Genomic DNA, 101,636 nt, shown 5'->3' on the forward strand with positions numbered 1-101,636 from the left:
GCTATTTCTTAGTTAAATATTTAGCTGTTTAGTTTTGTGTGCACTCCTTTTTTCAGTCTCTGTATGGGTCTCACCATGTGTCGCCTCGTGTTATATGTTACATATTTCCATCTAATCTTCGATGCAACCGACTCTGTTGTTTACAGTGTAATCTGACTTTAACTAGGTACGCAATACGTGCAAACGGCTACAACCCCGTGTAAATCGATTGTCTTACGATACTTGTCAGCTGGGTCCAACGCAGTGGGCATTTCTGAGAACTCTGTCTAGTCGAGTACAACAACATAATGTTTATACCCACCTCTCCTACATCTAGTTGACCGTCGAAGTTTGCGTCCAGCAGCTGAAACGTTTCCGCGAGATCTTGCGGCATAAGCCGCTCAGCGGTTCTGTTAGCACTACCCTCGTCGCCGGTGGCTCTTAGTTCTCCGAGCGTCATTGATTGCTCAAGGCCTTGCATCTGTGCCATAGAAATAATATCATCGCATTCCTCTTCGGTAAGGAAATCTTCGATTTCTGAAAATAAAAACAATATAAAAAATTCATGAAGTTTAATTTTCGGCAGAGTTGCACAGCAAGTCACCTTGTCCCAACTGTTGTTAAAAGGATGGATAACGCTATATCCACCAGATAAATCACTATCCAGTGAATAGCGTTGTTTCTTTAAACATTTATACAATAGACATACTAGTTCTGCAACGCTTTCGAGTAGTATAAAAAAGGTGAGTGTATATACCAATAGAATACAAGTGACAAGTGGGATTTTCCATATTATTAAAAACTAGCAATGGTATATTGCAATTCCTGAGTTTTGATTGGTTGACAGACAATGGTATATGAGCTCATATACCAAGAACTACAAATATGGTCGGTGTATGCGTCAGCGAGGACAGCTGGGGAGCTCAAACATTGCAATTCTTTTAGTGTTTTTAAATAAAACAATTATGATTCCACTCGCGCTCGTTGGATATGAGTTCGTTATAGCCAACTCATATCCAACGCGGGCTCATCGAATAATTGTTAATTGTCCGGTGGATAGCGTTATCCACCCTTTGAAAAAAAGCTTGCAGAAAACCGTTAAAAGCCACCTTTAGAGAGAGCAAGAACTTTCTTTTCCTACCAAACAGGGCTGGTCTTAAACTTAATGTCCTCATCTTGTGCACCTTTCCTGGGACTAACTTGAGCTCGCGCACATAACCAACCTGTAATAAATAATAAGAAATAATAAGAAACAGCACCCTTTTAAAAAGGGTTAAAAATATAATATAAACAATTTAAAATATATGTTCTAAAATAGGATATAAACGTAGGTGACTTGTATGAGGTACACGTCACAGTTACCGATAATATCAGAAACATATAATTTCTGTCACAGAAAACTCGAAAATAAAAGAGATAAAAAGATTCAAGTTCTTATAGAATGCAATCGGCCAAGTTTGATATATCAATATTCCAGCATGGCTTCAAGAGGCTTGCAGCAAAAATTGCAAATTAATTGTTGTAGGGCTTCCTTTGTGTCTACTGCGAGAGACTTAAAATATGAAGAAAAGAAAACCACATTTAAAAGTTTTTTGATCGAGCTCGAACTCAGATTGCAATTTTGAGCTGGATATCGATAGCGCGCCTATAATGACGGGTGTTTCTAGTAAAAATGAAAGCGTTAAGTCAATGTGAGTTAACGCAAATTCAAACTTTAGCTTTCGCTTTTATCGCTAACGCTTATGCGCTCTCATGGAATTAGCCCTTGTGAAAGTCCACGAGAGTCTACACAAGTTTTCGCTCGATCGACAGAAAGATGTTGCCAATTTGCGCGTTGTAGAGCGGTTTCCACTCGAGTGTCAAAAGAAATGTGCGTTTTCTTTGGTTTTGCATTACTACGGTCGCGCCACTTTCTCAGCCAATCAAAACCTAAAACCAAAACCAATCGTCTCTCGCTTGCGCACGTTTTCCCGGGCTTCGTGCCGGCTACATGTATTTGCTACGAGATTCGATTGGTTCACTGGATGGTCTATGTCCTTTGTGATTGGCCAGAGTAATTAATAATAATTAGAGTAATTAGTAATTACTTTGCTTTTGGTTTTACGACACTCAATTCAAAACTGCTCTATAAGCTTGTTTTACCGCACGCTGGCTGGCGTTCATTTACTGAATTTTCATGGCCTGTGAGCCTTGTATGCTTTGATGTTTTAGGGAGAAATTGGCTGATAGTCAACTCAGCTGCGCCTCGGTGACTATTCGCTCATAGAAAACTCGGGCTCATGGTCTAATAGGCCATTTCCGAGTTACCCTTTGCCTCTGTTTTAAAACGAGTCTACGTGCGAAACCATTCAAATGAAAATGAGTTTGATTTGTATTGGTAATCAAATGGTGACGAGTGAAATTAAAGGCGAGGGAAATTATTAGCATTTTGACAAAATGCAAGTGAAATTATTTCCTAATTTCACGAGTATACCATTTGATTACATTTTAATATCATAGGTGACGAATTACACTTTCAATCGTAGGTTTTTTACTGGTATATTGCATCGCAAACTCCGAGCTTTGAAAAGTTAAAAGCATACATTTTGCTCAAGCTCGCAAGTGTTTTTAAGTCTTTGAAGAAAACCTTTTAGAGATTCCTTTTTGCTGTTGACAAAAAGTTTAAAATATGAATCAACTGTCAATTTATTTCTCACATTATGGCCGTATTTCGTCTTGAATGAACTGAAACCGGTGCCCGTGTAAAACACTCAAAAATCGGCTCGATGCCATTTAGGTAATTGGCTTAAGTCTTGAAGTCGTTTTGACGTTTTGAAATACAAAATATCATCAAACGTTTGATTGCATGGCCAAGGCTAGCTAGCTAAGATGAAATTCAAGCGAAAATGTACAAAGTTTAAGCTTTAAAACATCTTTTATTACGGACGCCATCTTGCCGCTTACTACGTTGCCATGGCAATTTTATAATTTCACATGTGAAATTATAAATTAACGTTAAAATTTCGCGCCAAAATTAAGGAGTAATTTGTCACCTATGATGTTAGCATGAAAATAGACCTGTAGGTGAAACTCATTTTCATATGAATGGTTTCGCACGTAGACTCGCTTTGAAACAGAGGCAAACGGTAACTCGGAAATGGCCTATTGTTAAATAGAAAACTCACCATACGTGTTTTATCCGCAGAACCTCTCTGTGATAAATGCAAGCGATATTATTTACGATCGACTCAAAATGGGTAATAACTATTAATATTTACACAGCTGGGGTAAGCGAAGGCCAAAACATTTTATTTGAATTCTAAATATTATGAAGTTAGGACAGCCGTCTCGTCGTTTTTTTCAGCAAAAAAGACAAAAAAAAAATAATTATAAAAATACAAAGCAATGGAAAGAAAATCTCGATAAGATTCTTTCTTGAGTTCTACTGTTTCAGGCACTTGGGCCAAATACCAGCTTTTAATGTAAATGGTTAAGGTCACACGCAAATTAATATTGCAAATTAAATGTCGGATCATTTCTTTAATTTCGTGTAAATTACACATGTAACCAAATCCGTCCTTAAAGACCTGGAGTAGTTATGATCCTAGTGCATTAAAAACTTTTTGAAATATTACTGAATTAGCTGGACTACGTTTAACAAAAAAATTTAAGTTGTGTCAAAAAAAATCAGGCCTTTTAGAAATTTTTTTAAAAAAAATCCAAATGAAAAGTGGGGAAATTCCTTGATTTCTAAATGGGTTGCTCATTTTTTAGCGAAATTAAGTCTGCCATTCACTCTTTTGTTTACAACTCTTAATCTTTGCAATCGGGATTTCAAATTGGACGAATAATGATTCACAAAAATTAAATTATTGTAGACAGATAAGCACCTATGCCTCGGCTTTATGTACATTGTTCAATGGCAATGAGACTAAGTAAAATAATACAGTAAATTCTAAGCTTTACCTCTACGGGATCTATTCTTGGTAGCCTGTATGGACTGTTCTCGTTTTCTTCAGTTCCTCTGTTCCTGATAAACCAAGAACCCAAAGCAACTGACAAGATCATAAGAGCAAACGAAACTCGAACCCAAATTGGCGACGCTTGCTTAAGACAGACTTTAAACATTATTGTGAAATTGTACGCTACGCGGAGCTTATCCGGCAGGTTGATATCACACTTATCGACCTACGATGACTTATCTGTTATTTTGTTGTTATGCGTTTTCATTCATGCGAGGGAACAATTATGTTACCGATTTTCTATTCATGTGAAATTTATACAAAGTTATCACTAGAATGGATGATCGCTTATTGAAAAATTAATGGAAATTAATTACAAATCGGCGTGAGCTTAATATTCTAATAACAGGTGCCCACTGATGTCATCTCATCATGGATTTGCTGAATTGTTGTCTTAATTAATATCAAATAAAATAAACCGAGAACTTATTTTCAGATTTGAGCTACAACTTTAAATTGGCTGAAACCATTTAGAAGCTGTATCGAAAACTAACTAAAAAGTCTATAGCTGTCGATTACTCCGAGCCCGGCGCGAAGATTTCCGACTTATTCCGAAGATTCTGAAGAATTTCCGGACGGTTATCGAGAAGATGTCTAACACCGCATGTAATAAGAGAGTAAACTAGTGGTAACCACAGGTTAGAAAGTGCGGGCCTCGATGCAGTTAAGAGAAGGTACTGGGAGGGAAGTGTTTTTTATTAGTTTGGAAATAAATCACTGGACAAAAGAAAATTATTCCGAGTAAGATCGAGTAACGCGTCACGCTTAAGTCACGAATGTCTTTTATCGTTTCCTATTGCCGCAAACCAATCAGAGTTGTTTTTTTTGATTGACAGTTTTGCGAAGTGTAGTCGAGCACGCGGTGTGAATTGAGATGTGGTTTTCCTCCGTCGGCAAACTCGCTTTGTTGTCAGTGTTATAAGGAATTTCTCGAGAATAACCGTTGTTGGAATCATTCGCTTTGCCGTAGTTTATCTGTGATACAATCACAGCAGATCTTCTCAAAAGCAACACCTATAAAACAACGTCTGCAAAACGTAATGTCTTCCGACAGAAGCCTCAATCTAATGTGATAAACTGTTGATTTTTCGCATTCTTATCGCTCTTGGAGACAAGATTTTTCTCTTCCGGTGTTACGACAAACTGTCGTGATTGACACATTTTTCGCATTCCGATCGTTCTTAGTGGAAGAACAAAATTTTCAACTTCCGGTTTGCAGATAGTCTTTATAAACGTGGCGCGCACGCGTAATACGCAATCCGCTGGTCACTGTCAAGATTAGGGTTGCGGGCCTCTCTTGGGCCCGCAATAAAAACACTTTTATGATAGCTTAAATGGGAACTTCATTCCAAAATGACCCTTTTTTCTTCACGCTAACAAAATGGTAGCACTCACCAAAATTACAGCTTAAAAAGAGTATTCAAACTCTTTGAAATCCTTGTCTGAAGTAGTCCAAAAATTAAGAAACGGCCGCCGCCATCTTGGAGTAACTTAGCAGCCTGGCAATGTATGCGTTACGTCAAAGATCTCAACTTTTACTCTCTTTGACTGAGGTCAGTTTGTGCAAAATGATGCAGCACAAACAGGAATTTCGAAAAAAAAGCTAATACAAAATAAGCAAGGAGTGTCAAGTACTTAAACTGGCAAACTTTAGGTTGAGCTCTTTGACGTCACACATACATCGCCTGGCTGCTACGTTATTTCAAAATGGCGTCGGCCGAAGGTAGATTTTCGGACTACTTCAGACAAGGATTTTATAGGATTTGAATACTTTTTGGAAGCTGAAATTTCGGTGACTAACATATGAAGTGCGTGAAGAATAAAAGTGTCATTTTGGAATGAACTTCTCCTTTAACATTATTAGAAGATCTCCAATTCAAGGCAAGATTTGAATATCTCTGTAAATTGATCGATCTTTGTTTCCTTGTTACGTGTTAATTTTTAATTATTTTAACGGTTTTGACTGAGATGCCGCCGGAGCGTACTGAAAAGGGTATGAAGATGTTATCGAAGTAGTATTTATCCCTCATATATATTTTGGATGTATTTCTTCTTTTTTTTCCTGTTTTTCTTGTTACCTGGCTGCTTGAAAAAGCATTAAAATCTCAAAAATCTCAGTGCAGGTTCTATTTCAGTAGAATAACCTGAAGTGAATGTATCGCATGACTGCACTTTGAAGTTTTAGTCCAAAAATTTAGATCTAGGAAATTGTATTTGTTATTTTGTTTTCTAACGTTACTATTAAGCTATTATCTTACACAAATCTTTGTTCTTTACAAAATATACCAGGTAAGGATCAAACCTAGCTTACTAGTCGTAAAGAGGCACAACTTTATAGAACACTCTTTCACGTCGATGCAAGGCACTTTTTAATTCCAACACGAGCTAAATGGTAGCGTAAACAGACACTTTTTAAATCCTTTAATTTTAGAAAACTCGAATAGAGAGCGTCTAAGCTTTATAGTTTGATATTAAGTTATCTAGTCTCGCCTTTAGAATTGTACATATTTTTTATTTGTTCATATTTTTTTAACTTGTATTTGTATTTACACGACCCCACAAGCTCTATGTCCTAAAGTACCATCGTGTAAAAATAAAGGTATTAGCTACAAAAGAAAGTAAAACTATTATCAAAAGAAAGTAAAACCATTTTCAAGTTTTAAGCGTGATGTAAGGAATTTCGTAATGAAAATCAACTGCATTGGTCGATTTATAGAAAATTCAGACACGTTTTAAGATTTTTGATATATTCATAATGCACGATATGTTAGATTTTAGAACTATTTTGTTACTATTGATTGTGTTATTTTGAATTCTATTTATTTAAGATTAGTCAGGTGGTCTGCCTGAGGATTAGAGTCGTCGACTCTTTTACGGACCATCCTTGTGGCATTTTCTCTTGTTTTTTTTTTTTACAACAATATTTAGGCCCATTCAAGACGCGCTTTTAATCGTGGCTTGTTTGGAAATCACGAATAGTTAATTTACATTAGGTTGTTCGTTGTCATTCTTATTCTCACTGTCTCCATCGCCGTCCTTCTCGCGGGTTTGTTCTTCCCACGGATGTCTTCTCATTCTCTCCAGGAAATCTTCTTCCATTAATCTACTCTCCTCCCAAAGTTTCAAATCTTTTTCACGATTGACACCAGCATTGATCCAATTGTTCGCTGCCCATTTGACTCCTTTGATTACGTCACAGCCGCCATGATAGCTCAGGACGTCCAGAGCCCCCAGCCAGCCGGTTTTTTCGCTGACGTGATGATTGTACCAAAACAATGCAGCGCCACGCTTTGGCTTGTAATACAGGTTTGCATCGTAGCAATGATCCGAAAGGTCACACTTGTTTATATCACCGTCAAACAGGGTCTAAAAGCAATGGGCAAAAATTAAATGGTTTTGAATCATAGTACCTTATGTCTGAACTATAACTGTAAGCGAAACCTGGTGATATGAATTAACAGTTTCAATTGCTAAGTGCAACAATAATCTACTCGTGAATACCAGGTCTTTCAACGCTTAGAGATTCTCAGCGCACAGTTATTGGAAGCAAAGTTGGTTGCAGAGTTTTCTAAGTTTGTTGTTGATAATCTTACTGAATCTTCCCCAGTCTAAACTATTCTTGTTTGTTTTTGGTTTATTTGCTCTTGAAGGGTTTTTCACCGATAAAAATATGCCGGGGAACAAGAATGAACTAAGAGCGAACGAACGAAAGAAAGAACAGAGGGACGGACGGAAGGATGGAGGAAAAGGAACGGACGGAGGACTAATGGATGAAATGACTGACTGACTGACTGACTGACTGAATGATGATGATGATGATGAGAAGATGATGATGATGATGACTGATGATGATGAGGAGGACGGACGGACGGACGGACGGACGGACGGACGGACGGAGGACGGACGGACAGACGGACGGACGGAGGACGACTGAATGACTGACTGACTAACAGACTGAATGGATGGATGAATGACTGACTGAATGAACGAGGGAATAGATCAACGTGTCATGAATTAATGCCGCAAATAAACATGTTAAAATTTATTTACTAAATATTCAGAACTGTTTTGATGTTACAAGTAGCTCAGTTGAGCCACTAAGAACTTACAGTTGATAACGAGACTGTTGGTTTCTGTGAAATAAGGAAAGCTATCACATCAGATTCTTTTGATTTTTTGAATCATCAAACTCAAAAACATGAAAAGTTACTTGCGCTATAATGTATTAAGTAAAGCGAAAATGCAGAAGAATTTGAAAAAGTAGAAAAAGTACCTAAGTTAAGAAAATTATAACTTATATTACGGAAGAAAACCAAATTCGGTAACTATTTTATACTGAGTTTTGGTATAAACGTATAAACGAGTTTTAAACGTATACTCGTCCTTATACAAACACGGCTTAACCACCGCTTACTTTACCCACCACCCCCCCCCCCCCCAAAAAAAAAAACAAAAAAACAAAAAACAGTTAGGTTATCTGGTAGCACATATATGTCGTTATCATATTTGAAAATATAAATAGCTTCGTAATATTACCCCCCGTACCAAAAAATTCGGTTTTCTTAAGATCAATAATAATCGCGTGTTAACCTTAATGATTTTTCACCTAAGAAATATATACATACATCATTATTTGACGGAGTAGATTCGCTGTCTGCTAGAGGAAAAGCGGTCTCTCCTCCCATTTTAGGCTCCTTGAGATAATAAAAGAACGTCAAATATCTGAAAAAAGGACAAGATAAAATTGTCAACAACTTTTGTAGCATATTCGCCGGAACTAGGTTGACCTCTGATGAGGTCCTCCGTTTAGCCAGGGGGGGGGAGGGGGGAGGGGGAAAGAGGGGGAAGGGGGGAGGGGGAGGGGGGAGTTAAGTCGCACACAAAAGAGACGGGGATGTCAAATGGGAATTTGGAATTCTACGAAAAACGGGCGCGCGCGATCATGTTCATCTCTGCCCCTCCGACTAACCAATTCCAAAATCTATTATTTATAAGTCTTCGATGACACTGGCCAGCAAAGAGACATGCCCACTTACCAACTTAATTAAGGGACGATGAAATGAATGACGTGGATGCCGCAAAATGGCAACGTCACCGACCGACCCATCGCATTTACGAATTACGAAGAAGCGAATATGTCGATGAGATTGCGAGTTGCGCGATGACATTGAACACACCATGGAAACGAAAGAACTGAGCGCGAACACCAAAGCAAATGACATGGTCAAGAATGTCGGAAGAACCGAAGATCCAGCAGACTCGAGGGGAACGCCCAGCGCAGCAGACACAGAAGAAAGAAAGAGCCAAATAAGAAAGGAAGTTGAGAACAAACTCACATTTGCGAAAATGTAGGAAGGTCGCATTCGGACGGAAGAGGACAAATTGAACATCACACTGCGATGTACGTGGAGTGCTGATGGAGAAAAAATAAGTGAAGCGCACCCACAAGGAACACGGCCATGGGGACGAGCAACGCATGAAATTTGAATAAAGAATTTGAAATTTGAATGGAAAGGGGGAGCAGAAGTGTTAGTTGCATGTGATGAAGAGGTGTCCAATTATGCACGTGATTGAAAGTTTGGACAAGTGAATACATTGTAGCTGTATGTATCAAATAACCGCTGTATGGGGAAAATGCGCCCCCTATATGTGTGAATCTAAATGACATAAGGAATTTGATAGCGTAGCGAGAATCAAACGACAACATGGCGTGAATAGAGAGTTGGAGAGTGTATTAATTCGTAAGGGCCGACGAGAGAGAAAAGTGTGAGATGTATTAATGTAGTGTAGGAATTCGCAGGTAATTGCGAAAGGGAGAAGTATGGAGAAGATTTGTGTTGGTATGGATTGAGAGTGGAGGGGAGGTCAGCGAAGTTGGGAGATATTTGATGATATTGACGAGGTCCGACGACGAAGGAAGAAAGATGAAATGAGCAATGGAGTACGAAATCCTAGCGCAGTTTGAGGATAAAAGGGTGAGCCGCGCCGATTACATCGACATATTGACGGCGGAATTTGAGAAAGCGAAGTGAAGGAAAGAGGAAATGGTGAAGTATAGAGGTGACAGACATACAGCCCGTCATTTTCGATCGAGTCACCTTAAGTGAAGATGTGATGTAGAAGATAAGGAAGATGATCAAATGTCCTACAATTATTGCCTGTTATTCGTCGCTTACTTTAAAAACACCCCCTTACGAGGCACAAAATATAGCCCCTTCCTAGATTATCCCACCTAAAAAGGATGTCGAGCAAATATAAGCCCAGGGCATTTTTTGTGAATCATAAACGGTATGGGCTCAGTCCATTCTCGGCGATTGGAATTTGTTATCAACTAAAGGCCAGTTTACAAGAGCAATTTTTTGTGTGACAATTTTTATGTGAAAAATTTTTATTTGCTCGCGTAGAGGAGGAAAATTGGCCAATTTTTATGTGATAAATATATTTGACGAGAAGCTGGCGTGTTAGCTTTTATGTGACGAAGAAAAGTTGTCACATACGAAAATTCGCTACTGTAGACGACTCGTCCCAATGTGGCAAATATTGCGTCAGTATTGGTGGTCCCCAGTCTTCCAATCTCCCACTGTGCACTATGCGCGCGTATCTCTGCTAGCTGCTGTCAATGGTCATCACTGACGCATTTAACTTTGAACCGTTGACAAATAATTGTTGCGCCATCTACACTATCAATTATATTTGTCACATAAAAAATTGCCCGTGTAAACCCGGCGTGACAGTTGTTGCCCCGGTGACTGAACCATTTCAAAGTATTCGTCTAAAACGCTTCATTTTTATTTGATCACCTGCACGGAACACATTTTATATTATCATCTTCATATTCGTCGACTTCAACGAGATTTTCAGCATGATGACAGCATGGCGTCTCCTTTGCCTCTTCGTCTTCAGAATCATAATGACAGTGGTAATGCTGCTTTTCGTTATACCTGATAACCTGAAAATGTAACACCATTAGCTAGAATTGACACACTGCACTTGCACAGTGTCAGAAGTGACGTCATAATGTTACTTATTCGTACCTTTTTGGTAGCATATCAGGAAACCGCTTTGGTGGTATTTCAGGAAAGGTTAGTCGAGTGATGGTTCGTATAACCTGAAATCGTGCCCTCCCTCCCAACTTATTCAGTGAAAAAATGCCTGATCGCAGGTTATGGTTCCTTTTTTGGTGAGGTGCAGGCGACTGAAAATATCCATTGCGAGACCAAACGAGCCTGATTATGCCGCCGTGGCATAAAAGGCACGATAAGGTATAGCCAAATTTGGCCAAAACTCCGGCCAGGATATCAGGTCAGTGATTTGTTTTCGCAGAAAGTCAGGACAGTAGACAAGGCTCCTGATTGGCTAATTATAAATTTGACGCCAATCCACGCGCGCTTAAGCTCAGCCGATGAAAAGCTATTAAAATGGTTCTTTTCTCACAAACCAAAAAAGCGAAGCTCTCTAGAAAATAGGTGCGTTATATTTTAAAACAAATAAACAATCCTAAACAGCGATTTTTTCCTAATTAAAACACACGAAAAGGCGACGAAAATACTAAAGAAGTCAATAAAATCACTCGTCCAACACTCGCCTGCAACACGTGTTTTTCCTTTACATTGCTTAGTTTGATGTGTTTTAATTTCCTTCGAGCGAATGTTTAACAACAATATCAAGAATTTTTGCTCCACGCCTTATCATGAGGAACATTACATATTTCTCAATGCACTCTGTTTTCCTCCGTAGTTAATCGACAGGCATTAATTTCTAATTGTTATGTTTAAGTAATGTTGTGTTGTAGAAGTGGTGGGTATTAGAAAGAGGGAGGAGGAGGAGTAGGAGGAGAAGGAAGAGGAAGAGGAGGGCGATTAATTTACCTGCATGTTTTCACTGCTCCAGATCATATCTCTAGGAAGTTTCGTCACCAAGTGTATTCTGCAAGGAAAGAATGTACATGTCTCGTTCATCACTAAAAATAAAATAAATATGCAGGAATAAGAAATTACCGTATTAGGAAGTAGTAAATGAATTTTCCAAAGACGGCAACGAAGACAAGTGAAATGAAATCAGGCAGGTAGAAAAATTCCATTAGGGTTCGTACCCTTTTTACGAACAATTTTCCAGCACTTTTCCAGGATTTTTCCAGGACTCCAAAATTCACACTACCCTTTCACTCCCAAGATCTCAATGTTATTTCTCCTTAATTACTGTCTGCCATACATTTCTTATAACGTTAGTTCTGAGAATTCAGTGGTTACTTGAGTTAAACAGATTTCCAGAACTTTCCAGGACTGGAAGTCTTATTTCAGGACTTTCCAGTCCTGGAAAGCGCCACAATAGCATTCCAAGATTCTTCAGTTTTTTCAGGAACCGTAAGAACCCTGTTCCATGCTGTTGAAATACTTTTTTTTACCCGAATCCGAAAAAAAATGATCATCGCCTCTGTTGTCGTTCTCACTCTCTTGGTTCCTGCCGTGAACTGTTCAAAAAAAGGCCAAACCGTTGTTGTTAGAAGTGAGCTCAACTAACCTGTCTGCTAGGCTCTCAAAAAGTGGTTTAAAATCAATGTGCTCGTATGGATCAAGGAATGCTGTACTGCTGTCTCTTGTTCGTTTATTTGGTTTCGTTTTATGAACTTTCTCCAAGTAGTGCACTATGTCCTTCATTTTCTTTTCCGTGGACAATTTTATGAATTCATTGTATGTTATTACACCTGGAAAATACAAACAAAAATATGGAATTAAAAACCTCCGCTATTTTGGATCTCATGACGTCACAAGGTTGCTCTTTTTGTTGTTAATAAAAAGCTTAAATGTTTATATCTATTGTTTTCCGTATCTTACCGTCTTGGTTACGATCCATATTTAGGTCTTTCATCCTGTAATTATTTGGAAGAAATTAAAGAGGAAAAAATTTTAAAACAATTCTTTTCTAATATTTGTTAAAACACAGGGTTCTTTAGAAAATACCTAGAAATGAACCTACTGTTGAAAATTGTTAAAAAATGAGCTACTTGTAGTTGTGGCGTTTTTAAGAGATTTTCCATTTTTGGAAAAGATCGCTCTAGTCTCAGTAAGGGTTGCATCTTTTCACTCTACACGTTACACATCGCACATCACAATTTACATCACATCACAATTCACGCACTTTTTCTGCGATGCGTGATGTGCGATATGTGATGTGTGAATTGCCACTGTGGTTGCCGTTTTCATGAAAACAAACATTGTGTTTGCAAACACTTCATTAATAAAACAAAATCTAGAAGACTATGTTGTGAAATGCGTCATTGTTAATAAAAGCTACAAAAGGAACAGAGACAGGAACCTATACACAGTGCACTGGCGAGTGGGTTCCCTGTGTCACAACTTACATTTTCTTAGCATCCGCTTCGTCAAGGAGGACCCTTCCCAGCTCCATTAGACCTCTGGCGACCTTGAACGGATAGAAATAAATTTTTGTCGGTTGAGCGTCAATTGTGTTTTTCTTAAAACAAACATACAGTTAAATCCCGATAAATCGAAAAATGTTCGAGTTACCGGGGGTTTGAGTTAAACTTAGTAAGAAAATGACCTGGAGGGGAATCGAAAATGGTTCAAGTTAGCGGGGCTTCGAGTTATCAGGATTCAATTGAAGCACCACTTATAGCGGAGCTCCAGAGCTCCAGCGTGCGAAGCGCGCCCGCGGAGCACCATTGGTAAGGAAATTTGGTAAACCCATGAAGCCGAAAAAAATTGGTTATCGAGTGAGCGTACGCGCGCCCGCGCCTACAGACTCTCGGGGAGGGGGTGGGGGGACAGAAGGCAACCCGAGTGAGGGGAGAAGATTGTCATCTCGGCTTGAATCTTTGATATTTGACATCCATGATATGGTCACTTGACAGCTGTCAAAACAAGGTATCCGCTGACCAGTATCACATGACCACATCGCGGGCTTAGATGTACAGCTTATCGAGGTCATGTTTTTTAAGTTGCCCGCTGACCAGGTTGTTTTCCATAATATCGCGGACTCAAATCTTTGTTTTCTTGGGTAATGACATAATTTTGTAAGCGCAATTTCTTCGATTGGCTTATTTCGGCTATGGAACCTTCTTGAGTAGTAACTTCAATAACGGTATTTATTTTCAATGAGAGCATTTTCACAAAATTTTAAGAACCAGAAAATAAGCGTGGAGCTCCGCTAATAGGCTTGCCTAAATCTAAATATTACACTTATTCGTAGCTATTTCTTACTTAACTTGGTACCTATTTAGTTCAGTGTGCATTGTTGGTTTTTCTGTGTCTGTGTCACCATGTGCCGCTTCGTTTTACATGCTCCTTTCAATCTTCGATGAAACGGATTCTACTTTGACCAGCCTCCTGGAGCTTACAGATAGGCACGCAATACGTGCAAACGGCTACGACCCAGTACGCGAATTGATTGCCTTTTGATACTTGACAATTGGCGTTTCCTTTAAAGAGAATTTATAGAGACCTCCCGACTAGACGAATACATCGCCATATCAACATACTGGTTTATACCCACCTCTCCTACATCTAGTTCACCGTCGAAGTTTGTGTCTAGTTGCTGAAAAGTTTCCGCGGGGTCTTGTGGTACAAGCCGCTCGGCTGTTTTGTTAGCGCTACCCTCTTCGCCGACGGGTATTTGTTCTCCGAGCGTCATCGACCGCTCAAGGCCTTGCGTTTGCGCCATGAAAATAATATCATCACATTCTTGTTCGGTAAGAAAATCTTCTATTTCTGAAAATGAAGACAACAACAGAAAAAAACATCCAAATGCTTAATTTTCAGTTTCACAACAGCCTTAGACTTGCACCAAGTCGCGAAGCGATGACCGCGAGTGACGAAGTCGACTTTGGGGAAAGTCTACAACAGCCTTTGAAGTAATATATCAAACACGAGTCAGTGTTTCATCGGGATATCCAAAAACCGAGAAGAATGTTAAAAATACGACGCGCAGCGGAGTGTTTTCGACGAAATTTGAGGTGTTTGGATTGCTGATGAAACACTGTCTCGAGTGTTTGATATAACTTCTCAATCGAAACAAAAACTACGGAGTAAACGGATAAATAAAATCGTAAATATGTATGCTTATGAAGACCGGTGTAACTTGATGAATTATTAATGAGTTTAAAACCACTCTTTGAACAACCCTGTCCCAACGGAAAGCGTAGTTTGTTTCCTCAACATTTATCTACTGGATAGTGATTCATCCGGTGGATAACTTTTACTTATCCACCCTTTGAACAACCATTGCTGTAACTCAAAGAGACAACAATTATTTTCTTGTCCTACCAAACAGGGTTGGTCTTAAACTCAGTGTCCTCATCTTATGCACCTTTCCCGCGACTATCTTGATCTCGCGCACATAACCAACCTATTAGAAATAAGAAATAAATAATAAACAGTGCGCTCCTAAAGGGGGTTAAAAATATAAACAAAATTAAAATACAGCTATGTTCCTAAATAAGTTATAAGCGTAGGCGACTTGTATGAGGTACAAGTTACAGTTAAAGATCATATAAGAAACAGTTATTATATTTCTGAAACAAAAAAAACTTGCAAATCAAAAATATACGTATTCTTGTAAAATGTTATCGACCGTGTTTGATATATCAATGTTCTAACTTGGCTTCAAGAGGCTGGTGGCACAAAATTGACAATTAATTCTTGTAGAGTTTCCTTTGTGTCTACGGCGAGAGATTTAAGGTGACCCGCGGGTATTTATTGCTCTGACAAGTCCCTTTTTAAAACGCATCACGTGGTTAAATCCAATGCAGTCCAGCATGGAATTACAATTCGAGAACTGCCCGCGCGAAATTAAATATAATGCGCTTCCTTGGGTCGGAAGCTTGGTGTTTTTATTTTTGGTTGCTATATAACGAGTCTTTTATGAGAAATCACTTGTCGATGTCTTTTAAAAAAAAATGCGTTTTCAGAATTTTCGTTTTCAGTTACGAAATGTTTTTTTTTTTAAAAAAAAGAGAGACTGTGGGATTCTGTCTAAATTCCGTCGGGGAAAGAACGCAAAAATACTGAGAGAACGAGAGGAAAAAAAAAAAACGTGTGGCGAAGCCTGTGCCTCTTGCTGCACGCGTCATCGTTGCGGCGCGTGTCCCCACAGGGAGCCCTTACATCCGTTAAGAATATGAATAAAAGATTAACCTACCTTTATCGCGCGAGTGTTTTGTGGCGGCCATTTTGAATTTTTAATACGCGCGCGGTCTGCTAGTGCGAGGTCTGGAACCGATATTACGGAGATCGCGCGGACGCTGCTCGGAGCTCTAAAAAAATGACAACTTGTCACTTATTTATTCTCGGTGAGCGATCGGATCCTCCGAGAATTTACGAATTCTGCCGCCCGTCCCAGACTTCCGTAATATCGGTTCCAGACCTCGCACTAGCAGACCGCGCGCAAATTAAAAATTCAAAATGGCCGCCACAAAAACACGCGCGCGATAAAGGTAGGTTAGGTAATCTTTTATTCATATTCTTAACGGATGTGAGGGCTCCCTGTGGAGAGATTGCTCGCGCGTGGGTCCTAAATAGCGTTTGAATCAACCTTTTGAAACAATATTTTACCGCTTGTCGCAATTGTACTGTCTTAGTAGTCAATGCATTTTGCTTCTGTTTTGGTTTAGAAATTACACTTCCATTGTGATTGGTCTACACCAGAAGCTTATCACAGCTTCTGTCTACACTTATAAACTGTTGTATAAGCTGGTTATCCCCATGCAAATTTTCTAATAATTAGTTATTCCATAAAAGCTTCAAGACACAAAGTGTTTCCATATGGTCAGTGGGTGTTATAAACTTTACGGGAAGTTAAAAGAAGACCCGAAAAGATTTTGCCTTCGGATGCTAGTTCGTGAACTCTTCTCGTTTATTCTTTTTTTCTCCGACATTTCGCATAGTTTCATGAGCTGATAAATCTTAAAACGTTTTTTCTCGGTCCAATGCTCTTTAGTAGACGCTCGGCCGTGTTCTATTGGAAATCCGCCTTTCTGATTGGTTATCCCATTGTGTTCAATTCGCTGATAGAACACAATCGCACGCGCGTTGCTCTTTCAGGAAAAACTTAATTGTTATTGATTTTTGGTCTAAAAATACATCAAATTGTAGGTTTTGGACTGCAATACTACAGAATATCCAATAAAACAATTAGAATACTCGCCCTCGTTTTCTATGAGCGACAGTCAACTCGGCAGCACCTAGTTGAATATTCGATTATAGAAAATTCACCTTGAAAATTCAGACTCATTGTCTTATTGTTAATAAACAATTTTTACGCATACGTGTTTCATGCGGAGCTTGTCTGTTAAAAATGCAAGCGATATCATTAATGATCGGTGAAAAAGGTAGAACTATTAATATTTACACAGCTGGAGAATGCGAAGGCCAAAAAATCCTATTTGAATTCAAAATAGTATGTTAAGTTAGGACAGCCGTCTTAACGTTGCTATTTACAATATATAGACAAAAAATAATTACTAAAATACAAAAGCAATGGACGGAAAATATCGAAAAAAATTTTACTGATCCTCCTTCAGGCACTCTAAGGCAAAATTCCAGGTTTTTTACGTAATTGGTTATTTAACACTCGCCTGAACTGACAAGCTAATAGATATTGCAAATTTAATGTCGGATCATTTTTATAATTCGTGCAAATTACACCTTTTGCCAAATTCGTCCTTAAAGACCTAGAATAGTTAATGATGCTAGTACATTAAAAGCTTTTTAAAATATTACTGAATTAACTGATCTACGTTTAACAATAAAAAATTGAAGTTTTGTATGTTTTGTTGTTAGTGTGAATATAACAAGTGGTTTCTTAAGAAAGTTTCAAGGCGTAAAGTAATTTTTTAAAAACATTTCAAACGAAAAGTGGGAAAATCATTTATTTCTGAATGGGTTGCTCACTTTTGAAAAACACGTTTCAGCGACATAAAGTCTGCTATTCAATTTTTTTATACAACTCTTGATCCGTGCAATCGGGACTTAAAATTGGACTATATTTATCCCTAAATAAGTCCTTTTTTAAAAATTATAATTCAGACAAAATAAAATAAAAAGGCATATTAGCACCTATGCCAACGGCAAATATGTTTCTCCGGCTTTATGTACATTGTTCAGTGAAAATGACATGAGAAACTAAAATACGTTGGGTTAATACAGAAAGACTAAGTAAAATATTATAATTATAAATTCTTATTTTTACCTCTATGGGGTCTATTCTTGGTAGCCTGTACGGACGGTTCTCGTTGTCTTCAATGACACCTTCTTTTAGCAGGGTTTCAGTTCCTCTGTTCCTGATAAACCAAGAGCCCAAAGCTATTGACAAGACCACAACAGCAAACGAAACTCGAACCCACATTGGCGACGCTTGTTTAAGAGAGACTTTAAACATTCTTGTGAAATATGTAAGCTACGCGGAGCTTATCCGGCAGGGTGATAACAAACTTATCGACCTACGATGACTTATCTGTTATTTTGTTGTTATGCGGTTTTATTCACGCGAGGGGATATGTTACCGATTTTCGATTCATGTGAAATTATACGTAGTTGTCACGAGAATAGATGATCGCTTATTGAAAATGTAAATTACCCATCGGCTTGTGTTTATTTCTGATAACAGGTGTCCACAGATGTCATCTCATCTTGGAGTTGCCGAATCGTCGCTTTGATATCAAATAAAATAAACTGGGAACTACTTTTCAGCCTAAGCTACAACTTTAAATCGGCTGAAATTATTTAGAAGCGTCAAAAACTAACTTAAGAGCCGTCGATTACTCCGAGTCCGGCCGAAGATCCGACACGAGAGGAAGAACCGGAGTCGAGAGCTAAGCCACCTTTTTCGACTGAAATCGTTAAGAGGCATCAAAAACTAACGAAAGGTCTATAGCTGTCGATTACTCCGAGCCCGGCTCGAAGATTTCCGACTTATTCCGAAGATTCAGAAGAATTTCCGGAGTTTTTGAGTCTTACACTGCAATAAGGCGAAGTAGATAGAATACTTTAAAGATAGCTAAACACTCTAAGAAGATCTCCAATTCAGGACAAAATTTTAATATTTCTATAAACAGATTGATTATGGCGAGTATTTTATGCATTGCATGTTAATTGTTGTTATTTTAACGGTATCGACTGACGTTATCGCCTGATACGCCGATAAATATAAAGTTTCTGCAAGATGTTATCGGGGTAATATTTATCCTTTAAATATATCAAGTTGATACTGTATTTCATTTTTCTCGTCACCTTTCTGCTTGAGAAAGTATTAAAATTATAAAAAGAAATTGGATGTTGATCATACTTAGTAAAGCAGAGTAAGGTGAACGTATCGTAAGAGTTGATACGTCTTACCTTTGCCTTGTAGTTTCCTCAGGCTTTTGTGGGCCAGCATAATCGCGAGCCAGCGGCAGTGCTATTTTCCGTAGAATTATATCCATCTTCATTAAATGGAAAATCAATATTTGACTTCAGAGTCTGAGAAAAAGCAGAACTTTGCTTTATCAATGTGTTCTACGTACTACTAACTACTACTACTATACTCTCTGTACATTCTTTTCGTACGAAGAGGCTGAAAAACATAATCGATAAGCAATGCATTTCAGCAAAGTAGGTCTATTGAAATTTTTATTCACTACAGCACAATATTGAAGTTCACGTGAGTTCAAATTTATCATCAAGATTTGATTTTTTTTAATTTGATCTGGAGAGTCATCAAGCTTAAAATAGGGTAACAAACTCGAAATTCCCACATGCAGTTGATATAGAAATCAAAATCAACCGCAGGGAGTGTCCCTGAAATATAACTAGTTGTAACCACAGGTTAGAAAGTGCGGGCCTGATGCACTTAATAGAAGGACGGACGAGATGCGATTTTAGATGGCAGAATGCATTCATGTTGAAGTTTAACTAGAAGTTTGCTATAAGTTGTCATTACTGTGGTATTGGATAAAAATATAATAAAGCTACCACGATGCGTTGAACGGAAATTCTTAGCTAGCGTTTTGGAATTTTTTTCCTTCACAGTTCTTAGATACCTTTCATCATGCCAAAAGAACAAAGCCAAAAGAAGCAAAACGAAACAGAAAGAAAGAAAAGGAAAAAAAAAACAACAATAAAAACGACTACTGCAAACACTAAGACGTTGATTATTCAGAGTTCCCGGATGGGCTTTATCTGACTAGCGCCAAGTCGCCCAGAATTAGTCAAAAGTTTGCGAAGGGAGATCAGCTGAGAAATAACGCGTTTATTAACTGATAGATGAAATTTGAGATTTACAAAATTCGCTGATAGCTGAGAAATGGGCTGAAATTTTAAATGACAGCTAACTAAGAAATCGATGGAAGTTTAACTGCTAAGACAGGTTAAGAAATATATCTTATTTTACGGTCAAAAGTGTCAAGTAAACATTTTTAATCAATTTTAGAAAATAAGAACCTGTTTTGAAATTGTAGGCTAAATAGGATTTTGTAAAAACTGGGCCCTAATTTGCAAATCTTAGCCTAACAGGCTCTTAACTGCTAGGTTCTTCCTCGCGGGTTTTTATGTTGCTGTACAATTTTACTTGTCATTCGTATTTTGTCTTGCGCTGTGGGCTAGTAAAATACATCGTTAGACTTGTTAAAAAAATATAGCAATTTATCACACGTAAAACCGTGAAATAAGTTAGACTGCACTGTAAATGTCATACATTCATTGCGCGAAAAAGCATTATTGCGTCGTTATATTTTGTTTTTCATGTTCAGAACTTATCATTCATTTTCAATCGTTATTTAGTCTGTTTGGAAGTGAGAAATAATATAGTTACAAAACTAGTCAATTGTTTTTAAATGTAAGGCCGTCTCCCTTTTTCCCTCCGTTAACCGTCGTCCGACCGACCCAAGTTTTGGGGTTTTCCAAAAAAAAAAAAAAAAAGACTTGCCTTTTAGCGGTTGTTGGGAAGTCGTGGATGCTCGCAGATCGCAAAAGAGTGTTGGTGGCTTATCTGTTTTCGCTTTAATCCTGGCTGAGTTTAACCACTACATCGATCTTTTCTTACTCCGTTGCCGCCATGTTGATTTTGTGACGACGTTCGTTGCTTCCAGGCTCTTAGTTCCAGCGTGCTCCTGTTTTTTTTTTTTTTTAAAGTTTTCATTTTTTTTATCCGACCGACCGACCGACCCAAAATTAGGAAACACATTCAACAGTAAACGGAGAAAGAAAAGGGGAGACGGCCTACATCTGGTATCGCAACGATTTATCAGCGGTTTTAATCCTACCTTTGAATTTGTTAATGTTCCGTTCCTTTTTGAAACCTGCGAAAGCGAGCAGGATTTATCAGTATAAAGCCCAGAAGACGGGTTTTTAACGGCTGATGATACGTATTGCACATTAACAACCAACAGCAGTATAATTGTACAGAGAATCTGCGCCATACTGCTTTCACGAAATAGAAAGCGCTGTTTCGGTTTTTAATTATTGAAAAAGAGACACCGGCTAAATCTGAAGAGTTCTGTGCGGAAGTAAAAGATTTAAATGAGTTATCGGATACCATAGATCTGATCTTGTTACGCGATAACATTAAAGTTTTGTCTGTTCTGTTATTGCTATTTGTCCCTCTGACATTTCGATGGCACATTTTATTAATTTATGCCATAAATGTCAAGGCAAGGACTCAAACTTGTTCGTATATCGTGATAAGAAAGCGTTTTTATTGATAGCTATTTGTAATACATCATCGAAAGGCAGCTTTGTGAATGTTCAACGTCAAAGTTAAATTTAAAGAGTCCGCGACAAAGTAGAAATTAAAAGGCGATGATATTAAATAAGATAATAAACTAAATGTGGACTAAATCATTTTATTAGTATCAGGAACTGAGCTTCGCTTTCAAACCGTCTTTCTTTTCCGGCTCAGTAAAATGAGTCCTCGATTATCTGATTTAATACTAAAAATGTTCTTCGCAACATCATTAATAATATAAATGAACGTTTTACTTATAGGACATTTGAAGAAAAAACTGTTCGGTTTAAGAAAAATGTTCATAGAATAACTAATTTTAAAGAATTAAAGTTATAGCACTTTTTTCAAAGACGTGGTTTAAATGTTATGTAAAGGAGTGCAAATAGATCTACAAGTGCTCAATTTTAAACTGAAAAATGATCATTAAACGATTACTTTAATTTGCCGTCTTACATTCTATCCTTTTCGGACATCAAAAAGACTAGAATTGATCTTTGCCAATATTTCGGTTATATTACAAAAACCTTCCTCAGGGCAACTCAAACGAACCGAAATATTGGCAAAACCAATTCCAGTGTTTTTGAATTTCGTTTAATGTCTTTCTTGAGAAAATTGGTCCGTGGATGTTTTTTGAATATGAATTTTCGGACATCAGTGTGTCATTGCCAAAGATTTTAAAAAGTTAACATCATTAAACATAATCAGTGTAATTATTCATAATTCGACTGACAGAATACTAAAAGATCTTTTCCAGAGTAAACATGTCTTTTTGCAATGACATTTTATTGCTTTCATCGGTGAAGACAAAAAAAACACGAAAGAACAAAGAATAAAAGCTATTATTCAAAGAAAGCAAATATATTTACATAATATTATGGACGCCCGATTTCTGAAGACAAAAGTTTGTATCTTCTCAGTTTTTTAAGCTAACAAATTGGTCAGTAGGGTTTTTTTATTCTTTAAAAACAGGAGAAGATTTTCACACTTTAAAAATAGAGAGGTTATGCATGACGTTAACGGCAGACGGCAAACGGCAAAGATAACTTCTGATTTTGAGTTCTTTTCTTCTAATCCGTAAATAAAGCACATAAAAATCGAATAACGTCTCCTACTATTCAGTGCAAATACAAATAATTTCACTCTACTGTACACACAACTGAAGAGAGACGGCAAAAGTTTCAGTTTTGCCGTTTGCCGTAAACGTCATGCTTAACCTCTCTAATATAACTTGAACAGCGAAAACAAAAAGAAGATGGTAATACTATCTTCAGACAATCTAGCTCGTTTAAGCTGTACAAACAGTCTACAAATAGTCATTAAGTAGAAAGAGGACAGGATATTTTTCCTTCGCTTGGAGCGTTTTTAAATTTGAGAAATTGCGAAAACGGATCTCCACGAATATATATCAAAACTGAAATTTTAAAGTGTCAGATTATAATAAGAGCCTCCTCCCCCACCCCGAAAAAATTCTACAAACCACTATTTCAACCCAGTTTTGTCATTTACTGGACCTTTTTTGTGAGCCTCACATTCATGCTAACAAATATCTCGATCCAGGGCCATAGGAAAACAAGCCTTAGCCTGGAAAAGACGATTTATGTGGTTGTTATGGCAACGGCTTCCTTCGCAGGAAACGCGGTAAAATAACCACGTGACTTAACCCGATAAGTTTAATTTGGTTTGCTTCGTAGACTTCGCTTGTCTGACTTGGTTATAAAGTAGACAAAATATATCAGCTTTTTTATGAAATACATTCCCCAAGGGCGAAGATCAAAAGTCCACTGTTTCCGCAGTCGGAAGACTGGGAATCAAAACGAGCGAGAAGACAGCTGGGTTTCAGTTTTGCAGGTGATGGAGAATGCAAATTTTTTATCTGAAAACTGAACACGAAAATTCAAAGATACTAAAACTTTCTTTTTAACTTTTCGCTACCCTTGTTATTTTTAAAATATAAAATGTGTTTATTTTTAGCGTGGCTAACAGAGTGATAATTCAGTAGTTGGCAAAACAGAACTTCGGCAATTTCTTCCTCAATCCACTTTACACGTTTATTCGCATTCAAAAGCAAATGTGACAATTAGCTTATGCTAAGAAAAATTCTGCACAGAACACGTAGCGACACTTAAGTTCTTTAAAACTCAACTACATTTCAAGCTAAGCAAACTTTAGCTTAATGAACTCTCATTCGAAACCTTTTATCCGTGCCAAAACTTGACATATGTATTGCATTTGAAGTGAAACACAATAACCTAGCACTTGAAAATCTTTCTTAATAGAATCTTTCGATGAAAAAATCTTTTATTTGAAATTTTCCTGCCTCGAAACAGCAGTTTTTTGAATAAAATAAAAGCTCTCCTTCTTAATGTCTCAATTCCAGATTATTTCTAAAACTAAGTGCCAGACAAGCCCATCAAAAACAGTTTTGAACAATTGGAATAATCCTTTATATTTTGCTATGTCGAACTGCTGTTTCTGCTAACAAAACAACACCAGTATCAATAAACAGGAAAAAATTGCCGAAATACAATAACGAAGCTTATATTTGTTCAGGAGGTCCAGATATCGGACTTAGGTGACAACTATGAATATTCTATGCCATAATGAACTGCACTTCGCTCGAATACAGCTAATCTTCCTCAACATGAAACAGTTAAACACCACGTTTGAAATTCTAGTTTTTATCGTTTTGAGTTTTTCATTTTTTCTCTTAATAACACCGCTCTCAGCAGAGGAACAAGTAGTTTATCCTAATCCATGCTCGCCGCAGAATCCGGAATGTTATTTTGAACGGTTCGGAAACTTGAAGCTTCCTCGAATAGACCCAATACAGGCGAGTATGACCGTTCTTATTTACGATCTTTGAGTCAAACGGTTAACCTTTAATAACAAACCTTTAATCGCTTCCAAGCAATTGTAAACAAAACATTTGTTTTTATGCCCGCTCACCGTGGGACTGAGTCGATATGTAGAACTTTTAAAACAACTAGCCGCGATTTACATTTTAAATGCGAATTTACATTTAATGATCTGGTTGAATGACGCGTTTCTAACCCACTGTGAACCAAATATTCTAAATCAAAATAATACACAAAATTTTCACCACATGATGGCAAACGCAACCATACATTATATTCACTGTTCCTAGGACTTACTTTTCTTTTTGCAAGCATTGTTATATTTCGCACAAAAACGGAAAATGAATTTGACCGGAAAAGATAATATTCGCGGGCAGGCATAAAAAATGACGAAATTTTCTATTTAATGAACCGTCATTTTTTGGGACTGTTCTATACTAACTGGATTTTTAATTTAATACGGCTTGCGGGCTGAAAGTTGGTGCAACCACGGCCATATTAACCCGAGCACGGACCAGCTGGAGGGGTGTTTCGAGAAACGGAAATATTTTTAGCACGTGCTCATATTATACGGGCTGTGTTCAGTATAGTGTAAAAGGGCCTTTATGAACCTTCTTACAGCTAGAATTGGACCGAAATGAAGGGATTGGGAACGAACGTATTGGACAAAATCTTTTACAAAAATAAAAATATAATTTCCGTTGGATACGACCCTGAGGCTATAATGACTAATGTAAAATCGCGAAATGTTCTTTCGAAATGAAAAGGTAAGAGACTATTTTATTTTTATTAAAGGAGTAGAAATCCAGCACAGAAAAAGTGGAGGGAAAATAATGCACAGCAAACCAATGAGAAAAATTTATTTCGAAAATTTACGTGTAAGAGAAGGAAATGATTAAAAAATGCGCAATCCCCGCCTCAAAAAGAATTCAGGACAAGAGAGAAGAATCAAGCTTTCTTACTGAATATTTTGTTCCGAAGAAACAGGTAGATACTACATATTGATGGAAATGGAATGTTTCAAACTTACCGCTTTGGAAAACACTCCAATTGATATTTATCTCACAGAACGAACGATCAGTCACTCCATCTCCCATCAACGCCTGTGAGGTCACGAAACATATCTAAAAAATATAAGAATTAAATAACTAAATTAACTCCCCCTTAGCCAAATAATTATGCAGTAGACCTTGCCACGGTTTTGGCGGACATTTTTTTTTTTGGCTACGTGCGCATACGAAGCGTAGCCACTATGCAGGAGAAACTGTAAAGCTCTGGTTTCAAAATTAGGGTGTGTCATGTAGCCACCTTCTTGAATTATTAGAAGGGCGAAAAGGATCCAAGAAAGAGCTTACAAAAGTCATTTTTATTTTATTTTGATAGGTCGGACATATAAGAATGCTAAATTTAATTGAAGGTGTTGAACATAAGATGGTAACAGCAGCTATTCATCCTCCTATATTTGGTAGGTAGAGTTTCTTAAATTTACAGTTATGATTGTTTATACAGTCAACTCTCTCTTAAGGTCGCGCGGGACCCTTGCTCATTAATAAATTCATTAGCCAAATTTCTTGACGGAGTGCTATCTTGTAAAGCTTTAATTCACTACATTTTGAACATCGATTCCTCTAAAATTTAACAAGGATATTCGGGGATGATGGAATTATCTCATGATTGTCCTTATACTGAGAGATGACCGTTGTCTGTGATGTTACAAACCCTTAAAAGTTTAACTGCAGATAATGCGATTTTGTGTCCAAGTTTTCAGCTAGTACAGTGCACCAAATTAAATGATTATATAGCCTAGTGATAAATCATAACCCTTTTTGTGCTATGGCTAGAACGAAATTTTCGATTTCAAAAACTGCTACAAGTTAATGGCTTTTAAGAGAGCAAATATGTGAAATCTAAACTTTGAAACGAGCTATCTTCATTTTGAGAAGGAAATTTAAAAATTCGCTCTAGTCATAGCACAATAGAGTACATCAAGTTTACGTTCCTCGCGAATCAACTATTGAAATTCTATATCGGCGGAGAAAACTTGGACACAAAATTGCAGGTTTTGAGGCTTCCGAAGACCTTCCGAATCAATGTTTACAACAACGGGTGATATATTCAAAGCTGTGAATCCAATTATGATAATTCCCTATGTTCCAGCGCACGTGGCACAAAACGGAGAACAATTGCTAGTAATTACTTGTAAAAAAGAGTTTAAAAACAAACATTCTCATGAATATTTCGTTTGTTGTCGGCTTCAGTCGTCCGGCAGTTCGTGCATACTCTTTAAATGAATACATACTAATGATTGCAAGGGTCCTGCGCGACCTTAACGGGCACCTCTATAAGACGGACAGCTCTCTAAAGGTAGATTTCCACTGACGCGTAATTTTTTACGTGCGTGAAAAAATTTAGAGACAATGTATGAACGACTTGCGTTAACGTGTACGCAAGTCGTTCATACATTGTCTCTAAATTTTTCACGCGCGTAAAAAATTACGCGTCAGTGGAAATCCAGCATAAGACGGACACCTGGTATTGGTCCCGTCCCTACCCTACAAGACGGAAACTTATCTGAGATAGACAGATGTAGCCGGTCCCGACAGTGTCCGTTTTAGAGAGAGTTGACTGTTATCCTTACCATATCCATACAACAAACGGTACCAGTTACCTTGAAAATCTGATAAAAAAACGTCTGTTCCAGAGTGAAGGAGCTGTTAGGCCAATCTGTGCTAGCATAGCCTCCGATGTCCGTAGCATGAGCTCACTAGAAGTGCTGCTAGCATCCCTACATGGGATGCTAGTCCGGCTCAGGGTTACCGCCAGCTGGCACGGTATTTTTATCACGTTACCCAATTTACTGGTACTCATTTATACAACTGGTGAAGAAAAGAACTGCAAGAGTAAAGTGACTTGCTCAAGAACACAACACAGCAACACCGGTTAGTGCTCGAAGCAAGTCCTCTTGAACCGAAATCTAACGACACTACTCATTATAGCCAAACCAGCGTGCTTCTCACTTCGAAAAAAATTTGCCAGTGGGAAAATATATTCGTAGCCTAAATTAGAAATGAAGTAAATCTGATAGCCTATTCTTTTTCTTCATAGAAATTCCCAATTTTCTGTCAGAAGAAGAGTGTGACCACATAATTGAGTTAGCAAAGAAGGAGGGGCTAGAGACATCGCAGACATTGAAGGAAGGAATAAAGCACGACATGAGAGCACTAGGGAAAAATACTAAGAAGCATTTTGATGTCTGGGACCAGAACAAAGATGGCCAAATAGACATGGACGAGGTAAATAAGGAACAATACCAGTTTGTATCTACTCATTTAATGTCAAGTATATATATCTTATTTGGAAGAATATCGACATTAGGTCCTAGCAGTACGAATCGAGCACAGCGAGCCGTACAGAGAAAACAGAGGCTGATATTCTTGCAGTAAGGTACCGAGCAAGCAGGGTTAATAAGACACTTATTACGCAACTTAATACTTATTATAATAATAATAACTTAAACTTTTAAGTTATTAAATAACTAATGTGACAGTGTCAGTGGCTAGTGGTGGATATTAGCCACTAGCCACCTCCACTTTGGTGAATAAGTGTTAATATTTAATTATAGTTTTTTACACTTTCTCTTCATACAACCATTACGGGTGAGCTTCGATTTCTTATCCAGACATGCATTTCTCTTGTTTGTTTTTCAACAGATGAGTCACAGTTTGGAAAATAACTTGGACTTTTCTCCAGATGAGGTGATTCTGCTGAAAATGTAAGTAATAAAATAACTGAAACGTGGTTTTTAAAGCTAAAATAAGCACCCAGACGTCACAAATAGAAAAACGTTTGTCTATTGCTCAAATGTTACCTTATAGTAGAAAGTGTTTACAAGGAAATCATTGCTTATAATTTTTTTTGTTCGCTGTTATGTAGGTATTCAGCTCTAGAATTGGACAAAGATCAAGACGGTGAGATTTCTGACGTACACTCTTTTTTTTTATAAGAATACAGTTTTTCCGACCCAGGCTGAATATTCTTATTTTTCTGCCGATTTTAGGCTGAAATATTCTTATAAACATTCTTAGAAAATAACGTTTGACATTTCCGTTTTAGCAAGTATTTGGTAATCAATTACAAGTTTCTGGTGTCCAGATCTGTATCGTGTTACATTATGTACATGTACCATTGCTTTTCGGTGCAGCCTGGCCGTTTTGGCTTTAAACAAAGCATTCCTCACAGAGATGAAGTGACGGAAATGAAAATACCTGATTTTGTTTCAACTAAAAACTATATTCTTTTCAAAATCTTAGCCTCGGGTTTATTCTTAAAATATTCTTAAAAATTTGCAAATTTCAGCCTCGATATTCTTATAAACTAGATTCTTATAAAAAAAAGTGTATATCCGGTTGTTGTATCAACTTTTCGCCAATTAAACAGCAAGCCATATCTGCAGTTTTCTTTCTTGCAATTTTCAACGTCACCTAGATAGAGTAGACCAATCTGGCTTTCGATATTTGCTGAGCGAATTTATACTAGAGACAAATTATCGGTCTATGGCTGATAATTCATCAAACGAGGAAATCAAAATACATAAAGTTGTGATCCATCTTTAAAAAATTCGATATTCTCTTTGGGTATTCTTGGTTTTCATGTTACGTCATAAAATTCTGAAATCAAAATTGACTAGGCCTGCTAAATTTTCGTTGTCAGTAGGCGAAAGATAAACTAAAAATATATATTTTTGCAAATTTCCAGATCGATAGTGTCATTCGTTTTTAAAACAGAGCATTTTGAATATTTGAGTTCTCCGTCGTATGTGACATCAAGCTGAGTGCCGTGACAAAGCTGTTTTGTTTGAAAAAAGGCCTTTCCTTTCCATTTTGTGCAGATTGAACATTTCAGATATAATAAGTGGTGTTTATGTGAAAGTGTACTAGCTCTTAAGCCAAGGATGGCCGCTGTTGTAAGCAGAATTGAGTTCCAGATGGTTTCTCTGACATCACGGCGGCCATTACTGTGTCCCTCGGCAGGACACAGTTATGGCGGCTCCATACTAAGCTTTATAAATTTGCGTGGAAAGGTTCGGAAAATAACTCGCGAACGGTACACCGCACAGACCCGAAACTTGGAGGAATTGTTTATCTATTTATCATCTATAATATTTGAAATTCATAGCTTCTGTAGTTGAATGGTTTCGAATTTATGTATTCCGTAACAAACATTTCGACTGCAAATCGACTAATGTCAAGGAAAAGAAACGAAGAAAGATGATAAACTTTTTAACTGGATTGAGGTGGGTGTAAATAAAAAAGGGGAAGCCTCGAGCCATGCGGCCCATACTGCCAGACGTTATCCCGGTTTCTGTCAGTAAGCGGCTAGGAATATTTTTACTCCCCCCTGAATGGGATGCTAGTGCATCGCAGGGTAATATCTCCAGCATTATGTCGATCGCCGGTCACCATTTATTCACCTGGGTGGAGAGAGGCAGTATGAGAGTAAAGTGTCTTGCCCAAGAATACAATACAGTGCCCCGGCCAGGTCTCGAACCTAGACCACTAGATCCGGAGTCCGGCGCACTAACCATCAGGCCACCGCGCCTCCCATAAATATTCCAAACATATAATTATTAAAATGGCATAAGTTGTTAGCTCACGTGTAATGTTAATAGAAAACTGTAAGCATTAGGTAATCTATCTTGACCTACTCACAGATATAGTCAGAACGTAACGTAGTTTACTAGGGTTTCCAGCTAAGACGATGAGATTGTTTTACAACTCTTTTTTTTTTTTACGAGTGCCCTTAATGGCTGAACTCGTCTCTTAGACAAACTCTTACCAAGTTTAACAAGTTTGTTTAAAAAAAACACGATCTTGGCATTATTAACCAACAAATTACCCTTGTAATTTTAGAGAAAATAAGCTTCGAAGAATTCCAACAAAGGGACACCCAAGCAATGGCGAAGTTTATAGCAAAGGTTAAGGAAGAACAGCCTCAAACAAAGAGTCGACACAGCCGTCAGGCGTGGATTCAAAATTACTCTGGCAAATCAGATAGCGTCATAGCTGCATTACAAGAAAGGTGAGCGGCTGAAAAGGAAGTAGACATATATATGTAGGTAAGATGAAAGGTCAAGGTAGAGTGTGCGTCGGGGCAAGTGGCCAGAGCTTTAATATCCCGGTTTCTAACGACTAGGAGTATTTCTACTCCTTCTTGGATGGGATGCGAGTCCATGGCAAGGTTACTGTCTAGCATTTAATTCGAAGGCACCCATTTATAGACATAACCAGAGCTAGAGATATTATAGTGTCTTGCCAAGAACACAACGAAATGACCCCAGCCGGGGCATGAACCCGGACCGCTTGAGTACTGATTGTAATATTTATACTCTGCAGAGTACAGCGGCTAACAAATCTGCCTACGGAACTCATTGCATCTAGCGAATATTTGCAAGTGAGTTACATACATACATACATACATACATACTTTATTTAACGTGGAAAAAGTACACACTTAGCTGTTAGCTAGTTTACAGGTGCTCCACGATTAAAAGTTTAGTATTTACAAAAGTATTTACATCAAAACAAAGGGTATAAAAGTATTACATCAGACTATTTTAAAATGGTTAAAAAAAAAAAAAAAAAAACAAAAACAAAAACAAACAAACAAACAACAACACCATCTAGCTAAATTAAGATTCCTAAAAAAATATATATATATAAATATTGTACTTTAGTTATGGGTTGTTATATCATATATAATTTTGCATGCCAAAAGTTTACGACAGAGCTTTTTCTGTTGCGGCGTTTACAATCGCCACTAATAAAGCTCAACAAAACCATTCATAGCATTACTGTTATATTATAATTCTTTAACATTTGACATTTAAAATATCAACTTAACTAATAACGAAAACATTTTTAGCTAATAAAAAATGTAAATGTTGTTTATAGTGGTCATGCACTTAGCTTTATATCTCTACGAGATAGCTAGTTTACAGGCATGCCACTGAAACAGAGGAAATAAATATTTTAAATGAAAATAACAAGGTTAAAAATCCCAACTGGCAGGAGGCAGACCAGTTGGCTATGTACAAAGCTAATGAAAGAAATGCTAAAAAGCTAATGAAACAAAGTTTCAGTAAAAATTGAAATTACGTAATCCAAAACAGGAGGTGGGGGTGGGGGAAGGCTAGGAGCCCTACGTTTTCGTCGTGTGGCCTGGAGCCCAATTGTTTTGCTGCTTTGAGCACGGAGCCCTAATATTATTTTGCGACAGAGCCGGGAGCCCTGAAAACGTTTACCCTAAAGCTTAGAGCCCTGAAGCCCGGTCTCTTTGGACTCCTGGGGCCCTGATTAACGAGTAGAGCAAAAAGTTACTGTTTTTCGAACACCTCAATTTTAGACAAGGTTCTCTCATTTATGATTTCAAAAAGGACCTTCTAAGCCAGTATACTTCAGCTGACAATGTTTATGCACAAAACGGGGACCAACTCAAGATGCCCGCCTTAGAGAGGTGTCTGCCTTAACGAGAGATCAGTTACAGACAAACAAGTGACTGGAAATTCAGCCAGAACCAGCCAACCAAACTTGTCCACCTAAGCGAGGTTTCCGCCTTGCAGTGATATACAATATACTGGTTACTTATTTTCGTTTTTTAACAGGTCGTATCGTACGGCCCTTTGGGTCACTATAACTGCCATTTGGATTCAGACTTTTACAGACCGAACAAGCCCTGTTGTCATTACGTGGGAAGCGAGTTAAGCCACTGTAGAGTTTGCAGGTAAGGTAATAATTTTTGTCAAATTACTGAATAAAGCCAGACAGAAAAAAATCTTAACTGCAACTGAAGGCATCATCGAGGCAGAGACGGAAAAAGGAAACACAAATATACAACGACAAAACTAATGATATGGAAGGTGTTGTAGGGGATCAATATTTACGCCTTCAGTGGGGGTTGGGAATGGGAAGGGAAGATAAGTACATTGGACATTGGGTGGGGGGGGGGGGGGGGGGAATTAAACAAAAAAGAGATTTAGCACCCGCTGACAGAGAAAGCATTTACCAGCGGACAAGACCCTCCCAGCAAGTCCAACAAGATATCTTTCACAGCCAAAAATCCACCTATTTTGCGGAAGACTTCCGTTGGGTATCCCCATTGTTATAACTAAGCATGACAACTCGACGTCGATGACTTGTTGTTGTCATGGCAGGTATGCGACGGTACTGTACTTTTTGGACAATGTAGAAGAAGGAGGGGAGACTGCCTTCCCTGTAGCAGACAACACCACGTTCGATAAGGAGGTAGGCCGTTGGTTAATTTCCAAATTGAGAAAAGAAAGTTGTGGAAGATACATCTTTTGTTCGCTACTTACCACTTAAAAAAACAGCTTATTTCGGCGGCTGGGTCAATATTTAAACCTCGCACGTTAGCTAGAAATTTTAACAGTTAGCATGAGCTTCAGTCACATCTGGATGACGGAAATATTTGTAACTAATTCGGTCGATCAAAATAGCGATCTAATCAATGTTCATATACAGTTTTAAAAGCGAACTAACGAACGAACCAATGAACGCAAACGAACGAACGAGCGAACAAACGAGCGAACAATCGATCAAACGAACAAACAAGCGAACGAACGCACCGAACAACCTTACTGTATGTAACGGTTTAGTTTGCGCGATTACCAGGTGCGATCCGAAAAATTAATTACAAATTTTTGTGTTTATATATTAAACTTTTGCTTGCCTGCTTCCATTTCAGGTGTGGATGCGCGATGTAGAAAACGTGTGCAACTTAGCCAAGAACTGTCACAAAGCGAACGTAGTGGTGAGACCAGAGAAAGGCAAAGCCGTGCTGTGGTACAACCACCTTGTGGACAATAGCACTGGATGGATGGGGCAGCTTGATCAGTATACATTTCATGGAGGATGCGACGTGAAGCAAGGAACAAAATGGATTGCGAATAACTGGATAAGCGTGGGAGAAGACAGAGAAAAAGACATCATGAATTGGATCGAGCTTGGTCAATATGAGGAGGAGCAAAATAATGTTACTTCCAGTAGTGGCTCGTCCCACGAGGAACTATAACCGTATAGCTACTTTAATTGCTGCCATTTATTAGACTCATACATGCAGATGGTTGTCATTTGATAGCAACAGTACCCAGAGACAACCTTTAACCCTTTACCCCCTAAGGCGAATGTTTTTTTTTTCGTAAATTAAAAAATATAAACCTGATATCCATATATGATACACCATTTGAAAAAAGTGTTGATCAGAAAATTTATAAGAAGAAAGTTATAGCTTTGAAAAATGGATTGAAACGTTTAAAAGAGTATATAGTAGGTATACCGCTAAACTATATCTTATTGTGTAGATCTCAGTTTACTGGTTAATTTCAGTAATGTTGCATATCACCTATGTGTCTGGCAAAAAAGTTACAAAAGTTATAGGGGTGGTCAATCATGTCACAGATAGGGGTGAGGTACAGTTTTATGCTTTCAAAATGCAGGTCTTTTGAAAACAAGTTTGATGTCAAAAATTCAAATAGATTGGACAAATATGTGCCAACTGGCACTCTTAGGGGTTAAAGGGTTAAGGCCTATTTTATGAATTGAACTGGTCTGAAAGTTTGATTATTCTTAGTCTTGTAAAAAAGATGTTATGCTGATGTACAACCTTCGTTAATGTGTATAGAAGAAAACGGTTGCTTTTTGCCTGTTAAGTTTCAGTTTACTACAGTAAAACTGTTTAGTAGCTAAACAACGCGTTGAAAGAACGGACGCACAGATTTTATCTTACTAAATGAAATAATCATCTAAAACTTTGTTTAGTTTTCTTTTTCCTATTGTCTATCTTAATTTCTACTCGCGTGTATTGGCGGGTTTACAAGGCCACCACAAAACATTGCTAATATCCCATGTGACTTCCTCACACAAGCCAGCAAGTGGTTCTGGGATAGGTTGATGTCGGGTTGATGTGGCAAAGTTCAAAGACGCGGCACGCCTCCATTGTACTCGAGAATGCACGAAAACTCGTCAAGATTTTCTACGAGGACTTGTTCATGTGTTCGTCTTCAAAGTTCTATCGTGTTCTTGCAATTAGCAGTGCCCCACCGAGCTCTAAGGATAACTCCTTTTCTTCTTACAATTCTTTTTTACGCAAATTCAGAGAAGTTTAAGTTATTCAAAATAGACAAAAGAAAAGTCGAAGAAGTTGTTGTCTTTATCCGCAGTTCCCACATCAGTCAGCACGGAATGATTAATGTGTTTCACAAATCTCACAGTTTCCTTGTCTCTGTAAACCAATGCCATAGAATTTTCTTGAGGATGGACGGTTAAAAGCTAAGAGAGACAGCAGAAGAAAATTTGGATCAATTTAGGTTTCTGGGAAACTGCTCACCTACCCCTCCCCAAACCTAACATTTTGCCCAAAGCGATAAGTAAAGGTTAATGTTAGGTTTGGGGAGGGGTAGGTGAGCAGTTTCCCAGAAACCTAAATTGATCCGAAAATTTAGGCATGTCGTACGTGTAGATGTGTTTTTTTTTCTTCTCCTAGCAACTTAAAGCGTTTTTCTAGATTGACTGTGGAAAGTAATTCTGTGTGATTCCGCTTTGTTTTCTGATCAGATCTCAGTAATTGGGTTAAAAATGCTTGTCTGATATGCCTTAATCGATCAGGAGCAAAACTAAAATGAATGGCGACTTCTCGCAAGCAACATTGAAAAAATTTATAACATACCGGAATGAAGACATGGAAATTCGAAAGTTTAATTTTGCTACAATCCTTGTGTCGCATCATTGGTCAAGATTATTCCCGTGAAACAACTTTACAGAAGAAATATCACGAGATACTCCCTAAGATCGGCCACCCAGCTGTACGATCTTGCTATTTCTGAAGGTAAATTAACGTGTATGTTGTTGTAGTACATAGGGATAAAGCCTTAGTATAGAGGACTACGTTTGTTGCATTTGCTACTCGACTGCTATGAAATTATAACAATGACTGAGATTTCGCTGTGAAAATCGAAAAAAGGAAATAAAATTCGCATGTTGTAGGTAAACGTTCACGTCAAGGTCAGTACTGTAAGCCTGCCTTTTGCGAATAAATTTTTATTTTTGGCAATGTCTGCAGGAAACACAAATTATCTTATACCCTTACAGCAAGGCGCCCAAAAGTGTGACCACTTTTAATTTATTCACATTCTTTCGTGCAGATTTAATCCAATCAAAAGCCGTGGATAGCTTGCAGTTGACTTCTGATTGGATTAAATCTGCACGAAAGAATGTGAATAAATTAAAAGTGGTCACACTTTTGGGCGCCTTGCTGTAAAACCAGCCCGAAAATTCTCAATTACTACATGTAAGCTTATGCAATGCCAGTGTACCTCTTCATCTTCTCCGCTTGTTAAATACGTGGTGTAACCGCCATAATCACTCTTCCAACCTGAAGGAAGGCAACAGAAATTGAAGTAATCTGAAGTTATAAAACAACCGAAGTAAAGTCTTTTTAGTTTTACGGGTGCTTAGGGTCCAAAGAGAGGTTCCAGTTTCTTTTTTATTAAATTACTGGCAGTATCTTGTCTCCCCTCCCCCTTTGATAGGATGCTAGACGCTAGACGGTACGTGCTAGGGTGCCCTCCGGCATAAAGTCATTTTGTACCAAAAGCATACAATTTCACGGCTTCTCTCGACATTTTAAAAAAGGTAAAAACATTGGAGGCCCAGATACAATAAATGACAACAAAGAAAATTTTGCCTATATCAGAAGTCCTGCCTCAATATGTTGTCGTAACTGCTATGTTGAATAATTTGGGGATGGTATGCAAAAAGCAGACCAGGCTGCAACAGTTTCCGCCAAAAACGTGTTCAGAGTAGCGTCATCGCTGAAGATATAATCGATCCAAACTCTCGAGAAACCAGCCCAGTCAGTATAATTGAGGCAACGAAGACAAAGCTTTACTCCACTATCATTTTTCCCATTTCTCATTTGTGTGCTCACCACTTCCGCCGACGTATAACATAACGTCCAAAGCAAACTCGGCTCCTTCAGGATCAGTATCGTGAACTAAGGTGTAGCAGCCGTGAGCCCAGCGTCTTATGCTGCCATGGCAACAGGGACCACGCTCTGATGCGTTGCCTTTCTTTTTATCGGTATCCTTCAGATGAAAAAAGAAGAAATAATTGTTACAGCCAAATCATGACCACTCAACAAAGAAGGATGATTTCCGAGCATTACCAATGACATTCGCACAAACTGAGATAATAAACGTGAAAAAAGTCGAGCCGATGTTTTTCAAGTTTATCCATATACCTTTTTCTTACTAATTTTCGCGCGTACTTAATTTCGCGAAAATTCGAGAACCGAATTTCGCGAGTATTAATTTTCGCGATTGCAAGAAAAATTAGAGAAAAAGTGTATTAAATTTCGCGATTTTGTCAGTGTTTTAAGGATCAGTCGTCAAAGACTAATGAACCATTGGAAAACACAAAGGTCTTGCTCAATGTAACTACAAGGAGCTTGCAAACGGGAACTTTAGCGACTATAGTAAAGAGGTTTTTGAACCAATTTACAAGCTCGAAACAGTAATCAGAGGAAGGCTGCTAGTCAAAAACAAGACGGAAACATATTTTAAAGGTAGATAGTTGCAGTTTCAAACATCATATGGTATTAATTTTCGCGTGTTTAAATTTCGCGCAATGTTTTTTTCGCGCGTATTAAATTTCGCGATTATTTTGAAATCGCGAAAATCAGTACTCGCGAAAATTAGTAAGAATAAGGTACAATCCATTTAAATCTCCCCCAATTCTGTTCATCCAGGCTCCTTTTGGCCTTTTTGTGTTTCTTTTGGGTTCTTCTACAGCTTTATGTTACCGTCAACTCTCTCTTAACGGACACCTCTTTAAGACGGACACTTGGTCCCGTCCCTGCTGTTTTTCAGTCATTTTACTGAACAAAACTCCCTATAAGTCTTTTTTAGAGAGAGTTGACTGTATAACATTTCATTAAATGCTATAACTAGCCACTTTGAAGGCTGCAAGCAAAAAAAAACTGTTTTGGTAAGCCCCCAAATTTTGAATATTTCTGACATAATCAGATGCTTTCAAAGCATGTATCATTACTGACCTTACTTCCCTCATCGTCATCGTCATCACTATCATCATCATCATCATCATCATCATCACTGAGTGGCACATCAGCCATGTCCAGTCCTGTCATTGTTCTAAGTAACTTGAATATTGGCTGCGACTGCAGTAATTTGGTCAGCTGTTGTACAATAGACGGCGCTGACTCCGTGGCAACTTGCTCGAAATGCCTTCAAGAAATCAGTAAAATTGCACTTTTATCCACAGACTTTTTCAGTTTCTAAATAAACTAATCTGTTTTAGTACCTTTTATTTGCTGGCCCTTGCCACGTCCATTTCAAGTTTTCGTTACGCAACGCCTCCAGAACTTCTTGATACTTATTCTCCTGTAAGGAGAAATCGTTAATATGATGATTTGACCCATTCAGATCCGATTCAAATCCTAAATTAAAGGTAGACACATGAGCGTTGTGTTAAAGAATGTAAGGTCAAAGGGCCCTAAGAACTTTGCCCTCTCCCGCCCTTACCCCCCGCTTCACATCTTCCTCTCCCTCGGCCTTTTTAAGCCAACAACGAGGCAGTTGTATATAAGGCGCTTTGTCACGGATTTTCCCAGATTTTTGAACAGCCAAAATTTATATTGTGTCGTAGGAAACCTAAAAATAATGGTTCGTTTTGATTAAAAATTGCCATTAGATCACTGACACTGTTAACAAGCGTCTTTGGCTGCGGATGGCTCGGATGGAAATGGATTGCGATTTGAAAAAATTAAGACTTAAGCTTTTCAAGTTGTTTCCGCGCGCCTTCAAAAAAATCGATATTTATACCCGCAGCTTGATTTCTATCTGCAAATTAAGCTAGGTTATATATTTCTTTAGATCTTCAAAGATAATGTTTTTCATGGGTAAGGTTAAGTTACCTACCACTAATTTCAGAACAGTTTAGACCAAACGACCTGTAAGACAATGCATTGACTCTCCCACCCCCTGTGACCGTCGTTTGTGTTTGGCATTATTTCCCCTTTAGCCCCTACAAAGTAATTAAATGTCATTGACGAGAATGTGCCGATTATATCCGAACCGAGGCCGAACGCAATTTCCGATAACACAAAAGCGCTTTTGTCTTCCAAAAATTCAACCATAACAATAGGCAAAGTTTGATACGAATCTGCGAAATCCCCGTGACGTAGCCCCTCCAAAGTGTTGGTCGTAAGGCGAAGTTCTGCTGTATTTTTTTTTTTTTTTGCGTTTAATGAATACTTTATTTACAACAAAGGCACTACATAAATACAATTAACAAATAACAAATAAGAAAAAAATATATAAATGTCAGTGCGCTACCTCTACAGAAAATTGAAATTAACTAATATAATTCCTCGAGTTACAATGCATTACTTAAATTAACTTATTTATTAATTACTTTACTTAAATGAAGCCAAAATAAAGAAATGTTACAATTACAATGGTGTGGGCAGGGAAGGGGAAGAGAATAAGGTAATAAGCGAAATAATTCATTACATTAATTTCTCTATTTTGTATTTATAGATAATTTTATTAATAAAGTCCGGAAGTAACAATGAATCATTCTGGAGTTTTCTTTTGTAAATGTAATAACGCAGAAACATGATAGTATAGCTTATTTTTTTACAAAGCGTAGTGGATGTGGTTGGAATACCAAACAGAAATTCCTCAGTGGTAAGACTGAACGTAGAATTGTGAGTTGTGGAAGTTCTGCTGTATAATAGACGATACTGTTGTCGTTATAAGCAAAATCGTGTTAACGTTAAACAGAACCAGGTATTTACCAGAAGAAACTCTTGTAACTGTATTTCAGATTCGTCTTTAAATCGCGCTCTTATATCTTTAACCACACCTGTATCGAGGTACATGGGATTAATCCAATCGACCAGCACGTCATCCTTACAAGAGAAACAAATAAAGAAAGAAGTGTGTTGACAAGGTTAACCTTACAAACAAACATTTATGCTACCAAAAAGTTTGGACTCATTACCTTATAAAAGCGGTACGGAGAGAGTTTTGTTGTGTACCTTATTATAGGAAATTAACGCTCCCTGAAATATGCCTGAATTCTCAAAATTCGCGTTACTTTAAGGTCGCGCAGGACCCTTGCTCATTAATAAATTCATTAGCCAACTTTGTGTTCCTCGAAGATCAACTCCTGAAAGTCTATATCGGCGGAGAAAACTTGGACACAAAATTGCAGGTTTTTAGGTTTCCGAAGACCTTCGGAGTCAATATTTACAATAACGTGTGCTATATTCAAAGCTTTGAATATAATTATGATAATTCGCTTTGTCCCAGCGCACGAGACACAAAGCCAAGAACAATAGCGCGTAATTACTTGTACAAAGAACCGTAAGAAAATAATATTATGAATATTTCGTTTGTTTTCGGCTTCAGTCGTCGCAGTTCGTGCATACTCTTTAAATAAATACACACATAATGACTGCAAGGGTCCTGCGCGACCTTAAGGCTCCCTTTTTTAGCGTTAATTTCCACGACATTATTTAAGTGAAGGCTTATTTCCAAGACCTTAATTTCATTGCAAATACTGGATACTGTCCGAACACATAGATAAACTAGGAAACAGCAAACCTCCTCTTTCCTGTACACTATTTTTAATTTTAGTCTTTTACAGTATAAAAGCGTCTAAGATATGTCATCTTCAATATCTCCAGTTTATTCTTGCTTTCAGAAGAACAGTACAACAGCCAAACTATCTTGAGGGACATCAAAAATCGCGTTAATTTTCTTCATTTTGAAAATTTGACTCGTCCCTCCGATTCGCGTTCATTTAAGTCGCGTTTATTTCAAAGACTTTAATTTACGGGAGCGTTAATTTAATCCTGTAATAAGGTAATCAGTGTTGAAGATGTGTCCCGTGATTTTAACTGATTAGCGAACATAACTATTTTCATTTTCTCCGTCTGCACCTCTTTCTTTGCCGTTGTGGGGAGTTACATGTGTACAATATGTACTTCGGCATTTAGCGCACAGTGCAAACGCTTCTCCGCCTCTAAAATTCAAGCATATTTTGTGAGGCTGCTCACACTGAAACTTTAATCAAAATTTAGTAACTATTTAATACTCCGTTCCGTAGTTGGTCTATTTTTTGGTCACTTTTTATCCGATCCACACCCAAAGTTGCTTGTGTAAACCGAAAAAAAAAATTTGAATTACACTCTCTTTTTCTGTAAGTGTTAATGCAAATAAATGATAGACACGTGAGCAGCGGCCCTGTGGACTCTTTTGCCCTCTCACCCCTCAATTAGGAAAACGACGTATAGATAGCGACAAAAAGTCGAGGGAAGCAGGGGGGATATATGGCTACATCTTCATTATTCAGATACATCTACACTGACGTGTCCAACTAATTGTGAAAAAAATCGTAGCTTTATTACCTCCAATGCATAAGGCTTTAGTGATTTAGGGTGTGGCTCTTGATAAGGTACGGGTCTGTCAATGTTGTCACCATGGAACCATCCACTGATTGACAGCCGTGTTTTGTTAAGTGATAACACTTCTGATACCTAAACTAGGGTAAATAAAACTGGTTAAGATGGTATTCATCCTTGGTAAACCATTTATAATGCAAATGCTTAAAGTATCTATGGGTGGTAATATTTGAGTTAAATAAGAATTACCGCAACAGAAACACTCATTGCTTTATAACAACTGAATGCCACAATTTAATAGTGTCTGTCAAAAGAATTTCATATTACATGTATTTATGATACATGTGTAAGGTTTTACATTTTATATAGTTACCATATTTTATTGATTAACGAGGTAGAGTTGAAAGTAGGCCTCTCAGGTATCTATTTGAGGTATAATAACCTGTAGGTATCTTAGCCAGATACATTTTGTCAAAAATAATGAATAAAAACCGTTTCTTTATGAAAACCAGGCTCAAGTTAACTGCAGGAGTCAAATAAATTATAAAAGCTGGGTCCACCAGGCTAAGTTTAAAATAAATGCCGGGAGCGTTTCATCGAGTACTGGTAAATACGGTACTAGCAAAATAGGTACCAACTTCACTTTACAGACCTGATGGAATGAGACAGGAGTCACTTCAAAGAAAACCAATGAATTCCGCTGAGGAACCAATGAAGTTGTAATCTGACCTGGCTGGCCATGTTCTGTTTATTGAATGTGTATAAGAACAAATAAGCAAATATTAACCCACAACAGAAAAAAAAAATAATTTAAGAAGCGAGTAAAGTACCGTAAAAACCCGCAGATAAGCCGCACCTTTTTTCCAAAAAATTTCGCTCGAAATCGGGGGTGCGGCTTATCTGCGGGAACATTCGGAAAAGGTGCCGTATATTCTTGTGAACTGACACTAGACACTGAACTCTTTTCACAGCCATTATTTGGTGTGCGTCATTGGTCATTGGTCATTTGGTGTGCGTCATTGGTCATTGGTCATTTGGTGTGCGTCATTGGCCTGCAATGTGCAGTTCCAGAAAGTATCCATACCCACCCCATGGAAAGTCATTGTAAATTCTGAGGGGGTGGGGGTGTTTTAAAAGCCAAAATTTTAAAGGAAAGTATGGTGCTTTTAAGCAAAACTGAAATTTCCAGAGGGGTGGGGAATTCAAACAAAAAAACCTTCCCTGGGAGGGGTATGAATATTTCTGGAACAACACAATGCTGTTACATGTCATGTACATGTCTATGCTGGTTAATACCTCCCTAAAACAGAGGTCTCTGCTGATTGCATGTTTTATGAATACATCAAAATTCTTGAAAGCAGCTTTCATTATTTCCCTTATAGTCAGTAAGACCTTTTTTATTTTAAAGAATTTACAGCTAGTACTCAATAGAGAACATGTGTAGCCATGCAGGACTTGTGCTTTAACTAACTAAAGGTAATAATGCGGCAAGGTGAAACAAAGACATAGATCAGGTTGTAAGCAGCAAGAATGTCACTGAGTGTAGGAAAAGAAATACATGTACAACATAACTGACTTACCATCTATACAAAAGAGATCAAGGGTTCCTAAAAGCAAATCATTAAAAATATTATTTTTGACTCATTTTATTGTAGTTATAAAAATGAATAATAAAAAATAACACAGGATCCTATACGGTCCTACGATCCTACAATCCTATACAGTTGTAAGTTCTTGACTAGGATCTTACACAGGACCCTTCATATTCCTAAATGATTTTTTACTGGCCCTACACCTACTTTAGATCCCAATCATATAAAAGATTCTAAGGGATGCTATAAGATCCTACAGGATCCTACACAATCCTGTAGTCCAAGGTAGGATTTCAACCAGGATTAAATCTCAGAATGATATAACTTTCTCTATTTAATCAATTTAGACTGTGTAAACAGCAAGAGAAAATAAATCAGATTAGTATAATAATACCACACAAGTGAATAGTTCTTTTTGCACGCGCTGATTGGTTAACTCGGAGGTGATAAGCAAAGTACTATTCACCTCCAAGTAGCTTAAAAGAAACAAACTGCTTTCGCGCATTGCTTTGTTTACCGAAAGTGCATGGCGTTTTAGTCCGCTAGTTATTCAACCTGTGTGGTATATACTAAAATAATTATTCACCTCAGTGTTGGTGAATAATTGCATGTTAATTAATGTAATTGATGCAAGTACCGTTGAACTGCACATTATGTACGTACCACCGTCCTTATCTTCCCAGTCAGGTGGGACCAGGTAAAATATGTATGCAATTCGTCTTCCTTCCAATTCATCATCATGACACAAAAGGACATCTGGGTCACAAATAGACAACTTGCATTAATTTTATTAACTAAAGAAAGAATATTGTTAGATCTCTTCAGATCTCTACAACATCGAGCAATTTATAGTTAAAGTTATACATTTTCAAATCTACATGTATCAATTAATTGCCTTTATGTTATAAGGTTGGATAAAGGAGAAGCCATGAGCCAAGCCGCCCACACTGCCGGAGCTTATCCCGGTTTCTGTAGCATTAAGCAGCAAAGAATATCTCTACTCCCCCTGAATGGGATGCTAGTCCATTGGAGGGTTCCCCCCCAGCATTATGTCACCGGTACTCCGTAAAAACTAAAATCTTAAAGTAAGACGTTTTTTCATCTTAAGATTGGTGCTTAGATAAGACGGAAACTTTTTCTTAATCTAAGAAGTATCATCTTAACTTAAGATTTAAAATCCTCTCAAAATAAGATTGTGTTGACATTCAATTAAGTTGCGTAACATCTTATATACGTGGTGCCCAGGTAAGCTGCTTTTTCGTCTTATTTTAAGATTCAAATATATCTTAATTACTCGTAAGATTTTTCTTGTCTTAATTTAAGATTTAAGGTCCAGGGGTGATTTCAAAAATAACGGTCACTTGTGTGTACTAAAAATGGCATATGGAAAATTTGCGTTCATAATTGGCTTGTTCTACATAAATAAATGAAAACACTACAAACATCAAGAGAATGACTTTATTATGCTTATAAATCCAGACAAAAATATACACAAAGAAAAAGATAAAATGAACATAGCTGTTTTAAATCGACGGTAAAACAGAAATCGGGTGTTAAAGAGTGTTGAAAGCACAGGGGACCAAAGCGTACTGTAAGAGTTTATATGGATTTAAAATTGAGCGTACTATGAGCGTTTGTATGGATTTGAAATTAAGTTGAAAATATCTCATTTTCCTTTGAAAAGATACAATAAAGCTTGAAACCTTACCTGGTGTCCTTATTTTGTCTTTCTAGTGCTTCACAAAGCCATACGCGCGATTTTCGTTTCAACGCGGTGTGGAAGACCGTTGAAACGAGTATCGCGCGTATGGCTTTCCGAAGAACTAGAAAGACAAAATAAGGACACCAGGTAAGGTTTCAAGCTTTATTGTAGCTTTTCAAAGGAAAGGATATATTTTAAACTTATTTTCAAATCCATACAAACGCTCATACCACGCTCAATTTTAAATCGATACAAACTCTTACAGTACCCGTTACCTGTGTTGAAACTGTGTTCACATCTGCTTCAGTTTACCTTCAAACATTTAGACCAAATTTTAAATCGTCTTCTAGCTCCGAGAGTTCCCTCAGCTTGGAAGATTATATCTTAGCCAAGTGGACACAGAATACTGTTTTCTCTAACAGTTTTTAGCGCCCTTGTTATTCACAGCAAATAGCGCCTGAAACTCACGAACTGAAACGAAGGACGAAACGAAGAACTTTGGTGCAAGCTGACGCCATTTCGGATCGAAATTAGCCAATCAAAACATTGCTCAATTACAACTGACGCCATTTTGGATCGAAAGTAACCAATCAGAAAATTGTACTGTTTCCCGAGAGGTCCTCCTTACGTAAAAGAGAAATGGCGGTCAGTAAAACGTTCTCCTGCATGCATGCGACGGAAAATCCCGCTTAATTATTTTGATAAGAAACACTAACTTTCCGGAAATTAGATAATTTCGAAAAATGCTGAAGTTGTCCTCCTTAAAAAGTTGAAACGGAAAGTCGCAAATGTTCATACCTTTTCTTTTGGAACTTTCGGCTTTGTCGGTATGATATCACTTGAATTCTGGTTCTTGGCCGTGATAAATTTACGGCACCAAAATTTTACATTTCGACCCTACATGCCATAAAATCCTTTGCACACATGACTGCATTGTACAGACGGTTATATCCTCCACATTGACTTCAAAATATTGCAGATGCCCACTTTCTTAATTTAAGACGTAATGTGACTTAGTTAAGATGACACCATCTTACCGATCTTGAAATCATCTTAAAATTTATTTAAGACGAACGACCTTCTAAATTTAAGATGTTCTTTCTCTTGAAATGAGAAAGTTAAGAGTCTGCAATCTTAAAGTAAGAAGTAGCAATCTTAGATGAGAGGGCACAATCTTATTATAAAACGGACCAGTCTTATTTTAAGACGCATTCAAAAACTTATATTAAGATGGATTTGAATCTTACAAATACATAAGACTTTACTTGTCTTAAGTTAAGATGTATTATCTTAAACTAAGATCACTTCAGCCTTCTTTGTAGATGGTGGTTATCTTATGTAAGATGCTAATCATCTTAGTTTAAGATTTTAGTTTTTACGGAGTACCCATTTTATACACCTGGGTGGAGAGAGGCGCTATGAGAGTAAAGTGTCTTGCCCAAAAACACAACACAAGTGACCCCGGCCGGGGCTCGAACTCAGACCGCTTGATCCGGAGTCCGGCGCTCTAACCATTAATTAGGCCACGGCGCCTCCCTAATGTTATAAGGTGCATGTATCATAAGCAAGCACTGACAGAAGTTCATTTTTTTTTTCAGCTTATGTCAAGAGTAAAGTTACATGTAAAGGTCTGCTCCAATCCTAAAGACCGAAGGGGCCAGTGATTATTATTGTAGTCTCTACGTTAAGATGAAAAAACATTTTTTTTTTGTTTCTAACTTCCTGGATGGGACAGATTATTAATAACCTCTACCTAACATTTTTCAGGTTGCCACAACAGTTTAAAAAAGTAAAAAAAAAACAGAAAGTTAAGTCTGCATCAGGTCAAAGTGTCCCATACCGCCAAATCCTTTAATCCAAGTTTCTGTAACATGGATGGTAAATGTTATGTGTCTAGTATCACCCTGGATCAGGATGGGATGCCAGGATGGAAGATGGATGGATGGGATAGTCTATCACAGGGTCAACAACCAACATTAACCTGACTGGAGAGAGACACTGTGAGAGTAAACTGTCTTGCCCAAGAAAATGACTTTGTTGGGCCCTATCAAGCCTGGACCACTTGATTAGGAGTCTATTAAGGCTTCCATACCTCCCACAGTTTAAAAAAAGGGGCAAAGACATCAAGATCAAGATCTTTATTTGACGTCATTATATTTTTACCTGTATGCCCATATTTAGCACAGGACATGTCCACTTGATCAGTGAGATCAGTAAAACCTGTCATCTCATGAAGCCATGTTCTAAAGTCATTGTACAAAACATTCCTAAAGGAATAAAATGAAACCTGTTTCAGAGAAAAAATGTAACTCCTTATAGCTTTTAAAAGTGTATTTTCTGTCTTAAATATAATTCAGTGCTTTTAATTTAATTCATTCTTACATGAGTTTACAGGCCTCTGCATTCAGAATAGGATTGTTAGTTCATTGATGGACAGTGAAGGATGACCTGAGGGGCACTCAAATGTAGGGGTGTAAGTGAAGACAGGCTCTCATTTACTCAAAAAGAAGGGCCCAGAGTGAAGGTGGACCCTTTCCTGTATCTAATAAGAGAGCAAGGGAGATGGAAGAGCTACATGTAGAGCTATTTTAATTACTAAGTAACATATCTCATGTATGAGTTTAGGAATTAGTTACAAAAGTTTAATACCTTAAAGCAGCGATATTTGTCTTGGATGATTTCTTTAGATCATCACTCTACAATTTAAAATATATTAATTTAATGAAAGAAAACCATGTTGACTTTTTCAACATTGTATCAATTTTTTTATAATAGCCAGTAAATAAGAATAATTCAATGAAGTAACATTTTCACGATAAGGGTAATTACTACATAACATAAATTTACCTGTTGGAATTTATATAAGTCATTTGACTTCTCAAAAAACTTGAGTTGAAGGAGATCCTTCTCTAATCTTTTTAAAAACTCCTCATCAGAGATAAAGTTAGGAAGAAAGCAGCATTTGAATGGTGCAGTGTGTATGAAACATTCATTCTCTAGGAAGGCAAAAAGAAAGCTTAATTAATGCCATATTATTTTAATTTGCTTATGTTATGATTAATTAGAACTTAGAATACACCAATTGACTTAATTTGGCCTATTGCAGTTAATATGTGAACCCCCCTATTTATTAGCATCCTTTAGTGGTAGGGAGTAAAAAATTTTTGGATTTCTTAACCCTAGATATGCCGTGGGTCAATTTAATTGGCCCATTGATAAACACCTAGATTTGCCACGGCCGATCTAATCGGCCCATTATTGTAATGAGCAATTTGATTGATTACTAAGTCACAGGAAACACATTGGGCCAAAAGGAATTGCTGTACTATCGATCGTTAGTTACTTCGACAACCCTTCGTAATTAAAATCCTGAAGCCGACAGTCACCCGAGTTTTGAGCGTCCGCATTTGCAAAGAAGAAGATAAAATGGTGGCCATTTTGTTATGTTTTTCTTTTCCTAAAATGTTACGCGTCCTCAGAACAAAACAAGACAAGGAAATCGTGGAGATGGGATCTTCAGGACCTCAACATTGATCAATAACTGTTGAATTTCCTTCGCCATGTTGGTACAGGACAGAATCTACTTTCGATCGTACTGTGTTGTGGAGCGACTCCGCTCGCCAGTGGATCGCAAGTGTGGCAAAAATGTTAGATTTACCACTATATATTTTGGTTCCCATCGCTTTTTTGGATCATGGAAAGAGTTTAACCTTTGCTTTTTTAAGAGTAAGTCTCTTTGGATGGCTTGGACCAAAACATGAAGGTAGAATTAAACATTTTATTTCAACACATGTTTTTAGTGTGGTATAAATGTGAGAACGTGATGTTGCCCCCTTCAAAAAGCTGGCACGTTTAGGGTTAAGGGGTGAGGTCAGAATTACAGGAATTCTCTGAAAGGGGAAGTCGGTTGAAAAGTGTGGAATTCTTAAGGAGTAGAATAACAAGGAGGAGGGGGGGGGGGGGGGTGCAGCAACATAATGATCATAATTACACATACATACCATTAAAATCCTCTTGATTCCTGCATAAAAAAGAAAATGATACTGAAGATATTGATTGCCCTAAATTACCTTGTTATGAACCAAACTGCGTAATTCTATTGATATGTTCAATATGTTATTATGTCTGCCAGTAAACATCGAACATGACCTCAGTTGACTCAGTAGCAAACAAAACCTACCTAAACGCTTTAGCAAATTTCGTTTTAAATTCATCTTCCAATAAATACCGACTTAACAGATCACTTCTGGAATCACCCTTCTGCTGCTTTAAGCTCTTAGATGATGTCTTCAACGAATCGTCTTTTCTTTTCTTCGAAGACATTCTACACGAGCTGTAAAAACTGCAGTTTGCGTCAGGCGTTCCAAGAGGTGTCCAAGCCTGGCTACCAAGTCTGACTGTGTAACCTCGCTGCGTCAGTCGAACGTAAAAAATTCAACATGGTGGTAAGTTTCGGTTTGAATTTCTGACAGTCATGCCATAATTTTAGACTGTCTCTCGTCTTACACAAGTCTGACTGCTTGTTATTCGTTTCTAGCTTCCTCTCTCGCTTTTACGGACGGCGCAAAACCATCCTATGGTAAGAAATTGTCACACTTTTATTAAGTTAGCTTACTCACATGTAGCAAGTCTGGCAAATACACCAATTATCTGCTTGACAAATCAAATTATGGAGAATGAGTTGTTGATCGGTTTTATTGTGCTGCAAATATTAAACTTATGCAGTGTGGTATTTTTCTTTATGTATCGTTAGCAGGTTAAGGAAAGAAGCTCATAGTCTATAAGTTTACATGTTAAAAACAATTAAATTACAATTATTTTTTTACAATAATTGTTCTGGAAGTTGTGAGATCAATTTATAAATCAAGTCTCTGTTTCTCTCGCACGTAGTGTCAAAACTGACCACCAAGCCATATAATAATGATTGTTGTACTTATGAGATATAACTTTATTTTAGGATGAAAATGTACATGTACAATCTTAACATTTACAACATATACTGTACATGTATACATTTTTCTACAGCTGGTAGAGCTAAAAAATGGAGAGACTTACAATGGACATCTTGTAAGCTGCGACAACTGGATGAACATAAATCTTAGAGAGGTCATCTGCACTTCCAGGGTAAGCTTTTTCAGTAGTAGCTAACTGTCTGTGTCTTCATTTACTATGTTGACCTTGGCAAATATTTGCTAGGATGAAACTACAGTCAAACCTCTTGTAAGCAGACACCTTAGGGAACTGAGAAAGTGTCCGCTTAGAGAGGTGTCCACTTTTAGGAGGTTAAAAATGTAGTGTTGGTATCAACACATAGCTGGGACTGTGACAGAGTGTCTGTTAACAGGAGATGTCCCCATTAGGTGCCTCTTAAAGGAGCCTTGTTATTTTTGTTGGTTTTTCTTTAAGGTCAGAGAAAAGTTTTTTTTTGGAGTCAGCTTCAGGGAAAACTGACAATTGTAGAAAAGTTAGGGAAAATTGGAAAATAACACTGCTGATTTCATACAGTTGATGGCTGCAAGAAACATCAATGTGTCCTCAGTGATGTTTTTTTTCTTGGAAGTACAGGCTGGAGGCCACTACTATATCTGATAATTATTTTGAATTTATTTGGTCAGGTAAATTTTATTTTTATCAGGGAAGTTAGAGAAATTTTGAACTTTGAAACTATTAGTCTTGGTATGTCTGCACATGGCAACCATGTGTAAACTTTTTTCCTTCTAGGATGGTGACAGATTTTGGAAGATACCAGAGTGTTACGTCAGAGGCAGCAACATAAAATATCTTAGGATTCCAGATGAGGTATGAGCATAAACATTTGACATAATTGTTCTTCAATATGTATAGTAAAAACACTGTAAACATTAAAATTCTACTGAACAAAGATTCGAGCGAATTTTGTGGCTATAAAATACTGTTTTTCCCAAGCATTGTCAAAAAAGTGTCTGGAGACTGGGTCGAGTTTATATTTTTAGATGTTATACTTTAAAAATATGCATTAAAAAATTTCGCTTCATATGCACTTTAAGTGTACATTTGTTTCAGTTAAAGGGACTGTCTGTCACAGTCCCTTTAATCTTCCACTGCTTTTGATTGCTGCTGATGATGGCATATTTTGTGGCTTTGGTTCACAACAATAGCCAAATACCTGCTAGTAAGTAAAGCTGTGATTTATATAATTATTATGTAATATCTTGGTATAGGTTATTGACATGGTGAAGGATGAAATGGTCAAACAAGGAAAGAGCAGAGGTACAGGGAGACCAGGTAAAACAACTTGCAGCACATAATGTGATTGCTAAAGGACAAATTGGCAGATAAAAGTAGTGTTCAACAGGATTCATTTCAATTATCAAACAATGGGGTCTTGGAATTGAAATTGAAAGTTAGAAACACCTTGTACAGTACTTGTGTAACAACCAGTACCATGCAGAAGTACTGCTTACAAGGATTTTGTTAAACAATAACAAAACTAGAGTTTCATCCACTGGCTTAAATGTTGTATCGTGTGGTTCCACAAATTATCCATACCTCCCCCACAGATGGGACTTTTCCTACCCTACCCTCCTCACTCCTCTGCAAATTCCAATTAAGCTTTATACATTTCCTTAAAGTCCAATTAAGCTTTATACATTTCCTTAAAGTTTTTGGCCCTTGAGACCCCTCTCACCCCCAGAATTTCCAATGCCTTCTGTGGGGGGAGTTCGGACATTTTCTGGAACCACACATTAACCACATTGTACCACATGAAAAGTGCTGCTCAGTAGCCTCCATTTGAATGCATGGTCACACACTAGGCTAGCTTTGTCCATATATAGTTGAAACCACCTTGTACAGCCTAATATACAGTACCACATAAAAGTACTGCTCAGCAGCTTCTAATTGAATGGTCACACATTACGGTTTTATTCACAAACAACAGAAAACTACTGGAAAGTACCCCTGTGAAATGAACAAAAACTACCAATTCCTTACAAGTACTGGCTCTTATAAAGTGTTTAACTTTGTTTCATCCTAGGGCGTGGTGGCCGTGGAGGTGGTGGAGGTCGTGGAGGCTACAGTGGAGGTGGTGGCGGAGGGGGAAGAGGGGGGTCATTTGGTGGGCGTGGTGGTGGAAGAGGGGGAGGGGGGCAAAAGAGAAACAGGGACGACAGTGCTGGAAAGTAACTTAACAGATCAACGATGTAAATAGCTTGGTTTTCTACTCCACAACCATCAAAATACAGTGAAAACAAAAGCCTTGTCATTCGTTCAATTCATGCTACATAGTAGTCTCGCAGGTTATTATGAACTTGCAAAGAACATCTGGGTAACAAACTCTACAGTTTTGTTTGTGGCTACAGTTGAACTTGCCAAACACAAAAATGTAACTGTCTATGTAAAAAAAAGAAAGAAAAAAAGATGGTATAAGGCCATTTTACATGTGTGCACCTGACTATATTTGTTTCTTCTGTGAGTGTAGTACAGTTGAATCCTGATAACTCGAACCCTCAGTAACTTGAAACTCCCGCTAACTCGAACCTTTTTTAATCCCCTTTCAGGCCATTTTCTTACTTATTTTACCTTTGATAATTTGAACTCCCGATATCTCGAACCTTTTTCGATTTCCCTTGAAGGTTCGAGTTGTTAGGGATTCGACTGTAATCCTTTTTCGCATAGAGTGTACAGTAGGTGCATATGGAGTGATCTTCATCTGTTAAGATCTGCTTAAAATGATATAAACTATTTTTTTTTTGTTCATTTGAGTCTCAGTTCATTGTTTTTGTTTGTGATTCCCAGTCTCAGTGATCAAAATTCCATTTAATTAATTCCCCATGGAAATTTGCCCAAATCCTAGTTCCCATTTTACCCCTTCGGGCCCCTCCTGTGTGAATGTAAAAAGAAAAAGAAAAACTTTCCCGTATTAGGTTCTTAGTAGTGACAAAGAATTAATCTACAATAATCATATACAAAACTTGTTGGCACACCCACTCCCATTCCCCTGTTTCAGTGTTGGATAGCGCAATGTGCCCAAACTCCTCGTGCATTTCAGTTTTGAGCAAGTAGGCGGCAACCAGTGCCGTAGGCAAGGGTAAAATAAGTGGGGGGGCACGCGAGCGCCGGAGACGCGAGCCGCTAGGGGGGTCTGGGGGATGTCCCCTCAGAAAATTTTGAAATCTAGAAGCTTGGAAATGCTATTTCCAGCGATTCTCCAAGAGCTATTTGTGATTTACGCATATCGCGAATTATTTACTTCCTACACTGTCTCAGCAAACCACTGAAGAGAGTATAACACTTGCAACGTCAATTATAAAATAGAAAACCGACTGTCTATGTATCTTGAAACCAGCAAATTTTTCACCTTTCAGAGTCATCATAGTACGTTCTGGTCTTAATTTCTGGTTTGTTTTAGTTTAACATTGTTGTGCATCACCCTACGTACGTTAAAAAAATGAAAAGAAGTACAAATGTTATTGTTTCAAACCTCTCGGGAGATAAAATTTTATTTTCAACATTTTATACAGGTCTGTTTTATATCCTTTTTGGGAAAAAAACTCTGGGGGGGGGCGGACCCCCCGAGCCCCTCCCCTTGCTACGGCACTGGCAACTGAAGGCATTATTTTTTGCGTGTTACACAACATTGTAAAGGGGGAGACTCAGAGGGGCAATTACCTAATTTTTGCCTGATTCAAGCGAGAAAACAGCAATTGTGCCAAGGTTTAGTCAACGATTTAACTGTTTTTCACTCCAAACATGGTCTTGAGACGTTATTTTCTTGTCACACTTGTTTCCTTGTCAACAAGGAACCCCTAAATTCCCAGGGGGGGGGGGGGGCTGGGGGTTTAAAAGGGGGGGGGAGGGAGGAAGGAGGAAAAACTCAAAAAAAAAAATATTTTTCTCCATTAACAAAAAAACAAAACCCCCCAAAATTTAATCTCTCCATAAACGGGGGGGAGAAAAAAAAAAAAAAAAAAAAAAAAAAAATATTTTTTTTTTTTCATCCTTTTTAATTCAAAAAAAACATCAACCAAAAAAAAACCGCAACAAAAACAAACCAAAAAAAACATCCCCCCCCCCCCCCCCCCCCCCCCCCCCCCCCCCGCCTAAATTACTTTTACAGTATTAATTTTACTCTTTTTCAGTAAAAGTCATGTAAAAAGAACGTTAAAGCCTGGAAAAATTGGCCTAGTGATCCGGGGTTAGGTAAGGGTGTGATCAGCTATAAATATACGAGCAAGTGAGTCTATTTTCATCAAAATAAGGAAGCATTTCATGTGTGCTTAACTGACCTAATCACATTTAACAGTAGCAGGTACAGAGGAGGAGGGCTGCTACGTTTTTGACAAAAAAGCGCCCCACTTTTGTACTCTCATCTCGATCAGCCTTTGTTTAACAACAAATAGTGTTTATCAACATGTAGCTCTTGTTTGAACCGGACGCTGTACTTGAGTTATTAATAGCAAATGATTTATAGAAATGTCTCGTTCTTTATTGATTCAGTCGAGAGAGCCCCCTTCGTTAGAACGTAATTTTGTGCGAGGATACAAACTCTTAAGGTATCACGGAAGGAAAATTGGCGTTTGCGTTTCAAGTGAAATCATTTTTTTTTTTGCAAACCATCAATGGTAACCCCAATAAAGTATATATTTTCTGAAAGCTTGTTGAATAAAGATTGTAATTTTGAATTTTTTTTATCATATAGACCATAATAAGCAACGTCAGCATTTTGTTTTTTGTTGCCTTTGTAATGACATCTGCAAATGGTTAGATATTCTAGTCTTCTCGGATAAGGACCATAAACCGTAGGCCCCGTCTCCTACATCTTCAGTGTTATGAGCAACAGGGGACGTAAAAGAACCCACACATTTATCGTTAAGAGTAGGGCATGTTTTCCCGGTGTTGTGGTCTGGTATTTGCCCAATGTGCTGGGTTCTGTTGAAATATTCGGAGATATTAGCTGTACAAGCTACTCTGAAATCCGAGGGTAAAAAAACATGAAGATGATGATGATGCTGATTGGTTAAAAACCCGTGTCTTTGATAGATTTTTCTTTTCTTGCTCCATTATTTTTTTTGTGAATTTTTAGACTTGATAAAGCCCAAAAACGCCATTTTTAAAAAAAGAGTAAAAAAAGGCCCTGTTAGGGTAGGTATCCATGTCTTCCGTCTTCATTTCAAAGCTTGACGTCACAATGTGGTTGCCGCGTCCTCCTCCTTGGTCGTGCACGGTTCGCTTGGCGTTGTAGGACTGACATGCACGGTTCGCTTGGCATTCTGGGCCTAACGGACGGGAAAACGCGGCTTGCTCCCTAATAACCATCAACCCGTGCGCTCCATGTTTTCCCGCCTTACCGCCTCAACGTCCGGCCAATCGGCGCCTGGGGACGAGGCAGACAATGTGGGATGGTCCGCATGTCGCTGTCGTAAATTTGTCATTTCGTCTGAAGACAGACGTGTGTAACTTTCTGTACACAGTTCTCAATGCGGAAGTTTCTCAGGTATTTTGAACGTGAGTAACGTAGGTTCACAGAGTAGGAATTCTCGGTCACTGATATTTGACAGTTAAAACGGCGTTTTAAATTTTTCGATCAATTTAAAATGACGTGAATCTGAACTAAAAACACAGAGCAGAAGTTTCTTGTGCAGTTTCAAGGAGCAGTGAAAATTAATTTCATTTTTTGACAGATTCAAAAACGGCATGGCTGACTTATGTACACAAGAGCAGGGTTTTTTCTGGCATTTCATAAAGGAAGTTTATTTAACAGTTTTGATTCTTGACCGATGCAAATTTCACAAAATTAGCTCTCAACTGATCAAAAATTCCCGATCGCTAAAAACTATTTTCCACCGATTTCTCGATCTCGACGTGCCGTTATTTTTGGACTGCTGCCAGTTGTTTCAGCATTTTAATCGTCGACTTTTCAAAGGTGGGTTTCATCTCGCTCGACTGGAAATGACATCCTGGGCTTATTTGTCCTATGTGCTTATACTTTGCTATGCTCGCTGGCTATGCTTAATTAACAGGATGTAATATTCAATATTCCTGCTCTTACTGGGATATCTGATTTAGACTAAATTTAATGCAAACCCTCATTATGTAAGCTGTTTCCTCAGGGGCACCCATCGAGAATATCACTGAGTTCAAAACCACTTAAAGATAGCACCGTTGAACGTATTTTAGTATTTAAACGGTAGATATAGGCATATTTTTATCCCCTAAATTTTTTTTATCTGTTCGGATTTCCTAGCTGAAAGTCTAGTGATCCGAAAGTTATAGGGATCAAAATTACCTTTTCGAAAACATTCCAGCCAGAGAAGGGCTCCCGAAAATTCTAGGTGACCTTTTTAGAGTACAAATCCGTTACAAATGAACAATTATACCATTTTTAGATATTCGAAAATCCTAGGAAAGGCAGGCAAGCAAAAAAAATTACAATGAATGTTCCGAAAATTATAGATCTCAAATCGTCTTCCGAACAGATATTTTAACGAAATATTCCGTTGGGTGCCCCTGTTTCCTTTTAACTTATTTTTATTATGACGTCTTCCACAGCATGAAAATTGGGATTAACATTAAATTAAAGGTGGTTAAATCTGGTGTAAAGTGAGTTATTCAACTTTACACCATCAATTAAATGTTGTTAAAGGTGGTTAGACCGACCTTTACGCTACCGTATGTAAATGTAACGTAAAGTTGGTGTAAAGAAGTCTCTTTTTCTACATTTATACTTGAGTGTAAAGCTTGGATAAAGGTCAGGTTTAAAAAAGGAAAGTCAGCGTATAGCTGAATAGATTCCAAATTTACGCCATGTGTGCTATGTCAAATTAGTTTTAGGAACCAAGGCAGTTTACATTTTGAGTTACAAGCCTGCTGTTGAGCCAAGTGGCTCATCAGGTCAGAGTTATCCCGGTTTCTGTTTTCTACTGCTCCATGGGATGCTAGTCCATCGCAGGGTTACCCCAGCAGTAAACTCATGTGGCACTTTCTTATTCGATTCTTTTGAACCTGGAGTAAACATTAGGCTGGATCATCTGGTGGCGTTTTTCCAAAACGACCTAAGTAAGCTGTATATTCTCAAAAGTCTCAAACCGGCAGGTTTTGCTGGATCTTGAGTGAAAATTATAAGGTCTTCCATAATTTTTTTATTTTTATTTTCCGACGTCGTTTTTCGCAAACGTAGCAATAACCAAGTTTTGATTACTGATGGAAACAGCATTGCTAAAACTTCTAAACTTCAATCCAACAAAGCGTTTTATTTAAGCATTTTCCATTAATCAGAACGCTGCGCGTGACAATTAATGGCTAATAAACTTCATCGAGCCTCCTTGAAGCAAAAATGATTTAGGCATTCTTGGGGCGGCAGAGCTTGTTGTGGAAATTAATTTCGACATTAAGAAGTCACGTGACAGTTTTACAGTTGACGATTTACCACCCTTGAAGAGCAATTAAAATTTCCAGACGTTTTATTAAAAGCCAGCTTTCACTAGCCATAACAAAACTGATCAAATGAAAAGAAGGTTTAGGTAGGTAAGTAGGCAGGGTTTGTTGTTAAAATTGATTTCGACATAAGAAAAACATGTGACAGTTTTACAGTTTACGAATTACCACCCATGAAGAGCTATTAAAATTTTCCTGACGTTTTATTAAAAACTAACTTCACTAGCCATAACAAAATTGATCAAATGAAAAGTAGGGTTTATAGGTTTGCGTGAATATCTTTTTAAAGAAAACAGGTCTCATTGACTATAATAAGACAGTTGTAATCGACAACAATCGTTATTAAAGCCTGCAGCAACCTTAGCTTAAAAGTAAAATTCCCTGACTCATACGAAATTTTCTGACTTTTCCCTGACCTAAAAAATTTGTTAGACCCCAATAATTCTGCCAAGGACGACTTTTAAGGCATGCAGTCTGCGTAAGATATTATTATTTTTTAATTTAGCGCTGCGACCATTTTCTTAAATTTCCTTTCATAATAGTAAAACAACTATCACTTCCGTACATGATCCACCCCCAAGTGAGAAATGGATTGATTAGGGGGCTGTCACGTGGCTCATTAAGGTACCCATGGTAACCTGGGACCGCCGACCCAGATCTCCACTGGAGATGTTTCCACGGCCACCGACCTAAGACTTGCTTGCAGAGCAGTTTTTATCTTCGATTCCATGTAAATATAATTGTGTTAATTATATATGTTTTCTTTGCTGGAAATTAAGCAAGAAGATGCGTTTAGCTATCACTGTTCTTGTTTCATAATAGAATTATTACATTTATATATGTTTGTTAGACTACAATTAAATTGCATGTGTTTTGTGTTTTCTAGGTAACAGATATAAACAAATTTATGATAACGAATTCTCTACATTGCTCATAGCTTGGCTTAGGGCAATATGCAAAACACCAAAGATCCCTGAAGACAAACAAAAGCGAAGTCGAAAAATTTACACTGAAAAAAGCTTTACTAAAAATGCAACATTTTTAAATATAAAATTGGTCACAGGAAAAATACTCTTGCTTGCTGAGCACGTCCGAATCAGATATCGTGATATGAAGTGTAGGTTTTCGAGGTTTGAATTATGATGTAGGAAAGAAGTTCATTAAAAGTAATTTCTTGTATGAAAACAATTTGTGGGCTCCTGATAATATTTACTGATCAAATTGGAATAAACCATAAACTACTATTTAAAAGCTATGAATCATAACTGAACTTTTCACTCCAGCGATTAAAATTTGCCCAGGAAATTGCGAAGCGTGTTCTAGCCACGGCCGAGTCGCATGTATGCATATTCTATTTTCAAAATTACAAAATCGTTTCGACTAATTAACGATTTTCAAATAGGTCCGACAGTTTGATAATTAATCACTTCGGCTGTCAGTTAACGACATTAAATTAGCCATTTTTTCCTGGGGTAGTAATTTTACATAATATATCAATCCACTTTTTAATAACGCCGCGGCTTATGGGCGCGGAAGTGGAATAAAAACGCAAAAACAACACAGAAAAAAATATTTATCATGTAGATTTCCGAAAGCCTTTTTAAGCCCCGAGCGATTTAGAGGAAAACAAAAAGCAAAATACGAAATAAAGAGATGCGATTTTTCTTAATTCCGAATCAAAGGAAAAGCTGTTTTTTCTTTGAGCTGAAAGTACCGAATGCAAAGCTAAGAAATAGGACAAAAGAAAATGTAATTAGCAAAATGTCCCTTAAAATTCATTATAAGTACACTGTTCAGTCCATCAGTGCAAAATTTATATTTAATAACGCAACTTTAATAGTCTGGGCACGGTAAAGAAAATTATTTACTGATTGAAATCAAAGCTTTAATTTTGATTTCAAAATCTGAATACGAAAATTGCGAACGATCCTGCGGCGTTTTCCAATTGGTTGGTCGAGCTATTCCCTGAAAACATCAGGTCGGTGTTTCTTCTTTGGTCTACGTAAGAAAATCGTAAATTACATGATTTTTTACATCGATTTAACAGAAGGATTTTGGATTAGACGTTTATTACGCACATTGATGTTTTTCGTGCAAAATCGCAGTCTTTTGCTTTGTATATTGACGCAGTTAGATGCTTAAACTTGAGTGATTTTTTTGTTCTTTCGCTTTTTGCAGCGGCTGGAAAGGAGAAAAAGCGTGGCTTAATTGTAACGCTATACAGTCACCAATGCAAGTAGATGCTATTCATCAACGATCTGACATGGTCCTCAAGCCCTACTGTACGTTCATAGCGACAGAAACTGGCTAAGTTTTCAACATACCGTACCGCCCACTAGAGACAGAACGTCACTTTCGCAGCCGTAGAACTAAACATCTTTGCCACGGTCTTCGATTAAGGAAGCCCAGTTTAAGATTTATTGGACAAGTCACTTCTTCTGCAACGCCTTATGGATCAATCCAATCAAATATACACTGAAGAAGCTGTCATTTAAACTTCGATCAGTAAAACCCGCGGCGAACTACTAACTCTTTATTTGGTGTGAATTGCCTCCGGCGCCGCAGTGGACTCTTCGTCAATTAGCAACGACAAGTTTGAAAAAAACTGCAAGCGAATAGGGAAAACCGATCTTTCTTTGTCGATATTAGAACCTATCCTACCAACTCGAGGAGGTAATTTCGCGATCTCGTGGAGTAAAAGTTACAACAAGAGCTAAATAATTTTGAACGAAGATGGCGAGTTTGCCAGCGGTTCTTCCTCCAAGAAGTACCAGCCTAATCGTCTTCGAATCCATAGCTTCCGTAGCGCTTATTGTACTGTCTGTAATAGGCAATGTTTTAATTCTAACTGCCCTGTACCGCAACCCACGTCTTCGAAACACTACCAACATTTACATCGCCGCTTTGGCAGTTACAGATCTTCTTAATGCGTGTATCCCTGGAACACTGTTTGCAAGTACTATCATCACGGGGAGACTGGTCTACAGCATACCCGGATGTCGTTTGAGCGGTTTCTTGGTGCATTTCCTGACGTACGTTTCCATGACAACCATGACGTTGACCGCGGTGAACCGGTACTTTAGAGTCGTAAAGCCTCAACTCTATAAGAAGTTGTTTGGCGGAAAGCGCTCATGTTTTATTATCGCTGTTTTGTGGCTTCTTATTGCAGCTTTCGTTCTTTATCCAACAGCCTTTGGCCTGGGAGAGTTTTCATTCAACCCCGCTTTGTCATTCTGCGCCTACACCTTTGCGAGCAAAGGAGCAGAAACAGCGTTCACTTTAACCGTTGTGTGCGTTTTAGTCGTGTTTTGCCTGTCGCTGGTCAGCGCGTGTTACTACCAAGTTTCCAAAGCGATACGCAGACACAATGCCGGCGTTTTTCTTTCCCTTCAAGGCGTCTCCGCCCACGAAATCAAACTATCTAAAGTGCTGTTCATTATGGTGTTTGCTTTCGCGCTTTGCTGGCTTCCCACGTTTGGGGTCATCTTAATAATAAGGGTCATCTTAGGCAAGGCCCCGCACGAATTGGCTGTGGTGATTCCCTTCTTGTTTCAGACCTCCAGCGTTCTGAACCCCATCATATATGGTGCCTTGAGTCCACCCTTTCGTCGGGAGTTTCGTCGACTGGTAACGTTCAAAGAAACGGTTCATTTGAGCGATGAATCGCACCGTTCTGGTATTCCGTCAGCGGTTCTTGAGAGAGGTCTGGCTCTTGAGCAAATCTCCATTCATGAATACCAGCAAGCAGACATTTCGTACCCAGGGATAAATGAGCTGGACAATCTACCACCAGGGCAAAAGATTGCCTGGTTATAGGCAGATATACCGTATTTATTCGATTAAGCGCCCAACCTCGAATAAGCGCCCACCTCGAATAAGCGCCCACCCTGAATGTAGAAAAAGTAATAAGCGCCAGCCTCGAATAAGCGCCCACCCCCACCCCACAAAAAAGTGAAGTGCAGAAAAGGAGTTAAAATTGACTAAGTACTACTAAGAGACCCCCGAAGACCGATTTTCTTAGTATACAGAAACTTTCAATGAACAGTTAAAATTCTGCTTTGGTACATCTTCACGCTTTGTATTATTTATTGTTTCGTACAAAATAAACTTACTACTTGCTAAAAATGATGAAAATTTAATAAGCGCCCAGCCTAGAATAAGCGCCCACCTCGAATAAGCGCCCACCTCGAGGTCCAAAAATTGAATAAGCGCCCAGGGCGCTTAATCGAATAAATATGGTAAGTGACAAATACAGTGGAACTCTGTAACTTTCTAAGGACCTTAAGGCCATGTTACACGAGGCAAATTTTTTTGCAACTTGAAACGCAACGATGATGACTGAAAGCATTGCAAGTTGCAAAGGGAGTGTCAAACGTTCACAATTTTTGTTCGCAGCTTGCAACGGACCCACTAGAAATTATAATCTTGAAATCTCCTGCGAGGGAAGGACGCGCTCTGATTTAATTAAATTGCGTTGCAAGTTTCGGTTGACATGTGACACACAGCAACTTTGGTCGCGCAAGGCACAGCGTTGCAAAAGCTGAGGTCGAGGATTATTCTTCTTTTCTTCATTGCAAGCTGCAAAAATGGGGTGTTACGCGTGAAAGTTTTTGGTAACTGGCAATGCAACATTTGTTGCGTTGCAAGTTGCAGGAAAAATCGCCGCGCGTAATATGGCCTTTAGACGTGACACAGAAGTTTAATAACCGAGGGAATTCTCGCGCGCTTGTTCGGAAAGGTCGATCTTACGAGCTGTGACATGCGCGCGTAATTTCGCCCTGATTTTCCATCTCATTCACCGGTAACTGAATTTTTCGTGTTATTGTTTTAAACAAATCGACCACACTTTTCTATGATCTACATTCTTACAGACAATAAATTAAAAAGACGCCATAAAATGTCCAAAATTTGGACTGAAACCACTCGCCTAACAGTTAGTGGTTCCACTGTTTGATCATTTAATGACGTCATTTCTATGGTCTTCAACAGTGTAGACTATGGAATAATGTGATTGATTGGTCAAGTGGTCGTATTAAAATAAACGGGGTGGTCGCGATGTGGGGTCAAATGGAGTCGGTTTAAACTCTTATGTAGTACTGATCCTCTGAAATGAGTTCATAACAAGTATAACTTTTTTTTTGAGGCCTTATGCGTCCCATGGGCGCAAAAAGGACGGATAATGATAACTTCAGTTTTCACTCTCAAATAACTCCTGTAGTCTGTATGGTGATTTTATTGAACTGTACACATTTCTTTAAAAATTAAAATTTTCTTTCGTCATTTGCTTCATCGTGATCAGGCGTAATAACGGGAGAGTTTACAAAGAAAATAATGCTTGGGGACTCTACCCAAAAGGTACTTGTTGGCAACATTAACGAGTCGGTTAATAAAAACTAGCTTTGTCGCATCAAAGCTAAGAATTGTTCGCGAGGTAGAGTTCGATTGTATGGCAAATGTAATATTACAGATTTAGCTAGCTAAATGCTTGCTTTGCATTGAAAATTAAAAAAATTAAAGATTGAAACTATTTTGTTTTGCTCCACTTGTTACATATATAGAAGTACAGAACAGCTTTCTCGGAAAGAAGCACTCTAGATCATCTTCCTCGTCAGTAGTCCGACGTTTCAACCGGCTAGACAAAAACGGCTTCCGATTTCAAGAATTTGAACGAAAACAACTATACTCCTAGAATAGTTCTTGATAATTTGAAAGAGTTCTTCCTTCTCCGTTAAACCCCACACATGGCCGGATTGTGTGATTGAATGAAACTAGTCGGAAACTCTTCGAGTGCGTCGTCGAGTGCCGAACGAAGATTTGTCAAAACCGGCACTTGTTCCCCCGACTGTAGCCAGCGGTTTATCTCCCTTAGACGCCCGTTCGCTTTCCGGAATGACGCCATTGTGTGATTGAATGAAACTAGTCGGAAACTCTTCGAGTGCGTCGTCGAGTGCCTGAACGAAGATTTGTCAAAACCGGCACTTGTTTCCCCGACTGTAGCCAGCGGTTTATCTCCCTTAGACGCCCGGTCGCTTTCCGGAATGACGCCATTGTGTGATTGAATGAAACTAGTCGGAAACTCTTCGAGTGCGTCGTCGAGTGCCTGAACGAAGATTTGTCAAAACCGGCACTTGTTTCCCCGACTGTAGCCAGCGGTTTATCTCCCCTAGACGCCCGGTCGCTTTCCGGAATGACGCCAAAAATTTAAGCCAATCACATTATGACTCATAACATAACTAACACGCAGTGCACATGCGTAGTAATCACGCAAGTACAGTCGAGGAGGAAAATTTATTTTTAAAACATTTTAACGATATTGTCCAACCGATGATACTTTTAATGTGAAATAACTCTAAGTGACAAATTGATGGGAACAAGAAAAATGCGACTTCAATCTATCTACAGTGAAATCTCAGGCAAAATACGCCGATAGTTCTATAAATCTGTTACCAATATAACCACTAACACACATAACAGGTTCAAAACGGAATTTACAAATACGAAGTCTAACAAGGTAGTTTTTCGGTGGCAACACGACTCACAAATTATTGTTTTCTTATGTGATCACAGTTAAAGAGTTTCTAGGAAAATTAATTTCTTCAGTATGCATTTCGAGGAAGCTCCTCGCCTCTTGGTATGGACCTAACTGGACTTTCGGCAGAATGAATTTAGCAACTGTCCTGCACAGCAAGGGTCCCCATAATTAGGCTGAAAAACAGGGGTCCCACACTTACAACACCCGTACTGTGCTGTGGTGGAGGGCTTCTTCTCTTCGGGCTCATCCATCACTGGCAAACAGCAGCTGTAACCAGCCTCAAAGTTTGGCATCTGTCCTTTAGGGGTACATTTTCCACAGTCTTCATTGATGGGACCACAACAGCCTCCCGCACGCTGAACTGACAGCAAGACCTCCTCGTTCTCGGCGCTTGGTGATTTCGCCGCGACGAGCGACTGGCCCAACACACCGAGTAGGACAATGAGGAATATGCTTTTCGGTGTCATGATGCGTTGCTTGCTCAGTACTGGTCAGAGATCTAGAGCGATCAGAATTGGACACCGTTTAAGCAATTTATGGAGAAGTTCAATTAATGACTCAGTAAAGAAAACGAACAACACAATCGACTCTTACCTGCTGGTCTAAGTTGTACGTTGGTCGAAATTTGTCAATTGTACAGCTTCTCGGTAAAGCTCACTGTAATAAATAAGAACTAGAAATCCAAGACCAATTTATACTTTCGCAAGGTCACATCAGTGAAAATCGCATGATAATGTGTCTAGACTTTGTGTAACTTATTGATGATTTCATTCGATTTCATGGAAAGCCACCCCCTAACGCTAAATCCTATTGGTTGGCTTGCTCTTCTTCCGGTAGGTTCTTCTCCAGGACTTTAGTTGCAAGTTAAGTTACATACTCTCACGAGATCACATGAAAATGGCGTGATAACGCGTCTGGACTAATGTTTTTGACGATTTCATTCGATTTCATGGAAAGCCACCCGAACGCTAAATCCTATTGGTTGACTTGCTCTTCTTCCGGTCGGTTCTTCTCCAAGACTTCAGTTCCAAGTTAAGTTACATACACTCACGAGATCACATGAAAATGGCGTGATAACGCGTCTGGACTAACCCTTTTGACGATTTCACGGAAAGACGCCCAAACCTAATTCCTATTGCATTGGTTGATCTGCTCTACCGCCGGTCGGCACGTTTCCAGGCCTTCAGTTCCGAGAAAGGTACAATCTGACAAGGAATCAACTTGCTGATAAGGGATACATCGAAAATAAAAGAAACGCTGAAAATATAATCTATTCTTCCAGCCTGGAACAAGATACTTATTCTCGATAATGTCAACTAAAACGAGCAGGAGCGAGGAAAAGGTCACAGAAATCGATTGCGTGATAATGCATCTGAGTTCGTTCCTTCGACCATTCCAATAAAAAGCTAAATCTATTTTTTCCGAGCGGAACGTGCCCAGGATTTCAAGTCAGTTCTGAGAAAGTAAGGCCCGGGCCAAACGTCGAACTTCACATGAGTCGAACCTAATGCAAATGAGCAAAACCTTTTTGGTCATTTGCGAGGCTCACTCTCTGAAGTTCGACGTTTTGCTCGGGCCTTAGAACCTGGCGAGGAATCAACTTTTCTTTGATACATTGAAAAGGATGATTTCTCCCTGCAATATATTACTATTGACAATGCCATTGCAGCAATTCAGAAATTTGGCCCAGGCTGCTACATGGGCAAAACAGATATTGAGTCTGCTTTTCGGCTCATCCTGGTTCACCCAGATGACTGGAAACTTTTGGGGATGTGTTGGAATGGGCAATATTATATTGACAAAGTTCTCCCATTTGGGCTTCGCTCTGCCCCGTACATTTTCAATCAGTTGTCAGATGCCATTGAGTAGATTTTACTTAATGAATGTTTCATCTCCTTTGTGTGCCACATTTTAGATGATTTTCTTATACTAGAGCCACCTTGTCATACCCCTCCACTCGATTCCCTCTGCCGGGCAAGCCTGTCAAGTATGCTCTTGACCTTCCAAAAAACTGAATATCCCTATCTCTGCATCCAAAACCGAGGGACCTTCACAAACTATTCAGTTCATGGGTATTATACTAGACTCGGGGAAAATGGAGGCAAGGCTACCTGAGGATAAGGTGGAGAGGATCAAATCTGCTTTCTCCACTTTTCAATCTCAACGGTCAACAACACTGCAAGAACTTCAATCACTGATAGGTACTCTCAATTTTGCCTGCAAGGTAATCCCGCCAGGGCGACCCTTCCTACAGCGAATAATTCACCTTACCAGGGGGGTTAAAAAAAACCCACCATCATATAAAGATTACCACAGGCTTTTCCAAAGATATTGAAATGTGGAAGATGTTTATCGACCAGTGGAATGGCATAGGACTATTCCTATCCCCTCTGTGGGAAACCTCTGACACCCTTTCTTTATTTACAGATGCCTCAGGCTCCCTTGGTTATGGGGGAATTTTCCAAAAAAGGTGGTTTCAGGGAAAGTGGCTCCCCTGTCAACAACTAGGCCAGGGAGGCATCAGCATTCTTTGGCAAAAACTATATGCAATTAATGTTGCATGTCATTTGTTGGGGGCCAAATGGACATCTAAGCGCATCCACTTCTATTGCGACAATCAGGGTGTAGTTGAGGTTATCAATTCCCGCCGATCCAAAGTTCCCCGGGTTATGGACTTGGTAAGGGATCTTACACTTTGCATCCTGCGGCATAACTTCTATTTTAGGGCAGTGCATGTCTCCGGGATCAATAACAATATTGCGGACTCTCGTTCTCGTTTCCAAATGGAACGCTTCCACCAGTTAGCACCCCAAGCCCACGCAACACCAGACCCCATCCCAACCTATCTGTACAAGCTCTAGCAAAGGTAGCTGAGGGTTACCTGGGGATGTCCCTTGCTCAGAGCACCAAAAGACATATGGTTTTGGTATGCGGCAATTTTCCACTTTCTGTTCACAAATGAACATCAATCCGCAACTTCCCATTGGCGAGGATATTTTAATAAATTTTTCAGTCGCAATGGCTCGTTCTGTGCAATATACCACAATCAAGAACTATTTGTCGGCAGTAAAAAATTACCATTCCAGCAATGGCTATGAGCTTCACTTATCTGATTTCCTTCGTCTACGGCTTATTCTTCGAGGCATAAAACGTTCCCAGGGGCAACAGTCAAAAGTACGTAGACCAATAACTTTACAACTGTTGAACTTGTTTTACCACCTTTTCAATGTGCAACGCACTGACAATAAGGATTCATTAATGATCTGGGCAGCAATGACTCTTGCATTTTTTGGCTTCCTGCGAATAGGTGAACTTACTTGCAATTCAACTTTTGACCCAAAGCACCATCTAATGAGCAGAGACATAACTTTTATGCCAAGGAATTCACCCCAGTATATGTTAGTGTGCTTGAAGGTGTCCAAAACAGACCCCTTTAGACAGGGACAAACCATTGTCATTGGAAAGACTAATTCACCCTTGTGCCCCATCACTGCAATGGTGGCATATCTGAATTCGAGGCCCTTGGTATCAGACTCAGGACCCCTTTTTACCTATGTATCTGGTGGGTTCTTAACCCGGATAAAACTAACACGGGAAACTAGGCTCCTAATCAGCAAGGGGGGTCTGGACTCCAGGGAATTTGCTGGGCACAGTTTCCGGATAGGTGCAGCTACGACAGCTGCTTCAGCCAACCTACCCCCGTGGCTCATTAAGGTTCTGGGTCGTTGGTCATCTGACTGTTTTGAGAGGTACATACAAACTCCACCCTCTGTTCTGGCACAGGTCCCCCAAAAGCTTGTTAGCCTTTTATGAGTAAGTCAATCAGCTATTCAAAGCACATAATGCCTTTATTTTTTGTGAGGTCTGAACCTTCACATATCACCATTATCTCTAAAAATTTTATCTTTTTGAGCCCCATTTCCTGAATTAATACATAAAACACCAATTTTCTCACTCCTTACAGGATGTAAAGGCATTATATTCGTTCAAATTAGATGTACACTATAGTACCTGCATTTTGCTACTCCTGTGGCTCGTCAATGGGGGAATGCTTTGCATTCTGTGGGGATGAAGTGCTCCTCTTGTCACACTCTTGCCCCCATAGACTCGATTTTCGGAGGGTCAACTCCCTCCAATTATACCCCCTGGAGCTAGGTTAGCGGAGGCCCACTCCCTCCAGCCAGAGAGGAGGCTCACTCCCTCCTCTCTACCCAGGAATGTTCACAGTGGCCCTGAGAGAAGGTCAACTGCCTTCTCTTCATCCACTGAGTACATCTCCATGGGCTGTAGGTTTTGTTTTCTTTACACTCCAGGGTTCCATGGGGCTAAATATTAATTAAATATTAACTGAGCACTTTGTCACCCACTTCCCCATTTTCAGCCACACAAAGTTGTTGTTGTCCTTACTTTTAGAGATGAACAAGGGAAGGTTGATTAATTCCAATAAAAAGCTAAATCTATTTTTTCCGAGCGGAACGTGCCCAGGATTTCAAGTCAGTTCTGAGAAAGTAAGGCCCGGGCCAAACGTCGAACTTCACATGAGTCGAACCTAATGCAAATGAGCAAAACCTTTTTGGTCATTTGCGTTAGGTTCGACTCATCTGAAGTTCGACGTTTTGCTCGGGCCTTAGAACCTGGCGAGGAATCAACTTTTCTTTGATACATCGTACTAATACTCCATCCACGAAACATTTTACTAATTTCAATAAACCCTAGTTCAGTTTTTTGTATACATATTTATAACTGCCATCACCTGAATGAACATATGTTGAGGGCACAGAATCTCACGCCTCCCACGTCGTCGTATCGTCCTTTGGGTTTGTCACGCGTTCCTCCCGGACGTGGTGAACAAGATTGCGTGACGAGACCAAAGAGCATCCGAGTAGGAGGCTACTCAATTTTTGTTTTAGCCTTTTCTATAGTTTTGCCTTAACGAGTATTTCTTTAAGAGATTTCCCCCACTTGTATGATGCAATAGGAGAGCCTCTGTGAATTTGTTCCAGTTGAGGTCGTTTCTCTGTTAGGTGCAAGAGGCAAGACGAGGCACTTGCCTCGTCTAGATTTTAACCCAAAATGAACCCCAATTTTTTTTTGTTGGGAAAATAATCCCAAGTTGAACAGGATTGATTTTCTCAAGAAATACCTTATTAAAAGTATCATTCTAGATTTCATAATTTTCTGAAGAGCATCATTAGAGAACCCCCTAGGAAGTTGTTGCCTCGTCTATAGCAAATGTCTGGTTATGGCCCTGATATTTTACAAATCCTTAAAGGCAAGGTACTAATTATACCTAATCGTACCTTTTTGGTACGCTTCGGCTGCATATCAGGCGAGTTTGGTCGAGCCATGGTTCGTATTTTGGCTAGACGCAGTCGAGCCAAAATACCCATGGCGAGACCAAACGAACCTGATATGCAGCCGAAGCGTACCAAAAAGGTACGATTAGGTAATTACCGTACCCAAATTCAGCCAAAAATCCGGTTATATTTATCGCTCTGTTGAGGCCATGCTTGCCACGTACGTACTGCAAATTGTGTTGACCTGCTTGTATTTATACTTTTTTGGTTTTCAACACTATTAACAAGTTCCCCTTCTGCCTTTTTCTCTAGTTTTTTGGAGTTTCGTTTTCTAAATTTTCAAAATCCAAATTTAGCGAAAAATGTGAAAATTCCGACTCCATTGTTTCGATCTGAATGTCTCAATACTCGTTGGCAAACATCGCGCACTCAAGTTTCGTTTTGGTGGGAAAGTATTCCTTTTACGACCGCTGAACATTAGCTAAATTTAAATTACGAGGTTCTGTTTTATTGGTAGAACCTCTTTTCATTTCATCATACGGTAACACTACTTTACTTCAAAGTGGCCATGATATCGTGGCATATCAGGTCAGTGACTTGATATCGTAGGATATCAGGACAGTAGATCGCGCTTCTGATTGGCTAATTGCGAATTTGTGTACGGTAATGGTTGATATTGTGTGACAATGGCAATATCTGGTTTTTCTTCTGTTGACGGAGGGCTTGTCGCCTATTTTCAAAGTGTGTTACTGAAGGGGTTCGGTTAAATAGCATTTAGATCGCGTGACCGGAAATCCCAGACAAAAGTGCTTAGAAGTAAATGAAAGGCAATGCAACAAAGAATGGAAGGATAGAAATGGGGGAGGGTCACATGTCTTTTGCTTTGCCTGGGAAAGGAGGGTCATGACTAAAATCTATGGAAAAGGGGAGGCCCACGGATGTTAAAAACAAAGGCAACCTCGTCCCCAGGGCGCTTTTCTCTTCTTGAAGGGAAAGTCGCCCTGCGGACGAGGAATAAACAAAGAAAGAAAAATCTTCCAGCCCTCCCCAAGCTAAGCAAAAACGTACCTTTCCTTAATAAAAAAGAGACACGATTGAGTTTGGCCGGTGTCTTACTGGTTTCAAGTTTGTAAGTAATCGAAACTCAGAGCGTCCCTAGTTGTATTTTGCAAACAGGAGACTTTAAAGTTGATAAGCTTGGTTTGGTGTGGAGGGACGTTTGTTCATTCCCTGAAAAGAAATTAAAGTCTATCAGCCCACTGACCGTACAGTCAGCCTTACTATTTTAAGTTGTTTACTAAAACAACGTGTGACTAGATCCACCGGGATCCGGTATTTTTGCATTGTCCGTTGGCCATTGCAGAAATTCTAAGTGCTCACATTTAAGAACAGAACTTGACTGACACTATATCGACACTGTTATTGATATTCTTTCATGATCAAGACTCCAAAAATGATCAAAACTCCAAAAAAATAACAACCTAAGAGTTATTCAGCTTTATTACACCAGGCTATATCTTTTTCTTTTAGCTGGACGTTTATGCACTGCACTGCTAATCAATTGAAAGGAACCTTATCTAAGGATTACACCAGGATTACAATGCTAAAAGCGTAAACAGCTTTCTTTTTTACGGACTAAGAATCTCAAAAACCATACCCCGTACCTATTTAGCTCATATATGGGAGACAGTCTATACCAACTCTTCCGGATTATCCGGGGGTCTCCCAGATACAGACCGAATCTCCCGGTTTCCCGTACGGGTCACGAATTCTACCAGATACGAAAGAAAGCGCTTGACTGCATGCGTAAAAATCGATACCAGTGCGCCAAGCTTATTCGCGGGAATTAACGTTGCTAAACACAGCCCTGAGCACGGCAATGAGCATTCATTTCAAAAGACAATTTTGGTTTCAATTTCAATGATTAAACTCAGATGTTATGAAAAGCCATGATTATAAACAATAAACAGTAAAACAAAAACCGCTGAAAATTAATCAAATTTAAACTATTATTATTTTTAAATTTTCTTTAACAACACAGCATCACGTATGAGGCGAAAAGCAAGAACACACATATGTTCTCATCTGAGAAACATTTAAATTTAAAAAATAAAATGATTTTTTACGATCAATTACAGGGCAGGTGTGTTTTTTCTTTACTTTCGTTTCAATGACTTTGTGCGTTTTTCACATAAATATAAGCCCATAGGCTTGTAGGCAGTAATTAAAGATCAAACCCTCCAAGGTTGTCTTTAAAAGGCTGAGACTTTTCCACTGTTAGGATAAGTGTGCCGGGAATAGCCCTCATAAACACTGTTACTATAAGGTAGATTTTGTTGAAACTAAGGCCCCGTCCACACTGACCCGGGTAAATTTGAAAACGCATCTTTTTTTCTCCGGTTAGGCCAACCGTCCACACTGAAACGGCGTTTTCGGTCACCGAAAACGGAGCTTTTCAAAAACGCTCACCGAATGAGCGTTTGGACTTGGAGCGTGAAATAGTGTATTTTTATATTTTATTGTAAATAATTTTAGAGGGCCACTGGTTTGTTAGTATTTTTTATGTTATTTCAGTGCTACCCTCGTTAAATAAAGACTTTACTTTTACTTTTACTTACTAATGAAGCGTATCGTTTTCAAATTTACCCGGGTTAATGTGGACGGAAAACATTTTACGCGGCGTTTTCAAATTTCTCCGTTTTCAAATTTACCCGGGTCAATGTGGACGGGGCCTAAATGCACTGCGCTGTTTCAATTAACAACAAACGGATTTTAACTTACGGGATGGTTGAGACCAAAGTGGGTACAACAAAAACATAGGAGAAAAACTCTCATTTTTAACGCGGGTTTTGATTTACATTTACACCAGCAACGTATACACAGGCGATTTTTAATGGGCTTTCTAATGCAACTTTTGTCGCGCTCGATCTCGCGATGAAAATTGCAAGTGCAAACTGGCCGCAATTTTGTTGCCGCGATATCTCAGAGGTTTCGAACATGTTTGAAACCTCTGCGATATTGCGGCGACAAAATCGCCACTAGTCTTCATTTTCGATTTTCATATTGCGAACTCAAGCACGACAAAAGTTGCATTGGAAAGTGCGACAAAAATCGCATCAAATATCGCCGGGGCCTAAACGGGCCTTTATTAAAAAAGAAGAGGTCTTTGTGTCAAGAAGCTAAATATAGCATGAACCATTTGTTAACTATAACCCAAATGGCGTTAGAGCTTTTTTATACTAGAGACGCGTTACCCGTCTAGACGAGCTTCGGCAAAAATTTTGTTGCTCGTCTGGTTATGAGTCTCCAGTATAAAGACGGGCATAAGACGAGTTACCCGTCTAGACGAGCTTCTTTTCGAAATGCGTCTTGAAAGACGGATAACGAAAGGAAGCTCGTCTAGTCGCGTAACGCGTCTTGTGCCCGTCTTTATACTAGAGACGCATAACTAGACGAGCAACAAAATTTTTGCCGAAGCTCGTCTAGACGGGTAACGCGTCTCTAGTATAAAAACGGCCAATGCTGCTAAACCAATTAGATGTATGGATTACAAGTATTATATGCTGACTATAGTTGATGTATCAATGTATATATTGGCAATAAAAAAATGTGAGGATATTAGCTTTCGTATAGGATATGGGTTTAAATATTTCAAACGACATTTTAGCATGTGACAAATTTCAGCAAACTTGAAATAAGTAACCAAATAGACCAAAAAATAAATGGGAAAATGGAATAGGGCATCTTTTTACTATGGAAAGTTTTGAATACGGTATGGAGAATAATATTTCTTGGTGTAATATGTGGACCATTTGGACAGTACATTAAATTTGTAACATCTAGCACTGAAGGGCACATTTCCCTTAACAGACCACTGAGTCATCGTCCTGGTACCAACGAACACTACGTTTGCAACTCAGTGTCAGTCAGGGCTTCCCTCTCCATCTCCATCCATTACTTCATCATGTTCTCTTCCTGCTCTTTTTGAATGAAATGACTTAATTTGTTTTGAAATTTCAATTTCTTCAGCAATATTCCCTTGATGAACATCTTCCCAAGAAACATAAGATGAATCTTTCTGATAACCTCACTTATCGGGCAAACATACCGTAATGATTCGATTTAGCGCCCTCCTTCCAATAAGCGCCCCATTCCGAATAAGCGCCCCCCTTCGAATGTGTTTTTGTTAATAAGCGCCCCTATTCCAATAAGCGACCCCATTCTAATAAGCGTCCCACTCTTATAAGCGCCCCTATTCTAATAAACGTCCCTATCGTGGATAACTGTCTCTACGGAAGTCATTGACGTCGAATAGAACATTCACTCCACCCAGTACAGGTATATATTTACTGCTAAAATCAACAATTCTTTTAAAAGTAACTGAACTTTCAACAATTTGTTACTGTTACAGTTTCTGTTATTGTCAGTTATTTTAATATTTGTTAAGTTTTGTTTTGAACATTTGGTTGTTTCTCAAAAAATTAAATAAGCGCCCTGTCCCGAATAAGCGACCTGTCTCTAATAAGCGCCCTCCCTTGAGGTGCCAAAAGTAAATAAGCGCCCCGGGCGCTAAATCGAATCATTACGGTAAGTGATATCACTAGTGTTATTTAACTGTCGTGTTATATTCTCTGGAAACTTTCCAACAACATGTGCTGCTGCAACAATCGCGATTTGTGTGGTGAACGGCATATCAAGCTTTACCGCTGCAACAACGAACTTTTTGGTACTGTGGGTCATTAAACAGACACCTTTACTACACACACCGTCTTCAGTACTACTGTCTGTTCCACAGCATAAAAACTGGGATTTACACCATCAATTAAATGTTGTTAAAGGTGGTTAAACCGAGCTTTACACTACTGTGTGTAAATGTGATTTAAAGTTGGTGTTAAGAAGTCTCTTTATCTGTCTTTATAACTGAGTGTAAAGCTGGGATAAAAGGTCAGCTTTAAAAAATGTAAAGTCAATGTATAGCTGAATAAATTCCAAATTAACGCCAGCTATATTTGAGCTTTTCGTGCTGTGTTCTAGAGTTATCGGATTTCGTGACTGGAACTTTCATTCAACCGCTGCTTTTAATACATCTGGTTGGTGTATTGACTGACAATTTTTCCGTCTATTGCATCTCAGGTGCCATATTATACCCAGTTGGTTTTTCCCTCATCTTTGTGTCATTTTCCGCCATCACAGTGATAAGTTTGATCGATACCCGGCGCTCGTTTTGCACCTTCGATAGCCGCCTTCATCACGGTCAGTCGGGTAATCAGGTTCAATTTACTAGCATTTGCTGTTCTCTTTCCAGTTTCAATATACTTCTGGTTTTCACAGGAAGACTGGTTCAAGAGGACAGCTTTTTGCCTGGGTATTTTTATAGCTTTAATTGGCATCATAACAATCCCCTTCTCCTATTGTAGAATTTTTGCATATTTACGGCGACACCAAAAACAGATAAGGAATCAGAATGACGTAGCGTCAAGCATGCAGGGAATTTCGCATATTGATATTTCCAAGTACCCTATTATAGAAAATTAAGGCTTCATGAAATTAACACGAATTTTGCGTTAATTTGAGTCGTGTTAATTTTTGTTAACGTTAATTTCCACACCGTTAATTAAGTGGAGCGATAACTAGTGGTAACCACAGGTTAGAAAGTGCGGGCCTTGACGCACTTAGAACTGAAAGGTACTGGTACGAGAGTGCGTAATGTTAGATGGCAGTGTCGATAAATAAATGATAAAATGAACAAAAGACAATGGTATTCCGAGTAACACGTCACTCAAGAAATGCATGTTTTTATCATTTCCTATTGCAGCGAACCAATCTATGTTGTTGATTACACAGTTTTGTGAAGTGTAATCGAGCACTCGTTGTGAACTGAGATGTGTTTTTTCTCAGTCGGTAAACTCGCTATGTTGTGCTTGCCTTTTGTTAACGTGGCGCGATTAATGAAAAATCACTGGACAAAATTAAAGACAATTACTCCGAGCAACGCGTCACGCTTTAATAATTGCCGCGAACCGGCCGCGAACCAGTCAGAGTTGTTTTTTGATTGACAGTTGATTGTAAAGTGTAGTCGAGCACGTGGTGTGAATTGAGATGTGATTTTTCCTCGCTATGTTGTCAGTGTTATAACGAATTCCTCGAGAATAACCGTTGCTGGAATCATTCGCTTTGCCGTTGTTTTATCTGTGATATAATCACAGCAAATTTTCTCAAAAGAAGCACCTATAAAACAACGTCTACAAATTGTAATGTTTGCAATCTTCCATGTGACAGAAGCGTAGATATTATGTGACAAACTGTTGAGAGATTGACTCATTTTTCGCATTCTTATCGTTCTTGGAGAAGAGATTTTTCTCTTCCGGTGTTACGACAAACTATCGTGATTGACACATTTTTCGCGTTCCGATCGTTCTTAGTGGAAGAACAAATTTTCAACTTCCGGTTTCTGTTTGTCTATTGTTAACGTGGCGCGCACGCGTAAAACGCAATCCGCTGGTCACTGTCAAGATTAGGGTTGCGGGCCTTTTTTTGGCCCCAATTTCTCGATACAGTCCAGACGTTCTAATCTCCTTGAAAAAGCATTATTTCATCAGGGTGGAAATCTACCGGTATCACTGAAACTGCGAACAACGCTCGAGGCGGTCAGATTCCTTCGCTTAATAACCCATACGATTGGCTAAAGTATCACGAACATTGTTTCCGTCTCGGATTAATACGCCTTGTGTTGAAATAAACTTGATCCTGTTTTCTCAATACGTGTTTTTCTTTGTGTACATCGCGTTAATTTCCATCACTTCGAAATGTTGCCCTTTCTTTAACTTCCTTTATTGGGAAGTAATTTTTCCTTCAATTCGCATTAATTTAAGTCGCGCTAATTTCAAATACCTTAATTAACACAAGCGTTAATTTCCTATAATAAGGTATAAAAAGTCTGTTTTAACAATCCTTCACGTTCTTGGCGCAATTCTACTAATTTATTTGCCTTGTGTAATAAGTTATATACTCGCACGGAGGTGAGCGAATTTACGTTAATCGCTGGAGGAACGATAGTGTTGTTGAATTCTTCAATCAATCCACTTGTTTACTGTTGGAGAATTAAGGAAATTCGACGGTTCGTGATTTCGAAATTGCGGCAAGTGTTTGGAGTCAGCCGTCTGCCTGAGGAAGCTGTTCGAGTCAATCAAGTTAGGCCAGTCAGCAGGCCATCATACCATGAAACTCCAATGTGACAAATACGGCATTGGAACCAGCCATTTCTTGAAACAATGACTGAAGCCTTCATTACAGTAGGACGAATCCTGCTATATGATTTGTGCCATGATGCGACCAACTATATGAAAGTATGAACAAAGAAGCACGTAATATGTAATTGAGTTCATCAAGCAACAACTCAAAAATGAGACATTAAAGAATAAAGAATAAATCGCTTTACGTTCTTAAGGGGGCAGTGCCACGAGAAGTCTAATAAGTAAATTATGAGGGTGTACTCACCGACCAACAAAAAGACCTTGGAACAACAGTAAAAGGAAAAATTCACCTTCCAAGTTGTGAGTAAACCGTAATCAGTGGTTTAAAGTGATTCCTTCCAATTAATACTATACCGATGGAATGTCAGACTGTCTTTTTCAAGTTTTAGGCCACTTCTTTCCTATCTGTCCGAAACCACATCCCTTTTAACAATATTCACGACAAGTACAGCAAAGCCAGACTAATATAAGTCTTTTTCCAGCTAATACCAACACTTTCATTGGATTGTATGCTGTTTGTACATTATCACTGAATCTTGGTGACACTGCACCTTTAAGCTAGAGTGAATGAGAGATGACAGAATTCACCTGTACTTTTAACTGCTCCTCTTTAAATGGGATTTTTACTCATTTATATGCGCACAGGCGGGAGGAAAGAGTGGAAAGTGCTTACGCCGAGGTACTTCTGTTAGTATCAAGGTATTCAAGTTATAAAAATAACACGTAAAAGGCTGCGTTAAGTACCCAGGTTGGTTTTGGGTTATTCTGGAAATCAAGTGTCAGTATTGACTTCAAAGCAAGTCCTTATGACGTCATATCTTTCGAAACGTTCGCCATCTTGGATTTCGCAATTTTCGAAAAAAAAAGGTAGAAAATCTCAAAAATTGGTTTGCAATATGGTCACTAAGAAAACTAGCTTTGATATAGCATTCTTTTAACCATTACTGTATGAGAACTGTATGAGTTTATAATTTTTAAAATTGGTTTGAATACGTTTTCTATTCAATTTCTCTTTCCCAATGGGTTCTTTTTCAGTCGGTGCTCTTTAAATTTCATTGTAAAATTCATTAATAATTCATGAGGGTGCAAACCAATCGCAGCACAGTATTCAGATCACATGTACACAACTGTAAACCCCAATACAAATCAGACAAAAGAATTAACTTTTAATACAAACTCCTGCTCAGCTAATTAGTATTTATTAACTTTTGATACAGATCTCTACTGATTCGCATAACAATACTTTACATTCAATTTATTGTTTTCATTTCACAAGTAGAATAAAATATTCGCGTCCGATCTGTATGGCCGTTTACAATGGCTCGCCTAGCGGCTCGCCATTGTAAACGCTCATACAGCTCTCCCGCTCATATTTTATCTACTACAAATTTATTAGCGAGCTGAGTTATACGAAGCTTTTTTTTTCAAAGTCAATTTAAATAATGAAAGAAAAACAAAACAAAAACTTCAAAAATTAATAATATAATAAAAAGCAACTTCTAATATTTCGATCAAGCTATTACATTCCATTTACAGCACAGCATGCATCTCACACGAAGAAAAACGCACACTACCACCAAAATATTAATTTAGGAAACAATTACGAACATAAAATAGTTTTTGCGTCCCGAACGTTTAATGTGCAGATATAAGAATTTAAAAGCAGCCGATAAGTCTGAGTTTACACGTTTTAACGTTGCTTTTTTATATCAGATAGATTTGAAGTGGATCGAAAGTGTTTTAAAAATGCTATTACTTTTAGGTAAGTTTAATTAAGTGATGTTCGATACATAACATAAAGCTCCTTCTCAAAACGTTTAAAAAGGCTAGGATTTGAATGAATTAGCAGTGGTCAACACATCTGCAACTACAAAACTGGCTTTCTTATGTATTATAATTTGGCAACATTTTTTAGAGGATAAATGCACCTTTAAGGCAGGAGTAAAAATGCAGGCCATTTCTGCTCCACTTAGGATGGCTTTACTGGCAATATCTGGATTACAATTTAAGCAATGCAAAAGGTCTCTGCTCATCTTTTAAATCTATGTTTTGGTTTTTTTAAATTTTGGGGTGATGTTTTTGAATATTTTAGAGGAAAAAGTTGTCCTCAAAGGATTGTAAAATTACATTATGCTAATAATCATTGACAATTAAATGAATTTTTAAAATTAGAATTTTAAGATAAAATTTGTCAACTGTCTGGTGATGTTCCAAATATATATATTTTTTTCTACTCTTCTTAAAACACCTCAAAATTTCATTCAAATTCACGTTTACCACCGCCAAACGTTAAGAAATTAAATCCATGCGTTGGTCGTAATCTTGGATTGGAATGGCTGGGCAGGTCAACTCATCTGTGACTGAAATCTTGCTGGCATATGTGTTATGATTTGGAAACATTTTTAAAAGGTTGAATGCACTCTTAACGTAAAGAAATTAAATCCATGCTTTGGTCTTAATCAGCTTTTGTGCTTTTTCCAAAGAAAAAGGCACATCGCCACTAAAAAATCTATTTGAGACACAAAAAATAATTTCTTTCTTTTGAGTTTTTAATTTGCACAGAAATATAAGAATTTAAACGCAGCAGATCAACCTGAATTAATCAGTTGAAACGTTGCAAATTTATAGCTTTCATATTAAAACTGAAAACACAGTCTTCAACACCAATTATTTGAGGTAGGTTGAATTATATTATAAGTAAATTACTTTGTCGTACGTTTATAGTATATATGGTATAATATCTAAACACTAAAAACTGGCTTGCGTATCTATTATAATTTGACAACATTATAGAGGTTGATGCATTCTTTTTATTTTAGTAATTTTAAAAATTAGTGCCTTCGTGCTTTATCTTGAACGACATCTACAAAATTACCACGTACCGTATTTTCTCGATTAAACGCCGGGCCCCGAATAAACGCCGGGTCTTGAAGGTAAATTGGTAAGTAAGCCTTTTAGGCATTTATTTGAGGTGTAATATGCTTTAGATATGATGGCAAGATACATTCATGTCACAAATAATGATTAAAAACCCTTGTTTAATAAAAATTTTGCTCAAAAAAACTGCGCCATTCAAATAAACGCCGGATCCACGGAGCCAAGTTTGAAATAAACGCCGGGGGCGTTTAATTGAGAAAATACGGTATATCCAAAAAATTTTCACGCACACTAATTTCAATTCAGTTGAAATTCATTGTAGGCCCATAATGAACCGTTACTCATAGATTTCAAACCAGTCCAAAGAGACACTACAAGAACGGTTTTCCCTGACTGGAATAATTTTAGTACTCATTTCTATAAAAACGAGTCATATAGTGAATTGTTAGAAACAACTTTATGCTGTGAAAACTAATATTCAATCAAACGGGAGGAAATTAATAAATGTAGCCGACTTGAGAGATAGAAAATGCAACGTTCACGTTTATAGCATTTATGGAGGATTTAGCGAACAATTTCTTCGTCGTCGAGAATTCGCTATCTCGGGTTTAGACCCCAGAACAAATTGAACATGTCGGTACGATATTTGTTTTCGTCCCGTTTAAAGCTATCGTAGTTTGGGAAACACTCGATGACTACATTTATGTGACTGCTGATCAAGGGCCTTTTTTATTTTTTACGCGTTTCGCCCTTATGTTTAATTTTTCACATATTTATGGACAGTGTTCTTTTCACATAGGGAATACCTTGCACATGGTTTAAATATTCAATAAAAGCAAGTAGTTTAATTATTACATGTCGAGTGCACGACGACACTGTCAATTAACATTCTCTAATTTATTTCGACAGCAATCTTTGAACTCAGTGTCGCGTGTATCATGAATACGTCTGACAGCCTCAGCTTTTTGGGCAACCTGACAACCCACATTCCTACCAGTAGCTGTCCAATTAAATTTCCTGGAAATTTTACACCCAAAAGTGTTGCACTTACAATCGTGATCTGTGTGGTGAACATTTTGTCAAGCTTTACGGCTGCAACAGCCAACTTTTTGGTCATGTGGGCAATTAAAAAGACGCCTTCATTGCACACACCGTCTTCGGTATTGCTCTTCAGCCTCGCATTGTCAGATTTTACTACTGGTGTTTTCGTTCAACCGTTGTTCGTCGTACGTCACATTTGTTCCTTGACAACGAATTTCCCCGTGTATTGCATTTCTGGCGCCATAGGATATCCATTGGGAGTCTCCCTTGCCTTTGTGTCAATGTCCGCCATTACAGCGATAAGTTTTGATCGATACCTCGCACTCGCTTTACATCTGCGATACCCTTCAATCGTTACAGTCAGTCGTGTGATCAAGTTAATATCACTGGTATTTGTTCTTCTCTTTCCAGTCTCAATATACTTCTGGTTTTCCAGGGAACACTGGTTCAGGATAACAGTCCTTTGCATGGGAGTTTTTTTATCTACTGTTAACATCATAACAATCCCCTTCTCATATTTGAGGATTTTCACAATATTGCGTAGACACCAAACACAGATACGGAATCTGAATAACATAGCGACAACGATGCACGGAATTTCAAACGTGGATATTTCCAAGTACAGAAAATCTGTCTTAACAATTCTTTTCGTACTTGGCTCAATCCTACTAAGTTATTTGCCTGGTGGATTATGTCTTGTAATCGCAGTGTTTTCAAAGACGAAGGTAAGCGAGTTTGTGCGACGTATTGGAGGAATGATGATACTGTTGAATTCTTCAATTAATCCAATTGTTTACTGCTGGAGAATTAAGGAAATTCGACGGTTCGTGATTTCAAAATTGCGGCAAGTATTTAGAGTTAGCGGTATGCCTGATGGAGCTGTTCGTGTTAATCAAGTTAGACCAGTCAGCATGCCAGCATACTCATGAAACTCCAATATGACAAATATGGCATTGGAAGGTCTTGGAACCGGACATTTCGTGGGACACTTACTGAACCCCTCCTCGTGCTTTGGGCGAATCCTGATATATTTTTAGTGTTATGATGCGCCCATCAGTTGAGTCAGCCTGAAGAACGAAGCACATGATATGTTATTGAGCTCATCAAACAACAACTCAAGAAAGACACTACCTTAAACGTAGCCAAAATTAAAGAATAAATTGCTTCTCTTTTTTTAAAGGATAGTGTCACGAGAAGTTTTTTTAAGTTTTTGTATAAACTATTTTAAAATTATGAGAGTGCACTTTCTGACCAACAAAATGACCATGGAACAACAGAAAAGGAAAAATTCACTCGAGTTGTGAATAAACCGTAATCAGTGGTTTATAAGTGTCTCACCAATAATATCGTCAAAGTAAGAATTGTTTGGCTGACTCTTTTACGTGATAGGCCCCTTATAGCTTCTTTCCTATCCTTCCAAAGCCACATCACCCTGTGTGTGTGTTCGGTTTCTGTAATCATTCATTTTTACGAGGTTAGGTGATAGCCAACGCCCAACCCCCAACCTGGAGGACCAGGTGCTGCCCTTCGTCAGGTCTCTATCCCTGACCAATCCGGCGCGGTTGAACCCACCAGGGACTAAGTCCCCACCGGCATAGCTCTTGGGGTCACTGAGACACGCAAGCTCTACCACCACGTCAAGGTGACAAGCCCAGGGTAGAGCAAAGCCACATCACTTTTAACAATATTCACGACAATTTTACTCATTTATATGCGCGCGCGCGGGAAGGAAAGGGCGGAAAGTGCCCACTCCCAGGTACTTCTGTAAGTATCAAAGTCATCAAGTTATAAAAATAACCCCTAAAAGGCTGCGTTAAGTTTAGTAGATTGGTTTTGTGTTATTCTGGAAATCAAGTGGCAGTAATGACTTCATAGCAAGCCAAAATGACGTCATATTTTTCGAAATGTTCACCATCTTGGATTTCGCAATTTTTCGGAAAAAGCTAGAAAATCTCCAAAATTGGTTTGAAATATAGGTCGGGTCGCTAAAAACGTTTGCTTTGATATGGGATTCTTTTAAACATTACTTTATGAGGACTAAGTATACAATGTAATAAAAATTGGTTCAAATACGTTTTGTTAAATGCAATTTCTCTTTCTCTACGGGTTCTTTTTAAGCCAGTACTCTTTAATTTTCAAAATTTAATTGCGACTTGAGATATACAAAGCTCCCTTTTCAAAAGTCAAATCAAACAATGAAATAAACAAAAAAAAAAAGCTTTCAAAGAAGTATTAAAAAAACAAGTTATAATATTTTGATCAAATATATTACATTTCACTTACAGCGTAGCATGCATCTCACACGAACAAAAAGAACAGTGCCACCAAAATATCCATTTGGGGAACGTGCAATTACGAACATAAAATCATTTCTTCGTTTCGTTCGTTTAATTTGCAAATGTAAGAATTTAAGCGCAGCCGATAAGTCTGAGTTGACAATTTTTTGCTCATCTAAAACTGAAAGATTATTTAATTTGGAGTGAATCGCCAGTCCTAAACGCCATTATTTTGAAGTAAGTTTAATTAAGTGATGTTCAATATCTCTATCGCAAAGCTCTTCTTTAAAAAAGTTTAAAAAGGTTAGCATTGGGATGGGCGAGAAAGTCAACACTTTTGCACCTGAAAAACAAGCTCGCGTTTGTTTATAATTTTAAACTTAACATTTGCAAAGGTTGAATCCCCCTTCACGTTAAGTAATTAAATCGATGCGTTGGTCTTAATTTCTCTTTGTGTTTTTTTTCGAAAGAAAAAGTAACATTGCCACTTAAGTATCCATTTGAGAAACAATTACAAATAGAAAATCATTTCTTCGTTTTGAGCATTAAACATGCCCTGACATATAAGAGTTTAAACGCAACGGATCTGACGGAAAATCCGAAATAATAAGGACTAACATTACACAATTATTGTGATCGGTAGTCTAAACTCCATTTATTTGAGGTAAGTTAAATCATATTTTGAATAATCAATTTGAAGTAAGATTAAGGTATAGCTGTTCAAAACCCAAAATACGCAAGGATGGCACTATCTCAAAAAAAAAAAAAAATAATAAAAACTGTCTCGCGTATTTATTAAAATTTGGCAACAGTTTTGAGGTTAAATTCATCCACCTTTACCGTTAAGAAATTAAATGGATGCGTTTTCCTTAAAGGGACTGTGTCACGGCTGAGTTAAGATTCTTTTATTAAGTTTTGCCAAATACTTGCTATGAGACGTTATGCTTGCAAAGAAATTACTTCTATGGACCGAAATGACAAAACCATAGCTTCATTGCATCCAAATGTATCTCCTGAACGTAACGTAGTAATTAAACAATGACAAGCAAACGTGATTAACTTTGAAAACTGTTCAGCCCAACCATATGTCAAAAACCGATATCGCAATCCGTTTCAATCTTCTATATATTTCACCGAAATTAATTATCGTCATTTCATATGCCTAAATTTGGCTAATATTCGTGACACAGTCCCGATAAATCGCTTTCGTGTTTTTCCTTTTTTTGAAAAAGAAATAAGACAACTTCGATACAATTTAGGTAGCGAACAAAATAACAGCTGATTTGTTTACGTTCACTAAATTTGGCCCAACTGAATTCGAGGCCACGAAGATATGAAGATAGATACTTTAAACAGTCCAGTGAGTAAACTACACAATACGAGTGATATACAAAACTTGTTAGGAAAAACGTTATGCTGTTAAAACTAACATCAAACAGGAGGGAATTAATTTGTATAGCCAGCTTGAGAAATAGAAACGCGGAATTAGCGAACAATTTATTCACGGTCATCGAGCATGTGTTATCTCAGATTTTGACCCTAAAACAGATTGAACAATCTGTAAAGAATATGAATCTATTTAGCATACATTTAACTTCTAAGTTTCTTTAATGTATTTATGGATAATGGTTTAAATATTCAAGTTAACGAAGGAGTTTAGTTGTCCAGTGTACGAGTGCCCCGTGTCCATTAACATTCTCTTGTTTATTTCGCCAGCAATCTTTGAACTCAGTAAAGAGTACGTGTATGATGAAAACGTCTGACAACCTAATTTCCTTGGGCAATATGACAAGTCACATTCCTTCCAGTGGCTGCCCAATTACATTTCCTGGAGATTTTCCACCGAAGAATGCTGCGCTATTAATCGTAATCTGTGTGGTGGACATTTTGTCAAGCTTTACGGCTGCAACAGCCAACTTCTTGGTTATGTGGGCCATCAAAGAGACACCTTCATTGCACACACCGTCTTCGGTACTGCTCTTTTGGCTCGCATTGTCAGATTTTGCTACTGGTGTTTTTGTTCAACCGTTGTTTGCGGTACATCAATATTGCTTCATTGACAACAAATTTTCCCGTGTGTACTGTATTTCCGGCGCCATTTTTTATCCAGTGGGTGTCTTCCTTGTCTTGATGTCATTGTCGGCCATCACAGCGATAAGTTTTGACCGATACCTCGCACTCGCTTTACATCTGAGATATGCTGCCATCATTACAGTCAATCGTTTGATCAAGTTGATATTAATAGCATTTGTTTTTCTTCTTTCCACTTTCAATATACTTCTGGTTTTCTCGGGAAAACTGGTTCAGAATGACAGTTCTGTTGATGGGTGTAATATTAGCTGTTGTTTGCATCATAACAATCCCTTTCTCATATTGTAGGATTTTTACAATATTACGACGACACCAAAAACAGATACGGAGTCAGAATAATGTAGCGTTAAGAATGCACGGAATTTCGCACGGTGGATATTTCCAAGTACAGAAAATCTGTCTTAACAACTCTTTTCGTACTTGGTGCAATCCTACTAAGTTATTTTCCAGGTGGAATAGGTTTTTTGATCGCCTTTTTCTCAAAGACGACGGCGGAAAGCGAGTTTGTGCGACATATTGGAGGAATTGGAGGAATGATGGTGTTATTGAATTCTTCAATTAATCCTCTTGTTTACTGTTGGAGAATCAAAGAAATTCGACGGTTCGTGATTTCGAAACTGCGGCAAATGACAGGAGTCAGTAGTTTACCCGAAAGAGGTGTTCGTGTCCATCAAGTTAGGCCATGTAGTATCCCGTCAAACCGTGAAAATCCAATTTGACAAACATGCTGCTGAAACCGGTTATTTTATAGCTTGAGAAAGTGACTGAACCCTTAGTCACTGTCACACATAGAACTAATTCTGATACATCCTTTGTCGTGCAATCATACGTTCAGCTATTAAGTTAACTTAAAGGGACTGTGTCACGGATTTTAGCCAAATTTAGGCAACGGAAATGACCGTCAAATTATGTGAAATATAAAAATAACCGCTTTAAACAGTTAAGTAACATTTCAGTTACACGCGAAATACAAGAGAAGGTACGGATGGCAAAAAGCGACGAAGATGGAAACGGATTGCGATATGAGTTTTTGAACTATTGTTGGGCTGAACAGTTTTCAAAGTTTGTCTCGCTTGCTTGTAGCTTTAAGTTATAACGCCCGGGAAACACATTGGGTTGCAATGAAGCGATAGGTTTTGTTATTTGGATCCATAGGAGCAATTTCTTTGCAAACATTAAGTTTCATAGCAAGTATTTGGCAAAACTTAAAAAATAAACTTATCTCAGCCGTGACACAGTTCCTTTAAACAAGAGCACGTGATATGTTAATGAGCTCATCATGCAACAACTCTAGAATGAAATTTTACCTTGAATAGCCTATTTTCCATATTTTTAAATTCAGCCTAAACAATATACATCACTACGAGGCTCTGGGGAATAAACCCCGCAAACTCTATAGTTTATTCCCCGGAGCCTCTTACCGAGGTTTATTGTTTTAGGCTGAATTTTGATATATCGAAATTGGTCTATTGTATCCTGCCGAAATTACTTAATGAAATACTCTTTGTACCACAGCTAATAAAATGAGAGTTAAATAGAGTTGAACGAATTAAATGACACATTTTTAGCTTTTCTCACGATGTTTCTCAGCTTTTCCTTTTTTAGAAATGCCTGGGGGAGGAGCTAAAAGTGCCCCTAGCCGTGTATCTCCAATAGTATTATGTTAGAACCTTATATCGTGTGTAAATTTGCGGACACACCAAGTGGCTTGTTACAACGACATGTTGATGGGACAAAATCATAACATGTGCACACACAATAAAGTGTAACAGAAACAAGTTGCAGCCAGTTTCTTCTTGTGTGTGCTGATACATGTCCACCTACATACGTACACTTTTAGTCTGCGTTCACGTTGTGATGTTGAACCTCCCACATCTTCCACGTCATAACACGCCAAAATGACGTCATAGATTTTAAAAGTTCGCTTTCATTCTTGGATTTCAAAATATTGAAAAAATGCTCCAAAACCCAAAAATTGATTTTAGAAGATCAAAAAAAGATAAAACTTTTCATATAACCAAAATCATATTTAAACAGAAAATTAATCTCAACACTCCAGATTTCTTTAATTAATTAAGACACTCTTTAACATGGTTGCCATAGAACGTCAAGTCAGGTCAGGTGACAAACCAATTGATTCACCAAAAATTCCCTGATAATTCTAAGCCTTAAACTTTTCCGGGAAAAATCACGAAGTTTTCCATAACTGGTTGAATTCTTTTCGCCAAGTATGAAATCAGCAAGGGCACCTTGTTTTTATTCTCGCCCCTCCCTGTTTACAATCGCGTTGCTGTAAACAATTACTTTGATACAAGATTCATTCAACCATCACTGTATGAAGTATAAAATTCTCACAAATATTAAGGACTTTGGGGTTAACAATTTAATTGAATTTGCTTTGAATACGTTTCCAATCTGAAATGCAATTTTCCTTTCCAAATGGGTTCTTTTTAACCTCTGCTCTCTAATTTTTAAACTTTAATTTCGATCTGAGTTAAACAACGCAAAGTTTTCAATACCGAGGCCAATTCAAATAGCAAATTAAACTAAAACAAAGCATTAAAAAAGGTTATTAATAAAAAACAATTGATATTTCGATTAAGATATTATATTTCATTCACAGCATGTATCCCTCATGATGAAAAAGCACATCACCACCAAAATATTCATTTGAGAAACAATAACCAACATAAAATCATTTCTTCGTTTCGTGCTTTCTATTTGCAAATATAAGAATTTAAGCGCCACCGATATAACGTTTCCCATTTATAGCAGATAGATTTGGAGTGAATCGACAGTCCTAAACGTCATTACTTTGAGGTAAGTTTAACTATGTGATTTTAACAACCAACGCAGAGCTCTTTCTCAAACGTCTAAAAACAGGGATAAAATTGGAATAGGTGAACAGGTCAACACTTCTGCAACTAAAAACTGACTCGCGTTTGTAGATAATTTGGAAACATTTTTAAGAGGTTAAATGTACCCTTAAGGTTGGAGTAAAAATGAATGCCATTTTTCCCCGCTTAACATTGGTTTACTGGAAGGATCTCGTTCACGTTTCAAGCAATGCAACAACTCTCTGCTTATCTCATAAATCCATGTTTTGGGGTGTTTCGTAAATTTTTGGATGATTTTTGGGAAATTTTTGGAGGAAATAGTTTTTTCAAAGGATTTGAAAAATCTAGAGAAATAGGAAATATCGAAAATTTCATTCCCCTGACGACCAAGGGTGCTCTTGCATGGAGTCAACTCTCTGTTGGTGTTCCAAAACAATTTCTTTCTTCCACCCCTTCTTTAAAGCTCTCAAATTTTATGCAAAATCACTTTTTCCCCCGCATTAACGTTAAGAGATTTAATCGATCCGTTGAGCGAAATCTAGGATTGGGATAGCTGGGCGGGGCGAAGCATCTGCAACTGAAAACTGGCTCGTTTAAGTATTATATTTAAGAAACCTTTTTAAGAGGTTAAAAGAACCCTTTACGTTTGGAAATTAAAACGATGCGTTGGTCTTAATCTGCGTTTGTTTTATTTTTTACAAACAAAAAGGCCACCAAAGTATCATTTGAGAAGCAATTATGGACATAAAATCATTTCTTCGTTTTGAGCATTTAATGTGCACTGACGTACAAGAATTCAAAAGAAGGGGATCAATCTGAATTAAAAAGTTTTAACGTTGCACATTTGTAGCTAAATTTGAGGTGGATCGACAGTCTTGAACGGCATTAGTTTGAGGTGAGTTTAATTTAAATGGTTTGAGGTAAGTTTATAGGTATAGTTATTCAATACCCAACGCAAAGTCGGAGCAAAGCTCTTTGTCAAAAAAGTATAAAAACTTTAAGTGCCTCACGTATTATAATTTTTCAACAGTTCAGAGGCTGAATACAACCTCACTGTGAAGAAATTAAAATTGATGCGTTGTTCTTGAACTGCTTCGAAAATACACGAGGATCCCCAGTAACAAACAAAATGAACACTTGATTTCAGTTTAGGTACACTAAATTTTGTCCAATTGAAAGTCGTTGATACCTCGAACTAGATACTTTCAAAATAGTCCAAGGCGACTACTGCAAAAATGGTTCTTCTGGAGACATAGTATTAGTTTTAAGAATGCATTTGGTATGATATGAAATTTGTTAGGAAATTGAAACGTTTTCCTGTTACACTAATTTATTCAAAACGGAAGGAAATTAATATGTGTAGCCAACTTGAGAAATAGAATATAGAAAAGTCTTATGGCGATGATGCCAGAATTAGCGAACAATTTATTCGTCATCGAATCAAATTGACCAATCTGTACTGGATATAAACTCTTTACGATATATATTATATTTTCGTTCCGTTTAAGCGTGTCGTAGTCTGGCTACCACTTGATCACTATACTACATGTATGTTTATGTGACTTTCATCAAGGGCCCCTTCAATTTGGAATGCATTTTTATATATATATAATTACCTTATGTAGTATTTTTCAAATATTTATGGAAAATGTTCCCTTCACATAAAGAATACCTTGCACATGGTTTAAATGTTGACATTACCTTGGGAGTTATTTATTAGACGTCGAGTGTACAAAGCCACGTGTCCTAACATTTTCTACTTTATTTCCCCAGCAATCTCCACCTAAGTGGATATTACATGTACGATGAAAACGTCTGACAGCCTCATTTTTTTGGGCAACCTAACGACCCACAATTCTGTTAGCAGCTGTCCAATTAAAATTCCTGAAGACTTTCCACCAAAAAGTGTCGCACTTGTTATCGTGATGTGTGTGGTGAACATTTTGTCAAGCTTTATGGCTGCAACAGCAAACTTCTTGGTTATGTGGGCCATTAAAAAAACGTCTTCACTGCATACACCGTCTTCGGTACTACTGTTTAGCCTTGCATTGTCAGATTTTGCTACTGGTGTTATTGTTCAACCACTGTCTGTCGTACATCTTATTGGGTCGTTGACAACAAATTTCCAGGTGTATTGCATTTCCGGCGCCATTATGTACCCACTTGGTGTCTTCCTTGTCTTATTTTCATTGTCGGCCATCACAGCGATAAGTTTTGATCGGTACCTCGCACTCGCTTTACATCTGAGATATGCTGCCATCGTTACAGTCAGTCGTTTGATCAAGCTTATATTACTAGGATTTGTTCTCCTCTTTCCACTTTCAATATACTTCTGGTTTTCCCGGGAACACTGGTTCAGGATGACAGCTCTTTGTGTGGGTGTTATTTTAGCTGTTGTTAGCATCATAACAATCCCCTTCTCCTATTGTAGGATTTTTACAATATTGCGGCGACATCAAGAACAGATACGGAATCAGAACGACTTAGCATCAAGAATGCACGGAATTTCCCATATGAATATTACCAAGTACAGGAGATCTGTCTTAACAATGGCTCTCCTACTTGGCGCAATTCTGCTAAGTTATTTGCCTAGTGGAATATGTTTTGTGATTGCATTGTTTTCAAAGACGGAGGAAAGCGAGTTTGTGCGACGTATTGGAGGAATGATGGTTCTGTTGAATTCTTCAATTAATCCTCTTGTTTACTGTTGGCGAATTAAAGAAATTCGACGGTTCGTGATTTCAAAATTGCGGCAAGTGGTTGGAGTCAGTAGTCTACCCGACAGACCTGTTCGTGTCAATCAAGTTAGACCAGTTAGTATCCCGGCACACCGTGAAACTCCAATTTAAAAAGTACACTGCTGTATTCGGTCTTTTTTAGCCTGAGACAGTGACTCGACCCTTAGCCACACAGAGAACGAAAGCCCGATTCCCTCTATGACGCGCGCCTGCAGGGAATCATGGTAGTTGTATTCATGTAACCATGCGCGAGACTCAGCAACGATGAATACAACTACCGTGATTCCTTGCAGGCGCGCGCCATAGAGGGAATCGGGCTCTGATACATCCTTCGTGTGATTAAGCTCAGCTATTGAGTCAACATTAACTTGAAAAGGAACACATGATATGCGATTGAGTCCATTATGCTAAGAAGACACCACATTCAACAGGGCCAAAATTGAAAAATAACTTGTTTTTTCTTCCTTAAGATATGGTTGTGTATACCAGGTGTATATGGTCAATGATAACTGATAAGACTCATTTGGGTATTTACTGCTTAATACCCTTTAGAATAAATATTAATGCTAAAGAAACATGACATTTCGGTGACGACATGCCATTATTACCAGATACAAATTTTACAAGGTACAGAACGATATTTATATAAAAGAAAGTGTGTAATTAAACTATACAATTACTATTACAGCAAGGCGCTCAAAAGTGTGACCACTTTTAATTTATTCACATTCTTTCGTGCACATTTAATTCAATCAGAAGTCAACTGCAAGCTATCCACGGCTTTTGATTGGATTGAATCTGCACGAAAGAATGTGAATAAATTAAAAGTGGTCACACTTTTGGGCGCCTTGCTGTAATGAGGCGCGGAAAACAGAAAAATGTCCCGGGGGGTACTTCCATAAATTTCGGATAGGGGTGTGCCGCGAAGGTTCTTAAACCCTGACCCTATTTAAGGATAAAGAAAGCAAAATTTGATACCCTTTTTAAGGCCCAAAACCGTAAAATGACACCCTATTCAAGGCAAGGAGAAGCGTTCCGTGACGACCCAAATAGCGGTTAACCGTGTACGGGCAAACACAAATCTTTATAAAATCGCTTTACAAATACTTTGGCGTTTATTAAAGCTGATAGAATTTAGGTACCCTATCTAAGGATCACAACGGGAACAAAATGCCAAAAGGAACAAGAATGATACCCTATTTAAGGACCGAGAACCTCAAAAACCATACCCTATCCCGCGGCACATACCTATATAGCCCATCTATGGGAGTACCCCCCCCTCCCCCCCCCCCCCGAGAAAAATGTGCATAACTAAGTAAACAGTTTCGCTGGAATGGAATCCTTTTGAGTGTTGAGGAATGGTTTCTTTTTCCTTATTAGGAGCATCTCGTATATTAGGCACTCAAACTCTCCGCGGCATTTCTTTAGGATGGCAAATTGGCTGTGAAGGTCGATCACCTTTTGATTGTGTTGTTCTTTAAGGTGTTTATCAATCACAGAGTATCTGTGCTCCTCGATGCGCAGGTGGAGGTGGCGGCTCCTGTAGCCAATATAATTCGCATTGCACGAATTACACTTAAATTCATTTTCTACACTTTGTTGGTTTACTAGAGAGGGCTTCAAATCCTACACGATCTACCCCTGATAGATTGCTGTGATGTGAATGAACATCATTACTTTGAGGTAAATTTAATTATGTGTTGTGCAATACTTAAAGCATAGCTCTTTCTCAATCAGTTTAAACAAGAGGCTAGATTTGGGATAGATGAACAGGTCTACACTTCTGCAACTGAAAACTAACTCCTGTTTGTAGATAATTTGGCAACAATTTTTAAGAGGTTAAGTGCCCCCTTAAGCCGAGAATAAAAATGAATGCTATTTTTGCGTCGCTTAACGTTGGTTTACTGGAAATATGTCGTTAACATTGCAAAACCTCTCTGCTCACCTTAAAAATCTATGTTTTGGGGTGTTTTGTAAATTTTTGGGTGATTTTTTGGGATATCTTGGAGGAATAGTTTTCCTCAAAGGATTTGCATAATTTAGAGAGATAAGAAATATCGAAAATTTAATGTAGTTCTAAAATTAAAATTTAAAACGTGTGTTGTAAAGTTGCAGATGAGGCTGTCAGACGTTTTCATCCTACATATAGCCTCCAAGAAGTCAGCAAAAGTGAAAAATTGCTGGCGAAATAAATTAGAAAGTGTTAATGGATACATTTTCGTACTCTCGACATGTTCATGTAATTAATAGGAATGGGTTATCAACCAAGCATGAGGTCAAGATATTGCAGGATATTGGCAAAGTTTCTTGTTTCGCGTGTTTATGGACCGAGACGAAGACGGGGTCCATAAACACGCAAAAAAGAACAAGTTCAACATCCCTCCATCTTCACCGAACAAGGTTGGTCAATAAAGGATTTATTTTATGGGCAATCGAGTCATGAATTGAGAACTGATTTTGCGTCGTATTTAAATCATGTGCAGCCGCATGGTATTCTCTATGTGAAGAGAACTTTATCCATAAATAGATAAAACATAAAACATAAGGGCAAAACGCAAGCTAAATGAAAGGTTTCGTTGATAGAGGTCACACAAAAATTCATGTAGTGATTGAGTGTTATACAAAATACGACAGTTTTAAACGGGACGAAAATAAAATATCGCCAGAATTCTTATCCATTTCAGATTGTTCAATTTGTTTCAGGGTCTAAACCCGAGATAACACATGGTCGATGAGGATTAGATTACGTGCTAAGTCGCATTCTCTATTTCTAAATCTGGCTACACATTTTAATTTCCTCCAGTAGTTGAATACAAGTTTTGAGAGCATCAGAGCACGGTCTCCAGTCAGATTACAGTGTTCTGTTTGGACTGTTGTTCAAGGTATCATTGTTATCCTACAACGGATTTCGACTGGACAAAGTTTAGTGTACGTGAAAAAAATACATCGGCAATTTTGCTCGTTACCTTGCATTGGGTATATTAAACTTACCTCAAATTAATTATTATAATGAAACTTACTTCAGATAAATAGCGTTTGAGACTGTCGATCAAGTTCAAATTTATTAGCTACAAATGGTCACTGTTGCAACTTGCTCAATTCAGTTTTGTGGGCTGCTTTTAAATGCTAACATTTGCAAATCAAATGCTTAAAACGAAAAAAATATTATCTGTTTGTAATGTTCCTTAAATGGATCCTTTAGTGGCCATTGACTCTTTTTTTTTTTAGAACAGAACACAAAAGGAAGTTAAGACCAACGCATCGATTTCATTTCTTAACATGAAAGGTGCATTCAACCTTTGCAAATGTAATTGGTTCCAAATTATTAACAAACGCAAGTCAGTTTTCAAGGGCAGATGTTTTGGCTGCTAACCCATCCCAATCAAAGCCTTTTGAATCTTTTTGAGAAAGGGCTTTGCGTTAGGTCTTGAACATCACTTAATCATAAAAAAGTGAAGGCGTTCAGGACTAGCAATTCACTCCAGGACAAGCGATTCATTTATAATCTCCAGTTATAAATGAACAACAAATTGTTGACTCAGACTTACCGGCAGCTCTTAAATTCTTACATTTGCAAATTAAACGAACGAGGCGAAGAAATGATTTTCTGTTCGTAATTGTTCCAAAAAACGTTTTTTAACCAATTTTAATTGTTTACCTGAAAGTTAGAACTTTCGATTCAGTTAAAATCTATCGGCTGTAAATGCGCAACGTTGCAACTTGTTTATTCAGACTTATCGGTTGCGCTTTTGCAAATTAAAATCACGAAACGAAGAAATGGTTTTATGTTCACTTAGTTATTGATTCTCAAATGAATATTTGGTGGTGATGCGCCTTTTCATCATGAGGGATACGTGCTGTGATTTGAATGAAATGTAATATCTCAATCGAAATATTAATTGTTTTGTATTAATCAATATTTTGAATGTTATGTTTCTTGTTTATTTTATTGTTTAAATTGGTTTGAAAAGGTTTTTTGGTATTGAAAAACGTAGTTTTGTTTAACTCAGATCACAATTAAAGATTAAAAATTAGAGAACGGTGGTTAAAAAGAACCCATTGGGAAAGGAAAATTGCATTTAACAAAACGTATTCAAAGCAAATTCGATTAAATTGTCAACCCCAAAGTCCTTATTAATATTTGTGCGAATTTTATACAGAAATGGTTAAAAGAATCCTGTATCAGAGTATTCTGATGGACACTGAAATGCTTATAAAATTGTCAATAAACTCTATTATATTTTGCCTTTGTAGAGGCGCAAGAATGAAAACAAGGTGCTGAATTCATACTTAGCGAAAAGCATTCAACCACTTTTGGAAAACTTCGTGAATTTCCTGGAAAAGGTTGAGGCTTAGAACTCTCAGGAATTTTTTTTGGTGAATAAACTGTTCTACGGCAACCATGCTAAAGAGTGTTTTAAAGAAATCTGGAGTGTTTAGATTAATTTTCTGTTTAAAAAAAAATTATGAAGAGTTTCATCTAGAATGTTCGCAGTTTTTTTAATCTTTTTTTGATTTTATAAAATCAACTTTGGAGCATTTTTTCAATATTTGTATATTAAAATCCAAGAATGAAAGCGATCTTTTTTAATCTGTGATGTCATTTTGGCGTGTTATGACGCGGAACATGTGGGAGGTTTAAAATTACAACGTAACGTGAACACAGACTGAAAGTGTATATGGACATGTATCAGCACACACAAGAAGAGGCGTCGCTGCAACATGTTTCTGTTACACTTTATTGTGTGTGCACATGTTGTGATTTTGTCCCAGCAACATGTCGTTGTAACAATTCCTTTAATGTGTCCACACCTTTACACACGATATAAGGATCTAACTTAACACTTTTGGAGATACATGGCTAGGGGCCCTTTTACCTCCTCTCCTAGGCATTTCTAAGAAAAGAAAAACTGAGAAACATCGTGAGAAATGCTAAAAACGTGTCATTTGATTCATACAACTCTATTTAACTCTCATTGTATTATTAGCTTTGGCGCAAAGAGTAATTCATTTAGTAATTTTGGCAGGACACAATAGACCAATTTCGATATATTAAAATTCAGCCTAAAACAATAGACCTCAGTACGAAGCTTCGGGGAATAAACTATAGAGTTTGTGGGGTTTATTCTCCAGAGCCTCGTAGTGAGGTCTATTGTTAAAGGCAAAATTTACAAATATCGAAAATGGACTATTCAAGGCTAGTATCATTCCAGAGTTGTTGCATTATGATTTCATATACATATCACGTGATCTTGTTTAAGTTGCCTCAATAACTGAACGTATGATTGCACGACAAAGGATGTACATGTATCAGAACTCGTTCTATGTGTGAAAGTGACTAAGGTTTCAATCACTTTTCAATAAGGTTTCAATAACATTTTTAACGAGCATAATTCCACGTATAACCTGAGACAATCAGATTTTTCTACTCCTAGATACAACACTGTTACTTATGGAAAGCACTCTTTGCGTTATGTAGGAGCCAAACTATGAGGCAAACTTTACGGCTGACAGATCAGCCAAGACACTGCAGGCTTTTACAAACCGTACTCGCAAAAGGGATATAACTCGCTTAATGGACAACGGCTGTAAGGGATGCATCCTATGCTGCACATAGTACCCCTTAAGTCAAGTCATTATTTTATTATTATTATTATTATTATTATTATTATTATTATTATTATTATTATTATTATTATTATTATTATTATTACTATTATTTTTTTATAACAATTGCGATTTAAACATTTTTCTATATCATAGATTGTAATAACATTTTTATGTGACTTATATATATTTTTATTGTATTTATATTTATTATTAGTGTAGCTTTTAGTTTTTAGCAGTGTCCCCTAATTAGTATGGTATTATTTTCCAGGCTATAAGTTTTTGACACTTAAATAAAGTTTCTTATCTTTTTATCTTATCTTTATCTTAAACTATAAAGTAACCGGTTTCAGCAGCATGTGTTTTACATTGGGGTTTCACGGTATGACGGGATACTAATTGGTCTTACTTGGTTGACACAAACAGCTCTATCAGACAGACCGCTGACTCTCACCATTTGCCGCAATTTGGAAGTCACGAACCGTCGAATTTCCTTGATTCTCCAACAGTAAACAAGTGGATTAATTGAGGAGTTCAGCAGCACCATCATCCCTCCAACATGAAGCACAAACTCGTTTACCTCTGTCTCAGAAAATATTGCAATTACGTGACTTATTCCGGAAGGCAAATAGCTTAGTAGAATTGCACCGAGCACGCAAAGAATTGTTAAGACAGATTTCCTGTACCTAGAAATATCCACGTGTGAAATTCCGTGCATTCTTGACGCTACGTTATTCTGGTTCCGTATCTGTTTTTGGTGACGTCGTAATATTGCAAAAATTCTACAATATGAGAAGGGGATTGTTATGATGCAAGCAACGGCAAAAATAACACCTATGCAAAGATTTGTCATCCTGAACCAGTATTCTTTGGAAAACCAGAAATATATTGAAAGTGGAAAGAGGGGTAAAAATCCCACTAATATGAACTTGATTACACGACTAACTGTAACGATTGAAGTATATCGCAGATTTAAAGCGAGTGCGAGGTATCGATCGAAACTTATCGCGGTGATGACCGACAATGACAAAAAGGCGAATGAGACACTCAATGGGTACCCTATGGTACCAGAAATGCAATAAACGGGGAAATTTGTTGTCAAGGAAGCAATGTGATTTACGACAAACAACGGTTGAAGAAAACCTCCAGTAGCAAAATCTGACAATGCTAGGCTAAAGAGGAGTACCGAAGACGGCGTGTGCAATGAAGGCGTCTTTCTAATGGCCCACATAACCAAAAAATTCGCTGTTGCAGCCGTAAAGCTTGATATGACGTTCAATACACACATAACGATTATAAGTGCAAAATTTTTGGGTGGAAAATATCCAGGAATTTCAATTGGACAGCTGCTGACAGGAACGTGGGTTGTAAGGTTGCCCAAAGAGATGAGGCTGTCAGACGTTTTCATCATGTCTCTCCAAAGATTAATGGCGAATGATTGCTGGAGAAATAAATTATAGAGCGTTAATGGACAAGTCTTCGTACCCTTGACATGTATCTGGTTATTGGTCAAGATATATTGGACAATTGTTTTTTTTTTCCTTTATTCTCGCAAGTCCTTTTTTCCGTAGGTCCAGAAACCTGCAAAAAGAAAGAGGCCAATATATTCCATCTTGACAAACAAGCTTGGTCAATAATGAATTTATACACTTTTAAGAAGTTCTTGTTTTTGCTATTTTGTATTTTTATTTCGTGGCGCACTTGTAAACTAGCTTTTTAGCTAAGCGTACTGACGACGTTAATAAAGATTGATTAATTGATTGATTAATTGATTGATTGATTGATTGATTGATTGATTAAGGCTATCGAGTCATATTTTGAGAACTCGATTTGCTGGAAAATCGTAGCCAATCACGATGCAGGTTTACGTCATCTTGCCCGCTCACGGACCCTGCAATGTAATAATTAAACCTTTTGGTTAATTTGAATAGTTTAACCATGTGCAGGGTATGGTGTATGTTGAACTGAAAGCAGCCCTTGCTAAAGGTCACACAAACTAACAAACACAGTCACATTAAGTGATCAACAGAATTAAACGGGGTGAAAATCAGAAAATATCGTACAGAATTCATATCCATCGCAGATTATCCAATTTGTTTCAGGGTCTAAACCCGAGATTCTCAATGACAAATTTAAATTTTTCGCTAATTCCGCCATTGTTGCCGTGAAAATCCATTTCTTAAGCTTGCAAATAAATTACCTCCCGTGTAAATAATAGGACTTATGCATGATAACGTCATAAGCTCAAAACTCACCACCATGCCTTGTTTACGCAAATTATTCGCAACCTTTCGCCACCTTCATGCAGTTTTCACGTGGGCATTCTTTTCATCTTTGCTGCTTTAGTGATTCGTTCATGATAATATTTACAAGTTTGCACTTCCAAAGCGAGGCTTGGTGGTGAAACTAGCCTGTCTGACGTAAACATGCATAAGGGCTATTAGTTTAATCAGCATAACGTTTTCTTCAACATTACTCCTTTCTTTTTGAGAAAAGTAAAGTCTCCAGTCAGGGAAAAACGTTTGTGTAGTGTTGGACCAGAGAAAAACGAAAAGAAAAGGAGCAAGAAAGTTCGGTACGGGTCAGCCAAAATAGAGCAAATTTTGGCTCATGAATCTTTCATTCTCTCGAGAAAAGAAACACAAAAGCGGATGAAGACCAACGCATCGATTTCATTTAATTCTTAACACTAAGATTGCATTTACGCTCTTCAAAATGTTGCCATACTATAACACATACCATAGCTAGTTGACTTGCCCAACCAGTGTAATCCTCGCATTTCTAATCTTTCAAGAAAGAACTTTTTGTAAGGCATTGGACATCACACAATTAAACTCACCTCAAAGAAATGGCGTTTATCACTGTCGATTCACTCCAGATCTATCAGCTATATAAAAACAGGCAACGTTACAACTTTTTTACTATTCCTTGTAGGCTGCACTGAAATTATATTCTTGCAAATTAAACTCACGAAACGAAGAAATGATTTTATGTCCGCTCTTGCTTCTCAAATGGATATCTTGGTGGTAATCTGCGTTTTTATTCATTCGAGATGCATACTGTGCCGTAAATGAAATGTATTGTCATAATTTAAGCTGTTAGAAGTTTTTTATTCAAATTTTTGATGGTTTTGTTTTTCGTCCATTTCATTGTTTAAATTCACTTTGAAAAGGATTGTTTTGTTTTTTGTATAAATAAGAAAGCTTTGTTTAAAATTAAAAAGCAACACTAAAAAAGAACCCATTGGAAAAGGAAAAAATTGCATTTAAGATTGAAAGCTTATTCAAAGCCAACGTCATAAAATTATTGCCAAATTAAAAATAACTGACCCAAGCCAGTTTTAGTTTAAGATGCCTGCTTAGCCGTCGCAATCTTAGCATTAAAAAATGCTATAATGAAGATCGACGGTCGATCTGCTTTCAAATTTATCAACTTCGAACTCCAACGTAACAACCTCTAAACTAAAGCTCACCGCCTGGGCTTGAATTTTTATATTTGGAAACTCGCACGCGAGACGAAAAACTAATCTTATGTTTGGGATTATTTCACAAATACATATTTTGATGATGTTATGCCTTTTACTTCAGGCGCAATGCATGCTGTGCTGTGAATGAAATTTAATTTCTTAGTTTAAAATATTGTATATTAAATTTACTAGTTTTGTGACGGTTATGATTTTATTACTTTTTTGGATGTTTTGTTATTCGTTTATGTATTGTTTAAATTGACTTTGAAAAGGATGATCTTTTTTCCTTTGTTAGTTAGTAGAAAGGAAGCGTTGTTTAAAGATGATTTCCAGTCCGTACTGCGCAATCTCCGCCTGCAATGTTTGTGAGTCTCACAAACAGAAGAATGTTTACTAGCAAAAATAAAAATTCCGGGACAAAACTTACCTTTTTCTTCATTATTAACGCCACATATCCTTGCAAAACAATAATAACGAGTAAAAGAAGCTCGACGGTATTTCAAACGGACGTTTTAGCTCATCGTGAATTCTTGAACGAAACGATCCGTAATGGCGAACTAAAAAACTTCAAGTACGCTATCACCGAAGTGTAACGTTTCAACGAATTCAAAACAAAAATGAAAACAAATCCTGAGTCTGCGCAATACGGACTGGAAATCATCTTTAACTCAGACCGCAATTAAAGTTTTAAAATTAAAGAGGATTGACTAAAAAGAACTCACTAGAAAAAAGGGAAAATTGCATTTAAAAAAGAAACAAATTCAGCCATTTGTATTAAAATTGGTATAAACTCAGCCTTTAATATTCTTACGAATTTTGTACTTCATACATCACTGGTAAAAATAATCCTATATCAGAACAAATATTTCATTTAGAAACCTGTTTCTAAATTTGAAATCGATTTTTTATTTTTTTTTTTTTTTGAAAAATTGCGCAATCCGTTTAGTAACGTATGACGTTATCTTGGCTTGGTATGAAGTCATTTATGACATTTGATTACCAGATAAAATTTGAAGGTACGCACACCTTTTAGCTTTTATTTTAATTTCTCAAACATTTAGATTTATTATTGTGTGCCAAATCATCTAGCATACTAACTGGAGACACCTTACTACGTTACAACAATCATATAATATCAGCAACTGATAATATATGGGCTAAAAGTATGCATGGGCAAAGCACTAGTTGTTAAAGAGAAAAACCGTTTGCAATTATTTTCCATCAGTTGAAAAAAATCAATACGTCCCTGATTCAGATTCGCATTCAGACTAATTCAGATTTGATTCGCATTTGGCCAAAAAGCAAGAACTAAATAGTTTATGCTGTGTTTGCCATATGCAACTGTTAGAATCTAGGTTAGACAAATTTGGAATTACCAAGATAATATACAAGTGAATTTTGTCAGTGCTAATTCACCATAACTTAAGGACGAAAAGCAATTTATTCGCGTATTCCTTGAATTGTCGGCACGTGTTCATTCCTTCAAGTTGATTCAATAATTGGGGGCATCATATCACAAAGAAAATATTATGATGCGTTTAATGCGTTTAAATGTCAGGAAGCGTTCTATGTGTGACATAGGTTCAGTCACTGTCTCAAATGACCGGTTCCAGTGACATGCATCTCATATTGGAGTTTCACGGTATGATGGAATACTGACTGGTCTAACTTGGGTGACACGAACAGCTCCATCGGGTAGACTATTGACGCCAACCAATTGCCGCAATTTCGAAACCACAAACCGTCGAATTTCCTTAATTCTCCAACAATATACAAGTGGATTAATTGAGGAATTCAGCAATACCATCATTCCTCCAATTCGTCCAATATGTCTCACAAGCTCGCTTTCCTCCATCTTTGAGAACAATGCGCTCACAAGACATATTCCACAAGGCAAATAACTTAGTAGAATGGAGCCAAGTACCAAAAGAGTTGTTAAGACATATTTTCTGTACTTGGAAATATCCACTTGTGAAACTCCGTGCATTCTTAGCGCTATGTCATTCTGGTTCCGTATCTGTTTTTGGTGACGTCGTAATATTGCAAAAATTCTACAATATGAGAAGGGGATTGTTATGATACAAACAACAACTAAAATGAGACCCATGCTCAAAAGTGTCATCCTCAACCAGTGTTCCCGAGAAAACCAGAAGTATATTGAGAGTGGAAAGAAGAGAAGAAATGTTATTAATATCGACTTGATTAAACGACTGGCTGTAACGATGGTAGCATATCTCAGATGTAAAGCGAGTGCAAGGTATCGATCAAAACTTATCGCTGTGATGGTCGACAATGACACCAAGACAAGAAAGACACAAACTGGATACACTATAGCACCGGAAATACAGTAAACGGGAGAATTTGTTGTTAAAGCAGCAATTCTATTTACGGAAAACAACGGCTGAACGAAACCTCCCGTAGCAAAATCTGACAATGCGAGCCAAAAGAGCAGCACCGAAGACGGCGTATGCAATGAAGGCGTCTTTTTAATGGCCCACATAACCAAGAAGTTGGCTGTTGCAGCCGTGAAGCTTGACAAAATGTTTACCACAAATATTGCCATAAATAGTACAACATTCTTCGGTGGAAATTCTCCAGGAAAACTAATTGCACAGTTGCTGGCAGGAATGTGGGTTGTCTGATTGCCCAAAGAAATGAGGCTGTCAGATGTTTTTATCATACACGAACTCTTCACCGAGTTCAAAGATTGCTGACGACATAAATAAGAGAATGTTAATAGACACGGGTCTTCGTGTCATAATAGCTAAGTTAAACTTCGTCGTTAGCTTGAATATTTAAACCATTATCCATAATTACATAACAAAAATAAAACTTAAAGGCTAAATACATGCTAAATTAATTT

The 101,636-nt window shown here is 37.9% G+C and overlaps 8 protein-coding genes and 2 pseudogenes across 11 annotated transcripts in view; 5 read left to right on the top strand and 5 right to left on the bottom strand.

The window, feature by feature from the left end:
- Positions 1 to 393: 393 nt before the first annotated feature.
- LOC144639175 (transmembrane prolyl 4-hydroxylase-like) lies at positions 394 to 21,399 on the bottom strand. 3 transcript variants are annotated; one of them, XM_078498446.1, is made up of 15 exons: positions 21,235 to 21,399; positions 19,331 to 19,453; positions 18,186 to 18,276; positions 15,263 to 15,344; positions 14,493 to 14,707; positions 13,342 to 13,403; positions 12,815 to 12,849; positions 12,501 to 12,684; positions 11,849 to 11,906; positions 10,781 to 10,929; positions 8,606 to 8,702; positions 8,090 to 8,113; positions 7,001 to 7,346; positions 1,121 to 1,202; positions 394 to 516 (listed from the first exon to the last, which is right to left on the bottom strand). In XM_078498446.1, coding segments are annotated over exons 2-15 (1,518 nt in total). In that variant the 5' UTR covers positions 19,423 to 19,453; positions 21,235 to 21,399; the 3' UTR covers positions 394 to 515. The 3 variants fall into 3 exon arrangements, 2 of the variants coding, with proteins under 2 accessions (XP_078354572.1, XP_078354573.1); XR_013568072.1 differs by lacking the exons at positions 19,331 to 19,453; positions 21,235 to 21,399 and adding an exon at positions 3,925 to 3,988 and having other exon boundaries at positions 466 to 516; positions 18,186 to 18,555; XM_078498447.1 differs by lacking the exons at positions 8,090 to 8,113; positions 19,331 to 19,453; positions 21,235 to 21,399 and having other exon boundaries at positions 18,186 to 18,555.
- A 2,736-nt stretch (positions 21,400 to 24,135) lies between these two features.
- On the top strand, positions 24,136 to 33,679 carry LOC144639177 (transmembrane prolyl 4-hydroxylase-like). The gene is made up of 10 exons (XM_078498449.1): positions 24,136 to 24,525; positions 25,934 to 26,015; positions 27,656 to 27,843; positions 28,261 to 28,322; positions 28,484 to 28,518; positions 30,460 to 30,628; positions 30,943 to 31,000; positions 32,211 to 32,329; positions 32,760 to 32,850; positions 33,311 to 33,679. Exons 1-10 carry the CDS (start codon positions 24,277 to 24,279, stop codon positions 33,635 to 33,637), a joined length of 1,380 nt encoding a protein of 459 aa, XP_078354575.1. The 5' UTR covers positions 24,136 to 24,276; the 3' UTR covers positions 33,638 to 33,679.
- A 762-nt stretch (positions 33,680 to 34,441) lies between these two features.
- Positions 34,442 to 48,709, bottom strand: LOC144639171 (prolyl 3-hydroxylase OGFOD1-like). Of its 2 annotated transcripts, XM_078498438.1 has the most exons (15): positions 48,525 to 48,709; positions 48,346 to 48,365; positions 47,192 to 47,340; positions 46,994 to 47,040; positions 46,508 to 46,611; positions 43,306 to 43,398; positions 42,631 to 42,657; positions 41,703 to 41,794; positions 41,057 to 41,185; positions 39,440 to 39,553; positions 37,942 to 38,021; positions 37,676 to 37,865; positions 36,551 to 36,707; positions 35,937 to 35,995; positions 34,442 to 34,893 (listed from the first exon to the last, which is right to left on the bottom strand). In XM_078498438.1, exons 1-15 carry the CDS (start codon positions 48,665 to 48,667, stop codon positions 34,732 to 34,734), a joined length of 1,566 nt encoding a protein of 521 aa, XP_078354564.1. In that variant the 5' UTR covers positions 48,668 to 48,709; the 3' UTR covers positions 34,442 to 34,731. The 2 variants fall into 2 exon arrangements, with proteins under 2 accessions (XP_078354564.1, XP_078354565.1); XM_078498439.1 differs by lacking the exon at positions 48,346 to 48,365 and having other exon boundaries at positions 47,192 to 47,360.
- Positions 48,710 to 48,768: 59 nt separating this feature from the next.
- LOC144639203 (U6 snRNA-associated Sm-like protein LSm4) lies at positions 48,769 to 52,367 on the top strand. The gene is made up of 6 exons (XM_078498479.1): positions 48,769 to 48,789; positions 48,882 to 48,923; positions 49,370 to 49,468; positions 50,066 to 50,143; positions 50,545 to 50,608; positions 51,360 to 52,367. Exons 1-6 carry the CDS (start codon positions 48,784 to 48,786, stop codon positions 51,506 to 51,508), a joined length of 438 nt encoding a protein of 145 aa, XP_078354605.1. The 5' UTR covers positions 48,769 to 48,783; the 3' UTR covers positions 51,509 to 52,367.
- Positions 52,368 to 59,268: 6,901 nt separating this feature from the next.
- On the top strand, positions 59,269 to 62,445 carry LOC144638431 (melatonin receptor type 1C-like). Its single transcript, XM_078497630.1, has 2 exons — positions 59,269 to 60,585; positions 61,002 to 62,445. Exon 1 carries the CDS (start codon positions 59,492 to 59,494, stop codon positions 60,572 to 60,574), a length of 1,083 nt encoding a protein of 360 aa, XP_078353756.1. The 5' UTR covers positions 59,269 to 59,491; the 3' UTR covers positions 60,575 to 60,585; positions 61,002 to 62,445.
- Positions 62,446 to 73,237: 10,792 nt separating this feature from the next.
- On the top strand, positions 73,238 to 74,122 carry LOC144639098 (uncharacterized; annotated as a pseudogene).
- Positions 74,123 to 83,906: 9,784 nt separating this feature from the next.
- Positions 83,907 to 85,665, top strand: LOC144639099 (adenosine receptor A3-like; annotated as a pseudogene).
- A 9,966-nt stretch (positions 85,666 to 95,631) lies between these two features.
- Positions 95,632 to 98,174, bottom strand: LOC144638786 (adenosine receptor A3-like). The gene is made up of 2 exons (XM_078498040.1): positions 98,147 to 98,174; positions 95,632 to 96,888 (listed from the first exon to the last, which is right to left on the bottom strand). Exon 2 carries the CDS (start codon positions 96,716 to 96,718, stop codon positions 95,672 to 95,674), a length of 1,047 nt encoding a protein of 348 aa, XP_078354166.1. The 5' UTR covers positions 96,719 to 96,888; positions 98,147 to 98,174; the 3' UTR covers positions 95,632 to 95,671.
- Positions 98,175 to 100,397: 2,223 nt separating this feature from the next.
- On the bottom strand, positions 100,398 to 101,514 carry LOC144639100 (adenosine receptor A3-like). The gene has a single exon (XM_078498352.1). It carries the CDS (start codon positions 101,451 to 101,453, stop codon positions 100,398 to 100,400), a length of 1,056 nt encoding a protein of 351 aa, XP_078354478.1. The 5' UTR covers positions 101,454 to 101,514.
- Positions 101,515 to 101,542: 28 nt separating this feature from the next.
- LOC144639102 (uncharacterized) overlaps positions 101,543 to 101,636 on the bottom strand; it is a 5,831-nt gene continuing 5,737 nt past the window's right edge. The window contains exon 8 of the mRNA XM_078498354.1: positions 101,543 to 101,559. Within this exon, the coding sequence (XP_078354480.1) occupies positions 101,543 to 101,559 (17 nt within the window). The remainder of the gene's footprint in view (positions 101,560 to 101,636) is intronic.

This window comes from Oculina patagonica, chromosome 14 (genome assembly GCF_052425735.1).
Source record: "Oculina patagonica isolate OP01 chromosome 14, crgOcupat, whole genome shotgun sequence".
Classification (NCBI taxonomy): Eukaryota; Metazoa; Cnidaria; class Anthozoa; order Scleractinia; family Oculinidae; genus Oculina; species Oculina patagonica.

What these genes read in the sequence shown, in the direction of transcription:
- LOC144639171 (XM_078498439.1), bottom strand. Translation starts at nt 48,667, where the DNA reads ATGTCTTCGAAGAAAAGAAAAGACGATTCGTTGAAGACATCATCTAAG. An exon ending in AGTTACAAGAGTTTCTTCTG is followed by an intron (nt 38,022 to 39,439) that starts GTAAATACCTGG and finishes TTCTCCTTACAG; the next exon opens with GAGAATAAGTATCAAGAAGT. An exon ending in CAAGCGGAGAAGATGAAGAG is followed by an intron (nt 34,894 to 35,936) that starts GTACACTGGCAT and finishes TGTCTCTCTTAG; the next exon opens with CTTTTAACCGTCCATCCTCA.
- LOC144639177 (XM_078498449.1), top strand. Translation starts at nt 24,277, where the DNA reads ATGAATATTCTATGCCATAATGAACTGCACTTCGCTCGAATACAGCTA. An exon ending in GCCAAATAGACATGGACGAG is followed by an intron (nt 27,844 to 28,260) that starts GTAAATAAGGAA and finishes GTTTTTCAACAG; the next exon opens with ATGAGTCACAGTTTGGAAAA. An exon ending in CATCTAGCGAATATTTGCAA is followed by an intron (nt 31,001 to 32,210) that starts GTGAGTTACATA and finishes GTTTTTTAACAG; the next exon opens with GTCGTATCGTACGGCCCTTT.
- LOC144639203 (XM_078498479.1), top strand. An exon ending in AGGTCATCTGCACTTCCAGG is followed by an intron (nt 49,469 to 50,065) that starts GTAAGCTTTTTC and finishes TTTTCCTTCTAG; the next exon opens with GATGGTGACAGATTTTGGAA. An exon ending in ATCTTAGGATTCCAGATGAG is followed by an intron (nt 50,144 to 50,544) that starts GTATGAGCATAA and finishes ATCTTGGTATAG; the next exon opens with GTTATTGACATGGTGAAGGA.
- LOC144639175 (XM_078498446.1), bottom strand. Translation starts at nt 19,422, where the DNA reads ATGAAGATGGATATAATTCTACGGAAAATAGCACTGCCGCTGGCTCGC. An exon ending in GTGAACTAGATGTAGGAGAG is followed by an intron (nt 13,404 to 14,492) that starts GTGGGTATAAAC and finishes TATCCGTTCAAG; the next exon opens with GTCGCCAGAGGTCTAATGGA. An exon ending in GAAGCGGATGCTAAGAAAAT is followed by an intron (nt 12,850 to 13,341) that starts GTAAGTTGTGAC and finishes AAATAATTACAG; the next exon opens with GATGAAAGACCTAAATATGG.
- LOC144639100 (XM_078498352.1), bottom strand. Translation starts at nt 101,453, where the DNA reads ATGATAAAAACATCTGACAGCCTCATTTCTTTGGGCAATCAGACAACC.
- LOC144638431 (XM_078497630.1), top strand. Translation starts at nt 59,492, where the DNA reads ATGGCGAGTTTGCCAGCGGTTCTTCCTCCAAGAAGTACCAGCCTAATC.
- LOC144638786 (XM_078498040.1), bottom strand. Translation starts at nt 96,718, where the DNA reads ATGATGAAAACGTCTGACAGCCTCATCTCTTTGGGCAACCTTACAACC.